Consider the following 102,917-nt stretch of genomic DNA (forward strand, 5'->3'; position numbering starts at 1 on the left):
GCAACCGGGCTGTGAAGGGCGACGTTGGGCTTTGATCGCTGGAGCCGCATCTTACTCGGCTGATCGCAAAGCCTTTGTACGAAATCTACTAGCATCTTCCTGTGTTTGGGAGTCACTTGTCTGCGTGACGATTGCTGCCCGCGCCGAGAAGCTGAAGCTTGGTGTCACCTCCATATATCATCAGCCCTCGACCTTGCGACATCTTGCTTTCCACCTTGCAAACACACGACGACTCGCTCCCACCATGGCGTACAACAAAGGCTTCAACCCGGACAGGCTGCCTATGCATGCCGAGCCTGAGCAGGTACGTCTTTGCAGTCCCTCGACGCGCCTGCAGGACTGACGTAGACCAGGCTGCTGCGATGATGTCGCAAAACGCTTCCGCGGCCTCACGCCCACCGCGCACCAGCTCAGCGCGTCCCGACTACAACAAACCTCCCCCGCCTGTTCCTAGCGGCCAAAGATACGACACCCGTCCCGATGAGCGCTACGGTGGTGGACGCGGCGCAGGAGGTGGTGGATATGACAGCAGACCCCCACCAGGCGCATACAGCGACCCGCGGTACGACGGCCGATACGACGCGAGGCCAGACAACAGAATGGGAGTTGGATCGCCTCCACCAGTCAACTATGGCCATGGACCTCCGCCACAGGGATACCATGGAAGACCGCAGTTGGCGCAGCAGTCGAGGCCGCCGCCTACTCCTGCGCCGCCGCCAAGAGATGCGAATGACCGCGAAGCGCTGTGGAGACTGTTCGGCGCGGTCGACAAAGACAGTATGTTGTAGCAAGTCTTCACGTATAAACAATGCTAACGCATGCGACAGAGAGTGGTGAGCTCACAGAAGCCGAGCTGCGAACAGCGCTGGTCAACGGCGACTGGACACCTTTCGACCCGCACACCGTCCGTATGATGATCCGAATGTTCGACACCAACAGATCTGGTTCTGTCAACTTTGACGAATTCTGGTACTTGGCCTCGTCCCTCTCCTGACCGGTTCAAGCTAACACATTGTTTGTAGTGGGCTCTGGGGCTTCCTCTCAGCTTGGCGCAGCTTGTTCGACCGTTTCGACCAAGACCATTCCGGCAGCATATCCTACGCTGAATTCAACGAAGCCCTCATTGCTTTCGGATACCGCCTCTCCCAAGCGTTCGTCACACTCTTGTACCGCACGTACGACCGCGACGGACGCAATGCACTGAGCTTCGATCTGTTCGTGCAAGCGTGTATTAGTCTGAAGAGGATGACGGATGTCTTCAAGAAGTATGATGAGGATCGCGACGGCTATATCACGCTGAGCTTGTAAGTGGCATACAAAAGAGGGTGAAATATGGCTTTTCGAACGAGTGCTAACTATATTCGTAGCGAGGAGTTTCTCACAGGTGCGCAAGCTTTATTCCTCTTCAACTCGATTTCGGCCTCCACTGATACCGGACTCTACTAGAAATCATCCGCCAGCGATGAGCAGCAGGAACACATGTACACAATTTGCGCTACATTTGGATGCGTCACCATTCTGGATATTCTCCGGCATTTGGTCACCTACGCAAAAGCGAGCAAGACGTCGTCATGGCCCATCCCCTAGTGCCACAACACGTCGGAGTATGACGGAACATCTGAACTGGCATCCAAGCGAGCGAGGAACATGCGTAGTTATGGTTGGAGACCAGGCATAGCATACTTGATGAAGGTAATGAAACTAGATACCCGTTTGATACAAACGAAAACATTGATACTACATTCCTCTCTCAAGTTACGTGCTCGCTATCTTCAAACAGGTCTGGAGACAACATCAACATGAAAACATGCAAAATGGGTGACCTAAGGTCGATGTAGACTCCACGGTATGACTACCAGCACCTGAACCTCTCCCTCCATCCCCATCTCTCCCTCCCGGCACCGCCACGACGACGGTAGTAATAGTCATCGTCGTCATCGCCTCCAGCATCGTACCTCATCACTCTCAATCCTGACCCAGCGTGCGTGTATGAGTGTTCGCGCACGCGACGCCCTCCCTCGCGGCCTTCATGGAAGCCGTTGTAGTCGAATGCGGGTCCGTAATGAAGTTGTCTTGAAACACAGTCAGTGCTAGTAGGAAAGACAAACTTCTACAAGACGGCGCGAAGTGTCGTGAGAGAATAGTTGAACTTACGGAGCTTGGTCGTATCCAAAGCCCCGGGGTCGAGATTGGTAGCGTGGCATGATGGGACCTTGCTTGGGGATATGTTACTTGTTGAGGGCTAAGAAGGATCGTTGGGTGGGCTGGAACGTTGATTGAATAAGGCAGGTTGCTAAGTGAGTAGGTGGAATTGCGAAGATGGTGATAATCAAGTATAAGGGCTTACGCTGGGTTTTCTGATTATATAGTACAAAAGAGAAGTACATGAATGTCGGAATGACGATGCGTACTTGAGTTGGCATACATCGGTGTCGAGTACACGTTGTAGTAATGCGTGTTGCGTATCGTGCAAGTAGGCATGTCAAACAGTAATGACGATTTTGTACAGATGATGGTGGACAACAGTGTACGTAGGCGCACTTCACTGAAATTTTCTATTGCGTGGCTGATTGATGGCGCGTGCTGATCTTTTGGCCTTCGCCCTGCGGTATGAGACAAGTGCATCCATGTTAACATAGGGGAAAACTAAACACCCTGGAGCCTACATCTACGTTAGGCCACCTACTTTGCGTGTATTCATATCAGTGTAGTCTGCAGACCTGTTCAGCTTTTTCCTTGTATAAGGTGCACGTGTGCAAGAGAACAGAGGTTCTGTTTGAGTATATCCATTCATAATAAACTAAGGTATACAATCTTCATCGCTGAATCTGTCCGACAACACATTCTGGTATCTAGGGGTATATGACGAAACGTTAAGGAAAGACGTGAACTCGTTCGTGAGGTCGTGTAAAAAGACAAAAGCCGCTGTACTCCAAAAATTGCTCCGCATCAACACGACCAATCTGTTAGTCTAGGGGTTATATGATTTTCTTTGTTCTCGGCCTTTAAACCTTATAGGGCTTGCGGGCACGGCGAGAACCATGGTCCTTGCCACCGATGCAGAAGCTGGCGATCCAGCCAAGCAGCGCGATAAGCATAAGTGCAGTGGCAGCCCATGTCAAAGCAAGGAACTTGCCGCCCCAGTTCGCGTTCAGACCGATGTCGTTGCCGTGCTTGTTGATAATGGATGTACCCTTAACGGCAACAGCTGTGACGAGGGCGCTTGCGAGGCCGATAGCCAGGAAGGCAAGTGTAGCGAGAAGGAAGTTGATGCAGGGAGTAAGTCGGCCGTTTCCGATGAAGATTCCAAGAACGCTGGTGACAAGCGTAATGAAGATGAGGCAGATGGCAATGACGTAGAGCACGAACATGGCTGCCATGAGCGCGTTGAGTGCATCGATTCCGTTCTGGATGTCATCTGGCCAGTTTAAGTCCTCCAGGGTGATGTCTACGCCCGTCTTATTGATTGCCTCTTGGATGATGGCCGTGGGGTCGAACTTGTAGGTAGCCCTGCTCTTTGCGCACTCGGTGACGTTCTTGCTAATGTCATCCTGACTCAGCGTGGCGTTGGCCACCTCTCCAGGCTCATACTGTCCTTGGCAGTAGTTGAGCATGTGTGCCGAGTACCAGTCCTCAATGCCAACGCGCTCGCGGAACTCGTCGATCTGCTCGTTGATTTCGTTGGTGACGCTGTCGGTGATGGAGTCGGGAATGAGGTTTATGATGGATGAAAGTGTGGAGTCGGAATCTTCCGATGGAGCTTGGATGAGCGTTTGCCCAACAGCGGACGTGTTGAGCGTCAGGAGGGAGTAGTCTTCCATGAAGCCTTTCTTATGCCCGGCGAATAGGCAGAGAAACGAGAGGATGAGGGCCGCGGTACAACATAGCACCGGTAGTACTGCGATGAAGCGCATCGTGATGGTGTTGGCTTTACGGTTGTAGTGTAGGTGTGGTGTAGGTGTAAAGGCGCAAGTAGTCGCGATCCCTCTATGTGCGACCCGTGAATGGCGATGTATTCAAACAGCGCTGCAAGGCCGAAACGCAGATAAAAGACAAAAGCGATAGGTGTTGAGTATGCGTCAAAGGCGATAAAGGAAGAGTCAACCACTTATACGTGACGCGCAAATACAAGCTTGCGATGCGACGACCGTGCAAAAGACCCGCACGTCACTGCTAGGGCCCGGCCATGGCAACAAGCGAATAGCAGACCCAACCAACGGGGCCTCAGCCTCAAGATCAACGGCATTGAATACGAATCAGGGCCTTTTCAACACACTGACCACGATGTTGACGTGTTGCTGGGCGTGTGGTGTACAGACCCTGGAATTATGACGTAGCGCAGCGCTAAGCGAAGCAAATGCGCAGGGGTAAAGCAGGAACGTCAGGAACTTGACGTGCCTAGATTTTTGGTTGGTTGATGATCGCAGAGTTGAAAAAAGAAAGAGTGCCGAAACTCTCGTCAATCTCTGCATCGGTGTAGGCAGGAGCGCGGCGCTTGCAGATGTGCCAGCCACGCGGGACCACTGTGGGGTGCACAGCCGCAACGTGCGTGTGCAGGTACGAATCGATGCAGACTACGGTGACACAAATAGAAGCTGGATTCAACAAGATCGCCTATAAGTGCACCCCATACAAGAGAAAACTGGGACGGGTCTGGAGCCTACATTAATGTTGGGTCACCTACTTTGCATGTTTCCATCTTGATGTCGGCTCCATGGGTTCAGACTTTTCCATGAGTGAGGTGAGTTATCGAACGCACCATGTAGGTCAAGGACTGGCTTGTCTAGTCTGTTTGTATTCGGGTCTATCGCTATGGTCTCGTCGTCTATTCGTGAGGCATCGTCTATCATGATGACCATAAGTGCATTACTTTCGTAGAGCAGCCTGTGCTCTCGGACTTTTGGAGTGGAATAGTTATAAGCGGTTGTGGTAGTGATGAAGTGTTGCGCATTGCGCTTTGGTGTTGGGTCGCAGCCTGTTGGCACGGTGCTATCCGGCCTCACGACGGCGTCTTCTTGGAGTTCTTGGTGGGTTGGGCTGTTGACGACGAGCCAGCGCTGACGCCGTCGGTGAAGGGAGAGTATGGCGCGGTCACTGAGTGCGGGGGTGCCCGTTGGCCAGACTTTGTGCGCGGAGGCTCAGCAGAGCCCGGCCACTTCTTCTGCTCCTCGTGCATCTTGTCTAGTGGCTCTCCGACTATGTGATACTTGTCCCAGTTGACGGGTGGACATCGCACGATGTTCTGCGGCTGCGGTATTGCGGGGAACTTGGGTGGGTCTGGCTTCGCCTCCATGTGCGTGGAATCTTTGCGCGTGTCTGCGCTGTTCGCGTCTTGTTCGCTACTGCTTGCTGCGTCGGACAGACCGGCCAGTGTTGGCGTGAGGATGTCCTGGTGCGACTGGGAGGCCTGCGCGCGTTGTTCTTGCAGCGACCGCACGAACGCCTGCGGGTCGGATACAGCGGCTGCCTTGAGGTCCTGGAGGGCCCTCAGGTCGCGCTTGCTCTTTTCGCGCTGCAGCTGCAGGAGCGAGATGGCGGAGCGCAGGGCGATGGCATCTGGGTTCTCGCTCTCGGATATGGCGACGGACGGCGGTTGCGGTCTGAAGGTGGCCGTGGGCGGAGGGGCAGGGCGGGGTCGGGCTTCGGTGCGCTCCACAGGAGCTAACTGGGCAGCGGAGGCCGTGGGCGTGAGAGGTGACACAGGCGGGCGGTCAGGCGTAGGAGACTTGGAGCGGGCGCCAGAGTGCTCCGAGGCGGTCGAGGCATCGCTGGAGGACACCGGGCGCGCGTTCGTATCGACCAGGAGCGCAGGCATGGCTTGGTGGAGGGAGACGTCGCCAGGCGCAAAGCCGGAGAGTCGTGGCAGGAGGGCGATCGGCGACCACGCTGCGGTGAAAGCAAGGTCAGGCCACGCAGAGGCCTGGGAGCGCTGCTGGTAAATCTCCGGCGGTGGTTCGCCGCGAGGTGGCGGCGTCTTAGGCGCAATCTAGACTTGTGCCGGGGCCGTCCATGCCAGGTGCGATTTGCGAGGGGGATGTCGGTCGTGCAAGATTGTGCGCGGGAACGCCCACGCTGGCTGCTGCTGTCGACACGTCGCGAGATGAGTGCGAGGGTTGTGCGGAGCCGGCCTGCGGGCGATAATTTCTTTGGCTGCGATTCGGCTGTACGGGAGTCGATCTCGTCTATCTTGTAACAAAGCCGGCCATCCAACATCAACCGCCACACGTCACACAGTCCGCCGACAACACTCGATTACCCTGGCGGAAGAGATATTGAGCCTCGTCTCTCGTATCCGAGTAAGAGTGTCATACGATAGTCTGTGGTATTGGAACGGTATACACGTCTCATCATACTACTATCCAGCTGTGACCAGAAAGGAGTATCCGAACATGGTAATCCGCGCTCCGAGTACTCCGTCTACACCATCACGATGCCAGTTGCACACTGACCTCGGTTGCACTTGCTTGTGGCCGTGCGTGGCATTCTCAGACAGCGATTGCGTGACGCGCCGCTATTCCCGACGTCTGAATCTCGTCATGTCTATCCGACCTCCATGCGGTCTGGTCGAACAGAATGGCAAGTTCCTTGAGGGATATAGGAGAGACAAAGTAAGGGCTAAAGACGGCACCGGCACGAGGCAGTGTCAGTGCGCTCCTCCGAAGCAACTGCCATCTCACAACCGACATAACGGCGTTCAAGATCTGCCCTCTGATTGCCAATTTGCATGTCGCAAAACGCGTCCGTCTAGTCCGGCGACATCCTCGCAGATGAGAGTCTTACGCAGCCGAACGCCTGCAAGGGTCAGCGCCAGAGCGAGAAGCCACCCAAGTAATCCACCAAAACGCCATGCTCAGCCCGCCAATAGCAATACTCTGATAGGCAGTGCCGCGTGGATAGCCATCAGAATCACGTCTCTTGAAGCGTAGCGTACCCGTCCCAGCCTGCGTCCTCCACGGTGAGTCGCTCTTGCTTTTTGCTAGCCTTGGAGCCCTCAATTGCGCCTTCTACTTGCAGACTCTCCAGCTCGGTACAGGCACGCCCATTTCCCTCATCTGCCGTCCCGTCCTCGACCCTCACCTCTCCACCTCCATATCATCCTTCCAAATGCCACTCAAATTCCTCACTTCTCGACCCTCGACTACTGTCCGCTACCTGCACCTGCATGACATGCGCTACGCCTTAGCGACGGCCTGCCAATCAAACGACGATCAAACTGGCACTGACTGGCCGCTAAACCCTAAGGGCCCACCCGACCGAAATCACTTTCGTTAGCCATGGCTCCGAATGCAGACTTAACAGCACAGTCCCCGCTGGCGCGCATGCCCAAGCTGAAGTACAGAAATCCGCTTCCGTCCGACAGCCTTTCCATCGCCGACTCTGCTTCCCAGGACTCTGGGCCCGACTCTGCTTATAGTCAAGAGCCGCCCGCGACCCCGGATCCAAACGCTCCTTCGAATATCTCCCGTCCGTCCTTCGACACTACCTCCCTGACGTCATCCAGTCTGGCTTCCATATCCTCCAGCAACTCTTCGTCAAATGGCTCAAAGTCATCGAAGAAGAAGAAAAAGGGCTCCGTGCTCGGCTTTCTTTCTCTAAAGGAACCATCCCAAGTCGCTTTGGAGCAGTTCAAGGAACAGCAGCGCAAGCAGAATCTCAACTCCGGAACCTCTACGCCGCAGTCAAGAGCCAGCAGCAACTATGTCGGCCAAAAACTTCCAAATTCTGTCCCCAAGGTCAATTCAAAATGGGACGGTGTTCCTGAATCCGTCAAACACCGGTACTCAACAACAAGCGCATACAGCAAGGACAACAGAATCAGCGTATCGTCCAAGGGCTCCTTTGGCTCGCCTCTCAAGAACGCGCCCTGGAACGAGTCGAGATTCTCTGTCATGACAGACGGCACCCGTAACCCACCCAACTCTGTCGCATCTGCCTCCATATCAAACCTTACTATCCGAGATGGAGCTTCTGGCCTCGGATCCTCGCCATCAACTACCACGCTCCCGGAGATGTCCTACTATTTCCCGGATGACCCCGCTGCGTCTGGCGCGTTACCTCCCAGATCAGAGAGCGCTGGCGCATCCTATGATTCTACCACGCAGTCACCAGTTCGGCTCTCGAACTCCACTTCGAGCGATCGTCCAAGCATAGACGGATCAGTAGACTCGCGACCACATTCTCCAGCCTCTTCGACGACATCCGCAGATACGATCGTCATGGACACTGCAGATACTATCTTCCGAAAATTGAACGACCGGCCCAACCAAGGAGCATGGGGAACGGATGCTCATGCTGTTCAGGCGCCTGCTGAAAACAATTTTGGCGATGTGCCCGACTCACATGACTTCCTCTTCCAACCCCAACCTGTTGTAGAGCGCCGACAAAGCGAACCGCTCGCCATCTACGAGTCGCCCTTGGATGCATCGTCTATCCCACACTACGCCCCTCAGCGACCGGTCCAGAACTTCAGTCGGCCAATGGCAACGAAGGGCCCACCGCCGGTTCAGCGGTCTACACACATGCCGCACTATAGGAGAACACCATCAGCTCCAGCGCTACCAACTTTGTACGAAGCGTCGCTAGCCAGCACTGATGATCTTCGAGAGGATCGTGATGACGACGACGACGATTCTTATTCCATTGCTCCATCTACCATTGCGCCATCGGAGCTCTCCAAGCATTGGTATGAGTCTCCACGTGAACGTCTAGGTCTTGGTAGGCGACTTCAGATCAATGACGTTTCACCATGGGAGGAGCAGCGAGGGGCAGCAGGTAAGCCCAAGAAAAGTCGGTTGTCAATGTTTGGAAAGGCGGTGTCGAGAGGATAGGCTTTGCGGGCAAAGCTCGCGCATTGACTGACTCCCAGTGGGTAGCTTCGTGCGAACCTGAGCGATCATCGACCGGTGCTACAAAAACACTCGGCTCCTGATACGCCAACTTGTGTACAAACTTTTGCGATTAGCGATATCCAGCATACCCCCGCTTCGGCGATATTCTTGTACGGCGGCATTTCTCAACGCCAATTTCTCCAACATAGATACCCATTTCACGAATCTTACCAATCTGCTCTCTAATGGCTACATCATCACGCATCATTCTCTCAGGTAACGTAATAATTAATTAATTCTTACTACGACTGAGTCTCGTTACGAAACCGATCTCACCGAGCTGTGGGGAAACATGGCGCGAATCGCGCGTCGATTTACGAAGGTTTGACGCAAGGCACTACACAATCACACCATAGGGCTTACTATAGTGTCACGTTTTGCGTCCACGCACGTATCTCATGCAAGCCCCAATCTCACTAGTTCACCTTTTCGAACCCTATATTGCTTCTGCCGTGGTTCTTCAGCCCTGGTCTAGCGTGACTGTTTGCCGATCGACAAGCCCGTCGAAACCTTAACGCCATAATCCACTCCCTTGCAGTATCGGAACGAGCACGCCCTCTTACTACTCTATTTGACAGGCTTAATGTGATTCGCCTAACGGACACTTATTCCATTCCAGCTCACACGTCATCTAGTCGATCAACTCGATCTGCTCGCCGAGCAAGTCAATCCAAAACCAGATCACACGTGCCATCGAAACACCATACCAATAGTTTGACGCTGGCTGTCGCAAAGTGCGCTTGCATCAGATGTTAATTCCTTTGGTGGACACGCTCACTATCTAGCACCGGCGGCTCCGCTCAAAGGCCCTTTTTTGGTTGACCTATGAATGTCGTGATGATTGCCGACACACTCCCGCTAGAGTTAGCTTTCTCCAGATCATCACATGGCGCAGCATGGTACTCCTTGTGTCGCTAGCTTGATCGACAGGGCAGACGCGTCCACACCCCGTATTTCTAGGATACCCACGATCAAATGCTATATGTGTTTTCGGAAGGCTGAGCGACTGCCCATGCTTGGATCAGTTTGAGCTTTGATAGGGATAGTAATACGTTGCTGTAAACTTTGAACCGGGTTTGATGGCCGAAGTGAGCGCGGGCTTCAATATTTGGAAGCGGGAAGCTGAGGCGCAGAGCATGGTACATGGAAGAGTCCACTCCTGGACATGGATTGCGTTGGTAGCTTTTTGAGTTTTAAAGAGGGAGCAGTGTGGGGGAAGATTACCGATGGCACTGCGATTCGCTGTGTATAGACGCGGTGGACGGTGCCTCATCAACCTGGGAAAAGACTGAACAGGTCTGCAGCCTACAATAGTATGGAAACATGCACAATAGGTAACCTAACAATGATGTAGGCTCTAGACCTGTTGAGCTTTTTCTTGTATGTGGCAGTGCACCGATGTTGACTGCCAGAGCAGAACGCAACATGGAAATGGTCCAGATCAATTTTGATACGACGCTACTCAACATGCTCCACATGCAAAGTTCTGTTCGCTTTTTACGTTTCTTCCACTTGCTCTCGCAGCCGCCGAACATTGACTAGCCCTTCGTTGTTTTTTTGTTGGTAAATTAGACCACAGGAGAATATAGAGCAGAGCTGATGGTGAGCTCTCAGGGACATGCGGGTACCGTGTTTTGCTTTCGGAGCGCATTGCTGACCCACAGACAGCATCAATATATTGCATCGCGAATTTGTTAATTACTCATTCGTATGCTCGCTGAAGGAGTAAGAACCATGGAAATATTTTTCATACAGATGGAAGATAGCCTGCGCGAGGAGATCTCGGTAATATGGACGCTACTGTCAACAATCCGAACATGTTACGTGAATGCGCAGTTGTGACGGTGGCAGATTTCCATCGATCTGTGCACCAGGCGTTTTGTTCTGGATAACCCGGTGTTTGTATGCAGGTATCCCGGGTCGCCAGCCCGCACATGACATTTCGCTGTGACGTTTTGAAAGAAGAGGAACAAGCGAAGAGCCATGAGAAGAGGTTCTCGGCTTTTTGAAATTATAAATAATGGTATTGTTGTTGAGGAGTAAGAGGTAGAATTGCCATGTGGACTTTTATATGCCTTGCCTATAGCACGAACACGCACGCGCGGGGTGGCTGTGCTCATACACTGAAGGCTTTCTCGTGCAGAGTTAGAATCTTTGCCCGTTCCTCTATCTGGCCGTCCTGAGCCCAATCCCCCATCTCCATCAGCCTGTCTCTCTGAACCTCAAGCTCCCTGTTCATGACATCACTGTTTGCGTTTCCAATACTCCTCTTGAGCTCTTCTGTCATCTCTTCCGCTTTGGCCTTCACACTCTTTGTGAATGTACTAGCCAGCCCATGACTCAGGTGCGCTACATTCAACACCTGCTTTACCAACATCATGGCAATGAGACCCATATTCACCTCCGGTGCACCTACACCCTCTGGAGTACTTGCTAGGTACGCGGCCAACATCGCCATCTGCCATGTTTGTACTACCCGGACCGGGTGGAACGAGACTGGGTAGAGCTTGGGAAGAATGTACTTATACCGCTTTGCACATTGCGCCCATGCGTCCTGGTAACGTCCCTCGGAAAGCAGGTTCACAATCAAGTCGTCGCGGAGTGCAGCATATGGTTGTCGATAAATCGGCAGAAACATTGCCTCATGGCATATCTTGAGTGCTTGCCTGATCGCTGCTCTAACAAGCAGGGGGTTCTCTGTTGCTTGGAGTTCCGCATAGAGACCAAACAGCTTCTCCTGAGTTTCTGCCATGGACGCAACTTCGGCTCCCAAGACCCATCCAGGCCTTGATGGTACCAGCCAGTTGTCTTCCTGGAGAGTCGCCTTTTCCTGACATTGGGCGCAGCGGCAGGTAAAGAACCAGCGGGATTGGAGCTCTTCTTGTCGCCGGTGGTAGGGATTCGTAGCATCAATGTACGATATGTAGATTTCTTTGTCTTTCTTGATGGGTCGGAGTGTACGAACGCTCACTCGCGGACCGTCCATCATGATGTATGCGTTCGGGTTACAGGAGTGATTCATATGGCAGAGTGTAGGGTCGATCATGATACCTAGAGGATCTAACGTAGGTGTGATCAGTGTCAGAGCATTTGACATTACCTTTATACATGTCAGTGAGAAAGTTAGAAGAGTCCATCACAGACTTACTCGACCATACATCGCTGCAACAAAGTCCTTGTCGAAAAGGTTTTGCAACGACGAGAACTGACCGACACCCATAGCCATGAGTTCGATATTCTCGTAGGTTCCGTTCCGCTTGAATTCGTCAATGTGCGAAGGTAAGCGACAAAGCAGCTCCCATTCTTCATCGGAAATCAAACCATGCTTTCGCCTAATGAATAGTTCCATACATGCAAGTAAGGCTTTGGGGAGGGGTCTACCAGCCGTTGGCTTCAGCATCTTGCACTCATGCTTATGTCCCCGGTTCCATGCGTCCTTTTGGCATGCCTGATGCATATCAGTCTACGAACATACCCGCAGATAACTCGACGTACCTTGCTGCAGTAGCGGAAGATCTGGCATGCAGCACACTTGTTCACTTTTGCGCCTTCCGGTACATACAACCTTGTTCCAGTCGATGAACCTTCAGTCCAGAGGTAGCAATTCGCACAGGTATCGAGCAGCCGTTCCGTCTCCAATGAAGCAACAAGAGGCCTCTTGAAGCTTGCGACCTCTTCGCCTGAACCGAACCTTCGGTTAGCAAAAAGACCATTACCAATGCTCTCGCCTTTGCTGTTGGTACAGATAGCCGACTTCGAAATGTAGTAAGGTGCCGGTGCTGCCACGGAAGACTCAGGTTCGCCTGACATGACGCAAGGTAGTAGGAAGGTATTTAGTTGATGTTGTTAGAATGATGGGGTTCAAGTCAAAGGGTTCAGACGCGTAGTGTGCGACGTCATGCGTCTCAAAACGGCGGTTATATCGCGTGAAAACGTGAGTTTCGCGACTGACTAGCTCGATTAGGCTAAGGCCAAACAAGTTGCCCATGCTCCTACCCCTCACCTTCTCAACACACTTCCAACATAAGAATATTGCGTCTACACACATTCCTTAGGCTTCAACGTCTTATTTTACCTGGATATAAGATTAAGGTCGAGCATTGCGACATGCACGCGTTCTGATTTCGATGACCGTGCGCCTAAACACTGGTGGTAACTGGCATGATCGAAGAAAGCTAGCATTCACCCCATTCAAGAGGAAACCTTAACAGGTGCCCTAAAGTCTACATTGCGATAAAAACCTAAGGTTGTAAATTGTTTAAGGCATTGTAGCCTTCTAAGCTTCCTTTGAAATAACTGCACTTCGCCGAGCTAGGTGTATACCTTTTCCAGCAAATGGGGTGCACTTATCGTTTTGTTAAGAATGAACATCTAGGATCTCGATCTCTTATCGAGTGTAAGAATTCATCGTTTATGCCTCTGACGAACGTCGCGATATGCCTCCCGCTTCTTGATTGTCACGGCGATGGCTGCTGACCTTCGCATTTCCTATGGATCGGAAAGATGCTTCGTGATCAGAGAGACACGTCGCTGATTAGCCAGACGCATCCAAGTTGTAGGCATGATACGAAACAAAGAAACTACAGATAGCATTCTTGTCGATCTCACAAGCAATTGGATGTATGCAGCTGTCGAGAGTCCAATTGCAGCGTTGGTGATGAACCAGGGGTACGTCACAGCCAGGGTTTCGCGCGGCGGCACGGTTCCGCATTCCAGCGGTCGCGTCGCGACTCAACGATCATAAAATCCGTAACCCTCATCGAGTCGACCGCTTTCATTCAATTTGATGAGGTACACTCGCAGCAGTAAGTACAATACTATCTGTGTGGACGTTGTAGAAAATCGGTACGATAACATGTTAGGTTAATCTTCCTAGCACGACCACCGCCCCACCGCTGCCGACGCTTCTGCATTAGCCCCCGTATCGTACCCGCTGTATTGCGCGACCGAAGATGCCACCATACCGGACACCGAAGAAGGCATGGGGCAATTCGTCAAACCCAAACAAGAACAGCTTCGTTCCTACCAACGAGACCCTCGAAAACGAAGCCGATGAGGAGTACCGCAATCGAGCGGTGAACGACCCATATACACACTACATCCTTAAAACGGGAAAGCACAGGGGCAAGACCTTGAAACAGGTCCATGAAGAAGGCCGCAATGAGGGCTACCTTAATTGGATGCTCAGAACACCAAAGGCATGCAAGGATCTGGACGGAGAGCATATTGTGAAGAAGGGATTATTATACTGGAAAGAGCACGCCTCCAGCGCCGAGCCGGTGAAAACGCCGACAAAACCCTCTTCCAGGAGGGACAGTGCAGCTTCTGAGACGGAAATCTCCCGATTTAAAGACACTCAAGGGAAGCTGATTACGATTAGTGGTGGCGATGTCGCAGGTCTTTTTCACATGAGGGAGAATCAGCTCAAGACTGCTGGGGTAAAAAGAAAGTCCAACTACGTCATGTACAGCAAGCGATACTGGAGCAATGTGTACTCCTTGAAAGACGTGCATGACGCAGCCGTTCGTACACCAAACTGCCCTAGGGACGAAACTCCTAATCAGGCTCTGGAGCGGTACTTCGAGAAGGTGAAGAGGTGCGGTCACGGAACTATGCTCTTTATGCCAGAGTGTTGTGAGTGCTTTGAATGCGAGAACCTTCGCGGTGGTCCGACACAGGGAGGTCTACGTTTTGTTTCGGAGTTGCAAATGGAGCGGCTCAAGCAGATGCAAAAGGAGCAGGAGAGAGAGGATAGTTGATGGATCGGCATCGAGCCTTGGATGGGCGATTATGATTAGTGAAGACGCGAATTGAAAGATCGTGGGCAGCTGATGGGGATGTGTTCGATATTTGAAACTAGACATAACTTTCAATGACCGGAGAGGTGGCTCATAGTGTGTTATGAGGCCGACATGCAATTTTCAGTGGTTGAACAGGTGGTCCAGAGTGTGATGCACCGGGTTTTCTCACCTGCTCACTCCGATATGGACAGTCGCCTGAATGGCTAGGATGGAGGTAGGCTACATTATCCTACTTCTGCGTGGCCTAGGAAAGCGCGGTCTTTCTCTAGCTTCTAGTTGGGTATGGGCTTACCTTGTCTAGGTGAAGGTGAGTGGTGAACCTGTTCAAAGCCCCACAAGATCTCACCGTCACCACCGCTTTGCTTAGACAGCGACTTCTCTCACTACGCCAGCGCAGTAGTCAGGCGCCTGCCTATTTCAGCTCGTCCTCTGGCTTTCTACTCTCCTCTCTTGACATCGCACTTCGAGTTCAATCTTCCTACCTCGCAGACGACCATCGCTCTCCAGCATCATCTCTTCAAGCCACATCACAACATTCCCTTACACTACACCATCATCAACATGCCTCCCAAGGCCGCCGCGGAAAAGGCCGGCAAGGTCTTCACTGCCGACGTCGTCGCCGCTGTCCTCTGCAGCACTGGCACCACCAGCTTGTCCAACAAAAACTACGAGATGATGAGCGCGCTCGACGGCGTCAAGACCGCAAGCGGCTTCCAGCACGATTTCCGTTCCGTACTCGCCAAGGCCAAGGAGCTCAAAGCGCGCCTCGAGTCTGGCGAGGAGTTCGAGCCGGTTCCGCCTGGTAGCAAGCGTGGTACGTTCTTTGACGTGCTTGAAGTTTTGCAAGATCAACTGCATAGTGTTTTACTTTTGACAAAACTAACACTGTACAGGTCAGACTACCCCAGCAACCGCCAAGGCAACCCCTAAGAAGAGAAAGGACATGTCTTCCGGCTCCGAGGACGCTACACCGTCTAAGAAGAAGGCGACACCCAAGTCCCGTGGCAAGAAGGCTCAGACGGTGGAGGACACCATGGAAGAGAACTTCCCCGATGACGCTGAGGAGTTCATCAAGAGAGAGAAGAAGTGGGAGGAGGATGTCTTCACCTGAAGCATCCAGCCTTGAGCAGACGGACGGATTTGCGTCTATGACCAAGTGGGTCGTTCTCATGCTTGGAAAATGCGGTGAAGCCAGATGCACCACTCGCACGTATGTGAAGAGAGTTATAAGGATCATCAGCGATCTTCTTCAGTAAATGGAGCATTTCTCTACATCTTCATTGTTCATGACTTGTGTCATGTGCTCGCTCCAGCTTTCACAACCACACTAGCACCTTATTCAAGAAGAAATTTGAACACCCTGGAGCCTACATTGACGTTAGATTATCTACTTTACACGTTTTCATGTTGATGTAGGCTGCAGACCTGCTCAACTTTTTTGTATGAGGTGGCAGCCTTTTATGTGCACAAGCAGCGTATTACATGAGTGAGGACCCTGCAGCACGATGAGATGACCTTATTCAAGGGAAAAACCTAACATCCTGGAGCCTACGTCGATGTTAGGTCACCCACTTTGCATGTTCTTATCCTAATGTAGGCTGCAGACCTGTTCAGCATGCGTGCAGCTTCCGTGTATGACATCCTCATCCAATTTGGTTTCTTGTATTTCAGAGAGATCGATACCGCAGGCTGCTGTCAGCGACATGTACGCCCTACAGGATACTCCCTACTACATCCATACACATATGACATCGTACAATCAACGCCGGTCATTTGGGTTTCAGCGACTTTCTTGTCGTCCTTGGTCCCAACGTTGCCGATGCTGGGCGTGCATGCGATTGTTTGGAAGAATGTAATAATAACATGATCCAGCTTACCATAAGCAATAGGTGCATGCTGCTAAGATGTGCGCAGACGGCATGATGCTGCTCGACATACCGCTCTGACATATCCGATGCGCATATGCATCTACCAGGTGCGATATGATCTTTTGAACGATAGTCACCGCTTCATTCTCCAACTTTGCATCTTGCTGCCGGTCATTTTCGTCAAGGCCAGCCCACAGTCAAATCTCCTTTGGGTGGGGCCCAAATCTCGGGCCGTCTGCAGACCCATCGGCTCCGTGCTAAAACCGTAGGCTCATCACCGGTGTCGCACCGACCAAGTCTCGCCCCTAGGCTGGCAAAGTCTTCCAGGGAAGGTCGTAGATCGCAGTCATGTCGGCGCATATCGATAGGGGGAGATCAAGGCGGCGATTGGAGTCGCCCTGGTAGAGGATGACGTCGCCCCCGGCGGTTAAGGTCATGTGCGAGACCGGCGTTCGCATGAGGTGGTGGTGGAGCTGACATGTTAGGCGAGCAAAGTTACAGAAGATGGCAGGTGCCGGGGGTGGCCGAGTAAGCAGGGGAGACCTTGGCGCCAATGCAGGTACAGCTTCGACGCCTGTAGTTTGCGCCGGCAACTTTACTCAACATCCAACTCTCGAGCGACAGTCTGTCACCATCGTTTTGTAGTCTACGTCGACACCTCGTGTTCCTGCGCGGTTATGCGGCAGCACGATGGCAGCAAGGCCCCTGAATTTTCCCCGGATTATTGGGTGGCTGCCTTCTAACCTCCAAACAGCTTAGCATCGTGGCACGGCGGCCGTTGGTGTGCTCCTCATGCGCCGGGATGCATCGTCGGTGAGTGGCTCCTGGGCTAGACGCTCGCTATGATCCTAGGCGACATGCCTCGAGGGCTGTGCGAACAGAGGAAAAGGGGGCTCCTGGCCAAGCGTCTCACTGGCGAACGGCCGATTGGGCGCATGAGCATCCTCATCCATTAGCTCCAGAGCGAGCTATACTGCTTTCGTCCGGCAATTTTGCGTCTTCTGCCGTTGCTTTGGCGTCTCGATCCGGTCCAGGTAGCCGTTGGGTGTCAGCGTATTCTTTATTATACCGCGTCGCCCACCGTCGTCTTTTCTTCTTCACTCCCACGTCGCACTATCGCTGTACACAGTCACTCGTTCTTTATCCAACTACATATACCCATACAGCTACTACAGTTCTAATACCCTAATCACCAATCCAACTACCGTCACCATGCGCTTCTTCGAGACCATCCTTTCCGCCGCGGCCTTCGCTGCCGCCGTCGCTGCCCTCGAGATCAACGACTTCCCTGCTGAGGGTGTTGTTGCTGGCCAGACCTACACCATCACCTACTCCCCCGCGGACGACACCCCCACCACCTTCATCCTCCGCCAGGGACAGTCCACTGACCTCGACACTGTTGCCACTCTTACCAGTATGTGCCCGATCTGACAGAGATATGATCTTCCAATTCTAACTGAACTCTAGCTTCCGCTACCGGTGGAAAGTTCGAGTGGACCCCTACCAAGTCTCTCGTCAACGAGCCCGACTACGCTCTCCAGATCCAGCAGGGAACCACCATCAACTACTCCGCCCAGTTCCCCCTCTCTGGTGGTGCTGAGGAGGATGACTCCCCTGTCTCCTCTGCCGTCTCCTCCGCCATGGCCTCTGCTTCGTCCGCTACCGCATCTGCTGCATCTTCCGCCTCTGCTGCCCTCAGCAGCGCCATTGAGAGCGCCAAGTCCAGCATGATCACCAGCGCTGCCTCTGCTTCCGCCACCATCAGCCCCTCCGCTGGCGTCAACTCTACCGTCACCTCTGCCACTCTTACCCGCTCTTCTTCCGGCTCTGCCACTGGCAGCGCCAGCCTTCCTGAGGTCACTGACTCTGGTGCCAACATCCGCAGCCCCGTCGCTGCCATGCTCGGTGCCGCCGCCGCTTTCGCCTACTTCGCATAAGCGTTTCCCTTCACGACCTTATACTATAATTGTCCTTTTACGACATGTTAGCATTGGAATCTGTGGGAACCCCCTCTAGCATCTATTGTCAATTTGAGTCACGCGAGCATTGGCATCCGTGATTGGTGTATCTGATGGGAACGCTATGCAAAGAGCTTGTATAGACGTAGCAGAAAATGATAATATGGAAGCATTTGCCTACTCATCCATGATCTTGCAAGTGATGCGTGCAATGACACCATGCCTCACGTCTCATGATGTATCAGATGTAGTTTTGCTTGTGCGAACTTGGGTGCTCTTGGCCTATGCGCACTTACTGTGAAACATCCGTTCCGCTTCCCTGCTTCTTTTGTTACTTCCGCAACGCTTGGAAGATCTCTATCATCGTAGCACAGACGTCACAATCAATCATCCGCGTGGTACCGCATCCATCATGTCTCAACGGTACCGTGGTACGAGGCTGTCATCATGCGTTACATGCGCGCTATCCCCGCATATCTATCACAGCAATCTGGTAGTACACAGTAGGTACTGGAGTTAATCACTCTTTGGCGTGTGCGCAATATGACGTTGCGTTTGGCGCGTGTCAAGAACCTGAAACGCGGAGTTGAAGATCGCATCTTGTCGTTCGTCGCGCCAGGAAAACTGTGGTTGACTGACCAGGTGACCCCACAGCGGGATTGTTCCCCACCTCTCCACAGATGCATCAAGCAAGCTGCAAGAACCCGCTGCTCGTTGCCACACCGTAACTACACCCCAGCGATTCTCTCTTCTCCGTCGCATCTATCGCTTGAGGTCTTCAACACTCTGTTGCGTCTTGACAAGCACACAGCCCCAAGGACGCGAACAGCAGCAGCACCCGCATCGCCACCATCAGCTAGTTTCTAACCAGCCGGCGTACACCGAGTTCCACCATCACTAACTACAAGTACTGCGCAAGCCTACCAACCAAGCCACCCGCCCACCAACCCAAAAGAGAGTAGACATGTAGCACTGCCTGGTGCCGTGTGTTGCGCGTCAAATGTCTTGTATCACGCGGTCAACAGCGTTTTGATCGAACCAGGACTTGCCACGGCTTGCACACGCTAGCGCCGAGTAGTGGCGGCCAGGCCGAGGCTGATGTGCTATTAGCTTTAGAAGAGATGGATTGATACGTTGCATACCGAAAATTTCAAAGGACCTTCTTGCCAACGCGGCGGCGCTGAAAGATATATTTAGTTTGTAATCACAAGAGAGGCTAGTCAAAAAGGCTTGAGCCGATGGTAGAGCGGTCGCGAGCTGGGAACTAATGAAGCGCAGCTGAAGCCGAGCCTTGAACAGTATGGTGAGTCTTCGCCTTTGCTTAGGCTCACCGTTCAGAGTACTCTTGATCCTGCAAGCCTTTCGCCATTCCTCAGTCCGCGCAATACGCGGAGGCTACAGTCTAACGTTGGGCATCATTAAATGCCTCAATGCTTACGTAGCCGCTTCCCTCGCTTTCGATAACCGACATTGTTGCATTCGCTCGTACTTCGGTATTATGACCAGGTTGTCAACATATCGTTAACCCTCGCTTTTACCTAACACGTTGACTCTAGCTTGACTTGGATACCAGGACCGTTGCTGCAACGACGATCACGACAACGCCAGGTAAACCCGAGTTGAGTTGGACGGACTACACTACAACAATGTTTTTGCAATTGATACAGTCGGCTCTTTCTTGCTCGTATCTAAAGCTACGTACCCACAGTGCTGGTGCTATGCCATAGTATCCGCAAACTTGCTCTCATCTCTATCATTGCGTAGTACTTCCATCTAACTTCTCATTAATCGTCAAGGTCCTACCGCACTCTCCCCTCACTTTAGTAGCTTTTTCTCAGTCCAAGTGTTGGCCTAAAACATTCCAGTGCCTGTACCTGAATAACTGGTATCGACTTTCCAACACTCTTTCTATCCATAAAATTTCGTCCCCTGAGAACATCACCCCTCTTCACAAAACGCCTGCTTCTTCTCTCCACTCTACAAAAATAGCACTCCCGCAGCCCCAGCCATCGCACCCGCAAAACCCATCTTCTTGAAACCTCTTCCTGGGACTGCAGCACCGGTAGCCTCTACAAGACGTGAGGTACCCGTCGCGCTCTCTGTACTGCTTCCTACACTCCCCGTCACACTCTGTGAACTTGCATCAAAGCTCGCAGTCCTCGAACCAACAGCACTTTGAATCCCAGTGATCACTGTAACATCTTCGGTCACTGTGTTGGAAGGCACAGGTGATGCTGTATCGACTGCCAGACTCGGTGCTACAGCTAATGATGTTGGGAGCGAGCTCGCTGGTGTACTGACGCTGTTGTCGACGGTAAAGGCGTCACCCCATGACGGAGTCGGAGACGCGGATGGGAGCAGGTTCTCTGTTGATGTTTCCGCTGCGGGTTTGACGGCGAAGGGCTCACCCCATGACTGTGTTGTTGCGGACGAGATGCCGAGGAGGGAGAGGAGAGTCGTCTTTCGGAGGGAGGATTTGCGCATATTGGCGGTGTTTGCTCGGTATGTCTTGAAACTCGTTGCTGTCTTTCTTCGATACTTGAAGCTTGTGTAGGTTATTCTTGAGATGCGTACACTGAATGACAGGGTTTCAAGCTTCACGGCGATGGCTTCTTTTTACTTGGATGCCAGGGGACCCTGCGCTCATCCCGATACTCCGGATCATCACTATCCACCCAGGAATTGCCGTATTGAGCATGTAGTACTCACAAGTCTGACGTAAGTTTTCAGCACAAACAGCGATGCGTATCGCGTTAACGTGGTGAGACAGCCAGCCTCCTGGTTTCTGATAGGCTGTCAGTCCGGATGGAAGGTGTCTGATTGGTCGGGAAGGCTTAGTGCTGTCTCGTTCGGGTCTCCGCAATGCTGCCGCACGCGAACCACTGCCGGACCCCGACATTTTGCGATGCCGAAACGACGCGCAACATCCTGCAGTATGATATGCACTCATTTCTATTGTAGGAGAAGTGCATATTACGAAGATTCTGGTGGCTTGCTGTGGCGTTGGGATCTACCATTGGAAACCAAGACACCAACCAGTCATCAGAATCTTACGACAACAGTTGCAATTGCACTACGGACAGCTTACTAGGAGTCAAATCCATCTCTATTCATCAAAACTTCTGCCAGGAAAGACATCCACTACCATTTGACAAGATCTTGCACTTGAACAGGCATGCCGGTCTCCATGGAGCGATTTGCACCAACACCGACAAGGACAGCATTACCGCCATCCCGAATGTACGCAGCTCGTTTGAAGCTATCTTCACCGTCGCTCGTAGCGATTACATCTCGCAGAAGCAGGGGATCGCCTCCTCCGTGGCCGCCTTCGCTCTTGACAACATCAACGACATAAGGCTGTCCCCACAAGGGATACACCACAATGTTTGTCTTCTCTACGCCACCCTGGATGTAGTTTGCTTCAAGCTCACCCAGCCCTTCGTTGGTGACAGTCTCACCGCCCGCTGAGTACCCGCCCTCGACGACGTTTATCTCAATGCGGCCTTTGCTACCATTGAATACGCAGCGGTACCCCTCCCATGGCGCATAGGCATACGTGTTGTATGTCATGACGGCCTTATTCTTGTACTTGATGATCATGGAGAGATTGTCTTCAATAGTGATACCATCAGCGAAGCAGTTGCGATCACGGATGTAGCCATCCTCGTGCTCAGCTTCGAGGTATAACTTCTTCAGTTGGGCGTTTTGGTCGATATGAATGGCAAACGGGTCATCTTTCGCAGCCTCGTTGTTGAGATAGCGTTCACCTAGGTTCTTCTCCCCGCGCCGCTCGGCGTTTTCTCTACCGTAGAAACGTAAGCTACCGACGCAGTAGACCATCTCGGGTTCCGTGTTCAGCCAGTAATGTACCAAGTCGAAGTGATGGATGGACTTGTGCATCTGGATACCACCGCTGGTGTCTTTGTTTCGATGCCATCGTCGCATGAAATCAGATCCATGTGCGCAGTCCAGAATCCAGTCCATGTGTACCGTCGAGATTTCACCAATGACTCCGGAATCGACAAGCTCGCGTAGCTTCGTGTGGTGAGGTGCATATCGATAGTTGAAGAGAACACGAACTTGCTTGCCTGTCCTCTTCTCCGCATCGATCATCGCTTGCAGCTTCTCTTCGTCGATAGTCATTGGCTTCTCGGTAATCGCGTCGCAACCCAGCTCCATAGCTCGGATGCAATATACGTGGTGGAACTTGTCGATGGTTGTGACGATTACGACGTCGGCCTTTTGCTCTTTGACCATCTTGTCGAAGTCTTCTGCCTTGTACATCGGGACGCGTTCGCCGCCAATCTCGGCAATGCGATCATTTGCAGCCTTCATACGTGTCTCATTGGTATCGCATATACCAACGACTGTAGCGCTCGATTTGAAGTCTTGGATGATGCTTTGGTAGTAGAACGCGGATCTAACGCCCATGCCCACAATGACATAGCGCTTGATCTGTGGAGAAGTCATGGTTTCAGGGGAGGAGACTCGGATGTACAGTAGTAGAAGATAATGGAGTTTGGATATGGAATTGGCGACAACCAGAGTGGCCTTACACCCATCTTTATACGGCATCTTCCTTGAGTCTGCATGATTCAAGGTGAATTGGTACTATGCATCGTTAGTAGTAGAGCATCAAATCAGAAGTCATCGGGGCTAAGCAAATTGTTAGTGTCCAGTAATCGAGCCTTTCGTTGCAGGTGTTCGTGTGGAGCAGCGGAGTGTGGAGAGTGTAGGTAGCACATCGACACTGCTCCCGCTTGTTACACACTTCGATCGACTCATGGCTCTGGAATCCTGCGGCAAACATGGAGATTGTATGGCACTCGGGAGGGAAGGCACCGAAGAAACGGACGGCTGCAGCATGCTCCACTTGTCGGTCACGCAAGAAACGATGTTACCATTTTGAGGATCGCGGATATCGAAGGAAGGAGCGAACTTGCGGAACAGGAAGTCGAGTGCAAGAGCCTCATCTGTACACTGATATAGGCGAGCCCATTCTAAGCCCCGGTCGCGTCAGCGAATACAACCCTGAATCCGTTCTCGCAGCTCTATCAGAAGTCGTTGAGCCAGAATCAAGCGCCTTAGGACAGACAGTACATGCAGCATTATCACAACCTACGCCGCAAGCTATGTTACTCACTCCTTCCGCCGCATACGAAGCACAGCGCCGATTGAAGTGGTACGAGCAACATAAGATCCGGACCACTACGCCGAGCCTATCCGAGTCATATCGGCAATATCTCGAAGAAGAAGGAGCTTTTGCGTCACTACCCAAAACCACGACGGACGCTCTCCTACCCTTGTACATTTCGACGTTGAATGACCTCACCCCCATCACCGATGGTGCCGCCGTCTTCCGCGACCACAGTAACGGACAAGCATCCATCTATCTGGTGAGGGCAATATGTCTTGTTGTCTGCAAAACAAAACACGCTGCTCCTTTCTTACGACTGACTGACTCCGGGCCTTTACTCAAACCTCTAGACTTTGCATCAAAGCTTCTAGCTGGACTCGATGCTGCCATCAAAGCAGATTTGGAACCCAATCGCATCATCAAGATCCAGATCTTAGCACTGATGCACCTGCATAACGACGGCCTAACCGGCGTAGACCGCGCGTCCAGTTACTTGTCGCAGGCCATCTGTGAAGCGTGGTCGATGTGCATACACCTCAAGATACCTGGCAACCCCGACAATGACGAATGCAAGTATCTGTGGTGGTCACTTCGCAACTTTGACCGTCTGGGCAAGCCTATCATGGCAGCAGCGCCCTTCTTCATCGACGATGCGGATATCGGTGTCGAACGCATAGAACCGAACAAAGACGGCTATCGCTCCCAAATTATGGCTATCTCTCTCGCTCTTGGAGACCTCATGACTACCGCGACTAGAGCTTACAAAGCTGGCGCCACAACGGCGATCGATAGTTGCTGGGACTTTCCTTCACTGTCAGAAATTACGGGTGGGAGTAATTTTGATCAGTTCCACTTGTCGCATCGAGGTAAGACACTTAACGACTTGACTATTCAGCCTACTTAAAGCAGTAGTATACCTGGAAACATGGTATCATGTTGCCGCCATGCTATCTTGTCGCTATAGCGGACCGGACACCGAACAATACAATAGGCGTCTGGCATCCGCGGACAGAGTGCTCGAGATGATCTCTCGTCAAGGGTGCGAAGGCCTTCCTCCGCTCCCACTGGTTCCATATGCCATGTCCATGTCCACGACGGTCATCTATCGCGCTTTGCACGATCGTGTAAGAGACATTGGTAAAGCACGAGTGGACCTTCGCCAGTGCTGCGGTGCCCTCGACGACCTGAGTGAACGATGGACTAGCGTGAGAGGCGTGGCTAAGCTTGCAAAACGGCTTTGCAGACTGATAAGCGACGGTGCACACGACAGCTTGCGAGACGCGCATCGAGGTGGTACTACCACATCCAACAGCACAGTCTCAACACTGGCTATACCAGCCAACAACGATGCTGTTACGGACCAGATAGGGGTTCTATATAGCGACGAGGCTTTCCAAAGATATCTCACCGACATCTGGCCAAGCTTCGATGCATCCTACTCTCAATTAGATTGGGCATTTCAGGACTATGGCTTGAACATGGAATTCCCCAGTCCGTACGATGACTTGCAATCTTGATAGGTTCAGAATCCGACGAAAGACTCGTCGACAGCACAGTCGGAATGAGAGCTCCAAAGTATTGCATAAGAAACTCATAAATTCATTGCTCAATCAACCTACTCAGAGAGCCTGACCAACCGGTCTATTGCCCAAAAATTCGCCATGTTGCCCATGCTCCACGGTCGGCGGTCTATATGCGACATACTCTTGTTGCTGAACCCGCCCTTGTCCCTGTGTATTACTGCCTACATCGCCCAAGTTTAACCCATCTCTCTTGCCCGCATCCAACTCGCTGGGCGGCGGCATCTCTCTGCCGTCAATTTCCCAGACGTTGGCATTGGTCGGCATCTCGTTGCTTTCTGGTATTTTGGAATCCATGTATTGGTGATATTGTGCTGGCTTCTCGTCGGAGTATCGGGGTGCCGGAGTGGTACTGGTTAGAGAATGGCGTGCAGCGACGGCGCCGGCACCGGCACCCGCTCCCATGGCTGTTGCGCCTCCAAAGGTCGATGTTGATGCCCATGGTGCCTGGCTTCCAGACTCCATAGGAGATACAGGAGACATCATTGTTGTTGGTTGTGTTGAAGACCTGTCGGTTTGCGTAGGAAGGGTAGTAGTGGTAGAATACGTGTTTGGATGCGGGATATGTGTGTATGCGCTATTCGTCGGTGGGGAGTGGTCAGACGAAGAAGATGCTGCGGGGCTGGCCTCTTTGTCGTTCAAAGCCGCGCTTCTGGATTTCTTCTTCCGGTGACGGAGGAGAAGGAGGACGAATATGCCAATTAGCGCCAGAGCTGCGACTCCTCCTACTACCACGCCAGCGATTAGACCTGTTGAGGGACCGGAACTTGAATCTGAGGATGATGCGCCTGCGGCAGCTGCACTCGACGACGCTGGTTCTTCCGATGCGGTGCTTGAAGCTGCGCCCGCAGTTGACGATGCCTCTGTTGTTGTCGGTCCGGTGCTCCTCGCTGTACTGCTTGCCTCTTCTGTTGCACTCGTTGCCGTGATCTCAGCCGCAATGCTCGTAGGATTCGCAGGTGTTGGTAAAGCATTCACCACACTACCCGCTACGCTCTCGATGACGGCCGTAGGTACCGTAACGCCATTGCTCGACAGCACTGACGAGACATCGCCAACGATGCTGGATAACAGATCGCCAATCTGTCTCCGTTGACGCTGATGGTTCCTCCGCACTTCTTCTGCGCCAATGCTACCTGCCGCAAGACAATAGTCGCTCGTATAACTCTCGGCGATCGAACGATCCGGGTGCGATGTTGGATGCGACGCGTGGTTGTCGAAGCATGAGACGCGCCATAGGTACTGTTCGCACAGGCACGTATAGTCGGGAATCGGGGTGGTATTGCAGGGAAAGTAGCCCTTAACGGCCGATATGCAGGAAGTTATTGCACTAGATTGGTCAATGTCAGTAAACTTCGCTCCTGTTGACCAATTCGCGGTTGAGAATGCATAATTACATCTGTTCATGGTTCGCGCCCTGACCAGCAGATACAATGGGCCATCGCAGCGCCGGCACGAGCTTGAGCAGGACACCAAGCATCATCAGAAGCGTTGTTGACGGATTAACGGACCCGGTTGAAGCGACAGCACCATCAGCGCTTTAACGTACTAGCCAGACCTACTTTCATCAGGCTTGCGAAGTGGCGGTAACTGGGCGTTCCATTCGTTGATCCTGCACCGGCAGAAGCGGGGACACCGACCCATCTATGCAATGCTCTGTTCCGAGCACCCGTCTCGCGATAGGAAACCTGTTGGCCATCGATGATGTAGGTGTGGAGGTGCGGCTTACCTGTGGCTGGGTAAACCAGGGGATCCGTGAGGTTTAACTGGTGGGGGGAACTTTAGCCTCGTGCGCTAACGGGCTGCCCTGATGAAATCGCAACGTGGAGACCATGAGTTGGGGCATGATCACCGTTTGTGAGACGAGAACGCGTCGAGCTAGGATAATTGACGTGCGCAATTGTGCTACGAGCGTCGATGCACCGCCACACCTGTAGTGTTCTGGGCCCGCGTACTCTGTATAGAATGTGGATTTGTGATGCTTGGGGTATGGTAGAAAGTGAACTGCCGACTCCAGAATGATGCTCCGCTGAAAAGAAATGGGTATTGAAGCACTGCCACAACCGTCCTCCAGGCCCTGGAAGTGTCCATTGAGAGACATTCAATAGAATCTTACTTCCCGTTGGTACCATCACCGTGACCTTCCAACCGGTTTACCAACCTCTTGACGCCACTCCACTCCTCGCTACGTGTCTGGACACCTCCAAGATCATCGCCTACCTCGAAGATGGTGACGACGCCATCCATGCCTCCCACTGCAACTCTGCGCCCTTCGTTCCTCTCCCATGCCAACTTGTTCAGACTCCTGTTCATGTAGCCAAGACCAGTTGGCATGTTCGTAAACGCGCCACGCTTACCGTCACTGGGCTTGACCGATTGAACAGGAACCTCGACATCTACGTTGATATCCCAGACTTCGAGACTTCCCGCTCCGTCGACAAGCGCGAAAACGGAGGGTTTGACAGGCGACCATCGAACGTCATAAACGAGATCTTCGCGTGCAATGTCGAGAACGGGTGTTACTTGTTGCGTTGCACCAGGAAGTGTTGGGTTGGTAGCGCCTGTAGCAGCCGGCGGGCGGACCTTCCAAAGCTTGACGCTCCAGTCGACACTCGACGACAGAACAAGGTCTCCTAGATCGATCTGACCCTTGGCGGGATGGAAGTCTAGACTCATAACGGGCGCAGCATGGCCAGCGTACTTTACGCGGCCGTCTACACCTGCTTTCGCACCGGCTCGGTCATAGCGATGGCATGGGTAAATGGTACCCTCTTCTGTGCCTGCGAGGAAGTAAGTCGGATCCGATTGCGGGAAGGCTATGCTGGTCACTGCCATATCGTCTGTCTTGGCTGGCGGTGGTGATGTCAATTCAAGGAACTCTTGGGGCTGTGAAAGCATGTCAACAGTCCATCCACACACAACACCATCCGTCGAACACGAGATGATGTTGTTTGCATTCTGCGTTCCGACAATGTCTAACGAGTAGACGGGATGTGTGTGACCGGAGCCAGTGAGCGGTGTCTTCTGCACTGGTGCGGACTTCGCGCGAGTGTCCCATAGCAGCACTTGCCCTGAGTATGCGCCTCCAACAATAAGATTTGGGTGGAACGGGGAGAACTTGGCGGTAAGGATATCGGACTGCGCATGGAAGATGTACTCGGGTCGATCGTGCATGTGCAGGTTCCATACTTGTACGAGACCGTCAGGGTCGTGTGGGGCGGACGGGTTCTTGGTGTACGAGGCAAGGACGAGTTCTGGGAACTGTGAAGCATGTCAGTGTCATAATTGCCAGACGCCACTCCACTCCATACCTTTGTTGAGAAGCCGAGATCTGAGATCATCCTCTTCTTGCTCCATCGCTCATCCCAGAACTGTGCGATTTCCTTGATGCGGCGACCCTTCTTGCCTCCACTTGAACCGTAACCCTCATCGTCATCGTCGACGTCTACACCACCATTTGCGTAGTCTGCCAAGATGTCGTAACCAAGTTGTTGGTCAAGCGCTCGCTCCAGCACTTTCGTGCTGCGCTCGACGAAGCCGATGAACTCCTCCGAGTTCTCGACAGCCGTCAATTCTTCGTTTGTGAGGGTCTTGAACGGGAAGTTCTCTTCTGACCCTGGTTGTTGTGCACCCTCTTCGGGCGCTTGTTGCAGGACCTTGAGCTCCTCCTCAATTTCCTTGCGCAGCTGCGCTCGGATCTCCTCGTCCCTCTCCTTCTGTCTCCGGCTCAACCTCTTGCTCTTGGGTGACCGCGTAGGGCTCTCGTCGCGCTCCGTGTCGCTTCCCCCAATGCCTCGGTCTTTCGACGGGGTCCACTCTATGCTTGCTTGTACACCCTTGCTGTATGTGATGATTTCCTTCTCCTTCTTGACCTCGTTGGTGACCTGGCCGTCAGCCTCGTAGACTGTCGCTAGCGGCGCAAGCGAGAGAGTCTGCATCTCTCGGTCAACCATGCCGGTGAGGGATGGGAAGCCCGTGGATCCTTCATTGTCGCTGCTCAGTTGGCCTGCGCTGACTACCGATGTCGGGCGGGTTGGTCGTCCTGCACCTGCCGGGGAGCCAGGCTGTGTAGACCCGGGTCTACTCTCCCCAAGGATGCTATTGATGAGGTTGGTGACGTCGGTTCTGCGGTCGAGGTCTTCGCTGCGTCTGGGTGTTGGCGAGAGGACCTGGAATGTTAGTCGGTCACTGATTAGATGCAATTGGATATGTAGCCTACTTCTCCTAGAGGACTACCAGTCGCGGATTGCCTGCTGGCTGACTCGGCCTTCCTCAGTTCTCGCTGCCGCTTGAGCTCGGCCAACTTGGCTTTCTTTGCGAGAATCTCATCGCGCCGCTGCTGCATTGTCGACTCCATGGCGGAGACGTGCAAGGTGGGATGCTTGGTCGAGTATGTGTCGGCGCTGTGGTAGAAGATCTAAGCTGCGTCGTGTGTCCAGAGGCTGTTTCCTCCCCGCCGTCAACTATCCACAGACAAAGGCAGGTGCAATGTACACAAAGGCAGGCGCGTCGGGTGATGCTGTCGCGCCAAGCGGTGGTGGTTCAGGGACGCACTAGCTCGCAGCCAGCGATCCCGACCAAATCTTGCGCCAGCCAACCTCAACTTTCACAGCTCAACGCCCAACATCTCGCATCCGCCCCGACGCCCTCGTCCCGACTCTCCGGATCCCCTGCAGCGGTGACTTTTCATCGCCCGTCCGGAATACCTGCCATTGGACATATACGAGCTCGATAACGCCTATCGCAAGTCCTCGCACGACCCTCACCATGTCCACTTCCGTCGGTGTCAACGTACGCTCTGCCCCTCGAAGCGCTTGCCAAGGTCTCTAGCACGACCGTTTGGGCCTCCCGCTAGCTCTAGAGATGGAACAACCAGGCTAATAGTGGTATTTACAGGTCCTCCGATGGTCCGCCCTCGGATTCGGCGTCTTCTACGGTGCCTACCACCAGCTCTCATTATCCGCTGCCGATAGGGCAAAGGCCGCACAGAAGGACTGGGAGCACAAGGAGTCATTGATCAGGCAAGCAAAGCAACAATGGGCACGGGACCACCCCTCAGAACAGCCAAAGTCATCAGGCGGTACGTCAGACCGACGACACATGTCAAAATTCCCAACTTGGCCATGTGTATGATACAGCAGAATATATACTGACAACCAAACAGCCATCGCAGACCCGAAAGACCCCAACGCCGACCTCAACACACTCCTCGGCATAACCGACAAATAAGCGCACACCCAGAGTGATTCCGTTTCCTACGTTAGCATGGGCATAATGCGGCCGGATCCCATCGAGCCGAGAAGCGGCTGGATGGGGAGAGCAGTCAATAGTGGTACGACATCTACGAGATACCAATCTCTTGTACTATGTACCTTTTGTACAACATAGACGTCGAGTTGGTCACGTTTTCAATATACATGCTTCAGTTCGATCTCTTCAAGCCTCGTCCGTATCCATATGTCATGTAGTGCCCTCGAAACTAGGTCAAGAATGGAGCAGGTTCGACTCATCGTGCGAGGACTGGGACTAATTCAGGAATCATGCCACCAGCGGGGTCATCGCAATCCACGTGTAGACGTAGGACAGGCACAGGATATATGGAGAAGCAGTTCATAGTAATGTCGATCACGCCTTGAGCTACAGAATTCATGATCATCACTGATTCGCACCTTTCAGACATTGCATACGTCTCAAAACCATGATTGTTGCCAATGATATATTCTATACATGTATCATCTCCACCCCCAACCCGCCATGGGCAGGTACTATGCTACACAGGACATCAAAACGCGCAGAAAAGATGAAAAGCGAAGCCGCGGAAAACGCCCTGCAACCCTTGGAAAACAGCAGGGCAACAGAAGAGTAGAAATGAAAAGCGTAGAGGAGCGGCCAAGGACAATATTAACAGACGGCGGCCAACCTCCATAACGCTTTGTCAACCTTGGCCCCAGCCCGACCGTTTGCCACGACCATCCTACGACGCCAGTCGGAAGAAGGACCAAGGTTGTATAATCGCACATTTTCAAAACCTACAAGGAACCCGTGACGATTCGTTTCATTATCCAAACACCTATCTCTTACAATACCTCGCCCACAATCTTGGCTGCCTCCTTGTATGTCTTTAGCAGCTTCTCGCACTTCTCGCGCTCGGCCTTGATTGTGTCGTCCTCGTACAGGAGCTCCTGGAAGAGATCCTCCTTGTACAGCGTTGACACGAGCCTATTTTGTACCACGTCCTTGGAGTGGTTGACGAGAAGATGCATAATCGCCTTGGGGACCTGGTCGGCGACGGTTTCCCGGACGATGTTGAAGTACGATGAGATGAGGCGGCGGATGAGCTCGGTCTCAAGGGCCTCGCGTTCCGTAAGCGCAGGTGCTTGCTCGGGGTTTGATGGCTGTTGGACATTAGCATACAGTCAGGGCAACATGTGTTGGAGGAACTTACAAAGCCGCCTTCGAAGTTGTCTCCTCCCATACTTGGACTTCGGGGAGGGGCACTCATGGCAGCGCTCAATGGCGCGTCATAGTCATCGGTGTCTGGTGGCATCATGGCCAATACATGAGCAGGCTGCTTGTTGTCGCCTCTCCGGATGCTCTGGGCAAAGCTGGGCTCGCTGTTTTGGCTGACGTGGCGGCTGCCAGGCCTGTTGTCAAGCGCTGCTTGTGCTGCTTGTTGTGGGTTGGCGTATGCGTTGTTGCTATCTTTGCTGAAGAAGTAGTTCAGGAAGCTGTCGCGTGCAGTACCAGGAGGTGACCGGTTGCGATTGTTGAGCGCGGCCGTGGTGCTCTGCGAGCCGTTCATCATCCGCCCGACGGCAGGCGACATGCTGCGGCTGGTTTGTGACTGGTGTTTCCGAAGAGGGAGAGCTTTGAGAGTTCCACCCTCGCCGCCTTCGCCCTCTTCGGCTTCTTCGCCATTAGCACCATTCTGGAGTTCCTTCATCCTCCTCTGTTCCCGCCTCTTCTTCTCGGCCTCCATGGCAATCTTCTTTTCTCGCTGCTCCTTGTCGTTGATAACAGATGACATGGCGGCAGCAGCTCCAAGGAAGTTGGGGTGGTTTGTGTTGATGTATGCCCTTTGGATATCGATGAGAGAAGCGACGTAACCTGAGCAAGGGCCAAGCTGCTCTCGTAGAAGGTCAGAGACGACCTCAATGAGCTTTCCTTGTAGCCTGGGGTACCTCGTCAATTCGGTAGAGCCGCAGGTGTGGCAGATCTTGATGAGTTCCTCGTATACAAGCTCCACGCAACGCTGACTGGGTATCTCCAAAAGCTTGATCTGGGGCTTCACGAGAAGGTCAAAAGCCAGCTCGGGGACGAACAGACTGGGCCTTGGACCAGTCGAGTTACGGATAGCCGTCCGGATGTCCAACACAGAGAGGTTCTGGGTTGGGTCCACCTGCTCGAGCGAGTTACCGAAGACGGAGTTGAAGATGTAGTAGATGCGGGCACCACCGCACAACTCCTTGGTAGAGATCTCAGTGGAAGTACCGTCGATAGACGAGATGAAGGATGAGGCAAAGCGGGTCATGAGCTGCAGGATGAGCGAGCCGCGGTGTTCCTTTCCAGTAAAAGCCACGTCGCCGTAGCTTGCGAGCTCTTGCTGTGTCTGACCCATGAGCGTGTTGAGGCGTGCCTTGATGTCTGGTAACCGGTCGCGAATGTGGGCCATGAGGGTCTGGTTGAGGCTTTTGGCGAGCAGCTGGGTACCGCATCGATTGGCCATATTCCGGTAGGCAGGGTGGTGTCGGAAGAAATCCCGCTCGGCTTGCAGGGCATCAGAGAGCGACTTGTTGCCCTGGATGTCTTGTTGTGACCGATTGACAATACCAATGAAGCCGAGCTTGAGAGGGTAGACGCGGCCAGAGAGAATATCCATGGCGTTTGTACCGTGATCCATAAGATCCAGCTTTGTAAGGACACCGATGGTCCTCTTGCCCATGGGGTCGACATGGCGGGCCAGCTTCAAAGCTTCCGAGTTGACGAGATCGACGTTGGCGGGGGAGACGGCGAGGATGACACTGTTGGGCTTCGCAATGTACTCGGTGATGAGGTTTCGCGTCTGCTTCTCGATATCGGAGGGCTGGTCGCCAATGGGCACCTGAGGGAGTTAGCTCCGGGTCCTGGCAGAAAAAAGTTGCCTGACTAACCTTTGTCAGACCGGGCAAGTCGACGAGCGTCAAGCTGAGGACGTGCGGGGAGTAGATCTTCAGGTTGATGGGCTGCCTGTTGATGCCCTTATTGTTTCCTGCTATCCTCGAGGTCTCGTTCTCGATCTCGCGTTTGACGTCGGCAAAGTCGTAGAAGCGCTGGCCCGGGATGTGGAGGAACTCTCCCCATTCTTGCTGCCCGGCTACGCTTGCAGGTGTGTGTGGCACGTGAACCTCGTCATCGTCGTCTTCGTCGCGTTCGCTCGGCAGGTTGATGAGTTGGAGGATGAGCGGCCTGCGTGTGACGATACCGCTGCCACGGGGAAGGAAGTCCTTGCCGACGATGTTCTCGAGTACCGACGACTTTCCGGATGATTGTGATCCCACGACGACCTGAGACAGTTAGTAAGATTCCTGATAGATTGTGCAGAGCTGCGTAGAATCTGCTCTGCGCTCACCGCATTCTCTTCTCGGGCTGGGGCGCACATACAATCTGGGGTAAATCTAGGGAATCATTTCCAATTGTGTTGAAGACCAGATCCTGCAGCCTGTTGACAATGTTGAGGAGCTCCTCGCCCAGCGACGCCATTGCGCTGGTGGTTATGTGTGGTTTCTCTGCTCCTTAAGGGTCCGGTTGTTGGTAGAACAGCCAAACAACACGGCGGAATCGTGTGTGAGCCCGATGTCGTCCTGCGGCGTGGAGATAGTGTTGCACGGTGCAGATGCGGGATCGGCGAAGTGATCGTGGCTGATGGCGGCTTCGTCGGGTCAGAGGCTCGTGATGGAGTGCCTTTGCTGCAGCTCCGTCGTCACTTCGCTTGAAAGTTCCAAGGTTTGATGATGGTGCACGTGACGGCCAGCATGGCAATCCACCTGGCAGCCACCCCACATTCAACATTCACATGTCTCCTTAATCTTAGGTCATATTGTTCATTCCTTTCGCATAAAGGAGGTAGCACCCTCAGCCATGTGGCCACGCGCACCCGTGGTGTTAAAGCAAGCACACGGCTGCTGAAACCTCCTCTTCTGCTGGTCGCGAGCCCTGCGAACGCCACCACACGCGAGGCAGCATGCGGCTCGGCTCCAAGGCCGGACATGGTGTACAGGCTGCAGCAAACCGTATGTAGAGTGTGCACACGAGCAAATGAGTAACAGGACAAGACTTTTCTACCACATGAGTAGCATCAGCAGTGCCTGTGATGCACGACCCGTGGTCAGCATTGGATATGGACAACATAAGACTGGCTGGCTTCGCAACACAGCTGGCGCACGAGTCGCCTGTGATTTCTCGAGGATATGTGGATTACACTCCCCTAGTCCGGCCACGTAGTATCGCATTACCTCTCTGGTCACTGAGAAAGTACCATGGACACGCTGGCGTACGCTGGCTCGCGCTCGGGTATTGTCGGACCCCGGGATCTCCCTTGTACTAGGCGACGGCTATCTATCAAGCCCTCCAGCCTTATCTCGCTGCGAGACGCGGCCAGACGCGACAACACCAAATTATCAAAGAAGATCTCCAGCTCCTATCTCCGCATCTTGGGGAATGCATTGTGATCGTCAGGTCGCTTCGACGTACTCTACTGCTAATTGGGAAAGGCTCATGTAGCCTCCAAGTCCCTGCGGAAGTCCGTCTCCGCATAAGCTGATAGGGTCTACACTGCTATGACTGATTCATTGTCTTACGACCAAGCTTCCTCCCGAGGGAAGCCTATCATTGTGATAAGCACTGTTATCATATTCACCGCAAACAAACCTTGGAACGCAGCAGGAGCGTTCGCACACCGACTACAAAGGTAGCGTGCCTTCTTCTCGTTTGTTCTCCCCCTTCCTGATCATCCTCACACCTCCACACCAACTTTCAGCCCTAAATCTACCCTGGGTTTCTGCCGCTTTCAGCTTTCGCCTACCTCGCTCTCATCATCTCCGACGCCTCCATGGCCCCGGAGTCTCTCACACTTACTACCACCGAAGAACAGCAGAACGACGTTACAGTGGGGACTATCACTTGCACAGCACCTATCCCGTTTGGAGGGGATGAACAATGGCTTTACCTACCCGCAACCAAGAAGTTCGATCTGTCTCGGGGCTCCCAGCAGAAGATGGTCTTCGAGTGCGATGAGGAAGATCGCAACCACACCGGCTTCATGATTGACCCTGGCACCTCGGTTTTGATTGTTGTCGACATGCAAAACTACTTTGTTCACCCACTCTATCGGGATCACGCCGCAGGCATCGCCGCTATCGAGCCGACTCTGAAAGTCATCGAGAGATGCCGTAAAGAGGGAATCCAAATTGCCTGGCTGAACTGGGGAATCAGCGACCATGACTTGAAAAAGATGGCACCTGCTATCCAGCGAGGCTTCAGCAAGACTCTGGGATGGCACGTCGGACTTGGCGCACAGCTGCCCGATGGTCAGGGAAGGTGCCTGTTCAAGCGGACCTGGAACGCCGAACTCTACGACCCGTTCAAGGCAGTCGCTCAGCCTGGCGATTTGTTCTTCGATAAGACGCGCATGTCGGGACTTTGGTCTGAGAAGGAGCCCCTTCACGAGTACCTTCGCGCATCCGGCAAACAGACACTACTCTTCGCTGGCGTCAATACAGACCAATGTGTTTTTGGCACCGTTTCAGATGCCTACTCTTACGGATGGGACTGTGTTCTGCTTCGCGACTGCACAGGCACTATGACAGGCCGAGGAGCTCAGGAGCTTGCCGAGTATCAAGTCTCGCAGAACATGGGTTTTGTGATGGACAGCAGTGCATTCTGCGAGGCACAGATTTGTGAACATTTTGAGGGTTGCTGATTCAGCGACACATGTCTTCTACGTTGGCGGTTTCCTGTCTTTTTTCTGTTCTTGAGCGTGCTATCCGAATACCCGTAGAGCTACACCAGCCTAGCAGAAATACAATCAAAATATGACATCTGTATGACTCGCGCTATCCAAGGGTTGCAAGATCGACGTTGCCCAATCATGTTGTAGCTTCCCCGAACGTTTGTGGATCTGCATAAGTTGAGGTACGAATGACGCACGACGAGGTTGGGTGGAGACTCCTCCCCATAAGGGCCTACCTCACGCGATAACGTTCCTGAGGTCATCTCAACGCTCTGGTGCACACATCCTGGATAACGACGAGGCTTGAAGCTATTTTGACACTGAAAGATCATCCCCAAATCGACAAGCCGCTATTTCGCCAGCACGATGTTTTCCCAGGTTTCGATTGGGCTGACGTGCCTGCTGCCGCTTTGCGCCGTTGCGCTACCAACTGAGCAAAGGCCATTGATACTCAACGGCCCCAAGAACGTCCAGGCCGTTCGAACCAAGTAAGGAATTTTATCAAAACTGCGAGCACAGCACTAACATTTCCCAGACTTCAGCAGGCTGAGATAATTCCTACAGTCATTGATGACTTCCTGCCTAGTCTCACAGTGTCCGTTCTTTGGTCAGATGCGAAGGCCAAACTCGGCAATACCATCGAGCCGGACTATCTGGGAGAACAACCCACGATTGTTCTGCATGATGATACAAGTCCAGACGGAATGCACAGTACCTCCGACATGAGCTACGTCGTCACACTCACCGACCCCGACGCGCCATCCCGCGATAATCCAGCATGGTCAGAAATGTGTCATTGGATTGCGGCAAACGTCACCACAGCGCCGAACACGTTCTCGATTCTACCCCTACCAGAGTTTGGTCTTACAGAAGAGACCGAGTCGACAGACGACGGTCCGGAAGACGTGATGGAGTACAAGCCTCCTGGCCCACCACCAAAGACAGGCAAGCATCGCTACGTGTTCCTCGTCTTTGCGCCAAAGAACGGAACAACCGAACCGCTTCATGTGAGTAAGCCAGAGGATCGCCAGCATTGGGGTACTGGGAAGGAGGGTGGTGGTGTGCGAGAGTGGGCTGAGCACAATGGCCTCGTGCCTGTTGCTGCCAACTTCATCTACTCGCAAAACGATAAGCAGTAGATACGCATCAATGCGCTTACTGTATGCATGGAATGCCGAGGGCACATGCATATTCGATGGCTGTTTTCTTCTCGAACTCTCTCTGCAAACGGCGGAGGCGTACTGTCAGTAGCGTACACATAGCATTGATACCAGTAATCTCGTAACGAATGCACGTAATCTGGCTTTCTTCAGAGCGAGCGCTCTCATCGTATCATCCCATGGTTCCTCGTGCCGTGCGTCGAACGAGTAGCCCTACGGCGGCCCCGATCGCGAAATTTGTGGGGCGACAGCTCCCGGGCCGAGCTGGTCGCACGCACCCCGCGCGCGTCTTCAGCTACCACCAACAACCCGCAACCACAGCTTCCGGCAACTTGTCTCTGTGCCGTCCATGCATTGCAGTATCGCGCCACTTAGCTTTCCGGTCAAGACTCAGCAGCCGTCGACTGCATCTCTGATTATCCGGACGAGGGTGTGATGACTGAAAGCGCTTGTATCAACCGGCTACGCAACCAATACCAGCACCGCGAACAGAGGCCTGCGCGTCCGAGGCGAATCGATACGAAGATAATCTGAGCCTCACAATCTCTCTACATCCCTCGTTCAAATCTGCGTATCGACGCGCCTGGCCGGTCGACGACAATGAAGTCTATACCACGGGGAAAAACATGCGATGCGACGTCGTCTTCGCACGTTCACTGCGATGAAAACACCTTCGTCGAGTCCTTCTCGTGGTAGATTTCAACAAGATTCCGAGCCTCACTTCCTGATGAGCGACATTCCATAAGCGATCGAGATTGCGGCGATGACGGTTGGGCTCTGACCGAGCTGAATTGAGGCTCAACACCGACAAATCACGACGATACTACTGAGCTGGTCTTCTTTCACAACGTGACGGGAAACATGCATTGCATTGCCCCATGATGCGTTCCTATCGTGCGAACACTATGCACGTTCCACTGTACGGGGGCGTTGACGATCGTTGGCCGGCTGCATACGGCAATTACGAGTGTCAGACTAAATGTCATCCGGCACCTATCAGCGATACACAGCCCTCTCACCTAGTCGGTAATCAGTGGTAATTAAAAGAGACAGGGTGCTGCAAGGTGTATGCCACCCTTGTACCGGTCAGACTTCGAAACTCCGAGACGGCTTTGCATACGCGCTCGTCAAATCATCTAGGCGCAGAGGCTTGAGGTTTCAAGTCGATCGTGATACAAGTCAGGATATGGATGTGCTGTCGCGGTGGCACAATCTTACTTACATGCAGGGCTGAGCGTCCCAAACGACTCAAGCCAGTCAGTATGCTTTCTTACCGGTGAATGTCATTCCAAAGCCGCCATAGGTATGCTCTGCATTTCACCAGTAGGTGGTTTGGGAGTCAACATACATGGTGGAGGCTGCCATCACTCGCATTGCGATTGGACTTGTTCCCCGCTGACGTCCAGTTCAACCTTCTGTTGTCCGACTTTGAGGCTGCATAGTGCTACCTACTTAAATCGCTTTGATGGCCCTGTGTCAGGAGAACAAGCCAGTTACCGACTACGATAACTGACCGGTACTACAAGTCTCCACGCGTTGTGCGCTGTTTCGTCGCAAATCTCTGCTACGCCTTCCGCACTGCCTCAAGGCTGTGTCGCACCACATCTGATGATGTCATTGGAACATCCCACCAGCAGCATGTCGGTATGTTCTAGCATGTACGAACGAACTTATTCCACTTCGTTGGTTTTCCTGTCTCAGGTGAAAATCTACGGTTACAAGACGAAGCCTACTGATACCGTATTGTAACAGCTTTCCGATGACGACATGGGCCGAAACCAGGAATGTGGACTGTACGATGCAATTGTCGACCGTTTCACGTACAGCGAGTTCTCCCAGAAGGATTTCCTCCCTCAGGACGACTTCGAATCGCTAATCACCGAACATACTATCAAAGAAGAGCTAGACAAAGCTGCTTTCGGAGAATATGATTCGTCACTTGTCAAGTACATTACGAAACACGCGCGAAAAACGTTTGCTACCTTAGTCTATGGAGACGCGGTCCGCAGGGCTATCAACCTAGAAAGATTCGAATTCGGCGACAGATACCTTCCCATCGCTCTCGAAGGGCCACGTCTCATCTCTCTCAACGGCTTTGCGCGAGATTCTTCCGCGTGGAAGTGGTTTAACAAATGGAGGACACAGGAGAAACATTTCTTCTGTAAAGAGCAATGGGTGTTTCTACCCCAAATCTTCAGGAACGATAGCACGATGGAGAACTTACACCGAGACTGCCGATTGCCCTTTATCGCATGCGAATCTCAAGGTGAAGGGGGCAGTTTCAGCTTGTTACACAAGGCTACCATACACCATGCTCATCAAACAGTCAGTTCGGTCAGTACATTCATCTCAGCATATCAACGATTTGCTGACAGCAATAGGGCAATCTCGTGATTGCCATCAAGGAACTGCGAAACAAGGAAGCCGGTGCCGATCAAAGTGAACTCGATGCGCTAGACCTGGCGAGGCAATTGAAGCATCCACATATCGTGAGATTCGTCGGCGGCTTCAGGCAGAACTTCACGAGCCACCTGCTGTTCCAGTGGGCGGACGGAGGCAACTTGCGGTCGTACTGGAACAACGAGGAGAACTGGTCTCGGGATGCAGACCTCATAAGCTGGAGTATTGAACAGATACAAGGACTCGTTGCAGCACTCGATCAGTGGCACAACAATCCGTCTAGGCTTGCTCTGAACGGTCGACATGGAGATCTCAAACCGGAGAATATTCTTCGATCTTCGGGACCGCACCGTGGAATATTTCAGATCGCAGATCTGGGTCTGGCCAAGATACACTCATTGCCAACACATGCAAGAAATAAGCCTTCAGCATCTCCAGGTGGAACACTCAGATATAGGCCTCCGGAGGTTGGCCGAAAGATCTCAAGGTCTTACGACATGTGGGGCATGGGCTGCATCATTCTGGAGTGGATAATCTGGTTAGTCTACGGCATTCGCGAACTTGACGAATTCTGTCAGCAGGCATTCCCCGAGGAGTTCGACGCTTTCTGGTTGCGCGACAGCGAAAATCGTACCACTAATCCAGTAGTGGTTTCGTGGATGAAACACATGACCGACACATGTCTAGCAGACGGAGATCAATGCTACAGTGTTGCTCTACGAAAGCTTTTGATCTTCGTAAGAGACAGGCTACTGGTGCCAGATTCAACAGAGCAAGATACAAGCGACATCTACCACCCATCCGCTGACAACGAGGAAGTACCCATTTACATTACGCCTGCATCAGATGTCGGATACACGTCTCCTATTCCAGGGAGAGCAAAGGGCAAAGATGCATGCAGGGAACTTGCAAGGATCAGCTCGACAACTCACGGTATTCCCTACTACATGTACAACCCGAGGGTCAACATGAGCGGACCGAACGGGCGAGGACCAGCGATACCAAGCAAGTTACTGATGCCTTTGTCGACATCCAACTTTCGCCTAGAGGTGAATGGTCCCCCCGGCAATCGATGAGCAACTTTCTGATGTCAAGTCATCAGCAGAAATCTCGCGATCTGGTACGTCTGTATTACCAGCGACGACAAAACGGCGGAATTGCCAACACGAAAAATCCCTACGCAATACCCGGTGCATTGGATATATGGACAAAACAATTCGATAATCTTTTTGCAAAGACCGTTTTCGGCACCTTAGACAGCGACGAATTCAAAAGGCTCGCACCCATGTACCCGATTTTGACTCCTTTATGTCAGAATTGTTCGCACACTGAAACGGGCATCTTCTCAGGAGGATCGTTCGTAGTATCATACGAAAGAGCACAAGCTTCTCGTGCAATGTGTTCTCTGTGCGCCGTCATCTACATGGCGATGAACCACACGACTGGAGAGAACAGGTACAAAATGGTGCTAAGGGAGGGGTCTTCGTTGACCTTGGGAAGGGGAGAGCCTCCATTACTCTCGTTAGTAATAGGTCCAAGTCCCGGTAAGTTGTGGGTTTTATTGCTGCGAATTACTACTGATACTGAAAACAGGCCTCAATCGGTTTCCGGATACTTACCAGAGAGGCTTGCCAGTTTTACCGGGCCCTGGAAGTTCTACCCAGGTCAAATTGCTGAAGAGGTGGATCAAATGGTGTGATCTCTGTCACGAATGCAAACCGACAAGAGTAACTATGCCTCACAGACTGGTCGAGTTGTATCCAAGAGGTAATCAAGATGATCGAGGTCGCTGGGATTCAGATATATTGCGTCTAGATTGCGACAATATGAGGAAAGACGACAAATACGTGGCTTTAACACACCGTTGGGGTGCCCCGTCATTACATGGAAGTTTCCAATTTCTAAGTCGTAGCAAGCTCGAAGGTTGGCAAAGTCATCTTGATCTCAAGATGCTACCGCGGACTTTTCAAGACGCCGTAAAGATTACAAGAAGTCTCGGAATTCGATATCTATGGGTAGACGCGCTTTGTATCATTCAAGACGATGAGGAGGATCTGCGAGCGGAGATTAGGAAGATGGACGATGTCTTCAGATGTGCCTACGTTACACTTTCGGCGACTTGTGCAAACGGGAGCGATGATGGCTTTTTGAAAGCGGATCGCAAAGTAAGACTTCACTGCCCCCTCTCCTATGCCAACCATCCGGGTAGCTTAGACATGATCTATCTCTGCGAACCGATCGATGATTTCGAACGCGATGTAGAGCAGTCGGCGTTGAGTAGAAGAGGATGGGTATTTCAAGAACGCGCGTTATCGCGGCGTATCATTCATTTCACAGAGGTTCAAGTCTATTGGGAGTGTGGAACAGGAATCAGGTGCGAAACGCTGACAACGCTATACAAGTAAGTGAAACCAACACCCTTCTACAATGGGAAAGAAGCTCATCGTTACGCTAGCCACAAGACGTCTTTCCTGTCCGATCCTCAATTCCCCGATGCTATGTTGAAGCGATACAAAGGAATGCGTATCGCTTTCTTCGAAGAGATATACGAGAAATATTCCCGACTTGACTTTACCCATTACACAGATAGGTCGTTAGGTATGGCCGGGATCGAATCGCGATTTGCGAAATTGTTCGGAAAGGCACAGCACGGCGTTCTTGACCATCCAAAGGAGCGCAGCTACTTACGCCGCACACTTCTCTGGCGACGTGCGGATCTAAATAGAGACATGATCAAGATCGACTATCCAAAGAATAGGCGGGTGCTCTCATGGTCGTGGATGGCAGTGACGGGAGCTATATGCTTCATGGATATTCCATTCGGCACTGTGGACTGGAAGCCGGACCTCGATTCACCATTCAACAACTGTGAACACTTCGGTGATAGCCCGAGAGCTCTGCATGGCGACGCCAGAGACTTCTACAAGCAGTACGATGATCGTGTATTCTTCGATCGTGGCCCACAATCTGAATGGATTCCATCCATTGAACTGAAATGTGTCGTTCTGGGAATGCAGGATATATCAAACGACCGTCTGTTGACCCATTATGGCTTACTTGTTACCGCTGCAGAAAAGGGCAGTGACGTGTACGAGCGAGTAGGAGTCGCTGCCTTTGAGCGAGACCGGTCATGGATGGACCAAGAACATATTCAGCGAATACGTGTTATATAATTCCGCTCTCGCTCAACGCGGTTCTCTTTCGTCGATCTTGGCTATAGGGAGAACCTTGTTTCCTTCCTTTTGCGATGGGATTGTGAAGCCTAGAGGACGAAACGATCTGCCTACGGGTTTGGAATGATGTTGCTTTCTAAATATTGGGTATGATGAAATATTGCCTTGATGCACGCCTGCCTCTTCAACCTGATATCTCATCAACTTTAATATGCAGACTAACTTAGATAGCAGCGCGTTCCATAAGCTTTTTCCTTGCCTGAATAGCACTTACCATCCCACAACCAATTTACCTGCGTCAAAGACATGTCTCAGGTCTACTGCTATCTAAATGAGCCATGCGTTTCAGTATGACCGCCATGTTCTTTGACAGATGTTTACGAAGATAATCGATCGGCAAAAATTCGAAATTCCACCCTTTGTTCCTTCTTTGGCTTTCCTTCACATAAGTACGATCATCCTCGCATCATATCACTCATTCCCGTTTGTCGTCGAGCAGTAACAGTCAGCCATGCCGCCCCAGAGGACAGTAAAGACAACTTACAGGCAGCCAGGACAGTCTACCCGCTATTCAGCGACATACGACCCATCACAGGAATACATCGATGATGAAGACTCCGAGATAGGCCAGTTGATCAAAGCCGATCCTTATTGGCGCTACGTATTGAAAACTGGGAGGTATGCCGGGCGCACATTGCAGCAGCTAGATAGCGATAAAAGCGACGACAATTGCGTCAGTTACTTAAGATGGATGTTGACCGCCGAGAAAGCCTGCAAGGGCGTTGACGACGACCACATCGTGCGAAGGGGCTTAATTCAGTGGAACAATCAAGCTGGATATAGCGCCACGATTCCTCCATCGGACGATGTTCCCCCCTACGCCACGGGGAAGAATGCGCCTTCGTTGTTAAAGAAGCTGGTCGTCTCAGTCCCGTCGCCCGAGCGCTTCAAAACTGCTGGAGGAAAACCTATCTGGATCTGTGGATCCGACATCATCGGTCTCTTCCATATGCAGCGACACCAATTGAACCGTTTCGGCGTGAAAGACATTCAAGAATACCGCGACTCTGATAAACGGTTCTGGAAATTGAGGTACTCGCTTGAACAAGTGTGGGAGGTCGCGAAGCGTACGCCTAAATGCCCGCTCGATCAAACGCCTGATGAGGCTGTCGATCGGTACCTCCTTAAGGTCCAGAAATGCGGAAATGGTGGAATTGGATCTCTTCGTATCGTCTGCGAGCACAAAGACTGTCAAGAGATGCGAACTGGTGGGCCCAGCGAGGCGGGGCAGAAGTTTTGGGTGGATATGTATAAGGATATGTTTTAGAGCTATGAATTACAACAAGATTATGCTAAAGAAACTGAGAGCCTCCGATAAGATGTTTCTTTAGGAAGCATGAGCTGCAACACTGTAGATTTAAAATCTAAAGGCATCCTTTAAGTCTCGGCATCTCGTTCATCGCACATATGGAGCCTGACCGAGGCCATTGTTTCTTTCCGTATTGTTTATCTTGTCTTCTTTGACATGATGCATGAACCCTCCCTGGTTGTCGCGTACTAGCCGAGCTGGGACTAAGACAGAAACACCGGAACTTTTCACGTAGCCTGACCAGCCCTTTGTAACCTCCTTTTGCAAATCTTACGCTCTTGATCATCGGAATGCTCGTGATAATCGCAGCCCTTCAAATCCGCATCCCACCCAATCTCGGTTGCTTCCGCGGCCCTTGAAGAATATCGCGCGATCATGCGAATCAGTAGAGTAGGTGGCAGGTCCCTTCCGATCAATTCAGTTATTGCAGCCTCCACATCATCTGCGCCATTTCCTGTCACATCCCAGTGTCGACAGTGGAAATCCAAGAATAGTTTCAGTATGCTATGATCCGATGGTAAGTTGTCGTAAGCGTATTTCGTTGCGGTGAAACAAGTCGGCTCGCGAGGGCCACCGTCTTCGTCATAAAGCAATGTTTCCACTATGCAATTGTGAATAGCTTTGCGAAAGACAGGCACTAGAAATCTGTCACCGAACACTAGTGCCTTCGTATAAGCGGTCATCGGATCGTCGTCATCTTTGGGGTCTGGGGAACTCTCTGACATTTTCAGCGTGGCGTCGTTGTCTGGAATCTGTTGTGTATACAGCCAGTGGACAAAGATGTCTACAGCAATAGTATCGACATCTTCCAAAGTGACGACTTTGTCCTCGGTCTCCCTCCATGGGCCGTTTAGGGCATTGTTGAAGTATTCCGAATGGTGTGTGAGGAGGGCTTTGTGCAAGTGGTAGCGCTGTTTCTGTGGGCCAATCTCGAGGACAACGAACCCGTCCTTCGTAGCCGTACTGCGAGTCGTTAGTGGATCTCTACAGTATGCGTGTGTCAATCATAAGCTTACCTGATGGGTAGCCGGGTCTTGTATTTTAGAGGTTTCGTCTGCGTGGTGAGGTTCGTGTCGGTGGAAGCCATGTTTGATCTGGTTGGCAAGAGGAATATTGTCGCGGCTATTATGGCGCTGTTGATTCAGTATGTATGTAGAGTGAGTAAGGTTAGAAGCAGGAAGGCGCGGCATTTAGAAGGCCACAATAGGAAAGTACGCTAGCGCGCTCACGGCAAGGTGAAGGCGAGAGGGCTCAAATGAGCAAATATACGCCTGTCAAGTCAAATGTGACAGAGAACGGTTGCAGTTAGTTTTCAATACCCAGCAAACTCAAAGCCCCTTCACTAGCTCGCTACTTGAACTCAGAGCTTACAGATCATATACAGCACCTTCCCCGTCATACCCTTCTGGATGTCGTCTACTACAACGCTTCCGCCCGGAACACTACCGCCCGCCACTTCCCTCGCAAGGGATAATGCAGGATTCTCCAGAAACTTATACGTAGTGCACTGCGACATTCTGAGCCTATCAATATATGTCTTGTCTACTAGGCAAACAAAACTTACATGGTAAAGAGGCATACTGCTGGCCACTGAACAGTTACCTTACGTACGGTTGCACCACTATATACGTTAGGAGTTTCTCAGAGTAGCTGGTAGTCGCTGTTCGCTGGTAGTCGTGACTTACAGAGTTGTGGTGAGTAGCCGACACTCATGGGGAAGCAATGCGACGTCTTCGCACTTATCGTCCGTTGAGCAGATCTGAGCGTGGAGCATTGAAGGCGAAGGGTTTGCTGGAGAGGTGGGGGATGAGGATGGTGTGGGCACAACAGGCACTGCTGAGCTGGAAGGTGCAGCCGGGACAGTATGCGTGGTCGCCACTGGGACTCCCGGTGTCGCAATGTTACTTGATGTTGTGAATGTGGAGGCAAGCACAAATGAAGGTAAGGTTGGAGATATATGGCTTGTTGGCGCAGGAGGAAGGAGCGGCTGACCCACCGGTTTCGAGGAAGGAGCAGCCGGCGGTACGACTGGTGTAGTCGCGCTGGGAGGCAGCAATATGGTCATCCATGCAGATTCCGGAGGTAGGCTTCTGGCCGTGATAAAAGGGTGTGCGCTTGTGCTGAGCGCCAGTGATACTGTAAAGAGAGTGAGTGTACATGAAGTGCATACTTGCGGATTGCTGTGGTGATATCACGTAGTGGTGGTAGCCGGATTATATAGAACATGTTTGCACGAGTATTGGAATGATGGCGACGTGTACACAGGCTATGTACGCCAAAACAAAAGTAGAGGCAGACATATCTATTTGAGAATAGTGACCGAACAGGGCCGATGCCAACGTTTAATACCAAACCTCATTCTAGCCGCGTCGTACCTGCGTTGTAGAACCAGCACATTGAACAAACAACACCCAAATCCCGTTCCATCAATACTGAAAGCGGATCCCTAACCGAAGGTTGAGAACAGCACATGCTGCCTTGCCGCATGAAGAGCTCGGACATCATCACCACTCACAGTCCACCGTACTGGGCTCGCAATCCCATGTGTGCACCATACTCCAATCCTCCTCATCTTCATCCAGAGTATCCTTCATATACGAGTTCCATGGAGTGTTATTCTTGATAGCACTCCCACTCCAGTGTTCGTCGTCCGCGTCCCATGAGTCCAGACTCTCATCGTCGCTCTGAGATAGAGTGTCGTCATCAGTGTGCTGTTCTTCCAAGATCTCTAGGTACTCGATGACCTCGTTCTCCTCCTGACCGTTGGCCACAGACCAGTTGTCCTCATCCCACTCTTTGAGTACCTCGGTCGCAGCGTTGGTCATCTCCCACATCTGCTTGTAAGGCATGCCACTAGGGTCCGTGGGCGCGTGGATGAACCACTCTGGCATTTCTTCCTCGCTATCTTCGTCGGGTTCGTATACTGTGGCGTCGTCCTCGCTGTCTCCGTCGAGAGTCGACAGGCGGTATCCTTCTGGTTCGTACTCCTCGTATTCCTCGTACTCCTCCTCTTCATCTGTGATGCTCTCGCTCATTTCACTAGCCACCTCAGTCATCTCGCCCGGGATGAAGTTCCACTCGCGTTCTTCAGCCTCTCGGTCTAAGGCCTCGATCTCCTCCATGTAATATGCGACGCGCTCAACCATAATCTCGAGATCTACGGCAAGGCACCCATTCTCCGCCCTGCATTCTGCAAGCTCGCCCTCTAATTCGTCGACGCGAGATTGCATGGCACGAATAGTGCCGGCGTTGTTCTTGGCCCAAGATTCGTTCGCGATGCGTAACTGTCTGTTCTCTTCTTCGAGAGCTTTCTTCACGCGCCAGGATTCGTCACACCTCGATATCCATCCTAGATGCAAGCTTCGAATTTGGGATTTCAAGGCATTGCAGTCCCTGGTCAGCTTCTCGATCTGTGTAGATACACGTTTGGCGCTTTCTTCGTTTGACATGATCGTTGCGTGTTGTTCGTCAATCTTATCTTGCGCCTCCTGGCTAAACTTGTTTGCACGCTCCCACTCCTTCTTGGTGTTGCGCAGAGAATGTGTCATGGCCTGGAGATGTATGGTAACACGTTTGGCGCTTTCTTCGTTGAACATGATCGTCGCGTGTTGTTCGTCAATCTTATCTTGCGCCTCCTGGCTAAACTTGTTTGCACGCTCCAATTCCTTCATGGTGTTGTGCAGAGAAAGTGTCATGGACTGGAGCTCTTTGGCTTTGAACTGAATCTGGCTCTGTAGTTCATAGCACTCATCTTCCTTGGAGGCATTCTTGCATTTAGACTCCTCGAGCGCCTGGGTGAGGTACATCGTCATGCCTTCTGCACGGTCGCGTTCGCGGCGCGCTTGGGACAGCTCCCTACCGAGTCCATCACGGAATTCGAGGTGGGCGACGACTTCCTTTTCGCTCTGTTTGAGCGCAATTTCGGTGTTGGCGAGAATGGATTTGGTATCGGCGAGGCAGAGGTCAGTACTAGTAGGCTTGGTTTGGGAGGCGTGGAGCTCGTCTTTGACTTCAGACAGCTCGGCTTGAGTGGCCTTGAGTACTTCCTCTTGAATTTTCGCTCGACAGATCGCTTCGTTGAGCTTCTCGTCGTAGTGGACCAGGCCGATAAGAGCAGCGAGGAGAACTATTCCGGCTGCCATGGACCAGGCCAAAGAGACCATTGTGATCGCCAGATGGAAGTGTAAGATACACTCTCTGTTATGCTGTAAGTGGTTGTGGTAATTTGTGTTCGTCGTGAACATCAGGTATCTTGGAGAGAAAGGTTGTGAAGTAAATCAGCAGTGGTGCAGCGTACTACATAGTTTTATACTTGAGTGGGAATTTCCTCGCCCAGATGTGCGTACTTTGGTTTCCATGGTTCAGATGATCATAAGGCTGCTGCGGACATATATCGTGGGTGCGCACTCACCTCAGTCCGTGGGACGTAGCTTGAGCACTCCCATCGTAATCCTGTGACAGTTATAGGCAAACCATGGCATCAATAGTGGAGACCCAAATGGAAAGTGGATTTTAGAAATAGCCAATTTGGTCCACGTGTAGTGAACATCAAAACGGCCGTTGGAACATGGTAGAATAAGATACTCGTAGGCTTAAGCATATGCATTGACTGGTACCATGTACCCGCGCAGCACGACACTGGATGCTGGGTCGCAGAATCAACGAGTGCTCACTCTTGATGATCTCGTTTAGCGTATGACCAATACTGGAGCCATGGTAATCGCTTTTGAAATTTTGATATGTACAAGAAGATGCTGGTTGACCCAGTGAATCTTTATCGGTGTAGTTCCTATCAATGTAAATCGTTTGGAAATGCGACTGGAGTGGTAGGGCCGTGTGCCGCAACTGTTGTACCAGGATTTCGTCCTGCGACTACTGAGCCAGTCGGGTGCGTGACAATGCAACAACAAAATTGCCGACGCGAGCTGACTCCAAATCGCTCAGGTTAAATGCATGGCAACAAGCAAGCCTACTCGTTCAACTCAACATAGTTGGCGGGGAAGAGACCCGATTGGCCATTGTAGCTACCGAGCCACCAGTCTTCGTCGGGGAATTGCTGCAAGAGTATTAGCATCGGTTTTAGCAGTGGTGCAGGTAGTCTTACAAGTTCAGTTACTGTGGCTCCTTCGGGGAAGCTCAGTTCGTTGTCCTCAGCTGCTTCGTAATCGTACAGAGCGGTGGCTGTAGGGCCAGCAGACTGTGATGGTGCCGCAGCAGGTTCGGGCTCTTGCGGCGCCGAGGGGTGTGCGGGCAGTGCTGGTGCAGCGGCGGCATCGTCGCCCTCGACCAGCTCAACATAGTTGGCCGGGAAGAGACCACGCTCGCCCTGAGAGTTTGTGCCCATCCACCAGTCGTCGTCTACCATGTCGATGTCTGTGACATACTCGCCTTCACGAAGCTCGACTTCGTTGTCCTCCGCCTTTTCGTAGTCATATTGGATGACTGCGCGCTTGCCGGAGCCACCGGCATCGTCATCGTCATGAGAAGCGACCGCTGCGCCGACGGCAGCACCGCCTACTGCGGCAGCACCAAAAGTGGCAGCAGCAACGGCAGCGCCAGCTCCACGAGCAGGGTCCTTGGCCTCGACTTGTGGCTCTGGAGACATGTCACGATTTTGCCTGGCTGCTTGATCAAGTGATCGCGCGGGCATAGGCGGTGCGTGTTCCTCGGCAGGAGACATCTCCTCTGGTTCGCGCCCACGAGCAACGGGCATGGCAATACGAACAGGAGAGCCGGAAGGCTCAGGAGACGGGCTGCGAGGTGGTTGAGGTGGTGGAGATGGCATACGCTGGTGTTGAGTGGCAGGCACATCCTCTTCGTCTGATTCCGGCTCTTTGGGTCGGGTAGGCAGGCCTGGCATCGGAACGCCCCTCGGGCCAGCATTGGGCTTGCTCGAGGTATCGAGAGGCGGTGGGCTGGAAGCTTGCGGCTCTGGTACAGGGCGTGAAGTTGGCGCTCCCATAGGGGCGGCACCTGTGAAGCGGTCCTTGAGCGAGCTTACGCCACCAGCTGCAGGAGAGGCTGGCTCTTCTTGTTGAGGTGCCCCACCCGTGCGTTGTTCGCTGAGGTTGCTAGTCGCAGACTGACCTGTTCGGGTAGTCTGCACTGGAGCCCATGATTTGCCGGAGTAGCCACTTTGCCAGCCACCACCTCCACTCTGTTGGCTTTGGAGGGGAGTTGGGCGGCTTCCAGCATCGGCAGTAGAAGAAGGAACGGCTTCTCCACGGGCCGCCTTCTTCTCCGCCCAGATCTGAGCAGGAGTCTTTCCTCCTTGGTCAGCAAACGTCTTGCTCGCGGCGCCGACGATTGGTGCCGGAGGAGCGGGCTTTGCACCAAAACCTCCTGGAGTAGGAGCTTTGGTGCCGGTGAATGTGCTCGCACCAGCGAACTTGTTGGCAACCTTGGGCTTCGGCAAGCTGGTAAGGCGCTCGGGCTGCGCGCTGAAAGCTGCTGATCTCTCTGCGAGAGACTTGGGCTTCTCTTCCTCTTCTTCGTTGTTCGACGCTCCCGTTGGGGCTGGGGACATGCCAGAGGATGGGGGACCGGCTTGGGCTTTTGCGCGGATAGCCGCGATATCGACCTTTCCAACGGGCTCGTACGCGCCTTTGACAACAGTGGGCCGGTCGTCTTTGGCATCGCGCGCTTGGGCTCGGATGGCTGCAATGTCGACTTTGCCAACTGGCTGGTATGCGCCCCTGACGACTTCAGGACGGTCGTTCTGCGAGCCCGAGGGCTGGGAACCGGTGGATTCGTCTTTTCTCGCGGTGAGCTCGGCCATGTTGACCTTGGTGGGAGTGTAAGCAGTTCCGACCTTCTCCAGCTGGGATCTGGAGACCTGCGGGGCATCAGCACCCCAGCCATCCGCATCTTCATCGCCCTTTGGCGCAGGTGCACGCGAGCGGCCGAGAGGGTTGAAGCCAGCGCCTCCACCGCCTATCGAGGTAGGTGTAAAGACGGGCTTCTTCGCGGCAACGGGAGGAGGGCCGCGCGGGGCAGGGACATCGGCACCGCCGCCGTACTTGGCGCCTGATGCGTCTGCAACTTTCTGGACAATCTTCTCTGGGCTGAGGTCGTCCTCGGAACGGGCGGTGACTTGGACATGGTATCCCTATGGAAATTAGCTTGTGCGTAGAGGGGCCGTGGGAGTACGCACATGTAGCAGCTTGGAGACAACCGTGAGATGGCTGCCAAAGTAGCCCTTGGTCCGCTCTGGAACACCGGCGCCGCACTGCGTGTGAATTAGCATTGTATCCCTGGCAGCTGCGGCGGAGAGCTTACCCATGCTATCAGGACGTTCTTGGGCAGCGATGTGTTGGGGTCCTTGACTTTGACGAATGCAAACTGGATGCGGCCGTCTGAGAACTCGTCTATCAGGTCGAGCAGCTCGCCCTCTGCAGGATGTTAGCACATATTCTCGGTGGTGTCACTCTTGCCTGCTGTGCTGCGCTTCGTGATGTGCCGACACCCGAGCTTGGGCAGCCACCTTGCCATAGCCCAAGCTCCCGAGTGCGAAATGATGGCCATTGGAAGTGTGCCGCGCTGTTCCACGTACCTCCGGTGCTCTGCACTTTCAGCACGCTCTCTTTTCCGCCGTCCTGCTGGAATGCGCTGACAAGCGGGGCAGCGACTGTGAAGACGGCCCATTGGCCGTATGTGGGCGAGCTGGCCTGGGGACCAGAGGGCGCCGGGGCATTGACGACATTCTGGTAGCTGCGGGTGATGTTGGGGCCGTTGCTGGAGGTGTTGAGCGTGGCCATGGTGGGCGGCGTGGAGGGGAAGCTGTCGTGGGAGACGAAGCTTGGGGGAGTGGTGGAGAAGAGGAGGTGGAGGAAAAGCAGCACTCGGAATTGACAGCTAGCACGATGCGTGGTGGGACAGGCAGCGTACGCGTATCCCGTATGTGTGTCTGTGTAATTGGGCGTGAATTAACCTAGTCGGGTCGGGCTGGTCAGCACAGGCGGGCCACAAGTTCGGTGTGCAGAGCTGGCAGCTATGTCATGCTTGGCCCGCGCCCTCGAGCGGCTGGCGCTGGCGCTGGTGGCAGGCAAGCGGTGCCGACGGCGCGCCCAACGACCTTCAAGGAGACCCTCGTCCGCTTCACCGTGAATAATTGGACATAGCTCCTCGCACTGCCTGCCCTCGCTGCATGCCAAAGCAGCTTTCTGCATCCTTCAAACCGCCGCCTAGACCCCAGGCTCCATCCTTCTAGCCCTCTAGCCCTCTTCACCTCCACTCTGCCACGACAAACACTAGCATCGCCAACACACGCAGCGCACCGCCTTTTCCGCGCTCCATCTCATCGCGCGCTGCTCCATCGCATCGTCATCCATCGCATGTCGCTGTCTCTATGTCTCTAGCCTGCGCATGCCGACAATGAGTCTGTTGTGAACGCTGCCCCAGCACGGCTGCGCCGCCATGGAGGACCGCGAATCAAGCCCAGCGTCGTCGGTCGACTTCTACGGCTCTGACGCGAATCCTCCCCAGGCGACGGCTGCGCAAAGCGACGCGCCTGTCGCAAAGCGCAAGGCAGAGGATGCGCCCCATGAGCGTGAAAAGAAGCGCAAGCTCAGCAGCGCGAAGCCGCTCGTGAAGCTACCACCCGAGTTGTGGCAGCATGTTTTCTCTTTTTGTTCGCTTGCAGATCTCGGTCGATTGATCCAGGTCAATCGATCTTTCCTATCCTATCTCACAGACGTGCGCAGTCTGTCGACTTCAAAGTCGCATCCTGGCCGTCTGCATCTCCTAAAGTCCGAGTCGTTGTGGGCCTCTGCCCGCAACGCAATGTGTACCAAGCCCCCGAAGCCGCTCCCAGGCTTCAGCGAGCTGCGCATGTGGCAGCTGGCTTGGTCCAGGAGATGTCAGTTCTGCAACAAGCTTGATTCTCTGACTCCAGGCGAGCGCATATGGCAAAAGGGCCCCGGCAAAGAAGGCGTCCGCGTCATTTGGCCCTTCGCCATCAGAGCCTGCGGGCCGTGCCTGCTCAAACAATGCCAGACGGTGAGTTGCACCTTCCGCTTCCTGGGTCGCGACTGACATGTATAGGACGCGAGCCTTCTCTTCTCGGCTGCCTCCGCCCTGCGGCCCGCCCTCCCGTTCGCCCTCCTCACCAGCGACCAGCACTACATTCCGGCATACACCCTGCAATCTGCGAATACGCCCGCCGACGTCGACATTGCCAAGTTCTACTACAAGAAGCATGTCGACGAGATCACGCAGGAGATGAACGAGGCCATCAGCCGTGGCCCTGCAGCAGCTGAGGAGTGGTCCAAAGGACTAGATGCTCGCGGAAAAGAACGCATGAAAGTCGCCGAGAACTGGGAACGCTGGGAGGTCAAGAACCTGTGGCAGGAGGAGCACGAGCGTGCGAAGCGCGCTCCATCTGCAGCTCCCTCGCATGCCGCCACGTCACACAAGGACCCGTCTAAATCACCCCCTCGTCGAACTCCCTCTCCCATAATTCATGCTCCGGTTCCAGCGAGTAAGTATACCTCTGCTGTCTCATTTGCTGCCACACATGGCGATGCCTTTCGATATGTCAACAACACCTCTCCAGTCCCCTCCCTAACAGGTGTAGCACCATCGTCGCAGTATGCGCAAGCGCGACCGCCTACTGTTCCACCACAGGCTTTCACCCCTTCTGGCCAGAGAAACCTACACGATGCGAACGAGGCCAAAGCGACCCGGAAAACCGACATAGAACGCCGGTGTCAGCAAATGGACCCTCCTATCGCTCCCAACGTCTTGCGCCACATGGACTCGTTCAAAGCGGCTATCCAGATTTCACAGCCAATGAACGACTATGCATGGAGTGTGCTCCAACCCCGCTTGATCGCTCAGCTCCCTGCTGCCCAACAAGCAGAAGCCGACCACGTGGCTCGGGCTGCTTCGTTTCCCACAAAAGCTGCCGACCGCCGCCACACGGACGCCAATTCCAAGGAGGCCAGGGAAGTCATGGACCGAGAGTGGGAAGAGTCGCAACGGCCCATCCGCGACAGACTCGAAGCCATCGCCGATGACTTCATTAATCAGAGCTGGGACCATGGCAGCGCCGTCACTTACGACAACAGCCCAAAGTTCGCGGCCGACCTCCTTGCTCACGTGCGCCGCACATACTATGCCGAGGAACCCGAACAGGACTCTGATCATCCCGGGCAACATACGCAGCCTTCTACTGACAATATAACTACTAGGCCCAGGCTCGTCCTGGATAACATGAAATGGGTGTACGACAACAAGATCAAGCCTTTGACAGAACCATTCCGGAAGGACATCTTCCTGTGCCATGGCGGCGGATGCGAATACAACAACAAGTACTATGGTTTCGAGGGCGTCACGCAGCACTACGGAGCCAAACATACTGCTGCCTTCAGTTCAGGAAACGTGGTTGTTGCATGGAGAGAAGCCGAGTGGCCGGAGGACACTCCCTTCCACCCAGATCCTCTCTCTGTGAAGCAATCTCAACATGGTCATCATCCCTCTTCTAGTACGAACGGGTTTGGTGGCTATTTTGGCGGATACTCACGCGCAGGGACATCAACACCTCACATGCCAACTCACCATCCACAGGCGAGCCCTGGTCCTTACAACTATGGAGGCCAGTACAATGGACCATTCGCTCCACCACAGGTTCCTTCTGGCTTCGAGTACCCCCAGCCATATGCGACACCCGTGGATATGTATGCACATCAAGCAATGGGTCCTCCAGGTTATGGTGCTCATGCGGCCCAGAACCCTTACCTGACTTCTCCAGCGATGATCAACAATGCCATAGCTCCACCACCACCCAACATGCCACCACCTAGCCAAGGAATTCCTGAGATCGCTCCTAGCGGTACAGAAGATACTGGCCAAAGTACTAGCTCGTTTGACAAGCAAGTAAGTACCGTCATCGACATGACCCAGGACATCTGGAAACGCACCTCGGGGATCAAAGACATGCCGAATAGCCTCCGGATCTATGTGTTGCTGCATCGCGTCATCTCCAAGTTTCATGTAGAGTTCAATCATGAACCGAACCTGAACCACTTCATTGATGCTCTGTCTAATCATGAGATGCCAAAGGCTTTGAAGAATGCACCAGGTCTCTCATGCAAAGCTTGTCAGACGGGCGCTTCTCATAACTTGGGAGGTTCCTTTTACTCCAAGTCGGAGGAAAGAACAACCTATACTGTCCTCGGCCTGTTATCGCACTTCAGGAGCCAGCATCTGCCTTTTCAGCAACCAATGCCTGGCCACGGAATGCCTATTGCCCCTCTGGACTGGAAGGAACACATGATCGAGCTTCCAAGCGAACGGTTCATTTCTGGTCTCATACACGCCCCAGGCATGGATGACGAGAAGCTGCTAATGATAGCGACCGTCTTTCCCAGCTTGTTCCCTATGCCACTGCCTAAGATCGGCGTGATTGATAGCCATGGACTAGCTTCCCCAGCCTCGTCAGGACCGAAGGATTCAGACAAAACGACTGGCCCAGCCGATGTTGCTGGTGAGGGAATAGCACGCCCCAACTCTGTTATGAAAGCAGCAGAAGCAAGTTCGGCGCTACCACCTAAACCGCTGGAGGCTGGTTATGAGCCTGTTCGACCAAGCCTTGCTGGCGAATCGAATGAGGCGTCGGGCTCCATGAGCAGGAAACGTTCATATCGAGAGAGCTCCCCCGCAGAGCGTAGGCAGCACCATTATGCTGAGCCGCGATACTATGTACGTGATCTACAAAACTCCACAGAAACATTAGTGAAACTAACATCTTTGTCTGCCAGCTGCCGAGGGATCACCTTGATGACGGCTATCACCGCCCCCGGGAGTATGTGGAGTACGCCCCCAGCCCAAGGATCATCCATGCAGGTCCTACATATGAGGATTACACCGGCCGCCGAACAGCGTTCCGCGAGCAAGAGCGATTCTATGGACCACCCGAGGACGTGGTCTACGCACATCCGCGGGAAGGAAGCCACGGCAGTCGGGAGTACAGTGCCTATCCCCGCCAGGCTCGATACTATGAAGAAGATGATCATCGGCCCGAATACCGGTTCATGAACGAGCGTCAGTCAAGGGATGCCAGTCCACCTCAAGGGCAATCTGCAGCAGATCGGTTCCTAGCAGAGAACGAACCCCCACAACCACAACCACAGTCCGAAGTAGATGCTGCTGCACCAGCGCAGGAAAATGGGGATGGGCCTCGTTACACGCCTCCGCCTCCAGAAGCTCCTGCACCAGCAGATGCAACAGCACCTGTTCGCCCACTTGCGCCCCCACATCCTCGAGCTCCTTCCACTGTTTCCAACAACTCCCGATATGACGACTATCAACCTAACGGGTATCGGATGCCAATGTCTGGACCAAGCGGTCCGCCACGAAGGGCTGGACCTCAACGCCGAAGAGATCGGCCTAACGATAACCGGGGACCGTCTCGATATCAGCGATACATGAGTGTTGCGCGGGAAGATCCCTATGGACGTGGTTCCAGCATGAGCCGATCGCAAAGCCGGAGATATGAAGAACAAAAGCGTCGCATCGATCAACAAGAAACACCGCAGCCCAATGCTGAGCCTGACTACGAGCCTGCGTATTCTCGGGAGCACAGCCTTGATCAGTCTGTACAAGATGAAGGATTCTATCCACCTGCCCGCCGTCATCCCCGCGGGTACGTCTCTGTGCAAGACCGTCTGCATCCACATGCACACGGGTACTCACCGCCACGATATCGTTACGATGAACCACGCGGTCCACAACCAGTCTATGTTGACGAGTACGGGCATCCCATGCATGACTACGAGGTCATTCGTGTACGTGGTGACACCAGGTATCGGGCCCCGTATATGCCACATCAGCCTCACCGATATGAACATGACTCATATGGGTATGTCCCAGTCCAATACGAGAGACCTGCACCACAGAGATACAATAGTCGCCCTGACGATTATATGTACTACGAAGAAAGGGAGAGACCCTTACCTAGGCGAGCGGCGCCGGAGGCAGAGAATGATGTATACGAGCCGCCGCAACCAGAGATCAAGGTGGAGAGCGTGCCTGTGCCCATGCCGCCGGAGGCGTCTTGATTTCACATTTAGCGTGGCGTTCAATCGTGTAACGAATTTCGCACCTTGTTTATACCTTTACTTTTCTATTTTGGGTTTCTCCTGGCTGGGTCATACGGACTTAATGGGTTAGTCCTACCTATCACGATCAAATGGTTGGTACTATTCAGTCACAAATTCTTGTGCAATCTCGTGCCCGACTTTAATATGATGGTTTTACTTCTACGAGATTGTGTGCTCTGGGTGACAGTCAAGTCGATTTCATGATGCGTGACGTCGATCAGACACAGGCTCAGATTTCGAAAAGCTGGATGACGAGCGAGATTTGTTATGGCACCTGTGCCTTCTATAGGGTATCAAAATGAGGACACGATGCAGAATGAGAAGCACAGGTCTATGCGGTCGACTGAATCACTGGCTCAACCGAGGACTTTTCATCCACGCCCTGAGCAGCTGCATCAATCTTGTTTTGAGCGAGGCGCTGCAATACTGTCAGTGTAGTCCCGTAGCTAGACGCATGATTACGTACCAACAGATTCCTCAAGAGCACTGCAATAGTGACTTTGCCGATGGCAGGAACGTAGATGGAGGCTTTCTCCTTGACCTCGGGCGTGAAGTTCCTCTCACTGGAAAAGTTGATGCATGCGGCTCCGTCCCTCATCAACTCGAGTGGCACCTTATACTTGTCTCCAGGTACACCGCTGATGACTACATCGCTAAGTGGGAGGCAGTCGTTGAGGGTCCAGCCAGGCTTCTCCACTACCTCGTGTCTTCGCTTCCGTAGACCAACGCCTCGTGTGAATTCCTGCACATCGCTGATATCTACGCTGTAGACATGGGCACCGTCGTTGGCAAGTAGTGCTGCAAGCGGTCTGCCTACCACTTCGCTTCTGTTGATGACGGTAATGGTGCGACCGTGCAGTCTGTTACCGTATGGCAGGATGGTGTTGTAGATTCTCAGGTACTCCAGGATCTTGATCACGGCCAGGGGTGTGCAAGGCAAGATGCTCTTCTTGGTGTTGGCAGGGTCAAGGAAGCGAATGTTCTGGTACATGTTGAAAATGTAACGATGCGACAGTCCTTCCACGTCCTTGTCGATGGAGACAATCTGCTGGAGATATTGGTCCTGGCGGTTACCGAAGATGGGGTAGTAGACAATGATGCCGTCCACGGCAGCGTCGTTGTTCGCTTCGATGAGGCGGTCCTCAAGGAGCTCGCGGTCGACTTCGCGCAGGTCAAATGCGAAGCCACTACAATGAGGTTAGTAGGCGGCTTTCACCCGACTTCCAGCCAAAGGCTCGGCCATGGCAGAAGTCAGTATTGACTAGTGGACGCGCTCACTTTTCAACACAAGTTTTGCCTGTCCATTCTGCGTATACCCTGGCGGCAGGATCTGCGCTGGAGAGGAAGCCAACGAGTAGCGGCTTGCGCGGAATCTTACTTAGACCATCGCGCACTTCGTCCAAGAGACCCTTGGCGATGTTGTTCGCAAGGATGACTTTGCAGTTGGGTTTATCGTCGGCCATGGCGGGGTAACTTTGCTGTTCTGGGGATGATGAGCAGCGGAATAGTCGACGATTGGAATAGTAGATCCAAGATATGAGTCGGTCCAGAGAAGACGATTTATTTCACAGCACGGGGCCACAGGGACCAGTCAAGCCTCTCCCATCGGGTCAATTAAAACCACTTTCCTCACTGCCGACACTTACCATTAACTTTTTTTGCGCGACCCGCCCCACCATTCCGATACCGGCCAATCAGCAACACCGCAACTCCGTAACGTCATTGCCGCGACTGCGCAACTTTCTGAATCGCGTGCTTTGAGGAATACGGCAACACATTGCAACATACCGCACCCGTGACGATCAATATGTCAGATGCTCAGCAGTATCTGCTGGACTTTGATAGGAACAAGAAAGAAGCCACGGCGACTGCTCAACGGAGCGCGACGCGTATGTACGAGTTCCGGCGGGGCATCTGGCGGGATGAGGGCTGATTGTGGACAGGACTGAAGAATGGCGAATTGAAGCTTATCAGCCTGGTCACTGACCTTGGGGAATACTTGAACAGCGAAGATGGAGCCACACGGTCCAAGAGTACGCATCGCTCTGGAATCTAAGAGGAGCTGGGCTAATTCATCGTAGCGATGTCGTACCTTGCGGAGGTACTCGCAGCCGTCCCACAGAAGGTTCTTTCCCTCCAACAACGTACGTGGACCCGCGACCGCTCAGCCCATACTGCATTGTTCCCCGTACACATCCATCGCATATCGCAGACCATAACGATCGTTGGTACTGGGCGGGAGCATTAGCTATGGATTACATTTCCAGGGCGAGAGCATCGTGCCATGAGATAAAACCGGGCTAACGGGAAGCTTAGGGAACCTGCTCTGCGACTTCACGCTTTCCCGAACGGAAGACAACGAAGGCCTCGGGTCATGCGCAAAGGCACTCCTGGCGCTGGAAGAGCTAGGGAAGTGGGACGACCAGCGGGTAGTCAGCATCGTTGAGGCACTCCTCAGTAACACACATCCGCTACGGCAATACAAGCAGCAGAGCGAACGTTACCCCGTGCTGCGCCTGATCGATACGCTCATGGCGAAATACCGCGACGCCCTCCGAGCTCACCACGATGCGACACCAGACTTCTTGGGACGCTTCATATCATACTTTGACGGAGAGAAAGATCCTCGGAACTTGATGGTCGTCTTCTCGATACTCAGGGTTCCGATGACAGAATGGAACATCGGCGGAGATGCACAGGACCTGTTTGACGCAGTCTTCAACTACTTCCCAATTACCTTCAGGCCGCCACCTGATGATCCTTATGGCATCACGGCGCAGGACCTGAAGGATCGCTTGCGAGATTGCATTTCATCCACGGCCGACTTTGCGCCATATGCGTTCCCTGCGCTTCTGGACAAGCTCGATTCCACATCGATGAACACCAAGCGAGACGTCCTATCAACGATAACAGCCTCAGTGACTGAGTATGGACCAAGAACAGTATCTTTATACGCGGTTACGCTATGGGACGCACTGAAGTTTGAAGTCTTGAATGTACAAGAGGAAGATCTGGCGAAGGAAGCGCTTGCAGGTCTAGCAGCAATCGCACGGACACTATCACAGGGCACCCCAGGATCACTCAATGCTTATCTCAAACCAATCATCAAGGAGTGCAACGAACACCTCGAAGACGCGCCCACAAAACAATCCCAAGCTTCCGCGAGGTTTCTCCAGAGCATCGCCAACGTGTCTCCCGAAGTCACTAGCCTCGTGCTGGCCGGAGTGCTGCCGAACCTATTCTTACTATTCCAGACAGCTGACACCATGGCAAAGCGCCGAGGCTTACTGGAAGTTCTCGTACAGCTAGTAAAAGCCAACATCGACGTCTATGGTGACTGGAGAAAGATGGGCCCTGGTGGAGAAGAAATCAGCAACAATGCGCTCGCTCAGTTCCGAGACCAAGCGCTCGAAGTCATGTTGAATGGTCTCGAGACGGCCCCAGCCAAAGAAGTGTCGTTCAGATTAGTCTGTCTTGATGGACTCATCCAGCTATCAAAAGCGCGAGGTCTACTTAGCGATGACGATATCGGCAGAATCATTCAGCTTCTGCATTCCATCGTCATCCACGAAGAATCACACGGAAAGGACGAGGTCAAGGAAGCAGCCATCAACGGTATCGTTGAGATTGCACACCAGAAGCCACAGGTCGTAGTCGAAAAAGCATTCCCGGCTTTCCTTGCGCAACTCCCGGACACCGACGCGGACGGTTCAAAACAGTACTCAACGGTCCTCGAAGCATTCGCCAAGCTCGCCAGCGAAGAGCAGGTCTTCGACACCGTCATACTGCGGCTCAAGAACAAGTTCAGCGCAGCAGTCCAACAGGGCGCTTCTTCTACATACATCGTCGCGCTTCTTTCCGCGATGTTGTATGCCCTCAAGAAGGGCGAGAACAAGCTGTCGCAGGGCTCAGACAGCTCCACTTACTACAAGGACATCGCATTACCACTCATCGAACGCGCATCAAGCTCTGATGAAACACATCCAGCGGCTTTTGACGACGAGACCACACTCGACCTTGTCGGCCGCATATGCAACTTGATCATTAGGTACCTTCCTACCGACCAGCAGAATAACGTTGCTGCGGAGCTGTACACCTTATTCCGCGGCAAGCCACAAACCGAACTTCCGCCCTTCAGTCTCGACGCTGGTGTGCAAGCGAACAAGACGATGATAGTCTCTACACACCTCCTCGCATCCCTCCGCAGGGACGCGACGCTGCCTTGCGAATTACAACTTTTGATCTCTTCTCTAGCAAACTACGCTCAGCAACCCTCATTATCCCTACCAGTCCGATCAGCATCCCTTCGGCAGATGTCTCTCATCATCAACAAGTACTATACTAGCGCTGCACTTAAGACATGCATGGACCCTCTCGTCGCGCACTTTGATCTTCTCAACCCGGAGAAGCTTGATCCGCCACGGATACGCATCATCTTCGCGTGCCTCAAGGGCATTGTATTGCGGAGCAGCCCTGCGCTGAACACATTGTATCCGACGCTTTTGTCCTTGCTATCACATCCGAAGTATGGCAGTACCGTCGCGCAAGGTTTCACAACTCTATTGCAACCCGACGACCTTCTCACTAAGGAAAACCACTGCCAGATTCTCGGTCTACATAAGCATAAGAGCTTTGCGTTACTGGTACCGAATATCACCAAATCGTTCCGAGAAGCGGATGCCCAGACGAAGCCCAATTATCTCATCGCACTGAGCGGAGCACTGAGATGGATGCCATTTGAGATAGTAGTCGAGGAAGTTGGACAGCTCGTTACCCTGCTTCTCCAATCTTTGGACCTCAAGGGCGTGGACGTTGTCAAGGAGGCTGCAATCGGTACTCTCACTTCAACTCTCACAGAGAAGCCGGAAGTGCTCGAGGAGCATGCTGGTGCACTCATTTCTCGTCTTCTGAACAACGCTACCGTTACGAAGGAAAACAAGGCTACGCCACCACCGCCAGCAGTGAGGGTAGCAGCTTTGAAATGTCTGCACCTGGTTGCAGAGAAGTTCAAGGAAGAGAGAATACTAGGTTACCGGAGAGAGGTCGTTAGGAGACTCATTGCTGCTCTGGATGATGGGAAGAGAGATGTCAGAAGTGCGGCTGTGAAATGCCGGGCGAAGTGGTTACTGGCTGATGAGCCGGATGATGATTAGACAGTAGACAGGGCATTATTAGATGATAAAGTCTGAACATCACTCGAATCGATTTGACTTTTGAGACGCCTATGACTTGCTACAAACGTGCAGATTGGTATAGTCTCGCCCAACAGTTGAACGCCAGAGGCACCCTTAACGCCGCCCATGCAGTTACATCTCATGTCTTGTTCCATTTCATACTCTGGCCTTCTTGGGCGTCTTCTCCTCCTCCTCGGCTTCACTCGCCGTGTCCTCGACACCAACCTCCTCGTCGTCCTCGTTCCTTCCTCGCTTGAGACCCTTCATCTTCCTCGTCTGCAGGTTGCCAAAGTCTTGCTTGCCAAGATGCACCTTGGCCACCTTGTCACCCATCATATCAGTGTCGAAGTTCTTCTTGGTGCGCGGCTCAGCACCCTTGGGCTTCTTCAGCGCCTGCTTCATCATATCCGGGTCAGGGAACATTTCGCGGCCGAGGGTAAAGTCCATGCGCGGGCCCATCTCCTCGATTTCGATGCGCGGTAGCTTTTGGCCTGAGCGCTTGGTGCGGAGAAGGTAGAAGCGGAGTTTTATTTGCGGGTTGGGGAGCGCGTCGGTGGGTTCTTCGGCGGAGACGGAGATGAGGTATTGGAGGCCTTCGACGTCGACTTCGGTTGCGTCTTGGCCCTTGAACAGGTCGATGAACAGGCTCTTGGCTAGTGTGTATTTGGTTTGGTTGGGGTCCTCGAAGACGGTGCCGTGGAAGCTGATTAGTGGCTTGAGGCCGATGGAAGGCTTCTTGTTCTTGAATTGCTGCAGCGTCCGGAAAGTCTCTGCGTTGATGTACAGCTCCAGCATGTCCAGCATCTTGTATGAGAATGTTCTTGCCAGTGTCAAGCAGTGTGGTCGCTTCTTTGAGTGCAGAGAGAGGACGAGGAGCGAGGTGTCGTTCTTCTGGGAGAAGAACTCGAGCGAAGTCGCATCGTCGAAGGGGTGGATGTCGTTCTTCTTGGTGAAGCGCTCGATGAAGGGTCGCTTGATTGTGCAAAGGTCGGCGACGGCGAGCTTGAGGATCTGCGACGTCTTCTGGCCAGAGACGAAGAGCGTCGTCTTGGGGTTCTCGTTCTGTTGCGGCTCGCGCTTTGCCATTGCGCGCTTGGCGCGGGCATTCTTGGGTTTGCTAGAGTGTCATGTTAGAGTCGCTCAAGCACGCAGAAGCGATAGTCGTCTTTACGTACACCGTCTTCAGCATCTTGTCGTTGTTATCTGGGTTGGTTGCGGGTGCCGAAATCTTGGCTAACAAAAAAGTTCCCGGGATCAACGGCGCCGGAGACACGTTTCGCCGATCTGATAACGGAGAAGCAGGCCATGGCGGGGTGATTCCGCAATTCGGCCTCTGACGTGATTTCATAGGCGCTTTGCTTCGGGCGGCAACTAAATATTAATCAGATCATACCATCATTCCAGACTTCTTACCAGCACTCTTGCCGCATACACCCCACAACCCCGACGAACTACGTCCATAGACCAGCCAGGCAACTACACGTCCGCTACACTCGATTGACCGCCCCTCCCTCGACATACGATTAGCATCATGGCTACCATGCAGGAGATGCCCGACGAGTCGGCTTTCCAGTCGACCGTATCCGCGCTCCCACCTTCCACCCTCGCCATCATCTACTTCCACGCGCCATGGGCCAAGCCATGCGAGCAGATGGGCGTCATCCTGAAGACGCTCGCCAGCACATACCCCGCCGATGCGCCGATAAAGTTCCTCTCCCTCAACGCCGAAGAGCTGCCCGAGGTCTCCGAGCAATACGACGTCACAGCGGTCCCATACATAGTTCTACAGAAAGATGGCAAGACCCTGGAGACAGTGTCGGGCTCAGATGCATCCAAAGTACGAGCCGCAGTCGAAAAGTACGCTGGCGCCGGCAGCGGCCAATCCTCGAGTCTACCACCCGCGCAAACCGTCACACGACCACAGGAGAACGGGGATAGTACAGGCAAGAACCTCGCTGGGTACGCGCCTGGCTCCCAGGACCCCAAGACCGCACCCGACTACAGCGCGGGCGAGCACCGAGAAGGCGAACAACAGACAAACAAGGATGAACTACACAGGAGGCTAGGCGAATTGGTCAAGGCAGCGCCAGTTATGCTGTTCATGAAGGGCACACCAAGCTCGCCGCAGTGTGGCTTCAGTCGGCAGACAGTGGCGATTCTGCGCGAGAAGGGTATAAGGTACGGCTTCTTCAACATCTTGGCCGACGACGAGGTTCGCCAAGGACTGAAGGAGTTCGCCGACTGGCCAACTTTCCCACAACTGTGGGCGGATGGTGAGCTAGTAGGCGGTCTTGATATCGTAAGTCTATCATCATGAGCAACTTCGCGTGTGTATAGACGCTAACAACCCGCAGGTCAAGGAAGAGTTCGAGAACGATCCCGATTTCCTCTCCCAGCACGCCGCAGGTGCCCCCAAGACGGCAGCTTAGAGAGTTGCAACCACCTCATTTAAGTAAGGATTTGAACACGCGAGCTCGACGAAACGAAGGGAATGTAAATATTAGGAGCACCAGGGGAATCTGAACAGGTGGTCAAACCCACGGAATACCAGGGATCTTGCAGCCAGACACGCGAAAGGCGAATCTGGGAGGCAATAATGATGATGGCAGTTACGCAAGCAGATATGCCAAGGGGGTACCGGTTCTGTACACACCTTGATCGATGTCGTGGTTATCATCGTCGGTGCAAGTAGAGCGTTGGATCGAAAAGGGGACTGTTCGGTAGTCTTCTCGAATCTTAAACTTCTTTCATTCTGCCCACAACTCTAGACAACTCTTGGCTTGTTTGACCTTACCTTGTGTCGTTGATAGGCCCAACATAACCTTACTACTTTTATGGGTTGGGTTCTATTCTGTTCGAAAAAGCAAAACGTTGTTTCAAGACGTTTTCCAAACACTGGTAGCGCGTTTTGGTACCTCACTGCAGTTACACTCTGCTGGTCAAGTCAGATGGAGAACGTTACTGTTATGCCTTCGGCAACGCTCATTCGAAGGATGCTCTACACGAGAAAAGCGATCAGTCCGATAAGTGAGCATAGGCACCAGAAATGTGTAATTGATGCGTTCACATGGAGCAAGATCGATCGCGAATTCCATGATGAGCGTCTAGCGCGTTGTTGTTCCGATACGGTTCCCCGCCCGTCGCTGCCCATTCCACCTCACCGCAACACTTTTTTTCTCATCATAGATCATCAATTCTTGGGAAGAAACTCTAGTCTGGACATCTACAGGCTCTGGAGAGCACTGCACACCATATGTGTCTCACATCTAGTAGCATGACTGTATGCAGGGGCAGCGGTAGGACGTCTTCAACCACGCTTCGGACTCCGACCCCTAAGCACGGCAAGTCAGTCGCATGCCGCCAAAACTGCTTTATCTGGGTGTCAGCCTTGTTGGAGCATGACCTGCTCGCCCCCACGTTTAGATTTTGATCAGTTCACGGTACTAATCTCTAACCATTACTACTTCAAGGCTCCGGCTCGGCCGATTATCGATTGAATGCGAACACGTCAAGCAAAAAGAACAGATAACAGCGAACATGCCCTCAACATACTCACAGCCAGTTTTCAAAATACCGCCAACGAAGCCCGACACGAGATCTCTCCCTCGAATCCTCTGTCTGCACGGCGGCGGCGTCAACGCCGCTATATTCAAAGCGCAATCGCGATCTCTCATCCGCCACCTTCAACACTCCTTCCGCCTCGTATGGGCCGACGGCCCTTTTTTCTGCGATCCGCACTCAGACATCATCGGCGTGTACAGCGACTACGCGCCTTTCCGACGCTGGCTGCGATGGCTTCCCGAACACCCTGAGATCGATGCGGACACATGTATTGAAGAGATCGGATACGCGATGCGCACAGCAATGGAGGATGACGATCGGGAAGGCGGCACGGGCGAGTGGGTAGGCTTGATGGGCTTCAGTCAAGGGGCGAAGCTATCCGCAAGCCTACTTCTCGAACAACAAGCGAGGGAGACACAGGCGCGCAAAGAAGGCACGAAGATCGCTACCGGTATCACAGGCATCTCAGGCATAAGGTGGAGGTTCGGGATACTACTGGCTGGCCGGGCGCCTCTGAGCAATCTGAACCCTGAGCTTATGAAGAGCGAGGCTCTTGTGAGTGCGGGTAACATATCGGAAGGGTTTCAATTCTGCAGAGAGGTGGACGAGGAGGCTACACTGCATAAACCTACACTACATGTTCACGGCATGGCGGATCCAGGACTACACCTTCATCGGAAACTACTACACGAGTATTGTGAAGACTGTACGGTGACATTGGTGGAATGGGAAGGTGCACATCGGATACCGCTCAAGAGCATGGACGTTGATCGGGTAGTTGACGCGATATATGATATTGCTGAGATGACGGGGGTGAAAGTTTTGAGGACGGTTTGAGATGATGAGATGACAGTTGAAATGAATGGTTTTGATGAGGATGAGTCGCACTGCCAGCAACGTTCAGGTCAAACAGACCTTCAAGTGACCATTCTCTTCACGTTATTCGACAAAGACTGTTAGAATTATGTGCGCGTGAAGAGAACGCCCGTCTTGGCTTCACGCCTTTCCAACACGAGCCGGAGATTTCCAACTGTTTAATCTAACAATCTGAAATTTGCAGGTATATGGGTTTTGCAATCTTAATCAATAACAGTTAAGACAACGACTTCGCGCCCAGTCAGATCCCAGGCCCAGGACGAGTAGTCCTCGGTATTTCGATAGCAAAGAAGCTCGGTTTCCCTTTCGTCATTGATCCCTTGTGACCTGGCCTTGCGCGGCGAGATCGACGCTTGATTTCCGGCAATAAAGCAGACAGTGAGATGACTAAAGAACGAAACCACTGTCTCGAGTCGATGGACCCAGCTCTCTGGCGGGTGATGCCCACCTCATTGGCAGTAACACGCGAAGACCGCAAACCGCTGACGTTGCGCAAGTGCATGCGTTAAAATTATACTACATGAAACTGGGCTTTCGCAGGGGTGGTATGCTTCCAGACAGTGACGAGATAAATCCACGATGTAAAATAGTATTCGAGGTAGATCCATTGATGCAAGCGAAAGCAGACTACATGTTGGAGAAGGTGAACAAGCAAGACTTTCTGGCAGCGTGGGACGAATTCATGCGAGATTCTGGAAGGGAAAAGTATGGCAATGTAGCTAAAATGCGATACGGCTGGATGATTACAGGAGTGGTCGATGAATAACCAGAATTGTTCATCGACCACTCTCGTGATCATCCAGCCGTATTGCATTTTAAGAGGAACATCAAGGAGAAGATTGATAAATTACATTAGTCATGTTACGATGCATTCTCCTCCTGTTTTGCCTTTTTCTCTTGTTCCTCGCTTTTGAGCCTCCTCTTCTCCGCCAACTCCTGTCTCCATTTCATTCCGTCCTTCATGACCCAAAATACAACAATTAGTAATACCGCCATGATAAACCCTATGAATGTAAAGGCCCACCCCGGGTTCATAGCATGACACATGGGAATAATCGCGGCAGTACCGCCAGCACTCATGAGACACCTGGCAAAGTTGACTGCAGCAGTTGCAGCTGCGGGCTTATCGCGATGCAGGTCGATAAGCAAGCCATTGGTGATATTGAAAGCACCAGTGACACCAAAGCCCATGATGAACAGAGCGACTTCAGGACCCGCAATGTGTGTTCTGAATTTGAGAGTCCATCCGAAGATGATGAGTCCAAACATGCCAATGATGTGGCACGGAATCAAGATCTGCAGGCGAACACGCTCGATAGGGAAGTTGCTGAGGTCTTGTTGTTTGCCCTTGGAGATGGTCATACCAACAGCTTTGGCATAGCGGCGGAAGTTCCAGTCGACAACTCGACCCATGGTGAGCGAGGCGATAAGGGAAGCTACGCCGTTAGAGATGTAGCAAAGGCCGACATGCAATTCGTTGAGGCCATATGCGGCATAGAATAGCTCTGGGATCGCGGAGACAGTGACCATCATACCAGTGAAGAAGAGGCCATTATAGAGTAAAAGAATCCCAGACTCCTTCTCGGCTAGAATTCGGAACGTCGCAAGCGGGTTTGGCCAGGCGACCTTTTTCTTCTCGGGCTTGGGGGTGACCTCGTCAGGTGACAGCTTTGCAAGCTTGCGAGCTTGTATGCAACTGATGACTGAGCGGTTGACACCCTGAGGAGGGATAGAGCCATTGCCAACGACTTTCCGGCAAGTCTCAGGAAACAAGAACACGAATAACACAAGCAGCACGCCGGAGAAGATGGCAAGAAACCAGAAGATGGATCGCCAGCCCAGGTACTGCGCCAGCAGACCGCCTATCGTCGGACCGAAAGCAGGACCCATCAATACACCGGCTTGTGCGTAACCCATGTAGGTGCCTCGCTCAGCCGACGTGGAGATATCCGCGACAACCGCCATTGTCAACGCAATAGCAGCCGTGCCACCAACAGCTTGTACCATGCGCAGGATGAGAAGGGCGATGTAGTTTGTTTGGAGTGCGAGGCCAATGTTGCCGATGCTATAGATGATGAAGCATATGATGAAGGTCAACCTTCGCCCGCTGTTGTCCGATAGGGTCCCAAGGAAAGCGGGAGCAATAGCTTGTGCGATCTATAATTGTCAGTTATGGTCAAGATCATCGACTGAGTGTACAGCGTCAGCGGTAGCTGGGTTGTGGGAGGCCTTCAGGGTAACAAAAGCGTTCCCTATCTCGTTGAATGTGAGGAAGAAAATTTTAGACATACCATGTACGTTGTAATTGAAATATTGACCTGCGTAGGAGTGATATCCAGGACGTCGGAGAGCACATTAAGCGCCGGAAGGAACATGGACGCGCCAAACGGCGATATCAGAGCTGAAATAGACACCAAGAAGATAATCCATGTCTTCATGCCTTTGCTGAAGACGGAGTAGGGAGGCTCGGAGGCCTGTCGTTCCAGGTCGTCTTGCAGTCCATCTTTTTCGATATCCACCTCCTGGCTCCTTCTCTCTTTGTCACTAGCAACATCCAGGTTATCGTCGCTTGCTGTATCTTTGGGGGTGGCCATGGCGATGCTGTTATGACCTTAGCATGAGGGGCGGTGTGAGTATGAGTGGTATGTTAACGCTAGCAGATGCCCCAAGAAGCTGCCAGTGCAGAGTGGCGTGGGAATTGTTTCGAGGTCTAGGGAAGGCGAGGCTGGAAGATTATCGACCCAGGTCATGGGGATGAGCCCACCCTTAATCCGTCTGGTCGCCTGCCGAACATGACGCTAGCGCCGGGACGTGGAGAGCATGCCGTGCCCCGTTGAATCTCGCTCCGCAACATTCTTAATTCCAGGGTTTGGATGCGTGTGAACGAAGTGCTGTATGCACGCCGGGGAGCAGCCGGCCGATGTTGACCGACCATTGTGCAGGGTCCGAGTATCGAATGGAACCCGATGTAGACAGCTGGGGTATCAAGGCGTTGCTGCTGTATCTCTGTCCCTACGGTACGCCTCTGTGGAGCGATGACGCACTTGCAGACGCCTTGAAAGAGGCAGGTGGGTTGGTGACCGGGTCGCATCCGGGTATAAGATATCGGAACCTCTTATCCGCGCGCCATCGGGCGTTTTAATGCCGAAGGCCATCACCCACCCGATGTTTAGCCTGCTCTAACAGGATCGACTTCGGTCGAGGTTGAGACAAGCTTTTGCAACGAGGCCCTGTGTGGTCGTGAATTACTTCATTCGATTGGTGCGTTCTGCCATCTGAGAGGTTGCGGACGGTCCTACTCAACGCTTCAAAGCCGAAGCGGCGTACGTCACTACAACGACGCAAAGTACGCTCTTAACACTGGACAAACATCTATAACAGTATTGAGTACATACCACCTGCTCCTAATCCCATGATTTTTTGAAGTTTCCAGTTCGCTTAACGCCGATAACATGCTCTTTCTCGTAAGGTCGTAGAGGACTCGCGTGGAACCTAGCCCGATGATGGTTCCTACGTGTATATGTCGTCGTCACCGTGGAAGAACCTCAAAACTGCCTGCGCAACGAGAAGTCCATCGTGCATCCAATCTGCTCTCTCTGCGGCTTCGTTCGCATCCTTTTTGCTGACACTCCCACTCTCAACCCTCATCTCTAACTGCCTCTTCACAAGAGCCTCATCAAACTCCATATGGCCTTGTGTAGTGAACAGCCTCTTGTGAATATACACGCCCTGCACACCTGTATGCTCGCTGGTACCCCAGACATGTACCGTGGTGTCCTTAGGTATCAGATCGGTTGTCTCAGTAGACGGAGGATTGACGACGTGGTCGAGATGCATTTGGTGAAGATGGATCTTGGACTCCGTCTTGGGCAGATTGAAGAGGTTGCGGCCAAGTTCAGACAATTGGATGGGTTGATGGGAAAGTTCCCATTCACCGTCCTTCTGGGGTTTGACGGTTGCGCCGAGAGTCCTGCAAAGGATTTGATGTCCGAAACAAATTCCTGTGAAGCGGATATCGGGGCGATGTTGCCACACGTCTGTTCTGTGTTTAGCTACTGCGTTTTCCCTCAACTCAAGACTAATCTGGGACACATACCTTTGATGAACTGCATGAGCTTGAGGATCCAAGGGTCGTTACCGTGCGCGTCCCAGCAGCTACCCGTGATAAGAATAGCATGGACATCGTCACCAATCTCCTCCAACTTTGGTATGGCGCCACCTTCCGGTTCGACCACATATTGCATGGCAGTCTCGATACCTAGACTGGGCTTGTGCGCGTCTCCGGCTTTCTTGAGAAGCTGGCCCAAAACCACTCCAAAGGATCCTGTCTCTTTTTGCGTATCGGGATGTGTCTCATCAGTCTCAAGCACAAGCATGCGGACTTTATCCGGATGATTGGACAGGAGTGTTCGGTTTTGTGCAATCGGTGGTACCATGTTTGCTGTCGTCGTGTGGAATTGGCGTGGTGTGGAGACGAAAAAGTTATGTGAGTTGCCAGGTCTGCGGGCCGTAGGTCTATGTACAGAAGGTCCAGCAGCTCTTTTTGCCAAAAGTGACGTCTGTCGTAGAAAGCTTTGCCCAGAGGTGACGACGCGTGCAGGTTTGTACATAATCAGAGCAAGTCCGAGGAGTAAAGTGCGAATACCCAGCGCCGCCGCGCCGTCCAGAGCAGTCTCATGTAGTATTCTTCGGCCTCCATCTTGGCAATGTCGTGTTTGAGGGTTCGATGACGAGTTCGCTCTGACGTCGGGTAGCGGTGGACAGCGTCTTTGGCCTAAAGTTGAAAGTTTAACGTAATAGCGAGGTCTTGGAAGCTCTGGTGGATTCCGATGTCCCGGCGAATTCGGAACATGACAGAGGCTACCACGCTAGACATGCAGGTACTGAAGATTCATGTGGCTGCGTGGCTGAGCGCACTGGTTTGATTCGTTCCAAGGTTTATTCATTTACCGACTAATCTCATGCTGTGGCTGCTGCATCTACTCCACGCCCTTTCCCTTCATCTTGAGGTCTTCGGGGTCATGCGGGGCTTCGGCTTTCTTCCCTGCCGATTCCTTACCAGTCAACACTTCGGTGAATACCTTTCGCAGCGCCTCGATCGCTTCCTCGCCAATCTGGTAATGCACAACAAATCGACCACCGCGCACCCTTACGCCGTACTTCTCCGCTAGCTCGATAAAGTTGTTGATGTCAACATGATGCGCGTCCAGATCTAGCCAAACCATATTGGTGTCTACGGGGTATTGCAGCTTGCCTCCAAGATCTGTCCAAATGCCCGCAATCTTCTTCGCGTTCTCGTGAGATTGGGTGAGCTTGCCACCGAGGAATGTCTCCTCAATGGCAACGCGCATGGGAGCCGCAACAACACCGGCTTGCCGCAAACCTCCACCAATGGACTTGCGGATCCAGCGGCTCCGCTTGATGAACTCCTTTGTACCAACGAGGATGCTACCAATCGGCGCGCCGAGGCCCTTGCTTATGCACAGGCTTATGCTATCGAACTCGGCGCAGTAGTCTTTGAGAGAACCGGCACCTGCAGCTACAGCTTCCCACAGACGCGCACCGTCCAAGTGCATTATGATGTCGTGCTCGCGCGCCCAAGCTGATATGCGCTTAACCTCGGACAGAGGCATAATGGCGCCATTGAGCGTGTTTTCGAGCGATATGAGGCGTGTAGGGCAGGCGTGGACGTCATCGGAGATGACAGCGTACTTTTGGATATCTTCCAGTGTGAGGTATGTCCCGTTCTTCGCATCGAGCGGTTGCACCATGGCCTGGCTCAGTGTTGCTACACCGCCCGCCTCGTAGTTGATGATATGGCCACGTCGATCGACGATGACGGCGTGTGGAGGGGTGGTAAGGTGTGCTCGGAATGCCACCTGGTTGCCCATGGTGCCGGAGAGCACCAGGAGTGCCTCCTCCTTCCCGCTGAGATCGGCGACGAATCGCTCGAGCGACAGTGTGGTCGGGTCTTCCATGGTGACGTCGTCGAGCAGGGTGCACTCCTGGATGGCTTTCAGCATCGACATGGTCGGTGTGGTGTGCACATCGGAGCGGAAGTCAAAGGCTGCTGGGTTGTGCTCGCCGCCCCAGGCATTGCCATTGTGGCTTGTGCCATTGGTTGTGCTTTTGCTGCTCTTAGCAGTGTACTGGGAGAGCTCCGACATGGCTGAGTATGGCCGTGACGGGTGTAGCTGGCGCAGGGGGTGCAACGCGGGGTGGACGGGGGGTGCGGTGAAGGCTCGATTAGGCGCGTTCAGGGTCTTTGCTGGCTGGAGGTGAGGTCAATCGCACAGTCTGTGGACGGGACCACGTACTGCAGTGGCGAGCGAGGGGATATAAACGCGGTGGCGGCATTGCGGCGGCATGTTGAGAGGAAGGGCGCAAGGCGTGAAGCAAGCCGAAGATAGGCGACTACGGCGGGCGAGGCTGATGCCAACGCGGAAACCCCACCACTCCGATTCGCCCAACCTTACCTCTACAACCATCGCAACAGGAAGGCGACTAACCCGAGTACCGCAGTAACTCCTGCATTACAAACCATTCCCGACGGAAACCACTACCGCGCAAGCAGCGGCCTCGGTGGGAGAGAGTTCGACAGTACCTGTGACCTGGCGCACGCCTTGTGAACGTATTCTGGCTATGTATTTCATTCACGAGTAGCCATACTTTTGTATGAACACCGTGCTGCAGCTTGCATTCAAACCTGAAGTCAAAATGCCCTGAGACTTCCACTTCCGCTTCCGCTTCCGCTTCCTCCCTGAAGGCAGGCGCAGGACTGAGCGGCTCCGCAGAACAATCTTGCCACGAGTTGTGGAAGTAGTAGCCATGAACAAAACAACAACAACGACCGAACATTCGGTATCTAGGATCTAGCCTTTAACGTCAGGACACCTCTGTCGGGAGAATTTTTGATCTGGCTCTAAGAGAAGATTATCACGACATCTCCGTAATTGCAACAAGAGCTCTGGTCTTGCCAATGTAAGGAATCTTTTGAGGGACATCAAGGCCCAAGTATCATGGTCTGAGAGACTGCTTCTTTACTACGTTTTGATTACCTGTATGCAGGAAAGTGAAATACGACACGCACTCCTGCCATCCCTGGCGTCATGAGTATTTGAGTTTCTCTATTCTACTCAACTACTCCCCGATCACCCATACACGATCGCTAAAGATATATGTGGCTGAACTCTAGATTTGCATCATGGAATCATAGGAAAGCATTTACAACATGGTCGATTCCCTGGATGCTTTTGAGTAGCTTATCGTTTTTATCGCTTTCATATCCCCGGTTATTCGTAATCCTGGTCGACAATATGGTTGTTCACTTCTTCCAGCCAATCTACCATAAGCGAGTGCCTTTGGGCCGAATGGAGTGCCTGAACTGCGCAAACTGCCCACGACGCGTAACAGTCTTCATATAGAATAAAGTCTGATTGCGAACAGGATCATGCCCGCTGTAAGGTACAATCTGTGCCGACCGGGCCAGCGCGTTCTGACGCACGACACTCTGAGTTCTAGAAGCCCGGCTTGATGTCCTAGGATCCCTCCACCTTGGACTGCTTTCTTCTCCAAAGTCCTTGTTGAAGACGTCTCGCAAACATGTCCATACTTCTTCCCCTTTACGTGTACCCAAGTGCAGGCGCCTGGGATCCGCTATACGCCGCGTACGTAGACCGTTCTTTGCTAGAGTGTATAATACTGACCAAGAGCCAGCGCGAAAGCGCATAGAAACGTAGACTTCAATGTCATCATCAACCCCTGCTCCGGCCCTTGCATGGGGTCACTCCCCGATCAAGTGTACCTCGACGAAGTTCCCAAATTACGAGCCTACCCAAACATCCGCACATTGGGCTACGTCGCAACAGACTACGCAGACAAGCCTATCGAAAGCCTATTAGCAGAAATTGACACCTACGCGCGCTGGCCCAAAGTAACCAACATCACGAAGATGCGCGTTGACGGAATTTTCCTAGACGAGACACCAAGTACTTACGATGAAGACGCCTACGCATACTTGAAGACGGCAAACCAGGCAATCAAGAACAACACCGCTTTCAGCGACCGCTTCGTGGCTCACAACCCCGGTCTGATACCCACGTCCATCCTCACCTCGCCCACAGTGCTCCAAGAATCCTACCTCAACCTCACGGATCTCACCGTCGTCTTTGAAGAGACGTTCGATAAGTGGCTTGATAGAGATGTCATGGTTCCCTTGCAAGCACACAAGATCCGGCGTTCGAAGCTGGCCGTCATATTACACTCTTTGCCGAATCTGACAGGAGAGGTGCTGGAATTTATGGTGCAGCAGGTTGAGAACACGGCGGATTGGATATTCTTGACGGACAGTGCTGATGACTATTATCACACCTTTAGCGCCATGTTTGGAGAGCTGGTGAAGGCGGTTGATGGAAGTAGTTGAGCGGAAGAAAGGGTTCCAAACTTTTACCATCGCTGCGTAACCTTAGGATCGCAATCATTCGTTGATTTTGTAAGGTTGTGAACATCCGCTCTAGCTTCACGAGAGACCCGGCGCTGTTTACGCAGACTGTGCAAAGCTCACAGTTCAGCCATGCAATTACCCACCCTATCTACCACCTCTATGGTAGATCTGAACGTCAGTGTGTCCCCCTCTTCTTGCGATAGCGACTTTCGCTGGGCTTTGATCAGACATCCCTCCAACAGGGCCCCGTTGGATGGTCATGAAATCTGCACCGGTCGTTGAGCATGAAGTCATCCCAGATGTCGTAATTCTTCTTCCCCAATGGAAATTATTCTTTCTGTCTGTAGACACCGCGAGGGGCGTGTCTTTGATGATTGTGGTTGCGGGTTACAAGCATGCAATCACAGCTAGGGAAACAAAGATTCACTGTCTACTGCTAACGGAAGCGTCGTTAGAGAGTATTGCGACCACTTTGATGAACAAAAGGATCCATGGATGCGACTCCTTTGTACAAGATCCTGCGCCAAGGAACTAACCCCACTTGGGCCGAGCCACAGGGATGGACGCGCAGCGATCCATGGATGCCAAATATCGTCTTTCCCAATAAACACTGCGTACCCGGTACATAGTCGTGGGCCAACGCCTCTGTGAGAGCCTATCTTCTAATCAACTCAATCTTCTTACGATCAATATGGGCGACTCAGAAGCCCTGGAGCCATACCGCCTTACGGGTCCTAAGAGAGATATATTGGACCAATGCTTCACAGACGCCCCCGCACCAAATGAGATGTTACAGACACATCAAAAACGACCCATGCCGTCCAAGCTGCGTGGCAAACTTGATGAGATGTTAATTCCATCAGAAGAAATGAAACGAGCCACATATCGGAGCATCAGTCGCGCGTGGGAGGAGTACGCAGCCGGCGGCGAGAACCCTAGCGCTTTCATGCGATCACCGACTGGAGCGCCTTACAAGATAGTCTCCATCGAAAGCAAAGGCCGCGGTGTCGTTGCAACCCGCGACATCAAAGCTGGCGAGATCGTTCTGCAGGAGTCACCCGTCCTGATTATGCCACACCCCGATTTTGTGCCGCTGATCTTCCTCCTCTTACCCAAGGAGGCCCTGGAAGCTATCTTGCTCTTGCATAACGCGCGACCTAACGAAATGCGGTTCACGAAGGAGAGAGGAGACAACGCCCACAACCGGCTCCTAGATACACTCATGGGTTGCGTGAACTCTAATTCATTCAAAGGCGAGGCTTCATTTGGTCCAATTGGAATGGTTCTTTTGACTGGTTCCATGTTCAATCACGAAAGCCACTCAAACGTCAGGAGGCATTGGGATCAGCAGCTGGAGCAGATGGTGTTCAAGACCGTTCGAGATGTCAAGGAGGGCGAGGAGTTCACGGTCCACTACTCCGACTCTGCAGAGGATCTGAAGAAGTACGGTATCTGAAATATATAATGGTCGTTACAACACTGAGACCGCATCTACTGACATAGTTGCAAAATAACAATGTCGACATGTGGCATATACCACGTTCGGTGTGTGTACGAAGAGCCACTGCCGAGCGTTGAGAAAGGAATTAGGGTATCTTTAATAAGTGGTCTCTAGAAACTCGAAATACTAGTGCTGCTACTCGTATTTTTCGGCTTGTGGGGTCCAAACTGGTCCATCTCCATTTGCACAAGTGATTGCTCATCATGATCTGCATGCCGTATTTCGAAAGTCTTGGTGTATGTGATAGCGTTTGGGTCTCGCGCGCCGTTCGAGACGGCCGATCGTCCTGGACCACTGGCCAGCGCACTGCCGCCCTTCTTCATGCCATGACTTTGGCTACCGTATGCGTAGTAAGGTCGTTCGGTGGCTTTCGTTGTGCCGAGGATCTTGGGGAACAAATGTACGAGTATGACGCGTAGCGCAGGCAGGCAGGCGCAGATAATGCCGACATTGATCTCGATGTTAGACCAATTGATAACATCCGCTTGATCCCATGTTGGATTGGATGAGGCCGCGAAGTTTACGAGAGAAGATAGACGAAGGATTGATATGATGGTCACACTGAGGTTTGAGTCAGTGGTTATCGTCTGTAGATCGTTGGAAGCGGAACTTACAATGTACCGACGCAGAACATAACAGCGACGCTAAGCTTCTTGCGCCAGGAGAGCTGCAGGTGGAATACCTCATACAAGGGCAAAGCGAGCATCCATATATCCAACACAATGCTGATGATGGCATTTGTCCAGGCTAGCCCGTTGATGTCGATACATTGGCCGGATCCTTCTCCATCCCATTTGGTCCAGTAGAAAGAGATCGGTCGGCATTGGAAGATAGCCACCAACGTGAAGGCAAGACCGTTGAGGCAGTTGAAGGCAATGGTTGCCCATAGTAGTCGCCTGATGCTGGGTTTCGGAAATATTCGCAGGAAGAAGAATAACAGCGTAAGCTTCAGAAGCGCGACCTGAATGAAGTAGAGGACTTCCAGAGCATAAAGATATCTGACGAAGTCGGTGATTTGTTGGAAGCTGACGGTCCATACATCTCGTCCCAGACCGTTTGGAACAATAGCTCTATCGATGATGACCACAGATGGAACACCAGCTATTAGTGCGGCCAAAACACTGTAGTCGTCGTAGCCGAGTTCACCGACGGAGAAAACAGCTTTGTATATGATCCTGGAGAGCGCACAAACGGCGGTGACGATCGAAAGAATCAAGTTGGATACACGAATTGAATCGCCGGAGTAGCGGGTCGGAGCGTGACAACTTGTTGTGGTAACATTTTTGGTTGCTAAGAATCGCAATCAGCAACAGTAAGCATGCTGACATAGCCTGGAGCACTCACTCAAACTCTGTCTCAGTGTGCACGACTTCATTACACATGCCTCTACTTCGCCTTGCAGTTTGACATCTGCACATACGGAGGCCTGATCTGTATGCTGTACTGGCGATTGGGCAACTGCAGTGGCAAGACACACTTGCTGGAAAACCGTCAATAAATGCTGGGGATATTACTTCGTTTGAACATACCGCGCATTGAGGAAGTTGCTCGATCACTGCCAGTAGAGCCGATTCCTGAGCGACTACCAGCTGTACCCATGCCAGCAATGGGAAAAGCAAATGAAGGGGCCTCATCCTTCTTCGTACTCGCACACGACCTTCGTGTACGATCGAACGGCCAGGAAGTGTGAGGCGGAATGGAAAAGACTGCGATGGACCGGTTCAGACCCTTACTATAAACTCCGTGGGAGGTCGGAGAACATCAAGAGCTGTCAAGAATGCCAGGCCCGGTCGCTTAGTTTCCGGGGCCTGCTCTATATGAGACCATAAGGGAAGGGAATAACTGCAGGTACATTTAACCATTGGGCATGGGGGACGGCAAGTGCAGATTGAGGTATACAGTGGGGCTGGACCGCCTCTAGTGCTGCTCTTCGAGGGTCATGCATCTTCCGTACCAGAGGTGTATGTCTCGCCGTAGAGATGATCCCTGGCACATGCACGGAAGGACTTGCACTAGATTCCATGATTATTGAATACAACCAATGGGTCGGCTGAAACCCAGGGCGAATGGAGGTGTTGCCCCAGACCAGGCGAAGTGGGCCCTTGCTGACGCTTCGCAGGGCAGACGCTACCAACGACGGAGGTTATACTTTTCAGGAACAGTGGTTTGTCGACGCTAAGTGGACTTCGCCTAATATGCAGGTAGCTCATGAGGTCCAGGAAAGGAGACACGTCCTTCGTATGCACCCTGGCTACCGGCAACCTTATCTATCTGCCTGGTTAGCATAGAACATACGAAACTCATGTGAGAATTCTCCGATTATTGCCATTCAATTGCATACCCTGCCATAGCGTGTTTGCTTCCGCGTGTGTTGAAGCCTTCGAGAGCCCGGAAGGTTGACCAAAGATGGTGGTTCGTTCCGCAACGCCACAGACGAGCGATTTTGCGCACAGGTAAACAGCTTGGCGTACGTACGCCACTAACGCGTGCATGCCGTTTGCTCCACCTCGCGTCCGCTCAACCGCCGCCGAGCTTCGACCGCTACCGCTGCACTCTTCGCGGCTCAGAAAAATCACATGGGGCCCATTTGCTTTTCGAAGATCATGTTCACTGACTCTCACAACGTCGACGATCGACTTGTGGAGACCGATGCGGTATTCGCGATACGCGAGGCAGGAATACAGCCTTTCCATGTGTTTCACGATATTCGTCTTACTACTCATCATCAGAGCTGCATACGAACGTGCCGCTTTTGTTCACATGTCATTTGGACGCTGGTCTGAGTGTCACTGACGGGAGAGACTGCGGAGTGCAGGAACTTGACGGCCTGGAAACGGCCATTTCTTCGGCTAACGTTCCAAACCACTGTGTCGCAGCAAGGTGTGGCACGTATTCTTTAGCATACCCAAGGTCTGTGGTAGCCTTGAAGACCCAGCCGTTTTGTTGAGCATCAGCAACTTCCTGGTACGGTTCCAATCTCGCCGTCTCTGAGCTAAGAAGCGAAGCACTCAATCATGTCGAGCATCCGGAAAAATCGAAATGATCTAGGAGCTATACCCCCGAAATCTTTCAGCCGCGCCCGAAGCATCATGTCTCTTGCGGTCATTGATTGGTGTGAGAAATTTTGTGCACCAGTGTTACTCAACAACATTGCCACGGGAAAAGTTCTCGAATTCGTCGACGTTCCATGACATGGCTGCAAAACGTATCCCGGCTGATACCTCAGCCCTACAAGGTATACCTGATGCACGCTCGAAACAGACCCATGCGATTGCGTGAAACTCCGTCGCTATCGCGTCCAATGTCCCCTTTCTTCGTGAGAATCGTCACTATCCGAGTCGGTATCAGTGGGGCAATTTAACGATGGCATGAGATTTGACTCGCAGCGTCTTCCTCGATTCAAGCAAAACATGCGTGCGCATCCCTCAGGATCACGATACTTTGCGAATGATGTGTGGCGCGCTTCAGGTTTCGCTGGTTCGTTGTCGGTCCGAAGTCGAAATCCCCAGATCACGAGCGCGGAACCCTGCGGTTTTGCTTTTCTGTTCCAGCCATTATGGCGCAAATCTTCGGATTGCGTATACTAGACGCAAGCATTCCGACTGCACGTCCAAAGGTTTCTTCACGATCCAGCGCAGTGGCACCCTTACGATTGACTAACGCGTTAGCAGATGGCATCTTCCGTGCACGTGTCGTCGTCCAGTTACGCGAGGTCGACGATCTCCACGTAGCAAAGACCAGCGAAACCATCGAGTGCTGCAAATTCAGGAGAACAATCCTTACAGATCCCACCCTCTATGACACTCAGGCAACCTACTATCGAGAAGGTCATACAAGCTGAGTCCCCACTCTGCTCAGCCGCAAGTCAGCTCCAGCTGTCACTTTCGGGCCGCGCCCTCTGCAACGAGCCAACGTTTCGGTAACCAAACTTTGTATCTCCAGAGCCACGCGTGACGACATGCGGCCAAGGCAGGCATCGGCAATTGCCTTTACGCAAACATAGGTAATTCACTCGCGTGGTCTTCGTTTACCACCCTCGGATCCACGCGGGTCGATCTCTCGGTTGCCTGTACCAAACGGTCAGTCACCGGCATCACGCATCGGCATCTGCCAGGGGCCGACGATCACAACGTGGGCTTGACGAAAACGACCACTACTCTCGGGTGACTAGCCAAAGCCGTTTCTATATGCAAGGGCATTATCGACCACGCTGCAAGGAGCTACCATTGGTACTTCCTAATCGAGAGTCATCCAATTGATTTTTCAACCCCTTTGGTCTTGCAGCCCTCATAGGCCACCTTTTTTCGAGACTCCATGTCTATATGTGACCGCGCTTAGGGATCAAAACTTCAACGTTCAGCTGCCTCTACACCATATATGTACTTACTCCTACCACCGGCAAAAAGAGACTCCCCATCAAGACGACTCCAAGACGATACCAAGACTACCAACCTCTTCAGTAACGCTGGCCGTCTCGCCTCGACTCTGGGTTCCCACTTGTCCTAGTGGTGACTATCTTCACGTGTTTGGCGAGCAAAATCGCAAGCAGCCGTTCTTCACGATCGACAAAGCTCGAGCTACGCCGGTAGTTTCGAGCGTATACCGAAGTCATGTGCCGAAAGCCCATCCTCTCATGTGGCTGATGCATTTCACGATGACGTAGAAACAGGCTTCCTACTGTTCTCTTTTCCTTCTATCAAACTTTCTCTCGGGTCAGAAGAAGACATCAACATACCGATGCTGTCGTGTATTAGCATTGTTTCCCTTCCGCGAAGATGGCATATCTCAGAAAGGGATGTATGTAATCGATGACACGTGAGCCTCACGACACTTCACTGCGAGCCGCATCTCCGGTCACGCATTTATCACTGCATATCCGAAACCTAATTTGACAAAACTACTACGAACCGACACATGCAGGTTGCCGCTGGAGCTCTCCAGGCTGTCGCATGGGATCTCCACTTTGACGCATGTGCCTCGTGGCCATATCGCAACGTGATCACGACGATCAAGCGCCTTGACTCACTTTAGTTACCTCTTCGCGTCGTGGTAGAGTTTTCAATACGAGTTTGATCCGCTATTGCACCGCATCCATCCCACAGCATAGTGGACGACCCGTGGTAGCAAAATCACATCAGGTCTTTGTCGATTCGAGATACGCATATCGATCAGTCAAATCCTGACGACTAAGCCGACGGACATGCTCTGACACGGCCTGGTAGCCAACTACCTCTCGATCAACGCTTCCCAGAACAGTATATAAGACATCATATCGCTGTATCTTTCCCAACACAACCCAGCATCCAGTTCTCATTTCCAAAAAGCCAGATATCGTCCACATGGGCGACAATTTTCCAAAACCATTTACCGCAATGACGATGGGGCTAAGAAGGATGTCAAATGTACAAGCCCGCGCCTGACTTTACGATATTCTTATCACTAGAGTCATGTTCTGTAAGAGCAAAACGCGTGCCGAAGTATGTCATGTCTCGCTTCCTCTTTCTCAAAAGTCAAAAGTGACTGTTCCCATGGACGTGTGCAAGACGCACCGCCGGGTCCATAAATATCGCGACATCAGAGTATGTGTATGCCTGGCGTCTCAAAAGAAGATTGCCATCTTCGATGAGTAAGACTCCGCGTGTTTGGAAATATATAAAGCCGTCGTTTTCGTTTTCTACAACCGAACTCTTCTCCCCTCACACTTTTCTGAGTTCTGAATTCACCAAAACGGGATCGCGAACGATGAATGACCTTCGTCTCTCGGCCGCCAAAAGATCTGAACACCGCTTACATGAGGTCTCCTGCTCCTTCGCGCTTTCTCGCATCAAATGAACTCATCGCCCTAAACACTGCAACATTCTATGCCTTTGGAACACCAGAACGCCGACCAAAAGACATGCTCTACCGTGCGATGGGGAATGCTCACTTTCTAGGCATACGTTGGATGTAATCGAGAGTTGTCAAAAGACGTACAGGGCTGTCTGATGTATATCTCCAGGGTGAGGTAAAATGACGTGAGGTGTGTGGTGAAGAACACAAATGCATGAGTGGACCATGCATCATTGATTAAGAAAAGTTCAGACTTGTACGATGGTTGTTCTCAACAAGGAGTGATCAAAACACATGGTCTACAGGATGGAGCAGTATCCAAGCCGTGCCTCAAGCTATACACGAAAAGAGAAAGAGACGAACAATGTTGTTTCTGTCTTGAAAAGTGAACATTTCAAAGTCATTTGAAGCCTTCCCGAGTCCGCTCTTCAACACCGGCGGCGACAGACACGGACCGACACATCGATGATCACAAACGCAAAGACATCACATGCACGCAAGATGTCCAACTCTGATGCATAGAATATCATTGATTACGCTCAAGGCGACTCTCAAAAGGTATCATCTCTGTCATTCCCTAAAACCATACCCACTCATTGCACAGCCCGCTCACCAAGAGTCTAAGTATGAACTCGAACATAACGGAAATAAAAGGGGACATGGACATAGCCTCCATGGGAGGTAAAACATGGAAGCGGAGATAAGGACTGCCTGCCTGCCTGCCTGCGAGGTAACGCCAAAGGGATTATACCTCCCATCATGTCATGCTTATGTTACCTGGCCAGCCCGCTATGGATGCAAAACCCCCAAGTCTAACGCAAGGAAAACGCCGCCCAATGAAACTTTGCTGGTATGACGCAACAGATAGTAAAACAGATATGAGAACAATGGTTCAGTGGGGCTTATTCGGGTCACCGTCCGAATAAGCCGCTGCCAACGCTGATCGTGCCGAGACCACTGCGTTGTGGGAGAGGTGCTCGCGCCGCATCTGGTCGGGCTGCACCTGGCGGTCCTGGCGCGGTGTTTGGCTCTGCGTTCATGGGTCGCATGCTGCCAACCCAACGTAGCCCAACCTGCTCGTGGGGTATCTCCATGTGCTGTGCCGCGGGACTCGACATCATCCCGTACGTTTCCCTACTGAGAACACCCATGTTGTTGCGAGGATCTGAGCCAGGTGTCTCGGCGTATGTGATGTGGTCGACCGGTGCGCGTTTCATGTGTAGGACCGGTGATTCTGCTTCGCCTAGCAGACCGTTGGCGTTGTGAGCATTCGACGACGGAGGATTGGAGTTCGCTTCGATGGTGGAGGCAGATCCGTTGGGAGCTGAGAGGTCGACCATTCGACGCTGACCAGCTGGTGTCTGGTAGCTAGGTACTCGTGACGGCCCTGGAGGGTACCGACTCTCTTGATGTGAAGGATGTCGTGGGTTGGCCCATGGCGTGCTTTCTAAGAATTGTTCTTCTGCAGCTGCCTCGTCCGCTGTTGTCGTTCTGTTGTAGGTACGGAACGATGGGGGCGGCACTGGAGCACGCGTTGCAATCTAACGCGCCGAATCAGCTGCTAGTTCTCTAGCAGATGCGTTCAGCCACTTACCTTCATTGCTCGAAGATCCTCATCGATCTCGGTTGGTCGCGCAGCGCTGATATCTGGGGCGGCTGGGAACCCAACGTACTTGGCGACACCGGAAAGAATGGAGACCTCGAGGTTGTATGCTGTTTGGTGTCGGATCTGGTCGGATCGCTTCTCAGGTAATCGCGCCATGTACTCAGTCTCATCGCAGCCAAGCTGACGTCGTCCACGTTGTAGTTCGAATACCCGCTGGTTGCACTCTCCGAGAATGTCCTCGCGGATGTGGCGCACAGTCTGGAAGTACTGGCTGTGCATCTGATGGCGCTCTGCTGCTGTGATTATCTCGAGATTTTTCTGTTTGTATTCCAAAAGCCTCGTCTCGTATGCGATCTTGTCGGCGCGTCGATCGTCCACGCATTTGATCATAGCAACGTACTCTGGGTGGACGCAATTTGGCTGCTTGAGCATGTCGAGCTCTCGTTCGAGTTGCGCTATTTGCTCGTCGCATAGCCTGGTAACTGTTAGTAGCTGATCCTTCTGATCATGCCCTGAGTGAATTGCTTACTTCTCTCGGAAAAGCTTGAACTTCTTCTCTATCTTTGCAAGCTCATCGATCGCCTGCTTCTTCTTGGTGACCTCCTCATCGAGCACGGCGCTGTCTTCATCGTCATGTTCGCCCTCAGCTTCAGCCTCGTGGGCTTCAGCAGCTGCAAACGGCTCGGCGTAGGCATAGCTAGCGTCTTCCGTCTTCCGTTTCCCTCTTCTGCCGCCTTTTCTTGGTTTTGTATGCTTCGCGACGGTGGCCATTTCGCTGACAGTCTGCGCGGCAATGTTGGCCTGTCGCTCCTCGAGCTCTAGCTCCTCGCGAGCCAGTGCCGACAGGTGCTCTTCGGCGTTCTCGAGCTCTTCGTCGGCGTCCATCTGCCCCTGCCTATCTGCTGCGGCATCAGCCAGGCCATCGAGCGCCGAACCCTTCGCGTTTACGCTTCGTTTCCGTACTGGTTCCTCTTCGCGCTCGTCCACTGGGCTTCCCTCGGCACTGCTACGCTTTCTTTTTATGCCCACGTGTTCGAGATTTGCCGCCTCTGATGCTGCGATCAGCGAAAGAGAATGCAGAGGGTTTTCAGTTGTAGGTGCTTCGCCCATGGTGACATCGTCTGTAATTGCAGATGGTGTAGGCGGGGCGGATTCGTCGTGCTCGATGGTCTTGGAATGCGCGAGCTTGCTCGGTGTTCTTGTGTGGATGGGCTCAGAGAGTAATGACGTCTCGGTCGCTGTGCGCGCGAACTTTCGAGGCGTGTTGTCCAGTCGCTCGGTCTCGGCCTCTGAATCATCTTCGTCCATATCGGCTACTGCGGCTGGCCGTGGTGTTGACTCTGACTGATCGTCCGATGCGTCTCCGAGCTCGCTCAAGCTGCTGGAGCCGTTGTCGGCAACATCATCGAAGCCATTAGGAGCTTGTTCTGTAGGTAGCGACTCGGTGAGCACTGTGGTCGGAGCTGCCATGGTGGACAGCATCGCAGCAGCGATCGCGGTGGGGTCTTGGTCAGCTGGTGTGGGTATCTGCGCTGGCGCAGAGTGGTTGGAGGGAGAGGTGGTGGAGGTGGGGTCAGGTAGCTCTGTGGTGAGGGTCGAAGTTGGACCTGGGAGGGGCTGTTAGATCTGGTGCAGGTTCGGACGGCGTGGGTAGTAGACGTGGTGAGAGAGGCAGGTTCGCGACGCTGTCGTCGCCTCGGTTGTTGACGCAAAGATCGACAGTCTCTCCAGCGGCGACCCCAGGCGCAGTGCCGCGCTTGAGGAAGCCGAGAAAGCGCATCGGGGTCGGGATAGAAGAGGTGACAACGTACTTTGAGTGTGCGCGACGTCCTCGCTGGGGCCGGCAGCTGTTCTCGAGGTGCTCCGTCTGGTCTGTTCGGGCGCGCTCATAGTGCGCCCACGCCGAAGACAGCCTCACCGCGTGACCAATGTCGTAAAAATATGCCGTGAACGGTGTTGTGGACCTTCGCGATGCGATATGGGCGCTCTGGGGGTGGAGGATGCAGGGCCCGGCGAGCGGTCAAAAACAGAGCTGCGGGTGTGAGTGTGAGGGACGCGGGCGTCGAGGGAGCGTGTGGGGATGTCTCAGGCAGGAGCGACCGGGTGGCAGGTCTGCGATGTTTGTACGGGAGAGTGTGCAAACGCGGGACAGCGGCGGGCATTCCTGTGTGCGTGGTGAATGCGGAGGGCAGCTCGGTCGGGATGGTGTAAACTGCGCTCTGAAGCGGGTCGACGGCCGGGAGAGGCCCTGAGGCTTGCAAATGACCGCACTGCCCTGCCCCGGGCGGTGTCGTTCTGCCGCCTGCACCACCCAGCTGGGCCTAGCGCGCGTTCGTCGTGAAGCGTCTCCACCAAAACTTTTTGACGAGCTTGCTGTCGCCAACACCAACATCTCCATTGTCGCCATGGCCAAGTCAAAGGACAAACGCTCGGCTAAGACGGACACGCCCAAGAAGAGCCACAAGTCAGACAAGTCAGACAAGTCCCTCATCAAAGTCGACAAAAAGGCGTTTGACCCGGCGCTAGCATCGCTGTTTGCTGCCAGTGTACGTTGATCGCATGTCTGGGCTGAAGAGTGATTGCTAACAATTCTCAGGCCGGACCTGTGCAAGCGCCTTCAAAGTCACGGTACCAAGCGCCCGAACAAGCGAAAGCGACCAAAAAACCCAGCGAAGATGAAGACGAAGGCGATGCGAACGATGCGGAACTGAGCTCGGCATCCGAAAGCTTACCCTCTGACGATGAGGATGAGGACGAAGACGAGGATGAGGACATGTCGGATGCTAGCGACGACTCTGAATCTGAAGACGAGGCCGCGCTAGCAAAACTGGGTGAAGCCGTACTGCACGGCGCAAAGGAAAAGCCAAAGAAGCGCAAGCGCGGCGACAAGGAAGAGATCGAGGATGCATATATGCGCAAAGTAGCGCGCGAGGAGGAGAAGGAGGAGGAGCAAAGACAGAAGAAACGCAAGACCGAGGAAGAGGACGACGAGGGTTCTTCAGACGAGGACGACGAGGATGAGTCTTCGGATGAGGCAGATGAGGGCAAAGAGACCAAGGACGCGGACAAGGCCGAGGACGTCACAATTCCCAAGCATGAGTCGCTCATGGAGAAGACCGACGAGAGCGCATCCGAGGTGGAGAAGGCGTCCCGCACTGTCTTCCTGAGCAACGTTTCGGTCGAGTGCATAAGCTCAAAGCCCGCAGAAAAGGCTCTCAAGAAGCACCTGGAGTCCTTCATACCCGACCTCGCCGATAACAAGCCCCCGCACAAGATCGAGTCGATACGTTTCCGATCGACGGCTCTCGATCCCTCGCTTCCCAAACGCGCTGCCTTTGCAACCAAGGACATCATAGACGCGACTACCAAGAGCACTAACGCATATGTTGTTTACACGACCAAGGTAGCCGCAAGAGAAGCTGTCAAGAAACTAAACGGCTCTATGCTGCTCAACCGTCATCTCCATGTCGATTCACTAGCCCATCCTATGAAGGTCGACCACCGCCGCTGTGTCTTCGTTGGCAACCTTCCCTTCGTAGACGAATTGTCCCAAACACCCGTGGCAGAAGGCGAGAGACCCAACAAGAAGAGGGCCGCCTCCGACATCGAAGAGGGTCTCTGGGTACACTTTGGCAAATGCGGTAAAATCGAGAGCGTGCGCGTAGTCCGCGATGCCAAGACAAGAGTCGGAAAGGGTTTCGCCTACGTCCAGTTCGTAGATGAGAACGGCGTCGAAGCCGCGCTGCAACTCAACGAAAAGATGTACCCACCTATGCTCCCTCGCAAACTTCGTATTACACGTTGCAAAGCGGAGAAGAAGAACAAGGAGAAGCCGAGAGGCCCACCGCCATCCAAGGCACCCAGGCCAGGCGGCCAGCCTGGTGCCGGTTACAAGCAGAAGTTGACTGAGGAGCAAAAGTCGATGCAAGGACGTGCTAGATCGATGCTGGGCAAGGTCGCCAAGGCACAAACCAAAGAGGGCTTCGTGTTCGAAGGCCACAGGGCGAGTGAGAGACAGGGCAAGAGTGGGCTCAAGTTCAAGGGCAGCGGCGGCCAAAAGAAGGGTGCCAATGGACGCAAGAGCAGAAGTGCGGGCTGGAAAAAGAACGGTGGGAAAAAATAGGCTGGCCTGCGTTGAGCATACATTCTACTATTCACGAGACTCAACCTGCGAGCATCGGAGTTGTCTAGTTCAGACAGTTATCGTTGCGTTCAATCGATACATTACATGCACATCTTTCCCTCAGAGCTTGCGTGCCTCAACCTAATCTGCGGACCTGCTGACTAGCGAAGATACTAGTATGGAAGTTGCAAAGCTGGTATGTGAAGATGTTAAGCTAAGGATACATTGGCTTGCGAAGATGCTGACGTAGGGTACGCGAAGCTCGCGCGTAAAGAAGCTCACGTTTGAACTAGCGGCTAAGCAAAAAGGTATGTGAACTTAGTCTCGCGACGGAGAAGGTTGTAGAGAAAGAAGAGAAGGATAGGTGGTAGCTTGATCCGACACGACCAGACCGGAGCGCGAGCTGTAGAAATGCGGGCATAGCCACTTGGACAACGCAAGACATATGCTAACATCTACATTTGCAGGCACACCACACAGGCTGTCTGACGAGGAGAAGCGACTCATCCTCCCATCGAGACAACCGTACTATCATACAGAAATGGGAATGGAATTTCTGATAAGTATGAGGATCCGTTGAACATAATGCTCGTTGAGTGTGATCTTCTCTTAGCTAGCTTGCCTTGCTGATACTATTTTGAATCAACATTCAAGATGTATCCAAACTCGAGTACACAAATTTCTCAAACTCGGTCAAGAGCTCGATAGCCTTCTCATCTCCGGTTGGTACAAGCTGAGAGAGATACACCCCGGCGACACCGTTGCTGACGTCGATCCACTATAGTTTGATGATGAGCCAGAGTCCACATCCACAGTTTGAAGACTTACCCAGTAGCAATTCGGCATGCCCGACCAGGTGAGTGAGTTCACTCCGCGTCGTTGCGGTACTGCAGTGATGTTGATCAAGCCTCCAATCCCAAAGCTGACAGGGACGTCGTCTGGGACAGTATTCCAGATAGCGTTACGGGACGGCAACGAGTACTCGGCTGGGTCGAGGCCCTTGGTTGTCTCGAGCTGAGGCTGAAACATCTCCTTGACAGATTCGGGCCGGAGCAACTCTCCTGTCAGGACACCTTGGTATATTTTGAGCAAGTCGTCCACAGTTGCGAACAGACCGCCCCCTCCAAAATCTGCCTCAACCCTGTCCGGCCAGTGAGGCTGCTTCTGTTCCTGCAACCTCTCACCCACTCGCTCCCAAACTTTGGCCTTTCGAGCTCGCGTCTCTTCTCGCTGGTCGGGATGGAAAGTAGCGTCATTGGCAGACACGACGTCGAAAATATGGCGTTGCATGTACTCGCCAAGCTTCATGGAGGTGATTCGTTCGACCAAAACTCCAGCCCAGTCAATGCCAGGCGAATACATCCATCGTTCACCGGATTCAAACACGAGAAAGTGGTGGGGAAACTTTTCTGCCTATAGCGCTTGGTGGTAAGCTAATGGTATTGGCGAGCGGGGTGAGCCAGCTTACGACAGATGTGGGAGGGCCAGGCAGTGGCTTACCCTGAAGCTCTTCGTAGCGGGTCAGGAGCGGATCCATGAATGTATAAGCCATGCCGCTGGAGTGCGTCAACAGTTGCCTGGTCACCAACATAATATGTTAGCAAAACGTGGTAAGCCTTTAGACGTGTCAAGACTTACCGGAGGGTGATAGCCTTCGTTGCGGGCCTGAAGAGGGCTTCATTCTCTTCATTGAAACCGGTCAGAATCTTCGGATCTTTCCACTCGGGCAGCACTTTGGCGATATCGTCATTCAGGTTTAGTAATCCTCTCTCGACGCATTGCATTACAGCAATTGTAGTCACCAGCTTGGTGGAAGAGGCGAGCCAATGCACACCATTGGACTCCGCGTCGTCGGATTCCTTTTCAAACGCCTTCATGTAGCGAAAAGAACCTTTTGATCACGTCTTATCAGCAAAACAGAAACAAAACAAGAGACAGGGAAAGGTGGACTCCTAGGTACCATACCATTTTTGCTGATGGCGCCAAGTGTAACTGGAGGGATAGGCTGCTTGTTTTCCTCAAATCGACGACGAATAGTATTGAAGGTTTCATCGAAAGAGGCCATGGTGGAGGACGTTCGTCGTGGTAAGAAGAGGTGTTGATTTCTCTTTATATTCAGGAGAAGCTGCGTGGTGCTGTCCCGTCTTATACTGTACGTAAACTTCATTGGCTTGGCTTCTTGCGCACAGCCCTGGGCGTTGCATAAGTGGCCATTGAATTACTGTGCGGATGTATGCTAGTAATATTGGCCCGATTACTGATCTAGAGCGGAATAAACCCATGGTCGGCGACATGGGAAGCATGAAATCCATATCAACTTCAGATACACCAGTCCTGACGGACATTGTATTGGTTCTTTGTCCTGACAGCACTAGACGGCGAAACGATCAAGCGGGGCAGAAGGATCACTTCGGTCTAATGACTCACTCCGGAGCTTCTCATGAATCGGGTCAACACACATAACGGCATGATGATTACGAACCACCTTGGCAGATCGCCACCGCTCATGTCATAGCCGACTTGATGGACAGCATGAACCTAGACCGCGGCTATCTCTTCAATGGCTTCGGGTTTGGAAGAGGTGAACTGGACTTGTGCCTAGAGACAAACCAGGTTTCGTTAAGGGCGTAATGGTCTGATACCAGCAGAGGAGCTGCAAGAGATAGTATTGTTCAAGAATGTGCTCGCTAAGTCTGGTCATATCTTGGTCTCTACCTCCTGTTCAGCTTCCAGCCTGTCTTTACTCTAGACTCATTAGGCAGCAGCCACATCGCTTGCCATCTTCAAGATGGCGTCTTTCTCGCAGAACTCAACCACCTTTTTGATCTTAGATCCATCCTCATTAAAGTACAAGAACCAAGCACCCGCAAAAGGGTACGTCTCTCCACTGCTCCTAACATACACATCGGCTTTAGCTGTAAAAGCGGCGCGGCGCGCCTCCGTGTCGATGATCAAATTCGACATGATGTTATCCTTGAACAACAATACTTTGATGTCATTCCCGAAGAGGTCCTGAAAACTTGTCGTGTCGAAGTACGAGTCCGTTGCAAGACCGAAAGCTTTGGGTACGGATGCGGGAAGTAGGTGACGTGTGCAGTCGGCTGTGACGTCGCGATTGATAATGGAAGCGTTGCTCTGAGCTGCGCCTTCTTCGAATGCTGATAAGAAGGCCCGAGCTGTTGCCTCAATTTGTTCTCTGAGGTTCGGTGTGGAAGGAGTTGAGGCCATGTTGGAGGACTAGGGTAGAGTTTTGTGCGAACTGAAGATAGAGATGTAGATAGTGGAAAGTAGTGGAGATATTGACTGCATATTGGGTTGCAACTGACGCCTACTTATGTTTCGCGCGTACCTAGGTAGCATCAGCGACTGTCTACCTCAAATTCCCGAGGTCGCCAACAGTCCTTCGCGGCAGTACACGTAAGTCCATGACTTAACGCCGTCCTTTGGATGATGCTTACTTAACAAGAATAGATCACATCATCTTGAGTACTGCCTTCCAAGACCTCCGTTGAGGGTCGACATCAGAGTGCGATGACATTTTCTCCCGTTTTGGCCTAGTGCGTTTGAGCCACGGAGGATCTTCGGCCGTACCTGCAGTCTAGCTTTAGCTCCACCCGATGACATTATCACCCTCTTCAGCCTAGCTCGCAGCTTGGGGCCGAAGCATCCACACAGCCCGAATGATGCGTCTCCTTTCAAATCAGCAATTCGAAGGTACCGCACCTGTAAACTAAGCCCAGATTTCGATATGAAGCGGCGGTGTGAGCCTTCTCTCAAGCTTATCCCCGAGAAAGCATGCTAAAGCGTACGGTGATTTCTAAGTCGTGTCTTTCTTGAGCGACGCTGTCTACGAATGAGACCAAGATGTCGCGTACAGAGCTTGGGTGAGTTGAGTACATAATTGATTCATTTGCCCCTCCTTCCGTTCAAACTCAGAATCCAATCCCTCAAGATCTTATCAATCCAGCTTACGCCATCTACGCAAGTCATATCTTCTGCCTTTATCCCTCCCAGCATCCCGCCAACACAAGAATGCCTCATTACGATGAAGCTCATGTTAAGCCGAATGGCCCTGGCGACGCGCGCCCAACAGCCTTGCAGATCATCAAAGACGAGAACCTTGAGAACAAACTCAAAGGTGAAGTCATTGTCATCACTGGTACCTCCTCTGGCATCGGCATTGAAACCACTCGTGCCCTGGCCACCACTGGCGCCATTCTCTTTCTCACGGCCCGAGACACGAGCAAAGCCCAATCTGCCCTTGCTGATATCTTCGAACCTTCGCGTATGCACATCATCGAGATGGATCAGGCAAACCTCTCTTCCGTACGTGCCGCTGCCGCCGTCATTCTTACCAGGACCGCTAAAGTCCATCTACTCGTGAACAACGCCGGCATCATGGCAATTCCCGACTATCGCCTTACGGCAGATGGCCACGAACTTCAATTCGGCACAAACCACCTGTCACATTTTCTTTTTTACAAGCTTCTAGAGCCCGCTCTTCTCGCAGCCGCCTGCTCCAGCCGCCCATCCCGCGTCGTCAGTCTCGCTTCCTCAGCGCACAACGTCTGCGGTATCAACGACTCCAACAACTACAACTTCCAGGAAGGCGATTACAATCCCAGCGTAGCGTACGCCCAGTCAAAAACGGCAAACATATACATGGCCAACGAGATTGAGCGCCGCTATGGCTCGCGCCATCTACACGCCACTAGCGTTCATCCCGGCTTAGTTCAGACGGGGCTGACGCAGCATATGCCCCCGGACGCATTCAAAGGTATGGAACATTTGTATCCAACCATGAAGAGCGTCGAACAGGGTGCTGCAACATCGGTATGGGCAGCGATCAGCGAAACATGGAAGCACAAGGGCGGCAAGTACCTCGTCGACTGCGCTGTTGCGGAGCCATACAAAGAAGGCGATGACAAGTACACTGCGCTTGGTTATGCTCCGCATGCTTACGATGTGGAGAAGGCGGAGAGGCTCTGGAACGACTCGCTCAAGCTTGTGGGATTGCCGAGTGATGAGTAAAACGTTCAGAAAGGGACAGCAGTGTTGACTCAGTGTACAATTAGACACATGATAGAAGTTCTATGAATACACCCATGCGCATTAGCACACCGTACTTGAATTTACTACCGGTCAAAGTTCTTATCGTGAAATCGTGATATCGGATATTGTACTGGTAGATCATGCTCGATTCGTGTTGGAACGTATTCGATGTATCGACTAATTTCCCATTGAAGGAAGACGCAAAGGTTCCTCTCCCCTCATCAGCCTCCAGCGATTACTAGATACAAGCAAATCGTCGCATCCCTGTACGGCCCATGACCACTTAGCCAGAAAGCCAGGGGTAGCCTCCCAACTCTTCATGTCGTGCGGCTCACCCCAAACAACGAGTCCCTTGCGACCCGCAGTAACCTCATCCTCATCACGTGCTACTACTGCGGTCGGCGGTTTTGACACAACCTTAGGGTCAGAAACCTTGATAGCAAGAGGCATACCTCGTCGCTCTTGGATCGGCGTAGCACCCATGAGCTCGCCAATGAGATCCTGCAATAGCTCCCAGGGATCGAAGAGTCCCTCATGCCTGATGAGATTGTCGCGCACTGAAGGAAAAGGAAAGAGGTTGATCCAGAAAGAGTGCAAACGCTCTTGCTGGATGCGAGTCGGGAAGAGTGAAGGGGGTATATTGGGATTCAAGGGATAGATGTTCGTGTCGTCGATGTAAGGAAGGCTGATGGGACATGTGGTTGGGGAAGGAGGCATATCGTTTGTCCACCCTGTAAGAAGCGCGTTTAGAGTACGCTTGTTTGAGACAAAGGCTCGGAAGACGTTGTATTGAACTAGGTGAAGGAGGTGGTCCGTAGAGAGGGGAAAGACCATGGACGGGGGTGTTAACGTAGTGGGAGCTTGACCCGGAGTGTGTGGAGGTGGCGTCCGGAGGACTACAGTGCGATCAGGAATGGATATCGATGCGTTGACCGTCACATCTTGAGCAGTGGGCTCTGTGGAATGGGATAGGCTTTCGTCAACTTCATCCAGACGCCAGCGCTCGATCTGGAACGGGCGCGACGTCTGAACAGAAACTGGGTTTTGCTTCTTGTTTCGCAGTCCTTCATCGAGATGAGCTCAGCCAAGGGCGAGATGCTTAAGACCAAACTCACGATGTGCCCTTTGGTTCTTTCGGTTCTGGACTTTCCTGCGCTGCTTGTTGGCCTCGGCTTCAATGTTGGTGGGTTGATACTCGACCCTGTTCGCTTCGCTTTCGGCTGAAGGAAGTGGGGTGACGAAGTGTTCCATGATTGAGCGTTAAAAACAACCCATCTTCTGTTGATGGTCGGTTGGTTGACTCCTACACGGTTACAGCCGCGAAGTCCGCAGCTATGCCCTGTTGACAGGCGTGGCGGTGCGGAGATTGATCCGCGCCGCCCCACTTCATTCGGGCAGCTTCAACCTTGAGAGAGGAGATCGGTTCAACAGCTTCCACTTTGAGCAGGACACTCTTGTGTTGAGACGCGCCGCCAGATCATCAAGGATGACCCCAACGTCAATACACCAAAGAAGCCACCATAGATCAAGATCACAAGAGCCGTATTCGTTGTTGCGTATGTGATAAACGACGAAGGCATCGAGGAGATGGACCTCGACATGGAGCAACTGTGGGAGGAACTGTTGGTCCAATGTTCACCACGCAAATTTCTGACTGCGCGTATGCGATCTGCTCTACGTTCGTAGAAATCTTTTGAATTAAGATGTCTAGCGCATATACACTTAGCAAACGGGAGAGACTTCAGACGAAACATAACCTTGTCAAGAATTACCGACGGACCGCAGATGCATGAAGCATGACATCAGAATTGTGATAAATGGCCACATATTTGCCAGGTTGGTCACCTCAACACAGTTTGTGTGGTAATCGTCGAATATTGTGCTTTTTGTAACCCTTGTAGGATTTGGCAATCAAAGGTGCCCGTGACACCTTGAAAAGTTTATCGCACACCGGCAGCCATGAAATGCCGTGTTCAGTGGCGGTTCACGTGCAGGAGCAACTAGATTACAGGCCGGTAAGCCCCCATCTCCTGGTAACGACCATGACTGGTGTTGCCACGGTGCGGGAACGCGGGCGCAATGTCGAACGTCTGGGGGATCTGCGATGGGGCAGATGCTAATCGCACATCAACGACTGCAAGAGCCGCACTGTGTAGCAAGATTAAGATGAAACGAGTGTAGTGACGCATGCGACAGGCACTTCACCGATGTTCCCTTGCCAACTCGCATTGGTTTCATCCGGGGTGTGCTGACGATAAATGCCTGATCCGAAGAGGAACGCGAAACGGACGGCTACGGGTGTCCGGATAAGCCCATGTGGAGCAGCTGAACTGGATTCTAGCAAGAACCCAAGATTACACCACTGGTTATTTCGCTATCGAGGCAAAGATTCGGTATTCATGCTGTAAAGAGTGGAATGAAGCGTGGTGCGGTAACGATGAGTTCTGCAAATGCCGACTTCCTGTAAAAGCCCTCGTGTGTTGCACACCAAACTTGTGGTAAACGAAGGATGAACGCGTGGAGGGGATCATGCACGTCAGCGGAAGATGTAACCTGATTAGATTAACATGATGAGCAATCGAAACTGATACGCTGCGTTTTAGGGCTGGCAGATACGTAGCCGAGCTGGATCGGTACGGTTCTGGTACTTGGGATCACACCTCGCGTAAATGCGACGGCATGAGTGAGGCTTTTGATTGACTGTCGTGGAACCTGGACAAATGAAATCACATCATCGCGGTCAGAGTCCAGAACAAAAGCAACCAACAACGGCTGATACTACCCAAACTACCCCCAACATGCCGGCAGAGGTAGGGTTGGGTGTCATTAGAGTTGACGGGTTTGCCGAAGCAGCACGAAGCAAAGATCCGGGCAAGGAGTTAGTGCCCCTTACATCCAAGTAGTGGTTGCATTATAGATGACATCCGTCTTCAGCCGCGGACGAGAGCACATGTTAGGGATGGGCCGAAGTATCAACAAAGTGGTGTGACTTGGCAGAGCGGCCGAGCCACTGTCGCGGGCCCGAGGCGTGGAGGTTAGGATGACGCAGCGATGTGCGACACAGGAGAAATCGGTGGCTGGTTTTCAGGCTTACCGGTCTTGAGACCAGGGACGATATGCGTCTCGGCTCGAAGAGCCAGGTCCCCAGTCCAGCTTGAGCATTTCCTTTGTTTTGTACAGTTTTTCCCGTGCGAAGCAGGGTCTGACGATCACAAGCTTGGACGTCGAAGTGGAGGCTGGGTCTGACTTTGGCCCACTTGCATCTGCATTCTGTTGTGCTTACGCTACAGCTGATGTGACGGCGGTGCACATATGCAGGTCTGAAGAGAAGGGAAGAAATGAGGTTTGCTCACGTGGTACTCCATGACATTGAGCTATCCAGATCATGCTGGATGGGTTGAGACGGAGGCGAGACAGGAACTGGGCCAATAGACGTAGGAGGCGGCTTTAAGTCGAGCGCGTCCAGACGTTGAAGGCTATGGAAGGTAGCTGCGCAAACGACTCCTTGTTCGATGCGGAGCGTTCTGCTGGGAATTGCTGGGAATCGCTGTGGTGGGTTCAGAAGCTAGAGCTCGTTCAGAGTTTGGCGCCTACAGCCCCGACGGATCATCCGTCTGGGGGCACTGGGCGCAATTTCGACGGGGCGCCAATCACCCGCGATATGCCAGCTTAGCTGACGCCTGCAGTTGGCTATACATCAAATTGTCCGATTGTTTTTTAGGTCGCGTGAATTGTGATTTGTCTGAACCAGGAAATTCGATATCGCAGCGCGTGTGAGGAGAAGATGGATAGTCCCGGGCGGCGCGGAGGCTGGAAATGCACGTGCCTTCTCCACGAGCGTCACGGGTCGGGTTAGCCTCGGGCTCTTGCATCTCAACCCCGCTCGAATGGCCTACACTCTGCCATCATTCAGTATCAACGTGAAAACTCGAGAATGAAATGGGGAGAGACAGATACGCGCACTCATCTGTGTCGTTCCGTCTGGGAAGCGGCATACCGTCTCGTCGTGACGTAGAGAGATGCCGTGTGTGGCTGCCTTAGACTCACCAGGTATTAAGCGGGTCCCTGCTCGCTTAGCGCGTTGGGCAGGCACGAATAGAAAGCGTCCTCAGCGCCTGCCCTCGTTCCTTCCTCGACGAATCATTTTTCCCTCACTAAAGTTCGCCATCTTCATCTCACTCAAGACGTGTTTGCGCGGACTGGCGCGCGGAACACCACAAGAATACACCCTAGCTTCTCCGCCGCTCCCAAGGTTGCTTTGCCTCCAAAAGGCACCGCCTGCTCTCGGCTCTCAGCAATTCGTCAGGCCGGACTCAAGACCTGTCTGCATCTCCCACCTGGGCAGCCATAGAACGGCAAGCAGATCACGGGATCCAATCTTCCTGCAAGACGCAAGCACCTGTAAGTCCACTCCGTCGCGCTATGCAACTCGTTATCACCATGTCCGACGATCAAGTCCTTTCAAGCGACGGCGCATCGATTCAGACACTCCCGTCGCCGTCGCAAGACTGTATTACCGTCCCTCGCTATGCTTCTCATTTTCCTTTTCGGCTTACAGGCATGCCGCATGCTCTGGTGCTACACATTCGCGCGCCTTGCCTCCACTTCACATGCTAGAGGCTGACGTCGCATTCAAGGCAACACAAAGCTCACCAAGCCTTTTGTATCCCGCGTTCTGTCCGCTACTTGGACCACGCCGCTGCTAAAGCTGTCATTGCGCAACGACAATATACATTTGTCCGCTCGCTGGTCGCCCTAGACTTCAAACCCGAAGAGCATTCAGACCGGCAATACGACCTTGACGCCCGCCAACTGACGAAACAAGGTAAGCGCACTAGCTCACCGCGCATGCATATGCCAGCGCATCATCCCTTCCAATCGCCCACCCCGCCAGCACAGCGTCCAATGCTCTCTTGATTTGGCTGACAATCATTGTAGGCGACTCTCATCTTCCTCTCGTGACTGGTGAATACCTGCAACGGCTCTTCCCCACTACTACGGCGCGGGCCTCTAGAGTGCAGCTTCATCCTCGACAAATCGCTCCATCATTTGTAAACGCGCACTGCCCCTCGACGTCCAATCACCACTGCTGCGCCTCAAACCTGGAAGCTAAAGCCGTGCGCTCTAGCGAATTCGCCTCAAGCACGCCTGGCCATTGACAGCGCATCAAGTATCGGCCCTGCCGCGACGTGACCGCCTGCCTGTATTACGCGCCTCAACTGCGAGCCTCTCGCTACCTCGTCTTCACGCAACTAGGCCCACAATCTACGCATTGTAGACAGCCATGACCGACTACGCACAATTCCACGGGCATGCGCCCGCGCCCAACCCGCAGCAAATGCAGTTCGGACAGCAGCAGTCGTCCCCAATCCTTCCATCGAATGGAAACTTCGCGCATAACGGCCAACCACATCCCCAGCACCACCCGCAGATGGGCTTCCCTCAGCATCAGGCCTACATGGCTGGTATGCAAAATCCATACATGCCCTCTCAACAGCAACAACATCAACAGGCTGCTGCGTTAGCTACGGCTGCAGCAGCAGGACCAGCCGGATACTACGATCAAACCGCCATCTCAGGTCAGCTAGCACAAGACCCACGCGCATCTCCACGCATGTCAGTATCCCAGATGAAGGGGGATGGACGCGCTCCACGATCGCCGACAAACGTTTCCAATGCGATGAACAACGCGCTCCCATCTCAAGTTCAGATGACCCCGACTCAGATGCAACAAAGGCGAATGAGCACTCAAATCAGTAGTCCTGCGATGCAGCAGCCACAGCCTGTCATGAACCATGGCGGCCCCAGACCCTCCGTCCCTCCGATGCCCCAGCAATCGCAGCACCAACAATCGCCTGAGCTTGTCGCTGGAGGTGCACAACCAGAAGAGGCGCCACTCTATGTCAACGCGAAACAATTCCATCGCATCTTGAAAAGGCGTCTCGCGCGACAGAAACTCGAGGATGCACTGAGGCTGACATCCAAGGGTCGAAAGCCATACCTACACGAGTCTAGGCACAACCACGCCATGCGCCGTCCCCGTGGTCCTGGCGGTCGCTTCTTGACCGCAGAAGAGGTGGCTGCGATGGACAACGCAGCCGGAAAAGGCGAGGGTGAAGACGGCAACAAGGAAAACGCGTCCATGCCTCCCAAGCCTGCCAGCTCTGGCCCCAAGCGCAAGGCATCATCTACACAACTCAAGGGAACACCTACCATCAAGAAGAACAAGGCAGGTGCCGTGCAGCGTCACAGCACGAGCGAAGAGGATGAAGATGAGGACGAAGACGATGGTGAGGATGAAGGCTAAGCTCTCCTCCCGCCCGGGCCTCTGCCCACTCCCGTCGATCTGATTTCTATACCCTTTTAATTTCGACACCTGATCTTCTTGAGAGTTCCTCCAAGGAGCTCCCCTTCATTTCACGACTTACGAAGCGAGTGCTTTTGGGACACCCGGTTGGTTTATGCATTTTACCCCTGTTGTCAGATTAATGACACTTTCACACACAAATTGTCTTATCAATGGACTGGGTCGGATTCGGGTCACACATAAGGCAGGGCGGTCGGAGCATACGGCACTCACTCGGATGTTGGGAGTTCTGTTGTTACTTCCTATTTCTCGTCTGCTGAAGTGTGGACTATCCTTTGTATCTTTTCATTATATTTTTTTCTTCTTCTTGTCTTGTCTGTTACGATCAATACCCACACTCGCTATCTAGCTTGGCGAAGATACCCAAACCACTGGCCAGGAGAGCCAGTGGCTATACTAGAAAGGGTCTTCCTTCATCGGAGAAAATCAATATCATCCCATTCCCCCAGATTGGATTTTTCGAATGCAAACTGATGTAGCATCCTTGAAGTTCAAGTTGTACGTGACAGGCCACCTCACCAATTCCATGTATGACTTTGTGGTATATCAAATTGTGCGTGAAACCGACCTGTCAGGATCGAGTCGTGTTCTCGGGAGGTGTGTGATGTGTATCACAGTCGCATGGCAAAGTCCGATGTTCGCTCAGAGACTGCAGGCGTCTTCTTGTTTACGGCATTTGGACAGCATATACCGGCTTACCCAAGACTAGGGCTCTGTCTTGCTCACTAGAGCTACGCCACTAGCGGTGTCTACAACTTGTGTGACATTCAGGAAGATGGCTGACTGAAAGTATACAATATCTGGGAAACAACTTACTTACTAAAAACATAACAGTGTGCATGCAGCAAGCCTTGGAATTGCGACACAAATCCTGGCCACCCCCGATGATGCCTGCTTTTCTGCATGTCAAGTCCATCTATTCGCAACGTCAGCCTCTCGCCAGACTCGGACGGCGCTTTAACATGCCTGACGACATGTGCGACAAGTAAGTCTATGATAGCCGCATGCAGATCTCCACATCAGCGGCTTGGTCATTGCTAAGTAATCTGCTGCGGAATTATCGTGCGGAACCGCGCCTCGGTAAGCAACGGAGCCCTGGAGATCTGCACCTAGGAAAGTGCGGAGCTTCTGCAGCCGGATATGTACACCAATTTGGATTGTGCTACGATAAGCACGTTCTGGCTCTTTCCACAGGCGACCTACATGATGAGCTTTTCGTCGCAGACTCCTGCTACCCCTCATCCCTCCCAATCGCGAGAACATGAAGAAGAGTGCATCCAGCCAACAGTCAACGGACGAGTCCATCCGAGAATTACACGACCAACAGCACGATGAGATTGACGATGCAGAAAGAGATAGGATCGAAGAAGAGTGGCGCAGCAGTATCCGCCTAAAGGTCGACCTTCGACTTTGCAGCATTGCTGGTATCTTGTGCTCGCTCAATCTACTTGACAGCGGCGTCATCTCTAGCGCATCTGTCACCTCTATGCTCAGCGATCTGGAACTAAACGTCGGCAACCGATACTCTGTTTCCATATTTATCTTCACGATCGCGAGCATTGCCTTCCAGCTACCATCGACAATCGCTGTGCGCACCTTCGGTCCGCGCATCTGGTTTGCCTTCATCACCTTCTGCTTCGGCATCATCACGCTGTGCACAGCTTTCGTGCAGACATGGCGACAGATGATTGCACTACGCATTCTGCTTGGAATAGCTATGTCGGGAATTTACCCAGGATTAACATACCTCATCTCAACATGGTATACACGGAAAGAGCAACAGCTTCGCTTTGCTCTGATGCAGAGTGGCGAAGTCATTGTCTTGGCAACCGGTGGCATCGTTAATTTCGGACTCAACCAGCTTGACGGCAAGTATCTCAAGGGTTGGCAGTGGATGTTTGTTGTAAGTGATATTCGAATGCAAATTGATGTGAGACAAGTATTGACTCCATCCACCAAACTTTAGGTACAGGGTAGCATTACTGCGTTCTTCGGTATTTTGACATATTGGTGGATGGTCGACTTCCCAGAGCATGCCCAAAACTCCTTCTACTTCCTCACGCCCCACGAAAGTGCGTTGGCGTCTTCACGAATCGACAACGACAGAGGCGATGTCAAACCCGACGACTTCGCATGGTCTAAAGTCTTCGTTCACGCCAAGGATCTAAAGGTGTACGGGTTCTGCACCCTTTACTTCCTGCAGAACCTCGTCTCGACATCGCTGTCTTACTTCCTACCTATCATTCTACAAACCGGCATGGGCTTTTCTTCAAACAAAGCGATTTTGCTATCCGCTCCACCTTACTACTACGCTGTTATTCCCGCTATCCTGTCCTCGATCGTCGGCGACAAGTTCCAGTTGAGAGGGCCTATTATAGTCTTTAACTGCGTGTCTTTGATTGTAGGTTTCTGTATGCTGGGTTTCTCGGACCAGGTCACCGTGAGGTATATAGGCACCTACCTTGCCACCGGAGCGTACGTGGCGAATTGGGCGGCCATGGCGACTTATCAGGCGAACAACATTGTCGGCCAGTGGAAGAGGGTTTTTACTGCCGCAATGGTCACAGCTTTCAACGGCGCTGGCGGTATCGCTGGAAGCTTCATTGTGAGAGCACCAGAAAGTCCGAGGTATATGACGGCCATCTGGGTAAGCATAGGAAGTCACCTCTTGATCATTGGATTGGTGGGAGTGTTCTCGGTGTTTTTCTACATGGCGAACAAGCGGCAGACTAGGGGGAAGCGTCTCCTAGAGGGAACAGAAGGTTTCCGGTTTACGTACTGAGTGAAGGGCGGAATGTGGTTGAGCTAAGGCAGACGCTAAGAAATATCTACTCTACCAATACACCGTGATGCTTGGTTCTGGTTGAGTTCATGTAGTCTTTCGAACTTGTCATGCAGGTAGTCGTCCGCCGGCATGCTTGACAAGTCGCAGGAACATGGGATGAAAGCGGGTTGACGTCGTCG

At 52.8% G+C, this 102,917-nt stretch overlaps 40 protein-coding genes across 40 annotated transcripts; 20 read left to right on the plus strand and 20 right to left on the minus strand.

Annotated features, from left to right (window-relative positions):
- Positions 1-244: 244 nt before the first annotated feature.
- On the plus strand, positions 245-1,308 carry J4E79_006868 (uncharacterized protein; the record flags this gene model as incomplete). Its single annotated transcript, XM_049355736.1, has 4 exons — positions 245-304; positions 354-777; positions 828-969; positions 1,023-1,308. The coding sequence occupies 4 exons, from the start codon at positions 245-247 to the stop codon at positions 1,306-1,308; spliced, it is 912 nt and encodes a 303-aa protein (XP_049209765.1).
- A 1,697-nt stretch (positions 1,309-3,005) lies between these two features.
- J4E79_006869 (uncharacterized protein) lies at positions 3,006-3,914 on the minus strand (the record flags this gene model as incomplete). The annotated part of the gene is made up of 1 exon (XM_049355737.1): positions 3,006-3,914. The coding sequence occupies one exon, from the start codon at positions 3,912-3,914 to the stop codon at positions 3,006-3,008; it is 909 nt and encodes a 302-aa protein (XP_049209766.1).
- Positions 3,915-4,999: 1,085 nt separating this feature from the next.
- J4E79_006870 (uncharacterized protein) lies at positions 5,000-5,815 on the minus strand (the record flags this gene model as incomplete). Its single annotated transcript, XM_049355738.1, has 1 exon — positions 5,000-5,815. One exon carries the CDS (start codon positions 5,813-5,815, stop codon positions 5,000-5,002), a length of 816 nt encoding a protein of 271 aa, XP_049209767.1.
- A 1,459-nt stretch (positions 5,816-7,274) lies between these two features.
- Positions 7,275-8,828, plus strand: J4E79_006871 (uncharacterized protein; the record flags this gene model as incomplete). The annotated part of the gene is made up of 1 exon (XM_049355739.1): positions 7,275-8,828. The coding sequence occupies one exon, from the start codon at positions 7,275-7,277 to the stop codon at positions 8,826-8,828; it is 1,554 nt and encodes a 517-aa protein (XP_049209768.1).
- A 2,176-nt stretch (positions 8,829-11,004) lies between these two features.
- Positions 11,005-12,698, minus strand: J4E79_006872 (uncharacterized protein; the record flags this gene model as incomplete). Its single annotated transcript, XM_049355740.1, has 3 exons — positions 11,005-11,988; positions 12,037-12,336; positions 12,384-12,698. 3 exons carry the CDS (start codon positions 12,696-12,698, stop codon positions 11,005-11,007), a joined length of 1,599 nt encoding a protein of 532 aa, XP_049209769.1.
- Positions 12,699-13,840: 1,142 nt separating this feature from the next.
- J4E79_006873 (uncharacterized protein) lies at positions 13,841-14,647 on the plus strand (the record flags this gene model as incomplete). The annotated part of the gene is made up of 1 exon (XM_049355741.1): positions 13,841-14,647. One exon carries the CDS (start codon positions 13,841-13,843, stop codon positions 14,645-14,647), a length of 807 nt encoding a protein of 268 aa, XP_049209770.1.
- A 603-nt stretch (positions 14,648-15,250) lies between these two features.
- J4E79_006874 (uncharacterized protein) lies at positions 15,251-15,800 on the plus strand (the record flags this gene model as incomplete). Its single annotated transcript, XM_049355742.1, has 2 exons — positions 15,251-15,503; positions 15,583-15,800. 2 exons carry the CDS (start codon positions 15,251-15,253, stop codon positions 15,798-15,800), a joined length of 471 nt encoding a protein of 156 aa, XP_049209771.1.
- Positions 15,801-17,769: 1,969 nt separating this feature from the next.
- J4E79_006875 (uncharacterized protein) lies at positions 17,770-18,494 on the plus strand (the record flags this gene model as incomplete). The annotated part of the gene is made up of 2 exons (XM_049355743.1): positions 17,770-17,971; positions 18,025-18,494. The coding sequence occupies 2 exons, from the start codon at positions 17,770-17,772 to the stop codon at positions 18,492-18,494; spliced, it is 672 nt and encodes a 223-aa protein (XP_049209772.1).
- A 3,162-nt stretch (positions 18,495-21,656) lies between these two features.
- Positions 21,657-22,985, minus strand: J4E79_006876 (uncharacterized protein; the record flags this gene model as incomplete). The annotated part of the gene is made up of 1 exon (XM_049355744.1): positions 21,657-22,985. The coding sequence occupies one exon, from the start codon at positions 22,983-22,985 to the stop codon at positions 21,657-21,659; it is 1,329 nt and encodes a 442-aa protein (XP_049209773.1).
- A 662-nt stretch (positions 22,986-23,647) lies between these two features.
- J4E79_006877 (uncharacterized protein) lies at positions 23,648-24,556 on the plus strand (the record flags this gene model as incomplete). Its single annotated transcript, XM_049355745.1, has 1 exon — positions 23,648-24,556. The coding sequence occupies one exon, from the start codon at positions 23,648-23,650 to the stop codon at positions 24,554-24,556; it is 909 nt and encodes a 302-aa protein (XP_049209774.1).
- Positions 24,557-25,293: 737 nt separating this feature from the next.
- Positions 25,294-25,715, minus strand: J4E79_006878 (uncharacterized protein; the record flags this gene model as incomplete). The annotated part of the gene is made up of 2 exons (XM_049355746.1): positions 25,294-25,341; positions 25,401-25,715. 2 exons carry the CDS (start codon positions 25,713-25,715, stop codon positions 25,294-25,296), a joined length of 363 nt encoding a protein of 120 aa, XP_049209775.1.
- A 1,629-nt stretch (positions 25,716-27,344) lies between these two features.
- J4E79_006879 (uncharacterized protein) lies at positions 27,345-29,589 on the minus strand (the record flags this gene model as incomplete). Its single annotated transcript, XM_049355747.1, has 3 exons — positions 27,345-28,493; positions 28,544-29,401; positions 29,452-29,589. The coding sequence occupies 3 exons, from the start codon at positions 29,587-29,589 to the stop codon at positions 27,345-27,347; spliced, it is 2,145 nt and encodes a 714-aa protein (XP_049209776.1).
- A 410-nt stretch (positions 29,590-29,999) lies between these two features.
- On the plus strand, positions 30,000-30,461 carry J4E79_006880 (uncharacterized protein; the record flags this gene model as incomplete). The annotated part of the gene is made up of 3 exons (XM_049355748.1): positions 30,000-30,023; positions 30,129-30,312; positions 30,397-30,461. 3 exons carry the CDS (start codon positions 30,000-30,002, stop codon positions 30,459-30,461), a joined length of 273 nt encoding a protein of 90 aa, XP_049209777.1.
- Positions 30,462-31,309: 848 nt separating this feature from the next.
- Positions 31,310-33,971, minus strand: J4E79_006881 (uncharacterized protein; the record flags this gene model as incomplete). The annotated part of the gene is made up of 4 exons (XM_049355749.1): positions 31,310-31,627; positions 31,678-33,333; positions 33,383-33,775; positions 33,873-33,971. 4 exons carry the CDS (start codon positions 33,969-33,971, stop codon positions 31,310-31,312), a joined length of 2,466 nt encoding a protein of 821 aa, XP_049209778.1.
- Positions 33,972-35,319: 1,348 nt separating this feature from the next.
- On the plus strand, positions 35,320-36,170 carry J4E79_006882 (uncharacterized protein; the record flags this gene model as incomplete). Its single annotated transcript, XM_049355750.1, has 2 exons — positions 35,320-36,142; positions 36,163-36,170. 2 exons carry the CDS (start codon positions 35,320-35,322, stop codon positions 36,168-36,170), a joined length of 831 nt encoding a protein of 276 aa, XP_049209779.1.
- Positions 36,171-36,585: 415 nt separating this feature from the next.
- Positions 36,586-37,358, plus strand: J4E79_006883 (uncharacterized protein; the record flags this gene model as incomplete). Its single annotated transcript, XM_049355751.1, has 2 exons — positions 36,586-36,707; positions 36,755-37,358. The coding sequence occupies 2 exons, from the start codon at positions 36,586-36,588 to the stop codon at positions 37,356-37,358; spliced, it is 726 nt and encodes a 241-aa protein (XP_049209780.1).
- A 1,659-nt stretch (positions 37,359-39,017) lies between these two features.
- On the plus strand, positions 39,018-40,855 carry J4E79_006884 (uncharacterized protein; the record flags this gene model as incomplete). Its single annotated transcript, XM_049355752.1, has 3 exons — positions 39,018-39,023; positions 39,132-39,704; positions 39,761-40,855. The coding sequence occupies 3 exons, from the start codon at positions 39,018-39,020 to the stop codon at positions 40,853-40,855; spliced, it is 1,674 nt and encodes a 557-aa protein (XP_049209781.1).
- Positions 40,856-43,463: 2,608 nt separating this feature from the next.
- J4E79_006885 (uncharacterized protein) lies at positions 43,464-44,279 on the plus strand (the record flags this gene model as incomplete). The annotated part of the gene is made up of 2 exons (XM_049355753.1): positions 43,464-43,630; positions 43,691-44,279. The coding sequence occupies 2 exons, from the start codon at positions 43,464-43,466 to the stop codon at positions 44,277-44,279; spliced, it is 756 nt and encodes a 251-aa protein (XP_049209782.1).
- Positions 44,280-44,548: 269 nt separating this feature from the next.
- On the minus strand, positions 44,549-45,408 carry J4E79_006886 (uncharacterized protein; the record flags this gene model as incomplete). Its single annotated transcript, XM_049355754.1, has 2 exons — positions 44,549-45,284; positions 45,338-45,408. 2 exons carry the CDS (start codon positions 45,406-45,408, stop codon positions 44,549-44,551), a joined length of 807 nt encoding a protein of 268 aa, XP_049209783.1.
- A 1,417-nt stretch (positions 45,409-46,825) lies between these two features.
- J4E79_006887 (uncharacterized protein) lies at positions 46,826-48,484 on the minus strand (the record flags this gene model as incomplete). The annotated part of the gene is made up of 1 exon (XM_049355755.1): positions 46,826-48,484. One exon carries the CDS (start codon positions 48,482-48,484, stop codon positions 46,826-46,828), a length of 1,659 nt encoding a protein of 552 aa, XP_049209784.1.
- An 806-nt stretch (positions 48,485-49,290) lies between these two features.
- On the minus strand, positions 49,291-52,078 carry J4E79_006888 (uncharacterized protein; the record flags this gene model as incomplete). The annotated part of the gene is made up of 5 exons (XM_049355756.1): positions 49,291-49,377; positions 49,426-51,429; positions 51,475-51,549; positions 51,600-51,712; positions 51,874-52,078. 5 exons carry the CDS (start codon positions 52,076-52,078, stop codon positions 49,291-49,293), a joined length of 2,484 nt encoding a protein of 827 aa, XP_049209785.1.
- A 658-nt stretch (positions 52,079-52,736) lies between these two features.
- Positions 52,737-57,379, plus strand: J4E79_006889 (uncharacterized protein; the record flags this gene model as incomplete). The annotated part of the gene is made up of 4 exons (XM_049355757.1): positions 52,737-53,318; positions 53,364-55,986; positions 56,166-56,964; positions 57,262-57,379. 4 exons carry the CDS (start codon positions 52,737-52,739, stop codon positions 57,377-57,379), a joined length of 4,122 nt encoding a protein of 1,373 aa, XP_049209786.1.
- Positions 57,380-57,752: 373 nt separating this feature from the next.
- On the minus strand, positions 57,753-58,884 carry J4E79_006890 (uncharacterized protein; the record flags this gene model as incomplete). Its single annotated transcript, XM_049355758.1, has 3 exons — positions 57,753-57,839; positions 57,888-58,608; positions 58,700-58,884. The coding sequence occupies 3 exons, from the start codon at positions 58,882-58,884 to the stop codon at positions 57,753-57,755; spliced, it is 993 nt and encodes a 330-aa protein (XP_049209787.1).
- A 344-nt stretch (positions 58,885-59,228) lies between these two features.
- J4E79_006891 (uncharacterized protein) lies at positions 59,229-62,574 on the plus strand (the record flags this gene model as incomplete). The annotated part of the gene is made up of 4 exons (XM_049355759.1): positions 59,229-59,310; positions 59,365-59,454; positions 59,503-59,565; positions 59,738-62,574. The coding sequence occupies 4 exons, from the start codon at positions 59,229-59,231 to the stop codon at positions 62,572-62,574; spliced, it is 3,072 nt and encodes a 1,023-aa protein (XP_049209788.1).
- Positions 62,575-62,751: 177 nt separating this feature from the next.
- J4E79_006892 (uncharacterized protein) lies at positions 62,752-63,784 on the minus strand (the record flags this gene model as incomplete). Its single annotated transcript, XM_049355760.1, has 2 exons — positions 62,752-63,712; positions 63,771-63,784. The coding sequence occupies 2 exons, from the start codon at positions 63,782-63,784 to the stop codon at positions 62,752-62,754; spliced, it is 975 nt and encodes a 324-aa protein (XP_049209789.1).
- Positions 63,785-64,126: 342 nt separating this feature from the next.
- Positions 64,127-65,024, plus strand: J4E79_006893 (uncharacterized protein; the record flags this gene model as incomplete). The annotated part of the gene is made up of 2 exons (XM_049355761.1): positions 64,127-64,894; positions 64,950-65,024. The coding sequence occupies 2 exons, from the start codon at positions 64,127-64,129 to the stop codon at positions 65,022-65,024; spliced, it is 843 nt and encodes a 280-aa protein (XP_049209790.1).
- A 1,108-nt stretch (positions 65,025-66,132) lies between these two features.
- On the plus strand, positions 66,133-66,993 carry J4E79_006894 (uncharacterized protein; the record flags this gene model as incomplete). Its single annotated transcript, XM_049355762.1, has 1 exon — positions 66,133-66,993. The coding sequence occupies one exon, from the start codon at positions 66,133-66,135 to the stop codon at positions 66,991-66,993; it is 861 nt and encodes a 286-aa protein (XP_049209791.1).
- Positions 66,994-67,893: 900 nt separating this feature from the next.
- J4E79_006895 (uncharacterized protein) lies at positions 67,894-69,626 on the minus strand (the record flags this gene model as incomplete). The annotated part of the gene is made up of 2 exons (XM_049355763.1): positions 67,894-69,189; positions 69,324-69,626. 2 exons carry the CDS (start codon positions 69,624-69,626, stop codon positions 67,894-67,896), a joined length of 1,599 nt encoding a protein of 532 aa, XP_049209792.1.
- A 916-nt stretch (positions 69,627-70,542) lies between these two features.
- Positions 70,543-71,468, minus strand: J4E79_006896 (uncharacterized protein; the record flags this gene model as incomplete). The annotated part of the gene is made up of 2 exons (XM_049355764.1): positions 70,543-71,069; positions 71,129-71,468. The coding sequence occupies 2 exons, from the start codon at positions 71,466-71,468 to the stop codon at positions 70,543-70,545; spliced, it is 867 nt and encodes a 288-aa protein (XP_049209793.1).
- A 543-nt stretch (positions 71,469-72,011) lies between these two features.
- Positions 72,012-73,389, minus strand: J4E79_006897 (uncharacterized protein; the record flags this gene model as incomplete). Its single annotated transcript, XM_049355765.1, has 2 exons — positions 72,012-73,300; positions 73,350-73,389. 2 exons carry the CDS (start codon positions 73,387-73,389, stop codon positions 72,012-72,014), a joined length of 1,329 nt encoding a protein of 442 aa, XP_049209794.1.
- A 1,245-nt stretch (positions 73,390-74,634) lies between these two features.
- On the plus strand, positions 74,635-75,454 carry J4E79_006898 (uncharacterized protein; the record flags this gene model as incomplete). Its single annotated transcript, XM_049355766.1, has 2 exons — positions 74,635-74,699; positions 74,749-75,454. The coding sequence occupies 2 exons, from the start codon at positions 74,635-74,637 to the stop codon at positions 75,452-75,454; spliced, it is 771 nt and encodes a 256-aa protein (XP_049209795.1).
- A 712-nt stretch (positions 75,455-76,166) lies between these two features.
- Positions 76,167-76,931, plus strand: J4E79_006899 (uncharacterized protein; the record flags this gene model as incomplete). The annotated part of the gene is made up of 1 exon (XM_049355767.1): positions 76,167-76,931. One exon carries the CDS (start codon positions 76,167-76,169, stop codon positions 76,929-76,931), a length of 765 nt encoding a protein of 254 aa, XP_049209796.1.
- Positions 76,932-77,086: 155 nt separating this feature from the next.
- On the minus strand, positions 77,087-78,610 carry J4E79_006900 (uncharacterized protein; the record flags this gene model as incomplete). The annotated part of the gene is made up of 4 exons (XM_049355768.1): positions 77,087-77,537; positions 77,591-78,266; positions 78,321-78,456; positions 78,506-78,610. 4 exons carry the CDS (start codon positions 78,608-78,610, stop codon positions 77,087-77,089), a joined length of 1,368 nt encoding a protein of 455 aa, XP_049209797.1.
- A 5,106-nt stretch (positions 78,611-83,716) lies between these two features.
- On the minus strand, positions 83,717-86,301 carry J4E79_006901 (uncharacterized protein; the record flags this gene model as incomplete). Its single annotated transcript, XM_049355769.1, has 4 exons — positions 83,717-84,346; positions 84,400-84,886; positions 84,941-86,018; positions 86,223-86,301. 4 exons carry the CDS (start codon positions 86,299-86,301, stop codon positions 83,717-83,719), a joined length of 2,274 nt encoding a protein of 757 aa, XP_049209798.1.
- Positions 86,302-86,816: 515 nt separating this feature from the next.
- On the plus strand, positions 86,817-88,534 carry J4E79_006902 (uncharacterized protein; the record flags this gene model as incomplete). Its single annotated transcript, XM_049355770.1, has 2 exons — positions 86,817-86,957; positions 87,008-88,534. 2 exons carry the CDS (start codon positions 86,817-86,819, stop codon positions 88,532-88,534), a joined length of 1,668 nt encoding a protein of 555 aa, XP_049209799.1.
- A 649-nt stretch (positions 88,535-89,183) lies between these two features.
- J4E79_006903 (uncharacterized protein) lies at positions 89,184-90,599 on the minus strand (the record flags this gene model as incomplete). Its single annotated transcript, XM_049355771.1, has 5 exons — positions 89,184-89,312; positions 89,363-89,947; positions 90,003-90,111; positions 90,173-90,405; positions 90,495-90,599. The coding sequence occupies 5 exons, from the start codon at positions 90,597-90,599 to the stop codon at positions 89,184-89,186; spliced, it is 1,161 nt and encodes a 386-aa protein (XP_049209800.1).
- Positions 90,600-91,288: 689 nt separating this feature from the next.
- Positions 91,289-91,762, minus strand: J4E79_006904 (uncharacterized protein; the record flags this gene model as incomplete). Its single annotated transcript, XM_049355772.1, is given in 2 exon segments — positions 91,289-91,421; positions 91,437-91,762. The coding sequence occupies 2 exon segments, from the start codon at positions 91,760-91,762 to the stop codon at positions 91,289-91,291; spliced, it is 459 nt and encodes a 152-aa protein (XP_049209801.1).
- Positions 91,763-92,566: 804 nt separating this feature from the next.
- On the plus strand, positions 92,567-93,565 carry J4E79_006905 (uncharacterized protein; the record flags this gene model as incomplete). Its single annotated transcript, XM_049355773.1, has 1 exon — positions 92,567-93,565. The coding sequence occupies one exon, from the start codon at positions 92,567-92,569 to the stop codon at positions 93,563-93,565; it is 999 nt and encodes a 332-aa protein (XP_049209802.1).
- A 198-nt stretch (positions 93,566-93,763) lies between these two features.
- Positions 93,764-94,837, minus strand: J4E79_006906 (uncharacterized protein; the record flags this gene model as incomplete). The annotated part of the gene is made up of 2 exons (XM_049355774.1): positions 93,764-94,650; positions 94,702-94,837. 2 exons carry the CDS (start codon positions 94,835-94,837, stop codon positions 93,764-93,766), a joined length of 1,023 nt encoding a protein of 340 aa, XP_049209803.1.
- A 4,033-nt stretch (positions 94,838-98,870) lies between these two features.
- On the plus strand, positions 98,871-99,893 carry J4E79_006907 (uncharacterized protein; the record flags this gene model as incomplete). The annotated part of the gene is made up of 1 exon (XM_049355775.1): positions 98,871-99,893. The coding sequence occupies one exon, from the start codon at positions 98,871-98,873 to the stop codon at positions 99,891-99,893; it is 1,023 nt and encodes a 340-aa protein (XP_049209804.1).
- Positions 99,894-102,917: the final 3,024 nt, after the last annotated feature.

The sequence above is a fragment of the Alternaria viburni genome (assembly GCF_023758015.1).
Source record: "Alternaria viburni strain BMP 2772 chromosome Unknown scaffold_14, whole genome shotgun sequence".
NCBI lineage: Eukaryota > Fungi > Ascomycota > Dothideomycetes > Pleosporales > Pleosporaceae > Alternaria > Alternaria viburni.